Source organism: Microcebus murinus, chromosome 20 (assembly GCF_040939455.1).
Source record: "Microcebus murinus isolate Inina chromosome 20, M.murinus_Inina_mat1.0, whole genome shotgun sequence".
Lineage (NCBI taxonomy): Eukaryota > Metazoa > Chordata > Mammalia > Primates > Cheirogaleidae > Microcebus > Microcebus murinus.
Genome location: NC_134123.1, coordinates 37,483,336 through 37,622,254, shown reverse-complemented (window position 1 = coordinate 37,622,254; position 138,919 = coordinate 37,483,336). Strand labels below are relative to the sequence as shown.

The following is a 138,919-nucleotide window of genomic DNA, read 5'->3' as shown; positions in this document are numbered from 1 at the left end:
TAGTCCGAGTTGATCCGTTTTTTTTTTACGAAAAAATAGCAAAAAAAAAACTGCAAGCGTTGAAAACTTAGAGATTCTTAGGCAACATCCCCCCGCCCCAGCCCGTTCCCGGCTCTGCACCCTTCCCTTTTTTTTTAACGCTTTTTTAAATGAACTGGTCCCTTGTCAACGCAAACACGCGACACCCCCTCCCCCATTCCCCGCACCCTCCCCCCAATGTTTCCCAGCGCCCCTCCCCCCACCCCACCCCCGACTTCTGGAAAAGTCACTGTTTGTTTTTTTTTTGGATGGTACTAAAGACTCGCACCACCGCTGGGCTTTAAGGGACAGCTGAGAAGTGGGGTGGCCGCCACCCCAAAACCCCGCCAACACACCCCGCCATTCCTAAACGGCCCCTGCGCACGCATGCGCGTTGAGCCGGACTTGGAGACCGCGTAGACGTGGGACCCCGCCCACCGCGCCGGTGGGAGGGGCTCCGCGTTGCCATGGCAGCCGCTGACTCAGGGAGTTCTTGGTGGCCACAGAGGGGGGTGACAGACGGGGGTGACACGGCGACAAAGCTCGAGGGGCGTGGGGGCGGGGCTGCCCTCAGTTGTCCCCTCCCCCCATGTCCCAATGTCCCTCCCCCCCCACCCCCCCAAAAAAAAAGTCTTCCCTGGATGTCGCCTCTTCCATTTCTCTGGGTGGGGGGGACCCCTTGGCCCCTTCTTCAGAATCCAACCCCCGCGTAGACGCGGCCGGCGGGGACCCCAGGAGGTGACTAAGCGATGCGGGAGGGTGGTGGTGGTGGCGCGTGTCCAACCGCAAGCACTTTAGCAGTCGCTGTTTACATACGACTCTGCCTCCTCCTCTTCCTCCTTGGGGCCGCGGGGTTGGGCCTCAGTTTCCCTGCTGCTCTGTCGCCTTGCAGTTTGCGCCGCTTTCCCTTCTCGCACGGCCCGCCAGGACACTCCGAAGAATCGACGCTGAGACCTTGAGCGCTGGGGCTGCCTGGCTGGCGGGTGGCAGCGGAGGGGACTGTTATTGGGGACGCCCCCCCGTCAGGGGGCACGGCCGCTGCTGCTATTGCCACCTGCGACGTCCCCACCCCTGCCACTTGTGTGTGTGTGTGTGACCCGGTCTCAGGCGAGCTGGGGACGCTCAGCTCTCCCGCCCTGTCTTGCGGGGAGACCTGGCCTCTTCATATACCTCGAGTCTCCCCACGCGGCCTCCCCGTTTCCCACCCCCTGCAGTGACCCCTGGCACGAGGGGACCGGGGTGTCCCCAAGACCCCACACAACACCCCCCCTGACCCTCAAAGCGTCCTCAGACCTGCCAGTGACAACCTCCCCCAGGAGCCCGGCATCCCCCTTTTCCAAAAAGTCCCCAACCCGCCGGCTCAGGTTGTTGGTGCTACACGAACTTCAATACCTAGATTTACGGGCAGAGACAGAAAGAGAGAGAAAAACCACAAAAAGATATTTTTAAGACGAAGCCCACGATGAGCTGTCCTTCGACGCCCTCCCTCCCTCTCCGGAATCCTGGTACCCGAAAAAATAAAAATAAAAAGAGTGACCCCCTATTGGACGGTCACAGCTTGGGGACATGTCCCCTGACCCCCCTCCCAGCCGCGGTGGCCCGGCCCGCAGATGTGTACAGAACACGGCTATTTCGTATTTTACTGTTTGGCAGATTTAGTACTTGTACATAAACACACATTAAGGAGAGATTAAACATTTTTGCTAAAACTGGTGGCTCGGTGGCTTTTCTTGGGGTGGGGTGGGGGGTGACGACATGGTCCCCTCCCCAATTCTCTTTTTCCTGGCGGCGGTGGCTCGCTTCCTTAGAATCTTTGTGACACGATCAGCCCAGCCTCAATCACCACCGCGCCCGGCCGGCTCTTCCCTTCCTAACTGGAAAAGAAAAAAAAAAAAAAAACACTCAGAAGGGAAACTTTGTCTCACTAAAAATGGAACGAAACCATTCATAGCAGGTGGAGGCCGGGCGCGGAGGCTCACGCCTGTCAACCCAGCACTCTGGGAGGCCGAGGCGGGAGGCTCGCTCGAGGTCAGGAGTTGGAGGCCAGCCTGAGCAAGAGCGAGACCCCCGTCTCTACTAAAAAAAATAAATAAGAAAGAAATGAGCTGGACGACTAAAAATATATGTAGAAAAAAACGAGCCAGGCGTGGTGGTGCACGCCTGTTGTCCCGGCTACTCGGGAGGGAGGCCGAGGCGGGAGGCTCGCTCGAGGCCAGGAGTTCCAGATCAGCCTGAGCAAAAGGAAGACCGTGTCTCTACTAAAATAAATAGAAATATTAGCCGGGCTTGATGGTGCGAATCCTAGTCCCAGCCTCTCCGGGGACCCCCGGACCCCACACACACGCCGAGTGCAAACCCAGCAGGTTGGATTCTTGCAGATGGAGGCCGGCCTTGCAGCCCCCGCCGGGCAGGGGTGGGGCGGGGCCGGGGAGCCTCGCGGAGTTCGGGGTCCCAACGCGCAAAAGGACCAGGGGACCGGTTGCTGCGGCAACCGCCCGGAGGAGAATCTCCAGCCCAGTTGCTCAAGGTGGCGGTGGGTCAGCGGCGAGGGGAGGCCGGGAGGGGAGGCCGGGAGGGGAGAGCTGTCCCGGCCCAGGGGCGGGGAGCGAGGAGGAGGGAAGGAACGGGACGGGCTGGGAGCCGGGCTCAGTCGGGCCACTGAGCGCTCACGGCGGGCCGGCTCTTTGCCGAGCGGGTGCCAACCTCCGAACGATGTGTTCAGCAGTGTGTCCCACAGACAGGCGTGCACAGCGCCTGTGAACACGGCACGCACACACGTGGCACATGTGTGTGCAGCCCATAAACATAGCATGCACGTAAGCATCCATTGTATGCATAAGATACATATGCAACACATATGTGCAACCTGTAAACAGCATACACATAAACATGCATTGCATGCCTAAGATATGTATGCAACACATATATGCATAGCATGTACGCATGCAACACATATGTGCAACCTATAAACATGGCATACATATAGACATGCATTGCATGCATAAGATACACATGCAAGACATATGCATAAAATGTACACATGCAACACATATGTGCAACTTATAAACATGGCATACACATAAACATGCATTGCATGCATGAGATACGTATGCAACACATATATACATAACATGTACACATGCAACACATGTGCAACCTATAAACATCATACATATAAACATGCATTGCATGCATAAGATACATATGCAACAAATCGACATGTACACATGACCCGCATACATGCAACACAGATGTGCAATCTGTAAACATAGCATGCACATAAACATGCATTGCACGCATAACACACATATGCAACACATAGACATGTACACATGACCCACATATACAGGCAACACATATGTGCAACCTATAACATAACATACACATAAACACACATTGCGTGCATAACATACATCTGCCACATGTACATGTGACCCGCACACATGCAACACATATGTGCAACAGAAAGACCACTCAGCTCCACCCGCTCCGGCCCTGCAGCTTCTCTGCAAAAGCCTCCCCCGGCCTCTGGCCTCCACGCTGCCAAGAGGCAGAGGCCACGCGGGGAGGCCGCATGCAGGTGCCTCGGTGACAATTTCAGGCTCGGAGCAGCCACCAAAAGCCACCGCCCCCGCGCCCTCGGCCAGAGCCCACGACGGGGACAAAACCGCAGAGCCAAACGGCTCGCGCCGAAAACGGGGGGCACGGAATGGACTCCTGGCGCCGAAAAAGCCCACGGGTCGGGCTTCAGGTACGGCTGGATCCAGCAGCTCGCCCGATGTCACTAGCAAGTCCCCTCTTGTCCCACGCCTGCCCGACACACAGTCCTGATGTCCCGGGCGTGCCCGGGTGACCGATTTTTATCTCCGGCTATCTGTGACACCCCCACCCCCAACCCACGGCCCTCGGCCGGCTCTTATTTTCGGGGTGTCACCCGTCCCCCCCGAAGAGACCGGTCGACGTCCCCACAAAGGATCAGGATGCTCTTGGCGACCACCTTGCTCCCACGAACCGGCTCACGCGGAGGCCGGAGACCTCCCCGGGAGGCAGTCGGGGAGGGAGGCTGGCGGGAGGGAGGCCGAGAGAGGAGGTCAGAAAGGGGGTGGCCATTCGGGGTCTTGTGACCCTAAGTGACACCCCGCCCCCTGGTGGCCGGAGCCAAAATCACACACCGAACCCATGCCGGACAAGCCAACCCGGTCTGTCCCCACCGCCGGGGGCTAAAGAGGTCGCCGGACCTCTCAGCCTCCACTCAGACAACAGCCTCCAAATTAATCCTCGGAATTCGAATCCGGCGGCTTAAAATCGCCTTAACGAGTTTAATCGACTCAACTCGATGGTTTTTTTTATTCGAAAAACGCCCGGGGCCGCACGTTAAGCTCTTTTTTAATATTTTGTTGAGACAGAGTCTCGCTCTGTCACCCAGGCTGGAGTGAGAGCCGTGGCGTCAGCCTCGCTCACAGCAGCCTCCAACTCCTGGCCTCCAGCGAGCCTCCCGCCTTGGCCTCCCTCCTGAGTAGCTGGGACGACAGGCATGCGCCTCCACGCCCGGCCCATTTTTTCTATATATATTTTAGTTGGCCAATTAATTTCTTTCTATTTTTTTTTTTTAGTAGAGACGGGGGTCTCACTCTTGCTCAGCCTGGTTTCGAACTCCTGACCTCCAGCGAGCCTCCCTCGTCGGCCTCCCAGAGTGCTGGGATGACAGGCATGAGCCTCCGCGCCCGGCCTCATCCCAGGAAATCTCCTAGTGATTGTCACCGCAGCTGGGACCCGGACCAACCAGCCAGGCCTCCCTCACTGCAGATCTTGGGATCGAGGTCCAGAGTTGTCTGATTTCTTCCAGAAGGTGCTGGAAGCTTCCTCAGCCTCCCCCAAGGGACGGGAGGTGGATCGGACGTTCTCAGTAAGACACGTGCCCACAAGCACAATAGGAACGAGCTCGAGGCCGGGCGTGGAGGCTCACGCCTGTCATCACAGCACTCTGGGAGGCCGAGGAGGGAGGATCGTGCTCGAGGTCAGGAGTTGGAGGCCAGCCTGAGCAAGAGCGAGACCCCGTCTCTACTAAAAAAAACAGAAAGAAATGAGCTGGACAAGTAAAAATATATAGAAAAAACGAGCCGGGCATGGTGGCGCATGCCTGTACTCCCAGCCACTCGGGAGGGAGGCTGAGACTGGAGGATCGCTCGAGGTCATGAGTTCGAGACCAGCCTGAGCAAGAGCGAGACCCCCTCTCTACTTAAAAAAAAAAAAAAACAGAAAGAAATGAGCTGGACAATTAAAAATATATAGAAAAAATTTAGCCGGGCGTGGTGGCGCATGCCTGTAGTCCCAGCTACTCAGGAGGGAGGCTGAGGCAGGAGGCTCGCTGGAGGCCAGGAGTTGGAGGCTGCTGTGAGCGAGGCTGACGCCCCGGCGCTTGAGCCCGGGTGACAGAGCGAGACTCTTGTCTCCAAAAATAATAAGACGGCTTCCCGGAGTCCTGCTCACCCCCCCGTGTCACCCCGATAACCTCTCTCGACGCCCCCCTACCAGGGGAGGCCGGCCCTGAAGTCCCCCCAGACCTGGGGCTGGGTGTGGAGGCTGGCAGGGGAGGCCGCACCCAGCAGCAGTAACTAGCCTCTATCGGGACAAGACACGGGAAGAGTCGGGCTGTGTCACCCCCACCATTGTCCTTTGTCCCTAGACCGTGGCCGGGGGTGGGGGGAGGGGCTGGGGTCCCCGTCCCCAACCCCCGCCCCGCCCCCTCCCTCCCTCTCTCTCTCTCCCAGCCCAGCCTCCACTCTGCCAGGGCCCCGAGGCTGTCGCCCATGGCAACAGGGATGCTAGCAGTGAGTGACAGGTGCTTCTCTGAGTCCCCCAGGGCGTCCCCGGGGGCCGAGGCAGAATTGGCTGTCACAGCCCAGAGGCTCCGGGTCCCCGATAATTGGGGACCATGATTGGGGACCGTGATTGGGGACGATGATTGGGGACCATAATTGGGGACCATGATGGAGGACTAGGATTGGGGACCATGATTGGAGACCATAATTGGGGACCGTGATTGGGGACCATAGTTGGGGACCGTAATTGGGGACCATGATGGAGGACTAGGATTGGGGACCATGATTGGGGACCATGATTGGGGACCATGACTGGGGACCATGATTGGGGACCATGATTGGGGACCATGACTGGGGACCATGATTGGGGACCGTGACTGGGGACCATGATTGGGGACCATGACTGGGGACCATGATTGGGGACCATGATTGGGGACCATGACTGGGGACCATGATTGGGGACCATGACTGGGGACCATGATTGGGGACCATGATTGGGGACGATGATTGGGGACCATGACTGGGGACCATGACTGGGGACCATGATTGGGGACGATGATTGGGGACCATGATTGGTGACGATGATTGGGGACCATGATTGGTGACGATCATTGGGGACCATAATTGGGGACCATGACTGGGGACCTTAATTGGGGACGGCGGGCTGGGGGTGGGGGCACGGGGACAGAGAGGGGGAGGGAGGAAGGTCGTGTGTCGGCGTCCTCCCAGGCCTGTCGGTGTCTCGTGGTCATACGGGAGCCTTTTGCTCCAGCGAGCCTCCGGCCTCGGCCTCCCTCCCGAGTAGCTGGGATGACAGGCATGCGCCTCCACGCCCGGCTCGTTTTTTTTTTTTCTATATATTTTTAGTTGTCCAGCTCATTTCTGTCTATTTTATTTTAGTAGAGACGGGGCCTCGCTCTTGCTCGGGCTGGCCTCCACCTCCTGACCTCGAGCGATCCTCCTGCCTCAGCCTCCCTCCCGAGTAGCTGGGACTTCAGCCGTGCGCCACCACGCCCGGCTCATTTTTCCTATATATATTTTTAGTCAACCAATTAATTTCTATTTTTTTAATAGAGACGGGGTCTCGCTCTCGCTCAGGCTGGCCTCCAACTCCTGACAACCTCGAGCGAGCCTCCAGCCTCGGCCTCCCAGAGTGCCGGGATGACAGGCGTGAGCCTCCGCGCCCGGCCCTGTCCAGCCTTTTTTTTGTGGTTGTTTTTATGGTTGAAGACTTAGAAGTTATATTTTCTTTTCCGATTCATGCTGGGATTCAGAAAAGCTTTGGATTTTTGCCTGTTCCCTCTGCAACGGTTCATCTGATTAAAAATATTTTCAGAGTGTTTGGATCTCTTCTCTTGGGATTTTAGGGAGAGAGTGTCTCGGCAGGTAATTATAACAAGAGCTGACAGGCCGGGCGCGGAGGCTCACGCCTGTCATCCCGGCACTCTGGGAGGCCGAGGCGGGAGGATCGCTCGAGGTCAGGAGTTGGAGGCCAGCCTGAGCAAGAGCGAGACCCCGTCTCTACTAAAAACATAAGAAACAAATGAGCCGGACAACTAAAATATATAGAGAAATTAGCCAGGTGTGGTGGCGCATGCCTGTAGTCTCACCTATCTGGGAGGCCGAGGAGGGAGGATCGCTCGAGGTCAGGAGTTCGAAACCAGCCTGAGCAAGAGCGAGACCCCCGTCTCTACTAAAGAAGATATAGAAAGAAATTAAACGGCCAACTAACAATATATAGAGAAAAAAAAAAAATGAGCCGGGCGTGGAGGCGCATGCCTGGAGTCCCAGCTACTCGGGAGGGAGGCTGAGGCAGGAGGATCGCTCGAGGTCAGGAGTTGGAGGCCAGCCTGAGCAAGAGCGAGACCCTGTCTCTACTAAAAATAGAAATAAATTACCCAAATAAATAAAAACAGAAAAAAATGAGCCGGGCGTGGTGGCTCACGCCTGCAGTCCCAGCTACTTGGGAGGGAGGCTGAGGCAGGAGGATTGCTCGAGGTCAGGAGTTGGAGGCCAGCCTGAGCCCCAGAGAGAGACCCCCATCTCTATTACAAAAATACAAAGAAATTAGCTGGACAACTAAAAATATATATATAGAGAAAAAATTAGCTGGGTTTGGAGGCTCACGCCTGTCATCCTAGCAGTCTAGGAGGCCGAGGCAGGAGGATCGCTCGAGGTCAGGAGTTGGAGGCCAGCCTGAGCAAGAGCGAGACCCCGTATCTGCTACAAAAAATAGAAAGAAATGAGCTGAACAACTAAAAATACATAGAAAAAACTGAGCCGGGCGTGGGGGCGCATGCCTGTCGTCCCAGCTACTCTGGAGGGAGGCCGAGGAGGGAGGCTCGCTTGAGGCCAGGAGGTGGAGGCTGCTGTGAGCGAGGCTGACGCCACGGCGCTCACTCCAGCCCGGGCGACAGAGCCAGACTTTCGTCTCAAGGAAAAAAAAAAAAAAGTGTCCTTAAAATCTGCACCCCCATAATATGCCGAAATAAAAAAATAAAATAAAATAATATAAAATAAAATGAAATGAAATAAAATAAATTTTATTTTATTATTTTTTTCTTTCTAAAGAAAGAAAAAAATGAAGTGGAGGGATGGGGGGCCAAGAGCGATATACATCACCTTAGCATTTGTAACCCCAAAATATCCTGAAATAAATTTAAAAAAAAAATTTAACAGGCAGGTGACAGTCTCCCCAAGAGACTTGCAACCTCTAAATTTTCAGGTGTCCCCAAACGACAGCCCTGGGGGAACCCCCGGCGGCCACCCGCCAAGGACGATTTTTTCCCTTTTTTTTTTTTTTTTTTTTTTTTTTAATACTGCAAAATAAGATGTGTGCATTGTGCACAGGAATTTTTTTTTTTCATCGTTTTTTGCTTTTTAAAAAAAAAAAAAAAAAAAAAAAAAAAAAAAAAAAACAGAAAAACCATAGTCCGGCCCTGCAACGGTCTGGGGTGCGGGGAATTGGCCCCGCGTTTAAAAAGTTTGAGGACCCCTTCTCTGAAACAAAAAAAAAAATGTGCCCAGTCCTCAGAGTAATGCGAGATAGAAATGTCTGTAGATTAAAAATAGACAAAAAAAAAAAAAAAAGAAAAGAAAAAGAAAAAAAGAAACTCCAAATGCTCACAGACACGCAGAGAACGCAGGATCTGTCGGAAAAAAAGAAAGAAAATGTAAATTAGAGCAAGCGTGCATGGCTTGAGCTCGAGAGAGTCACAAAAAATTGGACTGTTGGGCGTTTGTGGAAATTTGGGGACGGTGCTGAGAGGGCTGGGGGCGGCGCAGCCACTTTGGGCCAGCGAGGCGGGGAATTTTTAGAAACTAACGCGCAGGCAAGCCCAGTGCACTGTCACCTTTTAGGCCCATCGAGTCACCCGGCCCTGCTGTGTGTGAGGAGCTCGGAGCAGCTCAGGACGATTAATCGTTTAAGAAAAAGGCGCAACGTGCACGCCCGCTCCACGGAATAGATTGTCTACCAGCCGGGAGCCACGGCAACGTGGAAGGATGTTAGAAAACAGCACAGGAGGCCGGGCGCGGAGGCTCACGCCTGTCATCCCAGCACCTCGGGAGGGAGGCTGAGGCAGGAGGCTCGCTTGAGGTCAGGAGTTGGAGGCCAGCCTGAGCCCAAGAGCGAGACCCCGTGTCTATTACAAAAATACAAAGAAATTAGCTGGACAACTAAAAATATATATATAGAGAAAAAATTAGCCGGGTTTGGAGGCTCACGCCTGTCATCCCAGCACTCTGGGAGGCTGAGGTGGGAGGCTTGCTCGAGGTCAGGAGTTGGAGGCCAGCCTGAGCAAGAGCGAGACCCCGTCTCTACTAAAAATAGAAAGAAATGAGCTGGACGACTAAAAATATATAGAAAAAATGAGCCAGACGTGGAGGCGCATGCCTGTCATCCCAGCTACTCGGGAGGGAGGCTGAGGCGGGAGGATGGCTTGAGGTCAGGAGTTGGAGGCCAGCCTGAGCAAGAGCGAGACCCCGTCTCTACTAAAAAGATAGAAAGAAATTAATTGGCCAATTAAAAATATAGAGAAAAAATGAGCCGGGCGTGGTGGCACATGCCTGTAGTCCCAGCTACTCGGGAGGGAGGCCGAGGCAGGAGGCTCGCTCGAGGCCAGGAGTTTGAGGCTGCTGTGAGCGAGGCTGACGCCACGGCGCTCACTCTAGCCTGGGCAACAAAGCGAGACTCTGTCCCCAAAAAATAAAAAATAAAATAAAACAAACCAGCAGAGTGAAAAAAGAATTCAAGCCTGAAAATGAGCTCACATGCTCAGCAGGGTCCCCACCCTGTACTCTGCTCGAGCAATCCTCCTGCCTCAGCCTCCCTCCCGAGTAGCTGGGACTACAGGCATGCGCCTCCACGCCCGGCTCGTTTTTTTTTTTTTCTTCCCTATCTGCTATTTTTACTTGTCTGGCTCATTTCTTTCTCATTTTTTTTCAGTAGAGACGGGGTCTCGCTCTTGCTCAGGCTGGCCTCCAACTCCTGACCTCGAGCGATCCTCCCGCTCCGGCCTCCCAGAGTGCTGGGATGACAGGCGTGAGCCTCCGCGCCCGACCGGCTAATTTTTTCTATATATTTTTAGATGTCCGGCTCATTTCTTTCTATATTTTTCGGAGAGACGGGGTCTCGCTCTTGCTCAGGCTGGTCAAACTCCTGACCTCGAGCGATCCTCCCACCTCGGCCTCCCTCAGAGTGCTGGGATGACAGGCGTGAGCCTCCGCGCCCGACCGGATAATTTTTTCTATATATTTTTAGATGTCCGGCTCATTTCTTTCTATATTTTTCGGAGAGACGGGGTCTCGCTCTTGCTCAGGCTGGTCAAACTCCTGACCTCGAGCGATCCTCCCACCTCGGCCTCCCTCAGAGTGCTGGGATGACAGGTGTGAGCCACCGCGCCCGGCCTGTGGTGAAAATCTTAAGCCGACCCTCTTTCCGTTTGACTTTTGTTAAAATTGTTGGTGTCATCGGCCAGCCGGGCCCGGTGGCTCATGCCTGTCATCTTAGCACTCTGAGGGAGGCCGAGGCGGGAGACTCGCTTGAGGCCAGGACTTCGAGTCCAGCCTGAGCAAGAGCGAGACCCCGTCTCTACTAAAAAAGTAGAAAGAAATTAATTGACCAACTAAAAATATATATACAAAAAATGAGCCGGGCATGGTGGCGCATGCCTGTCGTCCCAGCTACTCGGGAGGCCGAGGTGGGAGGCTCTCTATAGAGGTCAGGAGTTGGAGGCCAGCCTGAGCAAGAGCGAGTCCCCATCTCTATTGAAAAAAAAAAAAAACAGAAAGAAATGAGCTGGACAACTAAAAATATATTCAAAAAACGAGCCGGAGGCCGGGCACTGTGGCTCACGCCTGTAATCCTAGCTCTTGGGAGGCCGAGGCGGGCGGATTGCTCAAGGTCAGGAGTTCAAAACCAGCCTGACCAAGAGCGAGACCCCGTCTCTCCTATAAATAGAAAGAAATTAATTGGCCAACTGATATATATAGAAAAAATTAGCCGGGCATGGTGGCGCATGCCTGTAGTCCCAGCTACTCGGGAGGCTGAGGCAGGAGGATCACTTGAGCCCAGGAGTTTGAGGTTGCTGTGAGCTAGGCTGACGCCACGGCACTCACTCTAGCCTGGACAACAAAGCGAGACTCTGTCTCAAAAAAAAAAAAAAAAAAAAAAACGAGCCGGGCATGGTGGTGCATGCCTGTAGTCCCAGCCACTCGGGAGGGAGGCCGAGACAGGAGGCTCGCCCGAGGCCAGGAGTTGGAGGCTGCTGTGAGCGAGGCTGACGCCACGGCACTCTAGCCCGGGCGACAGTGCGAGACTGTGTGTCAAAAATAATAATAATAATTAAGTGAATCTACTCCGCAGCCCAGAAAACATCAAAGAAGCCAAAGTCTACTTAGACTCTGTCTCAAAAAAACAAATAAACAACAGCAACAAAAAAACGAAACTCATTTTACGTTGCGTCATTTGGGGAAATCGCAAAAAGAATCACGGTACGAAAAAGAGCCAAAGGGAAGGGTTTATTTAAGGGGATAGTTGAATACACAAAGGAAAAAAACAAAACAACAACAAAAAAACAAACTAAAAAAGGAAATCTTACATGGATAACATTCTTCTTTTTCAGTTTTTCTTGGGCATCTTCTCTTACGGTCACGTCAAAACTCAGCCGGGGGCCGAAGCCCGGGTTAAGAAAACACAAAATCCAAAATTCATAATGCACGTTTCCACCAAACTCTGAAAAGTTGGGGGGCTGCCTCGCCTCGGCCGGACGTCTCTGGGAAACCCCCAGAAGGCAGCAGGAGGAAACCCTGAAACCGCCGATCGTTCGACGGGACGGTCACCCTGTACCTTCCCGAGGATCCCTAACCCCGCTCGGGAAGTCGTTTTCTGAACGTGCTCTCGTTTCCATCTCCTTGGGTGTGCGTCAAACTTTTCCCTTTTCTCCCTTTTGACCAGTTATTGAGTCCTTTTTTTTTTTTCTAGCTGGTGTTGCAGGTGACCACCTGGCCGTCACTTCGGGGATACGACAATCATCCCGTACCTCTATGAGGATGTGTAATCCCGCTCTCAAAGTCTTCTTCTGATTGTTGTTCCATCTCTTCGGGGAGGATATTAATCCCACTCTGGGAGTCTTTTTCTGAACGTGCTATCGGTTCCATCTCCTTTGGGAGGATATTAATCCCACTCTGGGAGTCTTTTTCTGAACGTGCTATCGGTTCCATCTCCTTGGGGAGGATATTAATCCCGCTCTGGGAGTCTTTTTCTGAACGTGCTATCGGTTCCATCTCCTTGGGGAGGATATTGATCCCACGCTTGGAGTCTTTTTCTGAGCGTGCTATCAGTTCCATCTCCTTGGGGAGGATATTGATCCCACTCTGGGAGTCTTTTTCTGAACGTGCTATTGGTTCCATGTCCTTGGGGAGGATATTAATCCCACTCTTGGAGTCTTTTTCTGAACGTGCTATCGGTTCCATCTCCTTGGGGAGGATATTAATCCCACTCTGGGAGTCTTTTTCTGAACGTGCTATCGGTTCCATCTCCTTGGGGAGGACATTAATCCCACTCTGGGAGTCTTTTTCTGAACGTGCTATCGGTTCCATCTCCTTGGGGAGGATATTAATCCCACTCTGGGAGTCTTTTTCTGAACGTGCTATCGGTTCCATCTCCTTGGGGAGGATATTGATCCCACTCTGGGAGTCTTTTTCTGAACGTGCTATCGGTTCCATCTCCTTGGGGAGGACATTAATCCCACTCTGGGAGTCTTTTTCTGAACGTGCTATCGGTTCCATCTCCTTGGGGAGGATATTAATCCCACTCTGGGAGTCTTTTTCTGAACGTGCTATCGGTTCCATCTCCTTTGGGAGGATATTAATCCCACTCTGGGAGTCTTTTTCTGAACCTGCTATCGGTTCCATCTCCTTGGGGAGGATATTAATCCCACTCTGGGAGTCTTTTTCTGAACGTGTTATCGGTTCCATCTCCTTGGGGAGGATATTGATCCCACTCTTGGAGTCTTTTTCTGAACGTGCTATCGGTTCCATCTCCTTTGGGAGGATATTAATCCCACTCTGGGAGTCTTTTTCTGAACCTGCTATCGGTTCCATCTCCTTGGGGAGGATATTAATCCCACTCTGGGAGTCTTTTTCTGAACGTGTTATCGGTTCCATCTCCTTGGGGAGGATATTGATCCCACTCTTGGAGTCTTTTTCTGAACGTGCTATCGGTTCCATCTCCTTTGGGAGGATATTAATCCCACTCTGGGAGTCTTTTTCTGAACGTGCTATCGGTTCCATCTCCTTGGGGAGGATATTGATCCCACTCTTGGAGTCTTTTTCTGAACGTGCTATCGGTTCCATCTCCTTGGGGAGGATATTAATCCCACTCTTGGAGTCTTTTTCTGAACATGCTATCGGTTCCATCTCCTTGGGGAGGATATTGATCCCACTCTTGGAGTCTTTTTCTGAACATGCTATCGGTTCCATCTCCTTGGGGAGGATATTAATCCCACTCTGGGAGTCTTTTTCTGAACCTGCTATCGGTTCCATCTCCTTGGGGAGGATATTGATCCCACTCTGGGAGTCTTTTTCTGAATTTCCTATCGGTTCCATCTCCTTTGGGATGATATTAATCCCACTCTGGGACTCTTTTTCTGAACGTGCTATCGGTTCCATCTCCTTGGGGAGGATATTAATCCCACTCTTGGAGTCTTTTTTCTGAACGTGCTATCGGTTCCATCTCCTCGGGGAGGATATTAATCCCACTCTGGGAGTCTTTTTCTGAACGTGCTATCGGTTCCATCTCCTTGGGGAGGATATTGATCCCACTCTGGGAGTCTTTTTCTGAACGTGCTATGGGTTCCATCTCCTTTGGGAGGATATTGATCCCACTCTGGGAGTCTTTTTCTGAACGTGCTATCGGTTCCATCTCCTCGGGGAGGATATTGATCCCGCTCTGGGAGTCTTTTTCTGAACCTGCTATCGGTTCCATCTCCTTGGGGAGGATATTAATCTCGCTCTTGCAGTCTTTTTCTGAACATGGTATCGGTTCCGTCTTCTAAGGGAGGATATTAATCCCACTCTTGGAGTCTTTTTCTGAACCTGCTATCGGTTTCAATCCTTGGGGAGGATATTGATCCCACTCTTGGAATCTTCTTCTGAACATGCTATCGGTTCCACGTCCTTGGATGTGGGTCAAAACTTTCCCCTTTCCTGTCTTTTTTCTAACATGATCAGAGTTCCCTCTTTTCTAAATGATAATAATAAAAAAATACGTTTGGTGGCCATGACCACAACCTCAACCACTTGCTCTTAGGGAGTGAAATCACATTGCCCGCGGGGAGGCCCCAGGGGCACGGAAAACCACTGGCTTATTATTTTATTTTATTATTTTTTTGAGCCGGAGTCTCACTTCATTGCCCAGGGTAGAGTGCATGTCGTGGCGTCACCCTGGTTTATGTTTTGTTTTGTTTTTTTTTTTGAACTCCTGACCTCGAGCGATCCTCCCGCCTCGGCCTCCCAGAGTGCTAGGATGACAGACGTGAGCCTCTGCGCCTGGCCTATTTTTTTTAAAAAAAAAGCCCCGAACCTACTAAACAGACACACCACGCGCATGGTTATCTTTGATTAAAACACACAAAGCATAAAAATAATAAAATAAAATAAATGAGACAGGGGCCCACACGGGAGACTCTTACGAACCGGGATCCTGAGAGACAGGGGAGGGCTTGACAATTGAAGGCTGAGGCTCTGGCTGGGGCTGCCTGGGGAGGAGCAAGGGGCAGACACGAGGAGGCCAGAGCTCGGGGCTGGGGGAGAGTGGTGTTTATTATCATTATTGTTAAAAAAAAAAAAAAAGCTTAGATCATGGAAGAAAGAAAGGAGGCGGGGCGGAGGTGCCGGCGGCTGGTGGCATTGGTCACTGGGCAATGGAGAAGAACACAGGAGACCCGGACAGGTAGGAGCAGAAGGAGGCCTGGGGGACGTGCTGAGAGGAGCCGGCCCCGGGCCTGAAGCTGAGGCAGGGACACAGGGCCGGCCCGTACCCCTGGGCTTGGGCCTGCAGGGGCTCCAGGAACTGAGCCACCTCCGGCCAGCCTCCCGGGGCTCCGGGGCCCCCTGGTGGCGGCTGCAGCAGCAGCATGCTGGGCAGCGTCCAGGCCGATCCTGCGAGCGGAAGAGCTGGCCCATGCAGAGCCCTTTCCAGAAGCGGAAGAGCCGGCCCATGCAGAGCCCTTTCCGGGAGCAGAAGAGCCGGCCCATGCAGAGCCCTTTCCGGGAGCAGAAGAGCCGGCCCATGCAGAGCCCTTTCCAGCAGCGGAAGAGCCGGCCCATGCAGAGCCCTTTCCGGGAGCGGAAGAGCCGGCCCATGCAGAGCCCTTTCCAGAAGCGGAAGAGCCGGCCCGTGCAGAGCCCTTTCCAGAAGCGGAAGAGCCGGCCCATGCAGAGCCCTTTCTGGGAGCAGAAGAGCCGGCCCGTGCAGAGCCCTTTCCTGCTCTTCGCGCTGACGGTTGTCTCGCTGCTGGGCTTGCAGGGCCGGTTCCACCGGGGTGGCCGGTCTCTCGGGGTCCCTGCGGCGGCCGGACGTCCTGGCCCCCCGGCGGCGGCCGGACGCCCCCCGGCCCCGTCGCTCGGCCGGTGGGCTGCCTGGCCGTCCAGCTGCACGGCGGGCTCTTCCAGTGGAGGCTGTTCCTTCTCGGGGTTCCTCTCTGTAAGCCGGGGTCTCCATCATCATGGGCCTCACGTACGCGATGGGCTTCTTCGAGGGCCGGCGGGGCTCCCCGGTGGTGGCCTCCGGGCCTCCACGGTCCGAAGCAGAGCGCCCTGGTTCCTCCGAGTGACCGTCTAGTGGGGAAACAGAGGAAAAGCAGAGAGTGAGTGGAGGTGAGTGGAGGGAGGCTCAGAGGAGAAAGGAGGGCAGGAGGGAGGCTCGGGAGGGAGGCTCAGAAGGGAGGCTCAGAGGAGAAAGGAGGACAGGAAGGAGGCTCAGGAGGGAGGCTCAGAGGAGAAACTAGGACAGGAGAGAGGCTCAGAGGAGAAATAAATATAAAATATAAGACCTCCCCAAAATATAAGACCTAGCAGGATGTCTAAGCTTTTGCACAAAATATAGGCCCTACCCCAAAAAATATAAGACCCCCCCAAAAAATATAAGACCCCCCAAAAAATATAAGATCCCCCAAAAACGTAAGCCCTCCCCATAAAACAAGCCCCGGCAGGGGTGTCTGAGCATTGGAACCGTCAAAGCCCGACCCCGGCAACGGGCCCTAGCAACAGTTGCCATGGTTACACAGCAGCAAAGTGTTGCACGACCCCTGGGTGGGGTCGCCGGGGGCGGGGCAGACGCCCAGAGGCCCTTCCCGTCCGCCCCCACGTCGTGTATAGAGCTCCGGGGCTCGACAGGAGAGGCCGGTTCTAGAAGGTTCTAAAGGGGAAACTGAGTCACAAGAGGCTGCTCGGGATGGGGTCCGGGGTCTGGGGAGCGAGAAGGAGGTTCCAGAGGTAGACGTCTTCCTCGTGTTGGATTCCACGGAGAGGGTTGCACCGTGCTTAAAAAAAAAAAAATGACAGTCCCCCGAAAATCAGCCTTATTGGGGTGTCTTCTTGGGGGACAATAAATACAAGGCCCCGTCTTAGTTTCGGGGAGACTCGGTAGGTAGAGTTCGCTGGAGAGATTGAGTCTTTGTGGGTTTTTTTTGAGACAAGAGTCTCGCTCTGTCGCCCGGGCTGGAGTGAGTGCCGTGGCGTCAGCCTCGCTCACAGCAGCCTCCGACTTTGAGGCTCAAGAGATCCTCCTGCCTCGGCCTCCCTCCCGGGTAGCTGGGACGACAGGCATGCGCCTCCGCACCCGGCTCGTTTTTTTCCATATATTTTTAGTTGTCCAGCTCATTTCTTTCTATTTTTTTTTTTTTTTTAGTCTCGCTCTTGCTCAGGCTGGCCCTGAACTCCTGGCCTCGAGCGATCCTCCCTCCTCGGCCTCCTCCCGAGTAGCTGGGACTACAGGCATGTGCCACCATACCGGGCTAATTTTTCCTATTTTTAGTTGTTTGGGGCTAATTTCTTTCTATTTTTAGTAGAGATGGGGTCTCGCTCTTGCTCAGACTGGCCTCAAACTCCTGACTTCGACCCATCCTCCCGCCTCGGCCTCCCAGACTAGCTGGGACTACAGGCATGCGCCTCCACACCTGGCTCACTTTTTTTTCTATATTTTTAGTTGTCCAGCTCATTTCTTTCTATTCTTTTGTTTTTTTTTTAGTAGAGACGGGGTCTCGCTCTTGCTCAGACTGGCCTCCAACTCCTGGCCTCCAGCAATCCTCCCGCCTCGGCCTCCCTCCCGAGTAGCTGGGACTTCAGGCATGCCCCTCCACGCCCAGCTAATTTTTTCTATATATTTTTAGTTGTCCGGCTCATTTCTTTCTCTATTTATTAGTAGAGACGGGGTCTCGCTCTTGCTCAGGCTGGTCTCGAATTCTTGAATCCAAGCGATCCTCCTGCCTCAGCCTCCCTCCCGAGTAGCTGGGACTACACCACGCCTGGTTCATTTTTTCTATATATATATATTTTTAGTTGGCCAATTAATTTCTTTCTATATTTTTATAGTACAGAAAGGGTCTCGCTCTTGCTCAGGCTGGCCTCCAACTCCTGACCTCGAGCGATCCTCCCGCCTCGGCCTCCCAGAGTGCTGGGATGACAGGCGTGAGCCTCCGCGCCCGGCCTATAGGATATTTTTTAAAAGAAACATTCTTAATTTGTTTCCCCCAAATTAAGAAACAAATTAAGGGGGGGAACAAATTAAGAAAAAGAGCTCTTTGAAATCAACATTATGAGGCCGGGCGCTGTGGCTCACGCCTGTAATCCTAGCTCTTGGGAGGCCGAGGCGGGTGGATTGCTCAAGGTCAGGAGTTCAAAACCAGCCTGAGCAAGAGCGAGACCCCGTCTCTACTATAAATAGAAATAAATTAATTGGCCAACTAATATATATATATATATAAAATTAGCCGGGCATGGTGGCGAATGCCTGTAGTCCCAGCTACTCGGGAGGCTGAGGCAGGAGGATCGCTTGAGCCCAGGAGTTTGAGGTTGCTGTGAGCTAGGCTGACGCCACGGCACTCACTCTAGCCTGGAAAACAAAGCGAGACTCTGTCTCAAAAAAAAAAAAAAAAAAAAAAAAAAAAAAAAAATCAACATTATGAGATGAGAAATGAAAATCTCCCTGGGCATTTTGCAAGTTAAGAGTTTGAAGGAATCTCCCAGAAAGGAGAACAAAAATCCAAAAGGATGAAAAAAAAAAAAAGAGGAATAAAACTGAAGAAGAGTAGAAGCACATTGTCACACGATTTTCAGAGCGCTAGGGACAAAAAGAAGATCCTAAGAGCTGAGAGGGAGAGTAAGGAGACAGGTCATATAAAACGGATTATGAGCCGGGCGCGGAGGCTCACGCCTGTCATCTTGGCACTCTGGGAGGCCGAGGCAGGAGGATCGCTTGAGGTCAGGAGTTGGAGGTCAGCCTGAGCAAGAGCGAGACCCCGTCTCTACTAAAAATATACAAAATAAACGAGCTGGACAACTAAAAATATATAGAAAAAACGAGCCGGGCGTGGTGGCGCGTGCCTGTCGTCCCAGCTACTCGGGAGGGAGGCCGAGGCCGGAGGATCGCTGGAGGCCAGGAGTTGGAGGCTGCTGTGAGCGAGGCTGACGCCACGGCACTCACTCTAGCCCGGGCGACAGGGCGAGACTGTGACTCAAAAAAGAAAAAGTAAAAAAAAATCAAGCCCAGGCCGGGCGCGGAGGCTCACGCCTGTCATCCCAGCACTCTGGGAGGCCGAGGCTGGAGGATCGCTTGAGGTCAGGAGTTTGAGGCCGGCCTGAGCAAGAGCGAGACCCCCTCTCTACTAAAATAAATAAATAAATAAATAAATTAACCAACAAAATATACAGAAAAAATGAGCCGGGCGTGGTGGCGCGTGCCTGTCGTCCCAGCTACTCGGGAGGGAGGCCGAGGCAGGAGGATCGCTCGAGGCCAGGAGGTGGAGGCTGCTGTGAGTGAGGCTAGCCCGGGTGACACAGCGAGACTCAGTCTCAAAAAAAAAAAAAAAAAAAATTGGGAGAGGGGCTTATCAGAATGTCTCTAAATTCCGACATCTCAAAAGTAAAAAAATCTAATCTAGAAGGTAAGAGAAGGCCGGGCGTGGAGGCTCACGCCTGTAATCCTAGCTCTCTGGGAGGCTGAGGCGGGAGGATCGCTCGAGGTCAGGAGTTCGAAACCAACCTGAGCAACAGCGAGACCCCGTCTCTACTATAAATAGAAAGAAATTAATTGGCCAACTAATATATATACAAAAAAATTAGCCGGGCATGGTGGCGCATGCCTGTAGTCCCAGCTACTCGGGAGGCTGAGGCAGGAGGATGGCTTGAGCCCAGGAGTTTGAGGTTGCTGTGAGCGAGGCTGACGCCACGGCACTCACTCTAGCCTGGGCAACAGAGTGAGACTCTGTCTCAAAAAAAAAAAAAAAAAAAAATAGAAGGTAAGAGAAAATGTCTTCACAATTTCGAGGGAAAAGGGTTTTCCCACCTGAAATTCAGCATCCGGACCAAAGGAAATCAGGGAAAAATAGAATGAAGACATTTTCAGACAGGCAAGGTCTTAATTAACTATTATTTCCTTCTAGTGCATGTTTTATTGGGCCCATCAAACCGGCAAAGATTAAAAGATTTGAGACACTTTGAGTCCACGAAGGCGAAGAAATGTTTTTGGAGAACAATTTAGCGACAGTCAGATTTTAACGCCCTCCAGAAAAACGTAACGGTTATTTCACTTATCGTTGTAGACCAGGAAGTGGCATAAAAAAGCTGGGTGCTATAGCTCAATCCTGTGGTCCCAGCTACTCGGGAGGAGGCCGAGGCGGGAGGATCGCTCGAGCTCCGGAGTTGGAGGCCGGCCTGAGCAAGAGCGAGACCCTGACTCTACTAAAAAAAAATAGAAAGAAATTAGGTAAACAACTAAAAATAAGTATAGAGAAAAGATTAGCCGGGCGTGGTGGCTCACGCCTGTAATCCTAGCAACTCTGGGAGGCCGAGGAGGGAGGATCGCTAAAGGTCAGGAGTTGGAGGCCAGCCAGAAAAGAGCGAGATCCCGTCTCTACTAAAAAAAATAGAAAGAAATTAGGTAAACAACTAAAAATAAATATAGAGAAAAGATTAGCCGGGCGTGGTGGCTCACGCCTGTAATCCTAACAACTCTAGGAGGCCAAGCCGGGAGGATTACTGGAGGCCAGGAGTTCGAGGCCAGCCTGAGCAAGAGCGAGACCCCTGACTCTACTAAAAAAAAATAGAAAGAAATTAGGCAAACAACTAAAAATAAATATAGAGAAAAAATGAGCCGGGCGTGGTGGTGCATGTCTGTCACCGCAGCTACTTGGGAGGCCGAGGCAGGAGGATCGTGCTCGAGGTCAGGAGTTCAAGGCCAGCAAGAGCGAGACCCGTCTCTACTTAAAAAATAGAAAGAAATTAGCTGGATAACTAAAAATAAATATATAGAGAAAAGATTAGCCGGGCGCGGTGGCTCACGCCTGTAATCCTAGCAACTACTGGGAGGCTGAGGCGGGAGGATCGCTCGAGGTCAGGAGTTCGAGGCCAGCAAGAGTGAGACCCGTCTCTACTTAAAAAATAGAAAGAAATTAGCTGGATAACTAAAAACATATATAGAGAAAAGATTAGCTGGGCGTGGTGGCTCACGCCTGTAATCCTAGCAACTCTGGGAGGCCGAGGCGGGAGGATCGCTTGAGGTCAGGAGTCGGAGGCCAGCCTGAGCAAGAGCGAGACCCCCAACTCTATTAAAAATAGAAAGAAATGAGCCGGACCAGCAAAAATATAAATATAGGGAAAAAAAAACGAGCCGGGCATGGTGGCTCACGCCTGTAGTCCCAGCTACTCGGGAGGGAGGCCGAGGCCGGAGGATCGCTCGAGGCCAGGAGTTGGAGGCTGCTGTGAGCGATTACGATGTGTTTGTGCCCCTGCAGTCCCGCCTGGGCGGGACAGAGCTTGAGACCCCCCCACCCTCCCTGTCTCTCTTAAATCCGTTTGAATTTAAACAGATGGGGGAAGAATTCGAGGATGAGCTAACTGAGCAGACGGAACAAGCGAATCGTGACCTCCCGGGAATAAATATGGAGTTCTGGAAAAAGTCGAGTCACCCAAAGCGGGGGGGGGGGGGGGGGGGGGGGGGGGGGGGCGGACCTCCTACCCAATTCTAGCCCCCGCGTTGAATAGCAGGGGTGGCCTGGGTGACAGGGGAGGGGCCCCAGGGCGTGTGGGCTGGGGTGGGAGGGCGGGGCTGGAGGGTAGAGGCTGGGGAATGGGAGGCTCACGCTGAAGTGGCAGTGGGTGGCCGGAAAGAAATAAAAAAACAAAACCGTCCACAGATTTCTCTGCCCCCCACAAAAGCATATCATAAATAAAGAGCAAAATGCAAAAAAAAAATAATTAGCAGTCACGCACTTATTTTAAAAAAAACAAAAAACAAAACCCACAGATTTCTCTGCCCCCCAGAAAGGTAGATCATAAATAAAGAGCAAAATGGAAAAAAAAACAATAATTAGCAGGCATGCACTTATTTAAAAAAAAAACAAAAAACCGTCCACAGATTTCTCTGCCCCCCCCTGCAAAGGTAGATCATAAATAAAGAGCAAAATGGAAAAAAAACAATAATTAGCAGGCATGCACTTATTTAAAAAAAAAAAAAAAAAAAAAAACGTCCACAGATTTCTCTGCCCCCTGCAAAGGCAGATCATAAATAATGAGCAAAATGGAAAAAAAAATAATAATTAGCAGGCATGCACTTATTTAAAAAAAAAAACAAAAAAAACCAGGAATGAATGCAAAAAAAAAAAAAAAAAAAAGGAAACCGACGATAACGATTTCTCCCCAAAAAAGTATGGGGAACGGAGCAGGGCCTGCCTGCTGAGTTGGTTTTTTTTTTTCCCCTAAAAATGCCCTATTTTCGGATCTCCAAGCCACATAGAACATCGACACCAAGAAAACACCAAAAAGCGAGGCCAGTTCACCCTTACCTTCATTGGAGGCCGAGAGTCGAGGCAGCTTGGACGGTCTCTGGCCCTCCATGAGGGATCTGCAGGGAAAAGGGGGGGGAATGTGGCGTTAGTTTGGGGGTGCATGGGGCAGTGGAGGTCGGCCGTGGAGGCTACAGGAAAGGAAGGAGGCTGGCCTTGGAGGCTGCGGGAAGGGAAGGAGGCCGGCTCTGGAGGCTGCGGGAAGGGAAGGAGGCCGGAAGAGGAGGCTGGAGGAAGAGAAGGAGGCCGCCTCTGGAGGCTGCAGGAAGGAGGCAGCCTCTGGAGGTTGCGGGAAGGGAAGGAGGCCGGCCCTGGAGGCTGTGGGAAGGGAGGGAGGCCAGAGGAGGAGGCTGGAGGAAGGGAAGGAGGCCGGCCCTGGAGGCTGCGGGAAGGGAAGGAGGCCGGCCCTGGAGGCTGTGGGAAGGGTAGAAGGCTGGAGGAGGAGGCTGGAGGAAGGGAAGGAGGCCGGCCCTGGAGGCTGTGGGAAGGGTAGAAGGCCGGAGGAGGCTGGAGGAAGGGAAGGAGGCCGGCCCTGGAGGCTGCAGGAAGGAGGCCGGCCCTGGAGGCTGCAGGAAGGAGGCCGGCCCTGGAGGCTGCAGGAAGGAGGCCGGCCCTGGAGGCTGCAGGAAGGAGGCCGGCCCTGGAGGCTGCAGGAAGGAGGCCGGCCCTGGAGGCTGCAGGAAGGAGGCCTGCCCTGGAGGCTGCAGGAAGGAGGCCTGCCCTGGAGGCTGCAGGAAGGAGGCCGGCCCTGGAGGCTACAGGAAGGAGGCCGGCCCTGGAGGCTCCGGGAAGGGAAGGAGGCCGGCGATTTTGGGGGTGCACGGGGCTTGCAGTGCTCCCATCGACGCCCTGTCAGCACCCCAATCCCCGCAGATAAATGGGGTTCAGGGGCTGGGAAGCGGCCGGAAGTGGGGGTGCAGTGCAGGAAAGCGGGGCGCCCCCCGCGCCCCCCAAACCCAGGGCCACGCGGGGCCTGCACCCCTCCCCCACCCCCCAGCACGCACCTGGCCGCACCCCGGGGCCCGCACGGCCCAACGCGGCAGCGGCTGGCGGATCCTTCTAGAAGGGAGCCCCGGGCAGCGGGGGACGCGGGGGGCAGCGGACCCCAAAGCCGGGGGAAAAGCGCGGGGAAGCGAGCGAGCGCCCACGACCCGACTGCCCGGGCGCGGCTCCCGGACTGCGCAGCTCGCCCCGCGCTGCTGCTTTTATAGCGCGGGGGGCGGGGCCCTTGAGGGGGCGGGGCCGGGGTGAGCCAATCAGAGAAGAGAAGTTCTTTGGGGGCAGGACTGGGGTTGAGCCAATCAGAGAAGAGAAGGCGCTTGGGGGCGGGGCGAGGGTTGATCCAATCAGAGGAGAGAAGGCGCTTGGGGGGCGGGGTGAGGGTTGATCCAATCAGAGGAGAGAAGGCACATGGGGGCGGGACCCGGGTTGAGCCAATCAGGGAAGAGAAGGCGTTTGGGGGCGGGGCCGGGGTTGAGCCAATCAGAGAAGAAAGGGCGCTTGGGGGCGGGGTGAGAGTTGATCCAATCAGAGAAGAGAAGGCACCTGGGGGCGGGGCCGGGGTTGATCCAATCAGAGAAGAGAAGGCACATGGGGGCGGGGTGAGGGTTGATCCAATCACAGAAGAGAAGGTGCTTGGGGGCGGGGTGGGGGTTGATCCAATCAGAGAAGAGAAGGCACATGGGGGCGGGGTGAGGGTTGATCCAATCACAGAAGAGAAGGCGCTTGGGGGCGGGGCGAGGGTTGATCCAATCAGAGAAGAGAAGGTGCTTGGGGGCGGGGTGGGGGTTGATCCAATGAGAGGAGAAAAGGCGCTTGGGGGCGGGGCGAGGGTTGATCCAATGAGAGGAGAAAAGGCGCTTGGGGGCGGGGCGAGGGTTGATCCAATGAGAGGAGAGAAGGCGCTTGGGGGCGGGGCGAGGGTTGATCCAATGAGAGGAGAGAAGGCGCTTGGGGGCGGGGCGAGGGTTGATCCAATGAGAGGAGAAAAGACACTTGGGGGCGGGGCGAAGTTCTGACCAAATCAGAGCAGAAAAGGCGCCTGGGGGCGGGGCCTGGGGCTGATCCAATCAGAGCAGAAAAGACGCCTGGGGTCGGGGCACTGCAGGGGGCGTGGCTAGCGGTTGATCCAATCAGAGCACAAAAGGCGCTTAGGGGCGGGGCGCCCCGTAGGGGCTGGGTTGGTGGAGGTCAGCTGCGGGGTCAAGTTCATGTGAGGGAGGTACGGGCGGAAGCTGGAGTTTGCAATGAGTCCGGGAGGGAGGCCGAGGCGGGAGGCCCGCTCTGGAGGCCAGGAGTCGGAGGCCGCTGTGAGCGAGGCTGACCCCAGGCTACTCACTCCAGCCCGGGCGTGGAGGCGCATGCCTGTCTTCCCAGCTACTTCTCGGGAGGGAGGCCGAGGCGGGAGGCCCGCTCTGGAGGTCAGGAGTCGGAGGCTGCTGCGAGCGAGGCTGAGGCCACGGCCACTCACTCCGGCCCGGGCGTGGAGGCGCACGTCTGTCGTCCCAGCTACTACACACTCGGGAGGGAGGCCGAGGCGGGAGGCCCGCTCTGGAGGCCAGGAGTCCGAGGCTGCCATGAGCGAGGCTGACCCCAGGCCACTCACTCCGGCCCGGGCGTGGAGGCGTGTGCCTGTCGTCCCAGCTACTACACACTCAGGAGGGAGGCCGAGGCGGGAGGCCCGCTCTGGAGGTCAGGAGTCGGAGGCTGCTGCGAGCGAGGCTGAGGCCACGGCACTCACTCCAGCCCGGGCGTGGAGGCACACGTCTGTCGTCCCAGCTACTTCTCGGGAGGGAGGCCGAAGCGGGAGGCCCGCTCTGGAGGCCAGGAGTCCGAGGCTGCCATGAGCAAGGCTGACCCCAGGCCACTCACTCCGGCCCGGGCGTGGAGGCGTGTGCCTGTCGTCCCAGCTACTTCTCGGGAGGGAGGCCGAGGCTGGAGGCCCGCTCTGGAGGCCAGGAGTTGGAGGCCGCTGTGACACCCGGTGGTGTTTAGTGTCACACGCGGCCCTCGAGGTGGCGATTTGCGCTGTCCCCAACCGAGAAAATGACCGGGACGAGAAGAGCAGCCTCCAGCCTCCACACGCGGCAAACACGATAATTGCATGTTTTTTCCCTCTGAAAACCCAATTGCGTAGACTTTCTCCGGGTGCGCGTACAGCGAGTTCTGGCACGGCTTCCTCCCGGATTTGGTTTGATTTTTTTTTTTTTTTGGAGTCAGAGTCTCGCTCTGTCGCCCGGGCCGGAGTGAGAGCCGTGGCGTCAGCCTCGCTCACAGCAGCCTCCGACTCCTGGCCTCAATCAAGCGAGCCTCCCGCCTCGGCCTCCCTCCCGAGAAGTAGCTGGGACGACAGGCGCGCGCCACCACGCCCGGCTCGTTTTTTCCTTTTTTACTTGTTTGGCTACTTTCTTTCTAATTTTTTTTTTTATTAGAGACGGGGTCTCGCTTTTGCTCTGGCTGGTCTCGAACTCCTCAGCTTGAGCGAGCCTCCTGCATCAGCCTCCCTCCCGAGTAGCTGGGACGACAGGCATGCGCCACCATGTGCCTGGCTCATTTTTTCTATATATTTTTACTTGTCCAGCTAATTTCTTTCTATATTTTAGTAGAGACGGGGTCTCCCTCTTGCTCAGGCTGGTTTCGAACTCCTGACCTCGAGCGATCCTCCCGCCTCGGCCTCCCTCCCAAGTAGTAGCTGGGACTACAGGCATGCGCCACCACGCCCGGCTCATTTTTTCTATATATTTTTAGTTGTCCAGCTCGTTTCTGTCTTTTTAGTGGAGACAGGGTCTCGCTCTTGCTCAGGCTGGCCTCCAACTCCTGACCCTGAGTTATCCTCCCGCCTCGGCCTCCCTCCCGAGTAGCTGGGACTACAGGCATGCGCCAACACGCCCGGCTCGTTTTTTCTATATATTTTCAGTCTGCCACTTAATTTCTTTCTATTTTTAGTAGAGACGGGGTCTCGCTCTTGCTCAGGCTGGCCTCCAACTCCTGGCCTCGAGCGATCCTCCCTCTTCGGCCTCCCTGAGTGCTGGGATGACAGGCGTGAGCCTCCGCACCCTGAATTCTGCTATATGAGAGATTTGTCCATTCCTTCCCATTTCTTTGTTTATTCAAACATTTATTTATATCAACACGGACGTATGAATATTTATTCTGTAATCCAATTATTTCTGAGTTATAATTGATTTCTACACTATTTATTTAGTTGTTTAATTGTTTCAACAATGGGAACTTTTTCACTTAGTTCCTGTGTCCTTCCAAATACTCCCACCAATTTTTTATTTTTATTTTTTGAGGCAGAGTCTCGCTCTGTCGCCCGGGCTAGAGTGAGTGCCGTGGCGTCAGCCTCGTTCACAGCAGCCTCCACCTCCTGGCCTCCAGCGATCCTCCCGCCTCGGCCTCCCTCCCGAGTAGCTGGGACTACAGGCACGCGCCTCCACGCCCGGCTCAGTTTTTCTATATATTTTTAGTTGTCCAGCTCATTTCTTTCTATTTTTTTTTTTAGTAGAGACGGGGTCTCGCTCTTGCTCAGGCTGGCCTCGAAGTCCTTGCCTCCAGCGAGCCTCCCGCCTCGGCCTCCCAGAGTGCTGGGATGACAGGCGTGAGCCTCCGCGCCCGGCCAGGATAGACTTTTTAAACTAGCTTATTTCATTTAATAACATATACTTTCAGCATTTAAGATGTTTCTTCATGCCTTTTCATGGTTGAAGCTCATTTCTTTTCATGACTCAATACCATTGCATTGTGTGGATTTTACCACCGTTATTCATCCATTCACCTATCAAAAAACATCGTGATGAGCTGGACGCGGAGGCTCACGCCTGTCATCCCAGCACTCTGGGAGGCCGAGGCAGGAGGATCGCTCGAGGTCGGGAGGTGGAGGCCAGCCTGAGCAAGAGCGAGACCCCGTCTCTACTAAAATATAGAAAGAAATGAGCTGGACAACTATAAATATATAGAAAAAATGAGCCGGGCGTGGTGGCGCATGCCTGGAGTCCCAGCTACTCGGGAGGCCGAGGCAGGAGGATCACTCAGGGTCAGGAATTCGAGGCCAGCCTGAGCAAGAGCGAGACCCCGTCTCTACTAAAAATGGAAACAAATTAATTTATTTGGATGATTAAAAACACATAGAAAAAAAATGAGCCGGGCGTGGTGGTGCGTGCCTGTCGTCCCAGCTACTCGGGAGGGAGGCCGAGGCAGGAGGATCGCTCGAGGTCACGAGTTCGAGGCCAGCCTGAGCAAGAGCGAGACCCCGTCTCTATTAAAAAAATGAAAGAAATTAGCTAGATAACTAAAAATATATAGAAAAAAAATGAGCCGGGCGTGGAGGCGCACGCCTGTCGTCCCAGCTACTCGGGAGGGAGGCCGAGGCAGGAGGACGGATCGCTTGAGGCCAGGAGTTGGAGGCCGACGCCACGGCACTCTAGCCCCGGCGACAGAGCGAGACTCTGCCTCAAAAAAAAAGGAAAATAAAAAACCACGGCAGACTGGCGCCCGCGCTATCTCTGCCCATCGAAGTCCCGTGTAGACGCGTGTTATTAACACGGGTCACGTGAGGCCCCAGCCAAGAACCCGTCTTAAAGCAGCGCCGCCGTCCAGGAAATCGAGCCTCGATCTTCGCTGGCCTCGCCCCAGCCAGCAGCTCGGCCTCCATCCATCGGCTCCTTTCTCTCAGCCTCGGCCTCCAATCGGGAGGAAATTCGAAAATCACCATCTGGGCCTCCCCCAGCCTCCTTCTGGAGCCCACGGTCGCCCCGGCGGGGGTCAAGGCGGCGGCTCTCCCGACCGAAGTCCCTTGAACCCCCTGCGCCCGGCCACCGTCCCCCGTTTTCCCCGGGGCGGAGGCCACGGGCCTCGCGCATTGGAGAGAACAATTGAGGGAGGCTCCCAGAGGAGGCCGAGGGTCAGTGCGGCCTCTATACTCTGCGGCAGAGAGGTTTCCCGGGAGCTTAGATAAGATTCATGGGACTCACGAGGTGACACTCCGATGCCACCTGAGGTCCCCCATGCCTCACCTGTCACCGCAGGTGCAGCCTCCACGAGGTTGAGGCTCTGTGGGTCTCCCGGCTCGAGTCACGTGGGGTCTGGTGGCCCCGGACTCAGATGTCACCCCGAGGGGGAGGACCAGCACGGCCACACGCAGGTACGTCGAGGCCCGGCCTCCTTCCTGCCACAAAACAGCTCCAGGGCCTCCATGACACAAAGTGGCTGCCATTGCACCTGCCCTCTGTCTCCGCATTATCCCCGCCCCAGGGCCCCCGCTTCACACGCAGACTCTCCGAGTCCCTCGGCCCGATCGGGACTCTGCCTCGGTTTCCCCCGGACAGAGTCTGGGTGGAAATGGATGCCACACGGCGTCAGCTCCGAGCTCAGCGTTCCGGAAGGGAGGCCGGTGGCCTCGGCTCGCTCTTTTGGAAGCGGTCGCGCCGGGCACGGGCTCCAGGAAAACGTCCCCGGGGAGAAGCCGGAGGGCAGGGGTTGGGGACGCCCCGGACCAGTCTACACCCCCAGGTGACCCCAAAACCGGCCAGGAGACCCGAACTAGACCGGAAGGGCTGGGATCTGCGGAATCGCCCAGCCGAACGGGAGACTCGTGCAAAAACTGGGCTTGTGGGCCGGGCGTGGAGGCTCAGGACTGTCGTCCCGGCACTCTGGGAGGCCGAGGCGGGAGGCTCGCTCGAGGTCAGGAGTTGGAGGCCAGCCTGAGCAACAGCGAGACCCCATCTCTACTAAAAAAATAGAAAGAAATGAGCTGGACAACTAAAAATATATAGAAATAAAAACGAGCCGGGCGTGGAGGCGCATGCCTGTCGTCCCAGCTACTCGGGAGGGAGGCCGAGGCAGGAGGATTGCTTGAGCCCAGGAGTCGGAGGCTGCTGTGAGCGAGGCTGACGCCACGACACTCACTCTAGCCCGGGCGACAGAGTGAGACTCTGTCTCAAATAAATAAATAAAATAAAATAAATAGATAAATAAAAATTCCAGGCCGGGCGCGGAGGCTCACGCCTGTCATCCCCGCACTCTGGGAGGCCGAGGAGGGAGGATCGCTGGAGGCCGGGAGTTGGAGGCCAGCCTGAGCAAGAGCGAGACCCCGTCTCCACTAAAAAAAATAGAAAGAAATGAGCTGGACAACTAAAAATATATAGAAAAAAAAAACGAGCCGGGCGTGGAGGCGCATGCCTGGAGTCCCAGCTCCTCGGGAGGGAGGCCAAGGCAGGAGGATCATCGCTTGAGGCCAGGAGTTAGAGGCTGACGCCGCGGCACTCACTCTAGCCCGGGCGACAGAGCGAGACTCTTGCCTCTGAGATTAAAAAAAATAAAGAAGAAGAAGAATGGCTCCCTGGGCATCTTCCCCCGAATTGCTCGTTAGAGACCCGAGCCTCTTCCAGCCTCTAGAGACCAGCGCGGTGGAGGCCGCATCTTGCGAAGTCCTCTCTCCCCGGCAGACTCAGAGGCCCCCCTCCCCCACCCCCCGGGGAGGACCGGCGACATCCCAGCACGGCCACACGCGGACACGTCAAGTCCCGGCCGCCTTTAGCGCCAGGGCCTCCACGACACAAAGAGGCTGCCATTGCACCGGCCCTCTAGCCCGGCATTGTTTACCCCGCCTTCCTGAGCCTCCTGCTGCTTCCCCGGGCTCAGTTTCCCTCCCCTACAAGTCTCCGCTTCTTCGGGGGAGGGGGGCTTATCTCTCCCCACCAGCCACTTTCGGGGGGCGGGGGAGGCCAGGGACGGAGGCCGCCGGTGGAGGCCGAAAAAACAGGTGCGGACAGAAAATGTCGCCGCCGTCTGCCACCTGCTTCTTGGGGAAGGGGAAACGTCCCCAAAAACAGGTGTCGAGAGGGGATTAGATCGTGACCTCGGCCGCTAAGGAGGCCGGGCCGTGCAAACAGAGGGAGGCCGCCCGGGAGCGAGAGAACCCAGGTGTCCCCGTGGGAGGGTGACAAATACGGGCCGGCTTGGGACTTCCCCGGGTGACAGCCTCGTGGGGAGGCTGGGACTCCGTTGGGAGTCCGTCCCAAGGTCCCCGTCCCTCCCCCGTCTGCGGCTCCTGGCGGTCGCTGATCTGCTTTGTCCTCCGCAGTGAGGCTGAGCCTCCTTTTGCCAGGTGGATGGCCCGCCGGTTGGCGACGTCTTTCTAGAAACGTCTGCTCGAACCCGCGGTCGGTTTTTGGGGCAGAGTCTCGCTCTGTTGCCCGGGCTGGAGTGAACGCCGGGGCGTCAGCCTCGCTCACAGCGGCCTCCGACTCCTGGCCTCGATCAAGCGATCCTCCCGCCTCGGCCTCCCTCCCGAGTAGCTGGGACGACAGGCATGCGCCACCACGCCCGGCTCATTTTTTCTATACATTTTTAGTTGACTGATTAATTACTTTCTATTTTTATAGTAGAGACGGGGTCTCGCTCTTTCTTGCTCAGGCTGGCCTCCAATTTCCGACCTCGAGCGATCCTCCCGCCTCGGCCTCCCAGAGTGCTGGGATGATAGGCGTGAGCCTCCGCACCCGGCCTGGGCTTGGTTTTTTTTTTTTGAGGCAGAGTCTCCCTCTTTTGCCTGGGCTAGAGTGAGTGCCGTGGCGTCAGCCTCACTCACAGCAGCCTCCGACTCCTGGCCTCAATCGATCCTCCTGCCTCGGCCTCCCTCCCGAGTAGCTGGGATCACAGGCATGCGCCACCACGCCCGGTTCGTTTTTTTTCTATATATTTTTAGTCGTCCAGCTCATTTCTTTCTTTTTTTTTTAGTAGAGACGGGGTCTCGCTCTTGCTCAGGCTGGCCTCCAACTCCTGGCCTCCAGCGATCCTCCCTCCTCGGCCTCCCAGAGTGCCGGGATGACAGGCGTGAGCCACCCGGCCCGTCCTGGGCTTGGTTTCTAAAGAGATCGGGGCCCGGCACCCCGCTGGGTGGAAGAAACGAGTCCCCAAAGGCCACGCGTGGCCTGGTCCCATCCCGGGAACATTCTGGAAAGACAGAACCCCGGGGAATTGTGGGAGCCGGAATCAGGGCAGAGGCCGGGGGAGGCTGCAGGCAGGCCTGGCTTTGGGGTGACGGCAGACTTTTGGGGTGCCGGCTACGTGACCCCGTGTGTTTGTCGGATGTCCCCAAAGTTCACCTTCAAAGGGGTAAATGCTACTGCTGGGAAAATATGCAAATTATTCGAGCGTGTAAATTATGCAAATCGTGCAGATTATGCAAATTATGCAAATCATATGCACCTGGCTTTTTGAGTGCGCCGAGTGAAAGGAAATTATTAGATTAATAATCGTACAGGTGGTTCGCAGGCAGCGACAAAAAATTGCGGAGGTGGAGAAAGAATGAACACATTTTGGGAAACGCTTTAGTGCCGGGTGTCGTGGCTCACGCCTGTCATCCCGGCACTCTGGGAGGCCGAGGAGGGAGGATCGCTGGAGGCCAGGAGTTGGAGGCCAGCCTGAACAAGAGTGAGACCCCGTCTCTACTGAAAAAATAGAAAGAAATGAGCTGGACAAGTAAAAAAATATATATAGAAAAAAGAAAAAATGAGCACGTGCCTGTCGTCCCAGCTACTCGGGAGGGAGGCCGAGGAGGGAGGATCGCTTGAGGCCAGGAGCTGGAGGCCAGCCTGAGCCCAAGAACGAGACCCCGTCTCTACTAAAAACAAAAACAAAAACAAACAAACAAAAAAATAGAAAGAAACGAGCTGGACAACCAAAAATATATAGGAAAAAAAAGTGAGGAGGTGCCTGTCGTCCCAGCTACTCGGGAGGAGGCTGAGGCAGGAGGCTCGCTTGAAGCCCAGGCGTTGGAGGCTGACTCCCTGGCACTTGAGGGAGACTCTTCTGTCCAAAAACAAACAAACAAAAAAATATTTTTTTTTTAAAAAAACCTGGTTTTTGGCAAACTGTCGTCGGCTGGTTTTCCGGAAGGGCTGAGGCCGTAGACGGGGTGGAGGCCGGGAGGCCGCTGTCACTGGGGGTCACCTAAAGTCCCCGCACAGAGGGTTTCCGTGTCACTCGGGCCTCTACCCAGGGCCGGGGTCGGGGGGACAGTGAGGAGGTGACAGTCCTGACTCTTGTCCCCGTCTGTCCCCCGGCCTCTGCCTGTGCCATCTTTTGGAGGCTGGGCCTCTACTGTCACACGGGAGGAACCTTCCTGGTGACTTCTCCGTCCCAACGGCAGGAGGGTGGAGGGACAGGGAGGGGACCTGAGTCTCTCTCTCCACGATCCACCTACCCCCCGTTGCATTTCTGAGCCGGCTCCTTGCCCCAGGCCTCAGTTTACCCCATCTGCGAAACGGGCGTGAATATCGGGCCGGCCTCCAATCTTTGCTGAGTGGATTAGAGACGTCCGGACTCCAGCGAGCGAGGCCCAATACGGGCGGTGTCGCCGGTCGGTGGCTTTCGTTATTTTTTTTTTTTTTTTAGTAGAGACGGGGTCTCGCTCTTGCTCAGGCTGGCCTCCAACTCCTGGCCTCGAGCGATCCTCCCGCCTCGGCCTCCCTCCCGAGTAGCTGGGACTCCAAGCATGCGCCACCACGCCCGGCTCATTTTTTTGTGCTATATATTTTTACTTGTCCAGCTAATTTCTATTTTTTTTTTTAGTAGAGATGGGGTCTCGCTCTTGGGGTCAGGCTGGCCTCCAACTCCTGACCTCGAGCGATCCTCCCGCCTCGGCCTCCCAGAGTGCTGGGAGACAAGCATCGATCATTGCACAAACCCCAGCCTCTCTCTGCGACCAGCCATCAGGCCTGGGGGACCAGGTGGCCGGGGGCGGCGCCAAACCTGGGCCACCTCCATCCGTCCCCATGGCAACCGGAGGAGGACAGCAAGGTTGCCCGGGGCGACAGGAGTGTGTGTGTCGCCTGTTTAAAAAAAAAAAAAAAAAAAAAAAAACGCCCGGGGTGGGGGGGAAGGGCATTTACTGAAACCTTGAAATCTGTACCCCAATAATATGCCAAAATAAAATAATAATAATAATAATAATAAACAAACAAAAAAAAAAACGCCTGGAGTCCGAATCTGGTCCCCAAGGCCCTGCTAAATTAAGGCCACGCATTTAAGAAACGACGCATGCCCCAGCCTCACCCAAAAATGTGGGGGGTCCCCAAAAGCGGTCTCCATGGCAACCAGCTGTCACCCCCCCAGCTCGAGGAGGCAGCAAATGTCATTGAATGCCGACCACAGTCGACCGGCCGGTCCCCGGGACTTGGGGGGACAGAGGAGGGGACACGACGCCAGCCTCACCCCGCTTGGAGGCTGCTTTGCAAACTGACACCCCAATACCCTTAAATGACCCCCCCTCTGTGCTCCCCAAATCTGCCCATTTTTGCCCCAATCCAGGCACCCGAGAGAGGCGGGACCCCCACTTTCCCCCCGTGTCCCTCCGCCGGCGGCTTTTTGTCCGTCCGACCCGACAAAGTCCCGTCGTTTTTTTTCTGTCGAGTGCACGCACGCAAAAAAAAGAAAAAAAAAAACGGAAAACGTTATTTTACAACGCCACCCGTTTTTTTTTTATTTATTTTATTTTTTATCTTATTATGAAAAATTTGAAACATACACAAAAGTGAACAAAATAATATTATGAATTCAGAGCTAGTGTTTTTCAAATATACCCCGACTCACTTACCTTCATTCTCACATTGTTTTGAAACCAATCTCAAAGATTACGTACGCTCGTTAATAAGCGTTTCGGTATGCATTTCCAAAACACGAGAATGCTTTTAAAAATACTGAGAATGCCACATTGCGCCCCCCCAAAAAATTAACAATAATTCCTTAAAAGCAGCTGGAGATTTCAATACACTTTTTATTTTACAAACCTAGCAGTCAAAAATAAAGGATCTAGAGCTGCACTACTCACGTCACTCGTTTTTTTACTTTTAGTATTATTTTTTTAATTATTATTATTATTTTTTACTTTTATTTTTATTTTTACTTTTATTATTATTTTTTATTATTATTATTTTTACTTTTATTTTTACTTTTAGTATTATTATTTACTTTTTATTTATCCTTTTATTATTATTTTTATTATTATTATTTTTTACTTTTATTTTTATTTTTACTTTTATTATTATTATATTATTTTTTTACTTTTATTTTTATTTTTACTTTTATTATTATTATTTTTATTATTTTTTTACTTTTATTTTTATTGTTACTTTTATTATTATTATGTTTACTCTTATTTTTTTGATGATTTATTAAAATTTCTTCTTTTTTTTCAATGAAGTAGCGTTTTAAAGCAAAGATTTTTTTATTAGTAGTAGTAGTAGTATCATGGGGAGCTTTTATTTTTTTATTTTTATTTTGTTATTTATTTTTCAAATTTTTTTATTTTAGCGTATTATGGGGGTGCAAGTGTTCAGGTCACACATATCTCACCCCTCGAGTAAGAGCTTCAAGCGTGTCCGTCCCCCAAACGTCGCTCATCTTGCAAAGCAAAGACCTTTTTTTTTTTTGTGGTTTTCGTTTGTTTTTTTCTTTTTGCGTTTTTTTTTTTGTGTGTGTGTGCGGATTTTTTTGACGCTTTGCAAGAGGAAAGCTGCGGGAGAAGATGAAAACACGGAAGCGTCCCTGCGTGTCCCCTCTGCCCTGTGTCCCCTGGGGTGCCCCCCCCGCCCCCCCTCTTTCCTCCACCCCGTTTCAACGCACCCCTCCCCCCTCCCCTCCCCTCCCCCCCCGTCGTTTTTTTCCCCCCCGTTTTTTTTTTTTGTTCCTGGCCGGTTGCCTTGGCAACCGCATCCCGGGGCTCCTGGCCGGTTGCCTTGGCAACCGCATCCACTGGCAAGCGAACATCACACGGGGCGCGCGCAGCGGGGTGGTGGCGAGGCGGGGAGGCCAGAGACTGGGGGGGAGGCCGGAGACTCCGGGAGAGGCCGGAGACTGGGGGGAGGCTGGAGTCTGGGGGGGAGGCCGGAGACTGGGGGAGAGGCCGGAGACCGGGCGGGAGGCCTGAGTCTGCAGGGAGAGGCCGGAGTCTGGGGGGGAGGCCGGAGACTGGGGAGGAGGCCGGAGACTGGGGTGGAGGCCGGAGTCTGGGGGGGAAAGCCAGAGATTGGGGTGGAGGCTGGAGTCTTGGAGGGAGGCCGAAGTCTTGGGGGGAGGCCGGAGTCTGGGGGAGAGGCCGGAGTCTTGGGGGGAGGCCGGAGTCTGGGGTGGAGGCCAGAGACTGAGGGGGAGGCCGGAGACTGGGGTGGAGGCCGGAGTCTTGGGGGGAGGCTGAAGTCTGGGGGGAGGCGGGAGACTCCGGGGGAGGCCAGAGTCTTGGGGGAGAGGCCGGAGACTGGGGGAGGAGGCCGGAGACTGGGGGGGTGGCCGGAGACTGGGGGGGAGGCCGGAGACTAGGGTGGAGGCCGGAGACTGGGAGGTAGGTCGGAGTCTGCGGGGAGAGGCCGGAGACTGGAGGGGAGGCCGGAGACTGGGGGGAAGGCTGGAGACTGAGGGGGCGGCCAGAGTCTGGGGTGGAGGCCGGAGACTGGAGGGGAGGCCGGAGACTGGGGGGGAAGGCTGGAGACTGTGGGAGGAGGCCGGAGACTGGGGTGGAGGCCAGAGTCTGGGGGGGAGGCCGGAGACTGGGGTGGAGGCCGGAGACTGTGGGGGAGGCCGGAGACTGGGGGGGAGGCCGGAGTCTGGGGGGAGAGGCCGGAGACTAGAGGGGGGGCCGGAGACTGGGGGGGAGGCCGGAGTCTGGGGTGGAGGCCAGAGTCTGGGGGGGAGGCCGGAGACTGGGGTGGAGGCCGGAGACTGTGGGGGGGAGGGACAGACAGATCCGGGCCACCATCACGCTTAGTGGTGACTTGAGGGGGACCCCGGGTCGGGGCGCGGCCTCTTTTTCTTTTTCGAGACAGAGTCTCGCTCTGTCGCCCGGGCTAGAGTGAGTGTCGTGGCGTCAGCCTCGCTCACAGCAGCCTCCAACTCCTGGCCTCCAGCGAGCCTCCCGCCTCGGCCTCCCAGAGTGCTGGGACGACAGGCGCGAGCCTCCGCGCCCGGCCGCAGGGCCACCTTTGTCCCTCCGAGCCCCGTCACCACTTCCTAAAGCGGATGATGACTTTGCTGACAGCGAGGAGGCCAGCCGTGGAGGCTCCGGGTTCTCAGCGAGATGGGTCTCTTGGGGAAGGCCAGGGTGTCCCCTTTTGAGGGGTTGAGGACGGGGACCCCTGGCTCTTGGCGTCTGCAGCTGCCACGCGGAAGAGGGGACAGCCCCAGGTCTGGCAGGTCCCCCCACCACTGAGCCTCTCTGCCACCCCAACCTGGCCTCAACCTCCGGCCCCCACCCCGGGCCTCCCTGATCCCCTCCAGCCTGAGTCTGATCGCAGGAGGCTGTCGGCTGGGAGGCCGGGAGAAGGCACAAGAGGAGTCCAAATGCTGAGGTCACAAGTCAGAGGCTCACGCCTGTCATCCCAGCACCCTGGGAGGCCGAGGCGGGAGGATCGCTCGAGGCCAGGAGTTGGAGGCCAGCCTGAGCAAGAGCGAGATCCTGTCTCTACTAAAAAAAATAGGAAAGAAATGAGCTGGGCAACTAAAAATATATAGAAAAAAATGAGCCGGGCGTGGAGGCGCATGCCTGTAGCCCCAGCTACTCGGGAGGGAGGCCAAGGCAGGAGGATCGCTCGAGGTCAGGAGTTGGAGGCCGGCCTGAGCAAGAGCGAGACCCCGTCTCTACTAAAAAAAAATAGAAATGAATTAATTGGCCAATGAATAATATAAATAGAGAAAATGAGCCGGGCGTGGTGGCGTGTGCCTGTAGTCCCAGCTACTCAGGAGGCCGAGGAGGGAGGATCGTTTGAGGCCAGGAGGTTGAGGCCAGCCTGAGCAAGAGCGAGACCCCGTTTCTACTAAAAATAGAAAGAAATGAGCTGGACAACTAAAAATATGTATAGAAAAAATGAGCCGGGCGTGGTGGCGCATGCCTGTAGTCCCAGCTACTCGGGAGGGAGGCTGAGGCAGGAGGATCGCTTGAGGCCAGGAGTTGGAGGCCAGCCTGAGCAAGAGCTACTAGAGATAAAAAGAAATGAGCTGGACAACTAAAAATATATATAGAAAAAACGAGCCGGGCGTAGAGGCTCACGCCTGTCATCCCAGCACTCTGGGAGGCCGAGGCAGGAGGATCGCTCGAGGCCAGGAGTTGGAGGCCAGCCTGAGCAAGAGCGAGACCCCGTCTCTACTAAAAAAAATAGAAAGAAATGAGCTGGACAACTAAAAATATCTAGAAAAAAACGAGCCGGGCGTGGTGGCGCATGCCTGTCGTCCCAGCTCCTCAGGAGGGAGGCCGAGGCGGGAGGATCGCTCGAGGTCAGGAGTTGGAGGCCAGCCTGAGCAAGAGCGAGACCCTGTCTCTACTAAAAAAAATAGAAAGAAATGAGCTGGACAACTAAAAATATCTAGAAAAAAACGAGCCGGGCGTGGTGGCGCATGCCTGTAGTCCCAGCTACTCGGGAGGGAGGCCGAGGCAGGAGGATCGCTCGAGGTCAGGAGTTGGAGGCCGGCCTGAGCAAGAGCAAGACCCCGTCTCTACTAAAAAAAATAGAAATGAATTAATTGGCCAATGAATAATATGAATAGAGAAAATGAGCCGGGCGTGGTGGCGCATGCCTGTAGTCCCAGCTACTCAGGAGGCCGAGGAGGGAGGATCGTTTGAGGCCAGGAGGTCCAGGCCAGCCTGAGCAAGAGCGAGACCCCGTTTCTACTAAAAATAGAAATAAATGAGCTGGACAACTAAAAATATGTATAGAAAAACGAGCCGGGCGTGGTGGCGCATGCCTGTAGTCCCAGCTACTTGGAAGGGAGGCTGAGGCAGGAGGATCGCTTGAGGCCAGGAGTTGGAGGCCAGCCTGAGCAAGAGCTACTAGAGATAAAAAGAAATGAGCTGGACAACTAAAAATATATATAGAAAAAACGAGCCGGGCGTGGAGGTGCGTGCCTGTCGTCCCAGCTCCTCGGGAGGGAGGCCGAGGCGGGAGGCTCGCTTGAGCAGCCCAGGCGTTGGAGGCTGCCTTGAGCGAGGCTGAAAAAAAAAATAATAATAATGATAATAAGGAAAAAGGAAATCCCTGCCGGGCTCAGCAAGCTGCAGCCGAGGTTTTGGTCACCGGCTCGCTCTCTTCCCTTCCTGGAAGACCGTCCCCGTGTCCCCTCCTCCCGTGTCCCGCCCCTCCCCCACGGTCCCCAGGGGGACAGCCCAGGTGGTTGCCGTGGAAACGGTGGCATGCAGATTCCACTTTCCTGGCTCTGCCCGGCTGAGCTCATCGATTGGGCAGAAGAAGGAGGAAGAGACAGAGAGAAAAAAAAATTAAAAATAAAAAAAAAGCGGAGGCCCCAAAGGGAGGCCAGAGGCCAGGTGGGAGTTGGGGGTTTGGGGGGGACGGGGGTCAGGGGAGTCGAACCCCCTAACCCCAACCCCGGAGCTGGAGGGAGGATGGAATTCGGGGCCCCCAGGAATAATCGGGGTCATTGGAACCCGGCTTCCAGGGCCAGGCTGTCGAGCTGCTGTGTGACCCGGGCTGAGTAGCTCAACCTCTCTGAGCCCTGTTTCATCCGTGCGTGCAGGAGTGCGAGTCAAGATTGCAACCTGAGGCCGGGCGCGGAGGTGGCTCATGGCTGGCATCCTCCCAGCACTCTGGGAGGCCGAGGAGGGAGGATCGCTTAGAGGCCAGGAGTCGGAGGCTGCTGTGAGCGAGGCTGACGCCACGGCGCTCACTCGAGCCCGGGCGACAGAGCGAGACTCTGTCTCAAAAAAAAAAAAAGTTTGAGGTCCCTGGTTTGGGTTAGAGGTTAGGGTTAGGGTTAGGGTTAGGGTTAGGGTTAGGGTTAGGGTTAGGGTTAGGGGATAGGGGTTAAGGGTTAGGGGTTGTGGTTAGGGGTTAGGAGTTAGGGTTAGGGGATAGGGTTAGGGGTTAGGGGTTGTCGTTAGGGGTTAGGGGGATAGGGTTAGGGGTTCGGGGTTTGAGGTTAGGGTTAGGGGTTGTGGTTAGGGGTTAGGGGTTAGGGTTAGGGGTTAGGGGATAGTGTTAGGGGTTAGAGGTTGGAGGTTAGGGTTAGGGGTTAGGGGTTGTCGTTAGGGGTTAGGGGGATAGGGTTAAGGGTTAGGGTTAGGGCTTAGGGGTTTGAGGTTAGCGTTAGGGGTTAGGGGTTGTGGTTAGGGGTTAGGGGATAGGGTTAGGAGTTAGAGGTTAGGGTTAGAGGGTAGGGTTAGGGTTAGGGGTTAGAGGTGGAGGTTAGGGTTAGGGTTTAGGGGTTGTCGTTAGGGGTTAGGGGATAGGGTTAGGGGTTAGAGGTTGGAGGTTAGAGGTTAGGGGTTAGAAGTTGGGGTTAGAGTTTAGATTTTAGGTTTAGGAGTTAAGGGTTGTGGTTAGGGGTTAGGGGTTTTGGTTAGGGTTAGGGTTAGGGGTTAGGGGCTGTCATTAGGGGTTAGGGGGATAGGGTTAGGGGTTAGGGTTAGGTATTAGGGATATGGTTAGGGGTTAAGGGTTAGGGTTATTTGTTAGGTGTTGTGGTTAGGGGTTAGGGTTAGGGGTTAGGGAATAGGGTTAGGGGTTAGGGCTTTGGGTTAGTGGTTAGGGTTAGGGGTTAGAGGTAGGGTTAGGGTTAGGGTTAGGGGTTAGCGTTAGGGGTTAGGGAATAGGGTTAGGGGTTAGGGGTTTGGGTTAGTGGTTAGGGTTAGGTGTTAGGGTTAGGGTTAGGGGTTAGGGGATAAGGTTCCGAGTTAGGGGTTATGGTTAGGGATTAGGGGATAGGGTTAGGGGTTAGGGGTCATGGTTAGGAGTTAGGCGTTTGGGGTTTCGGTTAGGGTTAGGGTTAGGGTTAGGTTAGGGTTAGGGTTAGGTTAGGGTTAGGGTTAGGTTAGGGTTAGGGTTAGGGTTAGGTTAGGGTTAGGGTTAGGGTTAGGGTTAGGGTTAGGGTTAGGGTTAGGGTTTAGTGTTAATGTCAGGGTAGTGGGTAAGTGTTAGTTTTAGGGGTTAGGGTTAGGGTTATGGGTTAGGAGTAGGGTTATGTGTCAGAGGTTAGTGGATAGGATTAGGGTTAGGGGTTAGGGCTTAGGGGTTTGAGGTTAGCGTTAGGGGTTAGGGGTTGTGGTTAGGGGTTAGGGGATAGGGTTAGAGTTAGGGGTTAGGGTTAGGGTTTGGGTTAGGAGTTAGGGCTTAAGGTTAGGGGATAGGGGTTAAGGGATCGGGGTAGGGTTTAGGGTCAGTGGTTACGGTTAGGGTTCAGTGTTAGGCCTTAGGGTTAGGGGTTAGGGTTTAGCGTTAGGGGTTAGGGTTAGGGGCTAAGTGATAGGGTTAGGGGTTAGTGTTAGGGGTTAGAGTTAGGGTTAGGGGTTAGGGTTAGGTGATAGGGTTAGTGGTTAGGGGTTATGGTTAGGAGTTAGGCGTTTGGGATTTCGGATAGGGGTTAGGGATAGGGTTATTGTCAGGGTAGTGGGTAAGTGTTCCTTTTAGGGGTTTGGTTAGGGTTAGGGGTTAAATGTTAGTGTTTCGGTAGGAGTTAGTGGTTAAGGTTAGGAGTTAGGGTTTAAGGGATAAGGTTAGGGGTTAGGGTTAGGGTTAGGGGTCAGGGTTATGTGTTAGTGTTAGGGTCAGGGTTAGGTGATAGGGTTAGGGGCTAGGGGTTATGGTTAGGAGTTAGGCGTTTGGGGTTTCGTATAGGAGTTAGGGTTAGGGTTATTGTCAGGGTAGTGGGTAAGTGTTAGTTTTAGGGGTTTGGTTAGGGTTAGGGGTTAAAGGTTAGTGCTTGGGTAGGAGTTAGTGGTTAAAGTTAGGAGTTATGGGCTAGGGTTAATGTTGGCTTATGGGTTATTGTTTAGTTTTATGGGTTAGTGTTAGGGTTAGGGTTAGGGTCAGGTTCAGAGTCACGTTCAGGGTTAGGGTCACCATTACCTGACCCTCTCGGCCTCCTTCCCTCTCTCTGTCTCTCCTTGAACCCCAACTTCCACCTGTTGTCCCATGTCCCCCAAACTGCATCACCGACTTTCTCAGGTCCCGGCTCCCGCAGGTCCTGGCCAATGTCCTGGGTGTCCCCCCGTGTTCCTAAGTCCCCAGTAGTGACCGAGCCCCTCCAAGCCCCAGCCTGGCGCCCTCCGGCCCCTTCCAAAGCCACCGGCTCCCGTCTGCGGCTCCAGCCCCCAGAGCCACTCTGGGCTGGACTGTCCCGCCCTGTCCCCGCGTCTTCAAGCCTCTCCCGGCCTCAGTCTACCCCATCCGTCAAATGGGCTCACGCGCCCCAGGAGCGAAGTCCCAGCTCGGAAATGCCGGTGACAGGGGGGACCCGTGGCACTTGGGGTCCGCCTGGTGAGAACCCCGGAGGGATCAGAGCTGGAGGAGTGTCCCCTGGCAAGGCCACACTCTCGGGGTTCAGAAAAGGGGGAAACTGAGGCCAGAGATGGGCGGGGACGGGGAGGGACCAGATGGGGCGCCCCGCCCCCTGTGGGAGACCCCAGGTCCTGGGAGGCGCCGGTGTGGGCCCATTCCGCAGATGCGGGAAACTGAGGCCCGGGAGCCGGGAAGGAGGCGGGACGGGGGTCGCGGAGAGACGGAGGGGGACGTCGGGGGGAGGGGACGTGGGGGGAGGGGACGTGGGGGGAGGGGACGTTGAGGGAGGGGACGTGGGAGGAGGGGTTGTGGGGGAGGGGGACATAGAGGGAGGGGATGTGGGGGGAGGGGACATGGGGGGAGGGGACGTGGGGGGAGGGGACGTGGGGGAGGGGGACCTAGAGGGAGGGGATGTGGGGGGAGGGGACGTGGGGGAGGGGACATGGGGGAGGGGATGAAGGAGGGCACGTGGGGGGAGGGGCGTGGTGTGCAGAGACCTGGAGCCCCTCCCCCCCAGCCCCGTCCTGCCCCCCACAAAGACTTGGGGGGCAGAGGGGGAAGGGGCGGTGGGGTCACAGCTCGGCGCTCCCAGGTGGCCCAGCCCCCACCCCGGACCCCCCAACTGCACCCCCAGCCTTTGTCCCAGGCTCCCTCAGGCCTGAGCCCCCCACTCCGCAAACCCCATCTGCACCCCCCAAATTTCTCATGCGCCCCCAGCCTTCTGCACCCCCAGGTCTGATCCCCCGACCGAAATCTCAGCTGCACCCCTAAAATTTCTCTTGCACGCCCAGCCCTCCGCACCCCCAAATGTGACCCCAACGCCCCACGAACCCCATCTGCACCCCCAGAATTTGTCCTGCACCCCCAGGCTTCTTTACCTCTGGGTCTGACACTCCCAGGGAACACCAGCTGCACCCCTAAAATTTCTCCTGCACCTCCAGGCCTATATGCCCCCAAATCTGACCCCCCACCTCCCCACAAACCCCAGCTGCACCCCCAGAATTTATCGTGCACCCCCAGCCTTTTGCACCCCCAGGTCTGACCCCCGCACCGCAAATCCCAGCTGCACCCGCAAAATTTCTCCTACACCTCCAGGCCGCTGCACCCCCAAATCTGATACCCAACCCCCAAGTGAACCCCAGCTGCACCCCCATAATTTATCCTGAACTCCTAGTCCACTGCACCCCTAAATGTGACCCCCAACCCCCTGTGAACCCCATCTGCACCCCCAAAATTTCTCCTGCACCCCCAGCCCACCACACCCCCAGGTCTGAGCCCCCACTCTCCTGTGAACCCCAGCTGCACCCCTAGAATTTGTCCTGCACCCCCCGCCTTCTGCACCCATTGGTCTGACACCCCCAGGGAACCCCAGCTGCAGCCCTAAAATTTATCCTGCACCTCCAGGCCACTGTATCCCCAAATCTGACCCCCACCTCCCTGTGAACACCAGATGCACCCCAATATTTCCCCTGTGCCCCCAGCCTCCTGCACCCCCGGGAACCCCTGCGGCACCCCAAAATTTGTCCCACACCCCTACCCGCTGCACCTCCAGTCTCCTGCAGCCTCAGGTCTGCCCCTGCCCAGAAACCCCAGCTGCACCCCCAAAATTTCTCTTGTACCCCCAGGCCACTGTGTCCACAAATCTGATCCCCAACATCCCTGCAAACCCCAGCTGCACCCCCAGAATTTGTCCTGCACCCCCAATCTTCTGTATCTCTGGGTCTGACACCCCTGGGGAACCTAGCTGCACCCCCAAAATTTCTCCTACGCCCCCAGCCTTCAGAATCCCCACTCTGCTGAACCCCCATGTTTGACCCCCCACTCCACTGCGAACCCCAGCTGCACCCTCAAAATTTCTCCTGCACCCCCAACCTTCTGCGCCCCAGGTCGACCTTGCTCTGGGGAATCCCAGCTGCCCCCCAAAATTTCTCCTGTACCCCCAGCCCACTGTGCCGCCAAATCTGAGCCCCCCACCCGACCACAAACCCCAGCTGCACCCCCAGAATTTGTCCTGCACCCCCAGCTTTCTGCACGACTGGGTCTAACATCCCCAGGAAACCCTAGCTGTACCCCCAAATTTATCCTGCACCCCCAGCGTTCTGCACCCCCACATCTGACCCCACCTCCCTGTGAACCCCAGCTGCACCCCCAGAATTTGTCCTGCACACCCAGCTTTCTGCATGCCTGGGTCTGACAACTCCCGTTAACCCCTAGCTGCACCCCAAAAATTTCTCCTGCACCCCCAGCCCGCTGCACCCCCAAATCGGACCCCCATCTTCCTGGAAACCCCAGATGGACCCTTACCCCAGGGAATCCTGGCTACCCCCCAAATTTCGCCTGCACCCCCAGCCTTCTGTACCCCAGGTATGAACCCCCCACCTCGCAAACCGCCCAAAATTTCTCCTGCACCTCCAGGCTGCTGTTTCCCCAAACTTACCCCCCACTTACCTGCAAACCCCAGCTGCACCCCCAAAATTCGTCCTGCACCCCCAGCATTCTGCACCTCCAGGTCTGATACCCCCAGGGACCCCAGCTGTACCCCAAAATTTCTCCTGCACCCCCAGGCCACTGTGTCCCCAAACTGACCCCCACTTCCCTGCAAACCCAGCTGCGCCCCCAAGTCTGAGCCCCCACCCCACTTACCCCAGCTGCACCCCACAAATTTCTCGTGCACCCCCAGCCCTGTGCACCTCCAGGTCTGACCCCCTGCGAATCCCAGCTGCCCCCCAAAATTTCTCCTGCACCCCCAGCCTTCTGAATCTGCAGCCTGCTGCAATCCCAGGTCTGACCCCTCCCCAAGAACCTCGGCTGCACCCCCAAAATTTCTCTTGTATCCCCAGCCCGCTACCTGCCCAGGTCTGACCCCCCACCTCCACGAACCCCAGCTGCACCCCTCAAATTTCTCCTGCACCCCCGGCCTTCTGCACCTCCGGGTTTGATACCCTCAGGGAACCCAAGCTGAGCCCCCCAAATATCACCTGCACCCGCTGGCCGCTGTGCCCCCAAATCTGACCCCCACCTCCCCACAAACCCCAGCTGCACCCCCAAAATTGTCCTTCACCCCCAGTCCACTGCACCCCGAAATGTGACCCTCAACCGCCCCTGAACACCAGCTACACCCCCAAATTTGTCTTCCACCCCTAGCCTTCTGTAAATCCGGGTCTGACAACCCCAGGGAACCCCAGCTGCACCCCAAAAATTTGTCCTGCAACCCCAGCCCTCTGCACCCCCCAGTATGTCCCCCGCGAATCCCAGCTACACCCCCAAAATTTCTTCTGCACTCCCAGACTGCTGCACCCCCAAATCTCACCCTTGGGTACCCCAGGTGAACCGCCCAAATTTCTCCCGCACCCCCAGCCCTAACCCTAACCCCCAAATTTTTTCTGCACCACCAGCCCTCTGCACCCCCAGTCTGCTGCACGCCCAGGTCTGACCCCCCACCTCCACGAACCCCAGCTGCACCCCCAAAATTTCTCCTGCACCCCGGCCTTCTGTACCTCTGAGTCTGAGCCTCCCAGGGAACCCCAGCTGCACCCCGAAATTTCTCCTGCACCCCCAGCCTGCTGCACGCCCAGGTCTGACCCCCCGTGAATCGCAGCTGCCCCCCCAAATTTCTACTGCACCCTCAGCCCTCTGTACCCCCAGTCTGCTGCAATCCCAGGTCTGACCACCTCCCCAAGAACCCCGGCTGTGCCCCCAAAATTTCTCCTGCATCCCCAGCCCTATGCACCCCCAGACTGCTGCACCCCCAAATCTCACCCTGTGGGAACCCCAGGTGAACCCCCAAAATTTCTCCCGCACCCCCAGCCCTAACCCTAACCCCCCAAATTTCTCCTGCACCCCCGGCCTGCTGCACGCCCAGGTCTGACCCCCCGTGAATCCCAGCTGCCCCACAAAATTTCTTCTGCACCCCCAGTCTGCTGCAATCCCGGGTCTGACCCCCTCCCCAAGAACCCCGGCTGCACCCCCAAAGTTTCTCCTGCACCCCCAGCCCTGTGCACCCCCAGGTATGACCCCCTGTGAATCCCAGCTGCGTCCCCAAAATTTCTTCTACGCCCCCAGACTTCAGCACCCCCAGACTGTTGCAGTCCCAAATATCACCCCCTGGGAACCCCAGGTGATCCCCCAAATTTCTCCCGCACCCCCAACCCTAACCCCCCAAATTTCTTCTGCACCACCAGCCCTCTGCACCCCCAGTCTGCTGCACACCCAGCTCTGACCCCCCACCTCCACGAACCCCAGTTGCACCCCCAAATTTTCTCCTGCACCCCCAGCCCGCTACAAGCCCAGGTCTGACCCCCCGCGAATCCCAGCTGCCCCCCAAAATTTCTTCTGCACCCCCAGCCCTCTGCATCCCCAGTCTGCTGCAATCCCAGGTCTGACACCCTCCCCAAGAACCCCGGCTGCACCCCCCAAATTTCTCCTCCACCCCCAGCCCTGTGCACCCCCAGGTATGACCCCCCGCGAATCCCAGCTGCACCCCCAAAATTTCTTCTGCACCCCCAGACTGCTGCACTCCCAAATCTCACCCCCTGGGAACCCCAGGTGAACCCCCCAAATTTCTCCCACACCCCCAGCCCTCTGCACCCCCAATTCCGAGCCCTCCACCAACCCCCCGCTGCACCCCAGCCTCCACCCGGCACCCCCAGATCCTAGCCTCCCACTCCCGGCCTCCCCGGCCTTTGTCCGGCGCCCGAGCGGGTCCCGCGGGCCGCGCGCGCCACCTGCCGGCCGGTCGCGGTACGACACCTCCCCGCGCTCGGCCCGCTCGCTGCGCAGGGGGAAACTGAGGCAGGAGACACGGAGGCCAGGGAGGGGCCTGGGGCGACCTCGGCAGGCCGGGGCCGAGGCCACGAGTCAAAGTGGAGGCCGGGGTCGAGGCTCACCCCTCCCCCAGGCCTCGAGCCCCCTCCTCCAGGGACTTGGGGTGACAGCTGGGGCGGGGACAGGGGACCCCACTCTGCCGGACGTCACCTGTCACCGAGGCCCGACGTGGAGGCCAGGACGAGGCTCCAGCCTCCTGCGACTTTTTTTTTTTTTTGAGACAGAGTCTCAAAGGCTTCAGCCTCGCTCACAGCAGCCTCCAACTTTGAGGCTCAAGCGAGCCTCCCGCCTCGGCCTCCCTCCCGAGTAGCTGGGACCACAGGCATGCGCCTCCACGCCCGGCTCGTTTTTTTTTTGTTTTAAGATACATTTTTAGTTGCCCAGCTCATTTCTTTCTATTTTTTTTTAGTAGAGACGGGGTCTCGCTCTTGCTCAGGCTGGCCTCCAACTCCTGACCTCGAGCGATCCTCCTGCCTCGGCCTCCCAGAGTAGCTGGGACTACAGGCATGCGCCACCACGCCCGGCTCATTCTTTTGATATATTTTTAGTTGTCTGGCTAATTTTTTTTCCCATTTTTTAAAATAGAGACAGGGATCTCTGAGTTCTGGCTCAGGCTGGCCTCAAACTCCTGACCTCGAGCGAGCCTCCTGCCTCGGCCTCCCTCCTGAGTAGCTGGGACTACAGGCATGCGCCTCCACGCCCGGCTCATGATTTTTTTCTATATATTTTTAGTTGTCCGGCTCATTTCTTTTTATTTTTTTTTTAGTAGAGACGGGGTCTCGCTCTTGCTCAGGCTGGCCTCCAACTCCTGACCTCGAGTGAGCCTCCCGCCTCGGCCTCCCAGAGTGCTGGCGTGACAGGCGTGAGCCACGGCGCCTGGGTCCTGCAGGATGACACTCCGGGGCAATGTCGGGTGACCCAAGTGACGCCGGAATCCTTAGTTCTACCTTTTAAGACTCCGCAAACTCCAGCCCTTCAATAAACGTCTCTCTGTGTATATTTTTGTGCAGCTGAGAAAGATTTTTCCTTTCTTTTCCTTTCTTTTTTTAAAATCCTGTTAGCGACTCACTGAATGTGTTTATATTTTTTTAAAAAAAAAAGTTGGCAAAGAAATGCAAAAACAAAAAAAAGAAAATTATTTGCGGCACAAGGAAACGATAGGGAAATCCAAATTCCGACGTCTATAAATAAAGTTTTATTGGCACTCGGCCCCCCAGTCGTTTTGTTTGCGTGTTGTCTAGGGGCTGTTTTCACAGCCCGGCTGCGGAGTTAGGAGTCACCACTGCGAGCATATGTCTTGCTGCCCCGAAACGCTCCAAGCTCTGCCCGTTTGCAAAAAAAAAAAAAAAGCCGCAAAAAAAGTGTTTTTTTTTTTGCAAGAAAAAAACGCTTTTTTTTTTGAAAAACGCTGCAAAAAAACGTGTTTTATTTTGCAAAAAAAGCCGCAAGAAAATGTTTTTTTCTTGCAAAAAAAGGCTGCAAACAAAACGCCTCAAAAAAAACGTGGGTTTTTTTTTTTTTTGCAAAAAAAAATGCCGCAAAAAAAAACCTTTTTTGTGCAAAAAAAGCCACAAAAAAACTTGGGTATTTTTTTGCAAAAAAAAATGCTGCAAAAAAACCGTGGGCTTTATTTTGCAAAAAAAAAAAAGCCACAAAAAAACGTGATTTTTTTTTTTTTGCAAAAAAATGCGGCAAAAAAAAACCGTTTTATTTTTTTTGCAAAAAAAGCCACAAAAAAACGTAGTTTGTTTTTTTTTTGCAAAAAAAAACGCCGGAAAAAAACTTTTTTTGTTGTTTTTTTTGTTTGTTTGGTTTTTTTTTTGCAAAAAACACGTGTTTTTTTTTTTTTTTTGCAAAAAACACGTGTTTTTTTTTTTTTTTGCAAAAAACGTCTCTGTTTTGTGTCACTTTCGGGCCACCAAGGCCCGGAGGCAGAGAGGATCTTTGCTCCGCTCCAAGCCGGGCTGGGTTTGCTCCAGGCAAAGGTGAGTTTTGGCGACATGCAGGTGAGCACACGCTTTGAGCGCCCCTGGCCTGGCTTTGCCCTCGCGCACGAGAAAAATGGGGCTTCGAAGCCACCGCTGTCAGGAAGAAGAGGACAGGACGTGCTGTCCCCAAGCCCGGGTGCCTCATCCAGCACAGCCTGGGTCCCCGAATGCGCTGAGAAAAAAATAAGTGCTTATGGCCGGGCGCGGTGGCTCACGCCTGTCGTCCCAGCACTCCGGGAGGCCGAGGAGGGAGGATCGCTTGGTGGAGGCCAGGAGTTGGAGGCCAGCCTGAGCAAGAGCGAGACCCCGTCTCTACTGAAAAAAAATAGAAAGAAATGAGCTGGACAAGTAAAAAAATATAGAGAGAAATTGAGCCGGGCGTGGTGGTGCGTGCCTGTAGTCCCAGCTACTCGGGAGGGAGGCCGAGGCAGGAGGCTCGCTGGAGGCCAGGAGTCGGAGGCTGCTGTGAGCGAGGCTGACTCCCCGGCACTCACTCCAGCCCGGGCGACAGAGCGAGATTCTGCCTCAAAAAAAAAAAAAAAAAAGGCACGTGCATTTCTAAAGGTTTCTGCATCCCCAAAAATGGCCGCCCCCGGAATGTTCTAGAAACGGGCGCTCAGACCAGCACGGGGTTCGAATCCTCCCCTTTTCCCTACAAGACCTCAAACTCGGGGCGTCTTATTTTTTTTTTTTTTTTGTCTGTGTCATTTCTTGCCAGTTGCATTTTTTTTTTTTATTCTTGTGAAGTTTCTTTTTTTGTTGTTTGTTTTCGCTGCTGACCTCGACTCGAGCGATCCTCCCTCCTCGGCCTCCTCCCAGAGTGCTGGGATGACAGGCGTGAGCCTCCTCGCCTGGCCTCTATAGATTTTTAGTTGGCCAATTAATTTCTTTTTACTTTTGGTAGAGATGGGGATCTCACTCTTGCTCAGGCTGGCCTCCAACTCCTGACCTCGAGCGATCCTCACTCCTTGGCCTCCCAGAGTGCTGGTATGACGGGCATCAGCCTCTATATGTTTTTAGTTGGCCAATTAATTTCTTTCTATATTTTTTAGTAGAGACGGGGGTCTCGCTCTTGCTCAGGCTGGCCTCCAACTCCTGGCCTCGATCGAGCGATCCTCCCTCCTCGGCCTCCTCCCAGAGTGCTGGTATGATGGGCATCAGCCTCCACTCCCAGCCTCTATATATTTTTACTTGGCCAATTAATTTCTTTCTATATTTTTTAGTAGAGACGGGGTCTCCCTCTTGCTGAGGCTGGCCTCAAACTCCTGACCTCAAGCAATCCTCCCTCCTCGGCCTCCCAGAGTGCTGGGATGACAGGCATGAGCCTCCACGCCCGGCCTCTATAGATTTTTAGTTGGCCAATTCATTTCTTTCTATATTTTTTAGTAGAGACGGGGTCTCGCTCTTGCTCGGGCTGGCCTCCAACTTCTGACCTCAATCGAGCAATCCTCCGTCCTCGGCCTCCTCCCAGAGTGCTGGGATGACGGGCATCAGCCTCCACTCCCAGCCTCTATATATTTTTACTTGGCCAATTAATTTCTTTCTATATTTTTTAGTAGAGACGGGGTCTCGCTCTTGCTGAGGCTGGCCTCAAACTCCTGACCTCAAGCAATCCTCCCTCCTCGGCCTCCCAGAGTGCTGGGATGACAGGCATGAGCCTCCACGCCCGGCCTCTATAGATTTTTAGTTGGCCAATTAATTTCTTTCTATATTTTTTAGCAGAGACGGGGTCTCCCTCTTGCTCAGGCTGGCCTCCAACTCCCAGCCTCCATCGAGCGATCCTCCCTCCTCGGCCTCCCAGAGCGCCAGGCAGTAGCTTAACTGCTGCTTGCATTCACGTTTCTACGATGCCGGGTCAACGCTGAGCACGTGTGACACGTTTAATTGGTCGCTTGTGCGCTGAAGTCCTTTGTCCCCTGTCCTTTTGTCACTTCCCCCTCCCCCCGAGGAGGAGGAGGAGGAGGCTGGTGGCCTCTTCTTAATGGTGGAAGGAATCGCTGTAAGTGTGAGCGATGCCGAAGACCGTGGCTCCAGGCTGCGTCCCTGGTTGCTATGGAGACGCGCCAGAGGCTGGACCGGTCGCCATGGCCACGGTTGCCGGGGTCTCTGTAGCTAGGAGACCGTTGCCATGGCGATGGTACCCAAGTGGGACCTGGCTCCCCGCCCACTGCTCCCGCTGAGCGCTGAAGCCCAGGGGACAAGAGGCCGGGGGTAGAGGCCAGGCAGAGTCCGGACTCCGGGAATCACCCGTTTAAGAGGGTTTCGCCCCCAAAAAATGTGGACATCTCCCCGGAAGATGAAAAGCGACAAAGATGCCCATCCCCAAACTTAAAAGCTAGGCCCCCAGCCGGGCGCGGAGGCTCCCGCCTGTCATCGTAGCACTCTGAGAGGCCGAGGACGGAGGATCTCTCGCTTGAGGCCAGGAGGTCGAGGCCGGCCTGAGCAAGAGCGAGACCCCGTCTCTACTAAAAAATAGAAAGAAATTAATTGGCCAACTGAAAATCTATAGAGGCCGGGCGTGGAGGCTCACGCCTGTCATCCCAGCACTCTGGGAGGCCGAGGAGTGAGGATCGCTCGAGGTCAGGAGTTGGAGGCCAGCCTGAGCAAGAGCGAGACCCCGTCTCTACCAAAAATAAAAAGAAATTAATTGGCCTACTGAAAATATATAGAGGCCAGGCGCAGAGGCTCATGCCTGTCATCGTAGCACTCTGGGAGGCCGAGGCGAGAGGATCGCTTGAGGCCAGGAGTTGGAGGCCAGCCTGAGCAAGAGTGAGACCCCGTCTCTACTGAAAAAAAATAGAAATAAATGAGCTGGACAAGTGAAAATATATATAGAAAAAATGAGCCAGGCGTGGTGGCGCATGCCTGTAGTCCCAGCTACTCAGGAGAGAGGCCGAGGCGGGAGGATCACTCGATTGAGGCCAGGAGTTGGAGGCCAGCCTGAGCAAGAGCGAGACCCCGTCTCTACTAAGAAAATAGAAATTAATTGATCGACTAAATATATATATAGAGAGAGAAAAAACGAGCTGGGCGTGGAGGCACATGCCTGGAGTCCCAGCTACTCGGGAGGAGGCTGAGGCAGGAGGATCGCTGGAGGTCAGGAGTTGGAGGCCAGCCTGACAAGAGCGAGACCCCGTCTCTACTAAAAATAGAAGGAAATTAATTGGCCAACGAAAAATATATAGAGAAAAAATGAGCCGGGCGCAGTGGCTCATGCCTGTCATCCTAGCACTCTGGGAGGCCGAGGCTGGAGGATCGCTTGAGGTCAGGAGTTGGAGGCCAGCCTGAGCAAGAGCGAGACGCCGTCTCTACTAAAAAAATAAAAATAAAAAGAAATTAGCTGGACGACTAAAAATATATAGAGAAAAAAATGAGCCGGGCATGGTGGCGCATGCCTGTTGTCCCTGCTACTTGTGTTGAGGCCGAGGAGGGAGGATCGCTCAAGGTCAGAGGTTCGAGGCCAGCCTGAGCAAGAGCGAGACCCCGTCTCTACTAAAAGTAGAAAGAAATTAATTGGCCAAGTAAAAAAATATAGAAAAAAAACGAGCCGGGCATGGTGGCGCATGCCTGTAGTCCCAGCTACTTGTGGGGAGGCTGAGGCAGGAGGATCGCTCGAGGCCAGGATTTGGAGGCTGCCGTGAATGAAGCTGAGGCCACGGCGACAGAGTGAGACTTTGTCTCCAAAAAAAGGAGATAACAATGTCACCAGGCCCTCCTTGGAGGGTGTCACATCACTGGGAGGAAGAGGGAAGGTCGTGGGCTTGCCTGGCCTCCCCCGGCCTCCGCTCGGGGCCTCCTGGGCTCCAGGAGGGCTCGGAGTGGGGTGTCCTAACCCCGCCTTGTCTCTGTCCCCTGAGTGATAAATGCTTGTCAAAGGCATGACGTGGCCTCTCTGTTCCCTACCTTGTGGCCACCCGGGGCTGGCGCCACCTGTGGTTTCTGGCCTCCACCCTGGGCCTCCCATCACTGGCAGAGCCAAAGCGAGAGGCTCACGGAGTCGAGCAGATGAGGCCCAAATTAATTATTAGCGAGCAGAGTGTGTAATTAAGTGCTAAATTGCGTGTTTCCGACTCACACGGGGGGACTCAGGGAGGAAGAGGCTGGCGGTGACAGGGGACAAGGGGAGGTGTCACACCAAGCTGGACGAGCCTCTACAGGTGGCCTCCACGGAATGGGGGAGGCCCCAGCTGGGGATGGGGGGCCTCGAGAGGGGACAGGGTCCCAGGTGGGGGAGTTGAAGAGCAGGGACTAAAGCCGGGTGTGGAGGCTCACGCCTGTCATCCCAGCACTCTGGGAGGGAGGCCGGGGCAGGAGGATCGCTCGCTCGAGGTTGGGAGTTGGAGGCCAGCCTGAGCAAGAGCGAGACCCCGTCTCTACTAAAAATGGAAAGAAATGAATTGGCAAAGTAAAAATATATAGAGAAAAAATGAGCCGGGCATGGTGGCGCATGCCTGGAGTCCCAGCTACTCGTGTGGAGGCCGAGGCGGGAGGATCGCTGGAGGTCAGGAGTTGGAGGCCAGCCTGAGCAAGAGCGAGACCCCGTCTCTACTAAAAAAAATAGAAATTAATTGGCCAACTAAAAATATATAGAAAAAATGAGCCGGGCGTGGTGGCGCATGCCTGTAGTCCCAGCTACTCGGGAGGGAGGCTGAGGCGGGAGGTTCGCTCGAGGTCAGGAGGTGGAGGCCAGCCTGAGCAAGAGCGAGACCCTGACTCTACTAGAAAAAAAAATAGAAATAAGCCAGATGAGTAAAAATATATAGAAAATAAAAAACTGAGCCGGGCGTGGTGGCGCATGCCTGTAGTCCCAGCTACTTGGGAAGAGGCTGAGGCAGGAGGCTGCTGTGAGCGAGGCTGACGCCCTGGCACTCTATGTCGGGCGACAGAGCGAGACTCTGTCTCGAATAAAATAAAATAAAATAAAATAAAATAAAATAAAATAAAATAATATAAAATGAAATGAAATGAAATATAAAATAAAGGCCGGGCGCGGTGGCTCACGCCTGTAATCCTAGCTCTCTGGGAGGCCGAGGCGGGAGGCTCACTGGAAGCCAGGAGTCGGAGGCCGCCGTGAGCGAGGCTGACGCCACGGCACTCACTCCAGCCCGGGCAACAGAGCGAGACTCTGTCTCAAAAATAAATAAATAAAATAAAATAATAAAATAAAATAAAATAAATAAAATATAAAATAAAATCTAAAAATGTAAAATAAAGTAATAAAATAAAATAAATAAGTAAAATATAATATAAAATAAAATATAAAATAAAGTAAATAAAAAATAATAAAATAAATGAAATAAAATATAAAATAAAATAAAACAAAATAATGTAAACTAAAATAATAAAATAAAAAATAAAATAAGATAATAAAATAAAATAATAAAATATAATATAAAATAAAATAAAATAAAAAATATAAAATAAAAAATTAAATTAAAAATAAAATAATAAAATATAATATAAAATAAAATAAAAAAATTAAAGTAAATTAAATTAAAAATGAAATAAGATAATAAAATAAAATAAAATATGAAATAAAATAAATAAAATAAAATAAGTAAATAATAAAATAAAATTAAATAAATAAATAAAATTAAATAAAAAAATAAAAATATAAAATAAAACATAAAATTAAATTAAATTAAATAATAAAATTAAATAAAATAAATAAATAAAATACAATAAAATAAATAAATAAATAAAAATAAATAAATAAAATACAATAAAATAATAAAATAAAATAAGTAAATAATAAAATAAAATTAAATAAATAAAATTAAATAAATAAATAAAATAAAACATTAAATTAAATTAAATAATAAAATTAAATTAAATAATAAAATAAAATAAATAAAACACAAGAAGCCAGGAGGCGGTGACGGGGACCTGGTCCCCAAGCCCTGCATCGAGGTCTGTGAGCACAGCCGCGTAGCCGCGTTTCTCTCGCCGACGTCGCCCCCTGGTGGCCGCGGGCGCGACTGCCCGGCGGGACTCACACAGCCGGGGTAGAGGCCGGGGCCCAAGCTGGGGCAGGAGGCCGGCTCGGTCTGGCCAAGAACCGGGGGGCAGAGGTCGCCGAGCCCTCTCGGGGATCCCCAACCCCTTCGCCCTGACCCCCACCCTGCCCCTGTCCCCGCCCAGCCTCTCTCCGCCCCTCTGTCCGCTCAGCCTCCCTGTGCGGCCTCCGCTCTCCCACCTTCCGTGCAAACGTCCTGGGGTCGCTCAGCTGGTCCAAAATCCTCACGTCTGCGGCATTTTTGGGGGAAAGAGGGGACAGAGTCTCGCTCTGTCGCCCGGGCTAGAGTGAGTTTCGTGGCGTCAGCCTCACTCACAGCAGCCTCCACCTCCTGGCCTCCAGCGATCCTCCCGCCTCGGCCTCCCTCCCGAGGAGCTGGGACTACAGATATGCGCCTCCACGCCCGGCTCGCTTTTTGTATATATTTTTAGTTGGCCAATTAATATCTTTGTATTTTTATTAGTAGAGATGGGGTCTCGCTCTTGCTCAGGCTGGCCTCCACCTCCCGGCCTCTATAGCAATCCTCCCGCCTCGGCCTCGCAGAGTGCTGGGACAACACGCCTGGCTAATTTTTTCTATATATTTTGTTAGTCGTCCAGCTCATTTCTTTCTATTTTTTTTCTTTTTTTTTAGTAGAGACGGGGTCTCACTCTTGCTCAGGCTGGCCTCCAACTCCTGACCTCAAATGATCCTCCTGCCTCGGCCTCCCTCCTGAGTAGCTGGGACTACAGGCGTGAGCCACCACGCCCGGCTCATATATTTTTTTTTGCTTTTATAGCTAATTCTTTTCTATTTCTTTAGTAGAGACGGGGTCTCGCTCTTGCTCAGGCTGGCCTCCAACTCCCGACCTCGAGCGATCCTCCAGCCTCGGCCTCCCTCCTGAGTAGCTGGGACTAACAGGCATGAGCCACCACGCCCGGCTCATTTTTTGTATATATTTTTAGTTGGCCAATTAATTTATTTCTATATTTTTTAGTAGAGACGGGGTCTCGCTCTTGGGCTCAGGCTGGCCTCCACCTCCTGACCTCAATTGAGCGATCCTCCCTCCTCGGCCTCCCACAGTGCTGGGATGACAGGCGTGAGCCTCCACGCCGGGCCTGGCATGGCCCATCCTGGGTTCAAGAAGCTTCCCTCAAATGCAATGTCCAGATGCAAGAGACGCCGGCCACCAGCCCCCCGGGGTCCCGATTGTCGTGGCCACCCCCCTTGTGGCCTCTAATTTTTTTTTTTTCCTTCCGGCCTCCGGGCAACAACGGCTTTGGATTTCTGCAAATGGGACGGGCTGAAGTCCCATGACCCCGTCCTGGAGGGGACAGCCCATCCCCGGGACCTAAAGGAACAAGGCTTGCTCGTCACGGTCGTGTGAAATTGTCCCCGTGCTCTGTCACCTGTCCCTCCTTGTCCCTCCCCGACCTCAGGGCTACACGGGGAGGGCGATTAAAAAAAACCTGGAATTGCATTTGGACCTGCGGGAGAAGCTTCCGGCCGGCCCCGGATCCCAGCAGCCTGCGTTTGTGGCGTTCGTCGAACTCCTATGCGTCCCGCAAAACCCGTCTCAATGTTTCCCCCTCCTCCAGGAAGCCTTCCCTGACTGCGCCAGGCTGCGTTGGTCTCTCTGTGTCTTTTCTGGCATTCGTCGAACTCCTACGCATCCCTCAAAACCCGTCTCAACGCCGCCCCCTCCTCCAGGAAGCCTTCCCTGACTGTGCCAGGCTGTGTTGGCCTCTCTGTCTCTCTCTCTCTGTTCTGGAGTTCGTTGAACTCCTACGCGTCCCTCAAAACCCGTCTCAACACTGCCCCCTCCTCTAGGAAGCCTTCCCTGACTGCGCCAGGCCGCCTCGGTCTCTGTGTGTGTGTCTCTCTCTCTTCGGGCGTTCGTTGAACTCCTACGCGTCCCTCAAAACCCGTCTCAACGCCGCCCCCTCCTCCAGGAAGCCTTCCCTTACCGGGCCAGGTTGTGTCGGTCTCTCTTTTCTGGCGTTTGTTGAACTCCTATGCGTCCCTCAAAACCATCTGAGTGCTGCCCCCTTCTCCAGGAAGCCTTCCCTGACTGCGTCAGGCTGCCTTGGTCTCTCTCTTTTGGGATTCATTGAACTCCTACGCGTCCCTCAAAACCCATCCCAGCGCCACCGCCTCCTCCAGGAAGCCTTCCCTGACTGCGCCAGGCCGCGTTGGTCTCTCTCTCTCCGGGCATTCGTTGAACTCCTACACGTCCCTCAAAACCCATCTGAGTGCTGCCCCCTCCTCCAGGAAGCCTTCCCTGACTGCGCCAGGCTGTGTCGGTCTTTCTCTCTCTCTTGGCATTCGTTGAACTCCTACGCGTCCCGCAAAACCCATCCCAACGCCGCCCCCTCCTCCAGGAAGCCTTCCCTGACTGCGCCCGCCTGTCTTGGTCTCTCTCTTTTGGGATTCGTTGAACTCCTACTCATCCCTCAAAACCCGTCTCAATGTTTCCCCCTCCTCCAGGAAGTCTGACCTGCCTGCGCCAGGCTGCCTCAGTCTCTCTCTTCGGGCATTCGTTGAACTCCTACGCGTCCCTCAAAACCTTATCAATGCCGCCCCCTCCTCCAGGAAGCCTTCCCTGCCTGCGCCAGGCTGCCTCGGTGTCTCTGTCTCTATTTTGGCATTTGTTGAACTCCTACGCGTCCCTCAAAACCCATCTCAACGCTGCCGCCCCCTCCTCCAGGAAGCCTTCCCTGCCTGCACCAGGCTGCCTCGGTCTCTCTCTTCTGGGATTCGTTGAACTCCTACGCGTCCCTCAAAACCCGTCTCAATGTTTCCCCCTCCTCCAGGAAGCCTGCCCTGCCTGCGCCAGGCTCCGTTGGTCTCTCTCTCTCTCCTGGCTTTCGTCGAACTCCTACGCGTCCCTCAAAACCCGCCTGAGTGCCGCCCCCTCCTCCGGGAAGCCTTCCGTGACTACGCCCGGCTGCCTTGGTCTGTCTCTTTATTTGGGCGTTCGTTGAACTCCTACGCGTCCCGCAAAACCCATCTCAAATCCGCCCCCTCCTCCAGGAAGCCTTCCCTGACTCCCACGCACGTGACACATGGTGACAGCCGTCATTGCCACCAAGATTCCAAGATTCCCGGCTCAATCCGCTTTGACTTCGGAGACAGAGGGTCGCCCCGAGCCTCCCCTCCCGGCCTCCCCTCCCAGCCTCCACCCGACCCCCAAAAGCCCGCGCCCCCCGCTGTCCCTGCGGATCCCCCACGCGCGTCCCTTCTGCTCCGCTGGCTTCTGTTGTCGTCGTCTATTTTTGTTTGCTTTTTATTTTTGTTTGTTTTTGGGTTTTTTTTGCTAAAAGTTTGTTTTTCTCCATCTGCCACGCGCGGTGCATGCGTTTGCTTTTTATTAAAAAATAGATCGAGAAAATACACGCGCTTCAGCCCGAGTGACAGACGGCGGCGGGGACAGGGCGGATGGGGGAGGGGGCGAGGCAGATGGGGGAGGGGGCGAGGCCGGCCTCCGGTGCGGAGGCTGCGGAGAGTCGGGTCACCCTGGGCGGCCCGGCCCTGCCTGGGGGTCCCCGAGCGAGGGGAGGGGGGCTGGGGCGAGGGAGCAGGGGGAAGTTGGGGGAGGGGTCAGGTGGAAAGGGGAGGGGGTGAGTGGAAGGGGGGAGGGGCAGGTGGAAGTGGAGGGAGGGGCAGGTTGAAGGAGGAGGGGCAGGTGGAATAGGGGGAGGGGGCAGGTGGAAGGGGGAGGGGGCAGGTGGAAGTGGGGGGAGGGGCAGGTGGAAGGGGGAGGGGTCAGCTGGAAGGGGAGGGGTCAGGTGGAAAGGGGAGGGGTCAGGTGGAAGGGGGAGGGGCCAGGTGGAAGGGGGAGGGGCCAGGTGGAAGGGGGAGGGGCCAGGCGGAAGGGGGAGGGGCCAGGCGGAAGGGGGAGGGGGCAGGAGGAAGTGGGGGGAGGAGCAGGTGGAAAGGGGGACAGGTTGGAAGGGGGAGGGTCAGGCGGAAGTGGGGGGAGGGGAGGCAGGTGGAAGTGGAGGAGGGGGAGGGGAGGCAGACGGAAGTGGGGGAGGGGAGGCAGGCGGAAGCCGGGGAGGGGAGGGCAGGCAGGCGGAAGTGGGGGAGGGGAGGGGAGGCAGGCGGAAGTGGGGGAGGGGAGGGGAGGCAGGCGGAAGTGGAGGAGGGGAAGGGGAGGCTGGGGGAGGGGGAGGCAGGCGGAAGTGGGGGAGGGCAGGCAGGCGGAAGTGGGGGAGGGGAGGGCAGGCAGGCAGAAGTGGGGGAGGGGGAGGGGAGGCAGGCGGAAGTGGGGGAGGGGGAGGGCAGGCAGGCGGAAGTGGGGGGAGGGGAGGCAGGCGGAAGTGGGGGGAGGGGAGGGCAGGCAGGCGGAAGTGGGGGAGGGCAGGCAGGCGGAAGTGGGGGGAGGGGAGGGCAGGCAGGCGGAAGTGAGTCAGGGGCTCAAGGGCAGCCCCGAGGGACGAGGGCGAAGGAGCCTCCAGACCGGAGAGGTCGGGCCTCGTCCCCCTCTTTCCCCCACCCTCCACCCCCGCCGGCCTCCGCCCCGGGCCTCCCTCAGGCGTTGATGGGCCTCCAGCGCTCGCTGTCGGCGCCGCGGAGGCCGGCGTGGCGGAGGCCGGCCTCGTGGAACTGGGTGCTGGAGTAGCCGCGGGCCGAGGCCGGGGTCCCCGGGGTCCCCTCGGTCCCCTCGCGCCGCGCCACCGCGTAGGGCTGCGGCAGGTGCAGGTCGGGCTCGTCGGGCTCGTCCACCTGGCTCTTGTACGAGAAGAGGATCTTGGGCTCCGAGCTGCGGGGCGCGGGGGACACGGGAGTCCCCGGGGTGTCACCCCCGGAATGGCCACCTCGGGTCCCCCGCCACCCCCGCCACCCCGCGGGCTCCCGGGGCGACCGTCCCCAACCGAGAAGGCAGGCGCGCCCGGTTTAAGGAGAGAGACCCTAAAATTGGGGGGTCGATGCGAGTTGGGGCTTGGGGTCCCCTGTGACCCTCTGTCACCTCCACCCCGGAAAAGCCACCCACGCCCACGGTTACCGGGGTGACCGTCCCCCCCCCCAGAGAGCAAAGCCGTCCGACTGCCCCTCCCCCAGGGCAGGGGCGCGGGTCCGCTCTGCTCCGCGTCCTGTTTCCTGCAGGGTCCGGTGGGGTGTCGTGTAGACGTTGCTCAATAAAGCGCTTGGCGCCGACGCCCGGGTTGTTCAAACACAGGGACGCGGACCCGCGCGCGGTGCCTCTGCGTTTTTTTTTTCCCCCGGTGGGGAAATCGTGCACGTGTGCGCGCGTGCAAAACAAGTGTGTGCGCGTGCAAAACGCATACGTGCGTGGGCGTGCAAACGTGTGTGCACGTGCACAACATATATGTGCGTGTGGAAGCACGTGCGTGCATGCAAGACGTGCGTGCGTGTGCAAACGTGTGCGTTGGCGTGCAAAACACGTGTGTGCAAAACGTGTGTGCGCCTGCAAGACATGTGCGTGTGTGTGCAAACATGTGCGTTGGCGTGCAAAACACGCGTGTGCGCAAAACGTGTGTGCGTGCAAGACATGTGTGCGTGTGCATGTGCGTGTGCGTGCAAACATGTGCGTCCGCATGTGAAACCTGTGCATGCGTGCAAAATGGGCGCGCGCAGACAAAACGTGTGTGCGTTTGCAAACGTGTGTGCACGTGCAAAATGTGTGTCTGTACAAAACGTGCGTGCGTGTGCAAACATGTGCACGCGCGTGCAAAGCATGTGAGTGCATGCAAAACGTGTGTATGTACAAGACGTGTGTCCATGTGCAAACATGTGCATTTGCGTGCAAACACGTGTGTGCAAACGCGTGTGTGCAAACACGTGTGTGTGCAAACGTGTGTGCGCGTCCACGCCCGCCCGCGCTCACCCGAAGAAGCCGCGCAGGAAGGTCACGTAGATGAGCGGCGCGAAGAAGCTGAAGTACAGGAAGGTGGTGACGTCCACGCAGCTGTGGGGGCGGGGCGTGAGGGCCGGGGGCGGGGCCTCGCGGGCCGAGCCGTCCCCACGGGGGCCAAGCCCCGCCCCCAGACGACGCCCCGCCCCTTCCCACACCCCACCCCCGTGCTTCCCCCCTCCCCCACTCTGCACCCCGCCCCTGAACCCCACGCTGCCTCGAGCCCCCCACACCCACCCCTGCACTCCATGCCCGAACCCCACTCTGCACCCCAGCCCTGTGGCCCACCCAGCCTGGAGCCCCACCCCACCCCCACCCTTGAACCCATCCCCCACCCCATCAACACGCTCCACACACCCCCACCCATGCACCACCCCACCCCCTAACTGTGCACCCCCACCCATGCACCCCACCCCTACCCATGCACCCACCCCCACCCATGCACCCCACCCCACCCCCTAACTGTGCACCCCCACCCATGCACCCCACCCCTACCCATGCACCCACCCCCACCCATGCACCCCACCCCACCCCCTAACTGTGCACCCCCACCCATGCACCCCACCCCTACCCATGCTCCCCACCCCACCTCCTAACTGTGCACCCCTACTCATGCACCCCACCCCCACCTATGCACCCCACCGTACCCCCAACTGTGTGCCCCAACCCATGCACCACCCCATCCCCGAAGTGTGCACCCCCACCCCCACCCATGCACCCCACCCCCACCCATGCACCCCACCGTACCACCTAACTGTGCACCCCCACCCATGCACCCCACCCCACTCATACACCCCACCCTACCTCTGAACTATGCAGCCCCACCCATGCACCCCAACCCCCTATGCACCCCACCCCACCCCTACCCACGCACCTTACCCCACCCCCTAACTGTGCACCCCCACCATGCACCCCACCCCCACCCATGCACCCCACCCCACCTCCTAACTATGCACCCCCACCCATACACCCCACCCCACCCATGCACCCCGGTACCCACTAACTGTGCACCCCCACCCATGCTCCCCACCTCCTAACTATGCACCCCCACCTATGCACCCCACCCTACCCATGCACCCCACCCCCTAACTATGCACCCCCACCCATGCAACCCACCCCCACCCATGCACCCCACCCCACCCATGCACTCCCCTACCCCCTAACTGTGCATCCCCACCCATGCACCCCACCCCCTAACTATGCACCCCCACCTATGCACCCCACCCTACCCATGTACCCCACCCCATCCCCTAACTATGCACCCCCACCCATGCACCCCACCCCCAGCCATGCTCCCCACCCCCTAACTATGCACCCCTACCCATGCACCCCACCCCCACCCATGCACCCCACCCCCGCCCCCACCCATGCACCCCACCCCCGCCCATGCACCCCACCCCCGCCCCCACCCATGCACCCCCACCCATGCACCCCACCCCCGTCCCCACCCATGCACCCCACCCCCGCCCATGCACCCCACCCCCGCCCCCACTCATGCACCCCACCCCCGCCCATGCACCCCACCCCCGCCCCCACCCATGCACCCCCACCCATGCACCCCACCCCCGTCCCCACCCATGCACCCCACCCCCGCCCATGCACCCCACCCCCGCCCCCACTCATGCACCCCACCCCCGCCCATGCACCCCACCCCCGCCCCCACCCATGCACCCCGCCCCCACCCATGCACCCCACCCCCGCCCATGCACCCCACCCCCGCCCATGCACCCCACCCCCGCCCCCACCCATGCACCCCGCCCCCACCCATGCACCCCGCCCCTACCCATGCACCCCACCCCCGCCCCCACCCATGCACCCCGCCCCCACCCATGCACCCGCCCCGCCCGCCGTACCAGAGCCCCTGGATGACGTCGACGCACAGGAGCGCGCTGCCCAGCCCCTGCAGCAGGTTGAGCAGCGCCAGGATGGCCGCGTACACGTAGAAGCTCCTCCGCGCTGCGGGCGGGGTGAAAATGCAGGGCACAGGTGACAGGTGGCACAGGGGGGACAGGTGGCACAGGGGGGAGAGGGGGGGCAGGTGGGACGGGGGACAGGTGGCACAGGTGGCACAGGTGGGACAGGTGGCACAGGGGGGACAGGTGGCACAGGTGGGACAGGTGGCACAGGGGGGACAGGTGGCACAGGTGGGACAGGTGGCACAGGTGGCACAGGGGGGACAGGTGGCACAGGTGGCACAGGGGGGACAGGTGGGATAGGTGGGACAGGGGGGATAGGTGGCACAGGTGGGACAGGTGGCACAGGTGGGACAGGTGGCACAGGGGGACAGGTGGCACAGGTGGGACAGGGGGGACAGGTGGCACAGGTGGGATAGGTGGCACAGGTGACAGGTGGGACAGGTGGCACAGGTGGCACAGGTGGGACAGGTGGCACAGGTGACAGGTGGCACAGGTGGCACAGGTGACAGGTGGGACAGGTGGGGCAGGTGGCACAGGTGGGACAGGTGGCACAGGTGGGACAGGTGGGACTGGTGGCACAGGTGACAGGTGGGACAGGTGGCACAGGTGACAGGTGGCACAGGTGGGACAGGTGGGACAGGTGGGACAGGTGGCTCAGGTGGGACAGGTGGCACAGGTGGGACAGGTGGGACAGGTGGGACAGGTGGCACAGGTGGGACAGGTGACAGGTGGCACAGGTGAGCGCCTGCCTCCCCGCCCCTCCCGCAGTCTGCGGCGCGGCCCACCGCCCGGGCGCTCACAGGGCAGGGAGATGCGGTCCTTCAGCGGCGTCCTGGGCAGCGCGACCACCAGGGAGTAGACCTGCGGGGACAGCACAGCCCCGGGGCTGGGACGGTCGCCGGCCCCCTCCCCGGGCCACCCACCTGCCCCCGGGCCTGCACCTGCCTCACCAGGAAGAAAAAGCAGGAGCTGACCAGCCAGAACTGGCGGCCGCCGTGGCCGTAGATGTTGAAGTCCTCTGCGGACAGGTGGGCGTCCGGGTACAGGATCTCCAGGGTCCCCTGCGGGGTGGGGACAGGGAGGGACAGGGTCGCGCAGGCCGTCCCCCCCATCTGGGGGATCCCTCCCTGGACACCTAGTGGGCGGGGAGTCACCACGACCAGCCTGGGTCGCCAGCTAAGCCCCCAGGCGCGGCTTGGGCCTCCGGGAGGCCGAGGCGGGAGGATCGCTCGAGGCCAGGAGGGCGAGGCCAGCCTGAGCAAGAGCGACACCTTTGTTTCTACTAAAAAAAATAGAAAGAAATGAGCTGGACGACTAAAAATATATAGAAAAAAACCGAGCCGGGCGTGGTGGCTCACGCCTGTCATCCCAGCTCCTCGGGAGGGAGGCCGAGGCAGGAGGATCACTCGAGGCCAGGAGGTCAAAACCAGCCTGAGCAATGAGCGAGACCCCGTCTCTACTAAAAATAGAAATAAATTAACCAAATAAATAAAAATAGAAAAAACGAGCCGGGCGTGGAGGCGCGTGCCTGTCGTCCCAGCTCCTCGGGAGGGAGGGAGGCCCAGGCGGGAGGCTCGCTGGAGGCCAGGAGTCGGAGGCCGCCGTGAGCAAGGCTGACGCCACGGCGCTCACTCCAGCCCCGGGCGACAGAGCGAGACCCTGTCCCCCCCAAAAAATAAAAATAAATCAAAAGCCCCCAAGCTCTCCACCTGCCCAAGTTCAGCCTCCGGTGGCCTCGCCACGTCCTGTCCTCCTTCTCAACCCAACTCTGGCACCCCGAACGGGTCCAGCCTCGGGTCACGAGGCCCGTGCGTGGGGACAGGGACAGGTAGAAGGACGGCCTCTGTCCCCCCACGCCACCCAGGGTCACCTGCAGACCCCCGTTCCCCCTGCCTGGGCTGCTTGTGACAACGGCAGGTCCCGGCCTCCAATTTGTCACATCCTGACCTGCTGGACGGACGTCACTCTCAGACTTGCCCCGTGGCCAGCAGCCCAGGTGGATTCTCAGGTGCTCTTAATTTATTTTATTTTATTTTTTTTTGAGACAGAGTCTTGCTCACAGCGGCCTCCGACTCCTGGCCTCGAGCGAGCCTCCCGCCTCGGCCTCCCTCCCGAGTAGCTGGGACTGACAGGCACGCGCCACCACGCCCGGCTCGTTTTTTTTTGTATATATATATTTTTAGTTGTTTGGCTAATTTCTTTCTTTTTTTTAGTAGAGAAGGGGGTCTCGCTCTTGCTCAGGCCGGCCTCGAACTCCTGGCCTCGAGCGATCCTCCCTCCTCGGCCTCCCTCCCAGAGTGCTGGGAGGACAGGCGTGAGCCTCCGCGCCCGGCCTCGCAGGTGTTCTTAATGTTCGAGAAAACTGCACCTGGTGACCGTTGGCAACCTGGCACCCAAAACCCCAGGACCTGGATGTCCTTCGTCCCGTGACCCCGCCCTGGCACACCTGGCCCCGCCCACCCTCTCACCTGGGTGACGGAGTAGGCCAGGGACAGCACGGTGGTGATGGCCAGCACCCGCTTGATGCTGGACTTGCTCTCCAGGTGACCTGGAAGGGACACGCGGCCCGTGAGCAGGAGCCCAGCCAGGTGACCGGGGGAGGGGCAGGTGGGCATGTCATCACCTGCCCGCAAGCCCCGCCCCAAGCCACACCTCTAATCCACAAGCCCCGCCCACCAAGCATGCTCCTAGCCTCTAGCCCCGCCCACCAGGCACACTCCCAGCCCCTAGCCCCGCCCCCAGCCACTAGCCCAGCAAGCCCCGCCCACCAAGCACGCTCCTAGCCTCTAGTTCCGCCCACCAACCCCTAGCCCCGCCAACCAGGGGCACACCCAGCCCCTAGCCCCGCCCACCAAGCATGCTCCTAGCCTCTAGCCCTGCCCACCAACCCCTAGCCCCGCCCACAACACCAGCCACTAGCCCCCAAAGCCCCGCCCACAAAGTCCCTAGCCCCGCCCACCAAGCCTGCTCCTAGCCCCAAGCCCAGCCCCTATCCCCACAAGCCCCTAGCCCCCGCCCCTAGCTCTGTCCACCAAGCCCCGCCCCCGGCCCCACCCACCAAGTCCCTAGCCCCGCCCACCAAGTCCCCTAGCCCCACAAGGCACTAGCCCAGTTCATCAAGCCCCGCCCCTAGCCCCGCCCACCAAGTCCCTAGCCCCACCCCCAAGCCCCACAAGTCCTGCAAGACCCGTCCCCAAGCCCCACCCCTCAAGCCCGCTCCTACACCTAGCCCCGCCCACCAAACACATAGCCCCGCCCCCAGCTGAGCCCCTAGCCCCCCAAGGCCGGCAAGTCCACGCCCCAAGCCCCACCCCTCCAGCCTGCACCTAGACCCTAGCCCCACCCACCACGCCCACCCTAGCCCCGCCCACCAAATACATAGCCCCGCCCCCAGCCCCACAAGTCCGACAAGTCTCTCCCCCAAGCCCCACCCCTCAAGCATGCGCCTAGCCCCCAAGCCCCGCCCCTCAAGCATGCTCCTAGTCCCCTAGCCCCGCCCCCAAGCCCCGCCCCTCAAGCATGCTCCTAGTCCCAAGCCCCGCCCCCAAGCCCCGCCCTTCAAGCATGCTCCTAGCCCCCTAGCCCCGCCCCCAGCCCCACAAGTCCCTTCCCCAAGCCCCGCCCCTCAAGCATGCTCCTAGTCCCCAAGCCCCGCCCCCAAGCCAGCTCTTAGCCCCTAGCCCCGCCCCCCACACACATAGCCACGCCCCCAATCCCCACCCTTCCAGGCTGCTCCTACCCCCTAGCCCCACCCACCAATTCCCTAGCCCCGCCCCCATCCCACAAGTCCTGCAATTCCCTTCCCCAAGCCCCACCCACCAACTCCCTAGCCCCACCCACCAATTCCCTAGCCCCGCCCCTATCCCCCACAAACCCCGCCCACCAAGCCCATAGCCCCGCCCCATCCATAGAAGTCCTGCAAGTCCCTTCCCCAAGCCCCACCCCTCCTCCTAGCCCCACCCACCAACTCCCCAGCCCCGCCCCTATCTTCCACAAGCCCCGCCCACCTCGCCCCAGCCCCGACCCCGCCCCGAAGCCCCGCCCCCGCGGGCACGCACCGAAGGCCAGGCCCAGGATGAGCACGCTGAGCTCGATGGCCAGCAGGAAGAAGCGCGTGATCTCCCAGAGGATCTGCACGCGAGAGCGGGCGGGGTCACGGGGCGTGGGGAGGGGGCGGGGCCGGGGGGCCCCCCACCTGCACCCCGCGGCCTCCCCCGGCCTCACCTTGTCAGCCACGGTGGCGGCGTCCGAGGTGCTCACGGTCATGGACACCACGGCGCGGGCGATGCCCACCAAGGCCACCACGCACACCTGCGGGGCCGGGGAGGGGGGGGCGCAGGTGGGGTGCGGGTCACGCGGGGCGCCCCCGAGCGGGGGGACCCAGCCTGAGCGCCCCCAGATCCGCAGCAGCCGCGCATCAAAACGGGGAGGCTCGCGCCTGTCGTCCCAGCGCTCTGGGAGGGAGGAGGCCGAGGACGGAGGATCGAATGCATGAGGCCAGGAGGTGGAGGCCAGCCCGAGCAAGAGCCAGACCCCCGTCTCTACTAAAAACATAGAAAGAAATGAGTCGGACAAATAAAAAAATATATATATATAGAAAAAAATGAGGCCAGGGGTGTGGTGGCGCGCTACTCGGGGGGAGGGAGGCCAAGGAGGGAGGCTCGCTCGAGGCCAGGAGGTGGAGGCCAGCCTGAGCAAGAGCGTGAGACCCCGTCTCTACTGAAAAATAGAAACAAATTACCCAAAAAAACAAAAACAGAAAAAAAAAAACGAGCCGGGCGTGGTGGCGCACGCCTGGAGTCCCAGCTACTCAGGAGGGAGGCCGAGGAGGGAGGCTCGCTCGAGGCCAGGAGTTGGAGGCCAGCCCGAGCAAGAGCGAGACCCCGTCTCTACTAAAAATATAGAAAGAAATGAGTCGGACAAATAAAATATATATAGAAAAAAATGAGGCCAGGCGCGGTGGCGCACGCCTGGAGTCCCAGCTACTCAGGAGGAAGGCCGAGGAGGGAGGCTCGCTCGAGGCCAGGAGGTGGAGGCCAGCCCGAGCAAGAGCGTGAGACCCCGTCTCTACTAAAAAACAGAAACAAATTACCCAAAAAAACAAAAACAGAAAAAAAAACGAGCCGGGCGTGGAGGCGCACGCCTGTGGTCCCAGCTACTCGGGAGGGAGGCCGAGGCGGGAGGATCGCTGGAGCCTCAGACTGACGGGAGGGAGGGGTCAAGTGTGTCACACGTGGGTGGTGCCTGTTGTCATAGTTACGGTTTTGACAGGGGACCGGGTGAGAAAAGGCTCCCCGGGGGGTAGAGGCTGGAGAGAGAGGCCTCAAGGGTGAGGCTCCCGGAGTGGAGGTTTTTCAGAAAGTGCCCGTTGCAATCTTGTCACTTCTTCACTATAGCAACGGCCACCTTCCTCTCCCTCCTCTTCCTCTCTTATGCCGCCCCCCTTCCCCCCCAACTCCTGGCCTCGGGGACAGCAAAAGCACCCCAGGAGGCCGGGCGCGGAGGCTCACGCCTGTCAGCCCAGCTCTCTGGGAGGAGGCCGAGGAGGGAGGATCGCTCGAGGTCGGGAGTTGGAGGCCGGCCTGATTAGCAAGAGCGAGACCCCGTCTCTACTAAAAAAAATAGAAAGAAATGAGTCGGAGAAATAAAAATATACAGAAAAAAATCAGCCGGGCGTGGTGGCGCGTGCCTGGAGTCCCAGCTACTCGGGAGGGAGGCTGAGGAGGGAGGCTCGCTCGAGGTCAGGAGTTGGAGGCCAGCCTGAGCAAGAGCGAGACCTCATCTCTACTAAAAAGAAAAAAAAAAAAAGAAGGAAATTATCTGGACAACTGAAAATATATAGAAAAAATTAGCCGGGTGCGGAGGCTCACGCCTGTCATCCCAGCTACTTGGGAGGGAGGCCAAGGCAGGAGGCTCGCTCGAGGTCAGGAGTTGGAGGCCAGCCTGATTAGCAAGAGCGAGACCCCGTCTCTACTAAAAAAACAGAAAGAAATTAATTGGCTAATTAAAAAATATATATATATCGAAAAAACGAGCCGGGCGTGGTGGCGCATGCCTGTAGTCCCAGCTACTCGGGAGGGAGGCCGAGGCAGGAGGCTCGCTGGAGGCCAGGAGTTCGAAACCAGCCTGAGCAAGAGCGAGACCCCGTCTCTATTCAAAAAAAAAATAAAAAGAAATTAATCGCCCAAATAAAAATATATAGAGAAAAAACGAGCCGGGCGTGGAGGCGCGTGCCTGTCGTCCCAGCTACTCGGGAGGGAGGCCGAGGCGGGAGGCTCGCTGGAGGCCAGGAGGTGGAGGCTGCTGTGAGCGAGGCTGACGCCCGGGCGACAGAGCGAGCCTCTGCCTCTTCCTCAGGCTCCCAGGAGTCCCAGCCGGGTCTCCCGACACGAAGAAGCTTCCGGATCGACACACGCTCTGTGTCCTGTTTTTGCTGTGACAACCGTTGGCGGCCACCGCGAGCCTCCAAAGGGACAACGGCAAGCCGCCGCGTGCCGACTGTATACCCAGCGTCCCCTGGGCCGGGGCCTGGCGGGCTGTCCCCATGTAGGACCAGCGCGCGCCGCCTAAAACACGTTTTAATGCGTGTTTTTAACACACGGGAGGCACAGAGAGGTTAAGCCACCGGGCTAGTGTCACACAGCATCGAGGCCGGATTTACAGGCTGTCCGCCGGAGTCCGCGCTTGCCGCTGCCTCCTGACCTCTTTGGGATGAGGCCCGTAGAGGATGCGGGCGGGGGGTGGGGGGACCCCGCTTTGTGTGTCCCCGGTCCCCTTTTCCCTGCCCGGAAGGTCGTGGGTGCTTAATATGCGTGGAATGAACACGCTAAGGAGGCGGAGAGGCCGTGGAAGGGAAGGGAGGAGGCCGAGGCAGGAGGATCGCTGGAGGCCAGGAGGTGGAGGCTGATGCCACGGGGGACAGAGCGAGACTCGGTCTCAAAAAAGGAAAAAGAAAGGAGGCCTCAGTTTCCCCCTCTAGCCTGGGTCACAGGGGAGGGGGCGTCCGTCTGCCCAGGGGGCCCCGGGCCTCCACTGACAGCCTCCAGGGCTGCCCCGGCCCCTTGTTTGTCTCTCTGCCTGCCCAGTGCCCAGCCTGGCCTGGAGGGGACACAGGTGGGCGGTCCTCACCTGGATAAGTCGCACCTGGACAACTCGCATCTGGGTAACTCGCACCTGGGTAACTCGCACCTGGACAGGCCACACCTGGACAACTCACACCTGGACAACTCGCACCTGGACAGGCCACACCTGGACAACTCACACCTGGACAACTCGCGCCTGGGTAACTCGCACCTGGACAACTCGCACCTGGACAACTCGCACCTGGGTAACTCGCACCTGGACAACTCACACCTGGACAACTCGCACCTGGGTAACTCGCACCTGGACAACTCGCACCTGGACAGGCCACACCTGGACAGCCCGCACCTGGACAACTTGCACCTGGGCAACTCGCACCTGGACAACTCGCACCTGGACAGGCCACACCTGGACAACTCACACCTGGACAACTTGCACCTGGGCAACTCGCACCTGGATAACTCACACCTGGACAACTCGCACCTGGACAGCCTGCACCTGGATAACTCACAGCTGGACAGGCCACACCTGGATAACTCACAGCTGGACAACTCGCACCTGGAAAACTCACACCTGGATAACTCGCACCTGGACAACTCACACCTGGATAACTCGCACCTGGACAGCCTGCACCTGGATAACTCACACCTGGACAGGCCACACCTGGATAACTCGCACCTGGACAACTCGCACTTGGATAACTCACACCTGGATAACTCACACCTGGACAGGCCGCACCTGGATAACTCGCACCTGGATAACTCACACCTGGATAACTCACACCTGGACAGGCCGCACCTGGATAACTCACACCTGGACAGGCTGCACCTGGATAACTCGCACCTGGATAACTCACACTTGGATAACTCACACCTGGACAGGCCACACCTGGATAACTCACACCTGGATAACTCGCACCTGGACAACTCGCACCTGGATAACTCACACCTGGACAGGCCACACCTGGATAACTCACACCTGGATAACTCACACCTGGACAGGCCACACCTGGATAACTCACACCTGGATAACTCACACCTGGATAACTCACACCTGGATAACTCACACCTGGATAACTCACACCTGGATAACTCACACCTGGACAGGCCACACCTGGATAACTCGCGCCTGGACAACTCGCGCCTGGACAACTCGCACCTGGACAACTCGCACCTGGGTAACTCGCACCTGGGTAACTCGCACCTGGGTAACTCACACCTGGACGGCCCACGCACCTGCAGCCGCCTTCCACGGCCCCGCCCTGCCACCCGTCCCAGCGGGCACGCGCCGGCCCCAAGCAGGCCTCGCAGGACGCCCGGGTCCCCTCGTCCTCCTTTAGGGACCCCCTCCCCCTCCCCCTCCCGAGCCACCTGCCACCGTCCCCGCGCCCCGCCCCGCCCCAGCCTCCCTGCCCCCCGGCGCCGCCCCGCCGGGGCACGAACACGCTCGCAGGCCCCGACCCGGGCCAGGTCTACACCGGCGGCAACACCGTCCACACCACTGGCTGCCCCGAGACAAAGAGCCGTGCCCCCTTGGCGGATCGGAACTCGCAGGGTGACCGCTGGGAGCGGGTCCCGGCCGGGCGACGGCAGAGACGCGGACGGACGGCGTCCCGGCGACATCGTCCCGTCTGCTGGATACAGCCGTACCCGACGCCCGCCTTCCAGCGAAAAATCACTTAATTCTCTCTCTCTCGGCTCACCGCGGGTGTAGACTCGGGGTTTTTTTTTCCCCGCCGCCGGGGCGCCCGGGGACTCACCAGGAGGTAGAAGGTGATGAAGATGGGGCTGGAGGTGACCCTGATCTTGGCCCGGGCGGTCGGAAGCTTCCAGAGCAGGAAGGCGAAGAACAGCACGTTCGGCACGAGCAGCAAGAGGTCCCAGTAGCGGACCCTGGCGGCAGGGGCCAAAACGGCCGCTCACCCTGTCGTCCTTGCTGGGACCCCAAATCCCCCAGCATGCACCTGGCGGGGTGTGTGTGTGTGTGTGTGTGGGGGGAACCCGGGTGGGAGACGAGGCCGGCCTCCCTCCCCGGCCTCACCTGGACGTCCCGATGTCCTCGTAGAGCAAGAGCAGGCAGCGGTGGGGCACGGTGATGTTCGGCGCCAGGGGCGGGGGTGACACGGTGCTGCCATTGTCCCACGTCACCATAGCGACGGTCACCAGCCCTGGGGGAGAGGGGGAGCAGGAGTCGCCATGGTTACCAGCCTCGGTGGAGGCCACTTGGACTCCTTAAGCTGAGCCTCCCATTACATGGGGACATATGTATTTTTTTTATTATTATTATTATTTTTTTTTTTTTGGAGACAGAGTCTCGCTCTGTCGCCCGGGCTGGAGTGAGTGCCGTGGCGTCAGCCTCGCTCACAGCAGCCTCTGGCCTCGAGGCTCAAGCGATCCTCCTGCCTCGGCCTCCCTCCCGAGTAGCTGGGACGACAGGCATGCGCCTCCACGCCCGGCTCGTTTATATATATATATATATATATATATATATATTAGTTGGCCAAATTAATTTCTTTTTATTTTTAGTAGAGACGGGGTCTCGCTCTTGCTCAGGCTGGACTCAAACCCCTGGCCTCGAGCGAGCCTCCCGCCTCGGCCTCCCTACCGAGGAGCTGGGACTACAGGCATGTGCCTCCACGCCCAGCTAACTTTTTGTATATATTTTATAGTTGATCAATTAATTTATTTCTATTTATAGTAGAGACGGGGTCTCGCTCTTGCTCAGGCTGGCCTCCAACTCCTGACCCCGAGCGATCCTCCTGCCTCGGCCTCCCTAGTAGCTGGGACTACAGGTATGCGCCTCCATGCCCGCCTAATATATATATATATATTTTAGTTGATCAATTAATTTCTTTCTATCTTTTTAGTAGAGACGGGGTCTCGCTCTTGCTCAGGCTGGCCTCCAACTCCTGACCTCGAGCGAGCCTCCCGCCTCGGCCTTCCTAGTAGCTGGGACTACAGGCAGGCACCACTATGCCCGCCTAATTTTTATATATATATATATTTTTAGTTGATCAATTAATTTCTTTCTATTTTTTCTAGTAGAGACAGGGTCTCGCTCTTGCTCAGGCTGGCCTCCAACTCCTGAGCCTGAGCGATCCTCCTGCCTCAGCCTCCCTCCCGAGTAGCTAGGACTACAGGCATGCGCCACCACGCCGGCCCATCTTTTTTTTTTATATATTAGTTGGCCAAATTAATTTCTTTCTATTTTTTCTAGTAGAGACGGGGTCTCACTCTTGCTCAGGCTGGCCTCGACCTCCTGACTTCGAGCGATCCTCCCGCCACGGCCTCCCGAGTAGCTGGGATTACAGTTTTTCTCTATATTTTTAATTGGCCAATTAATTTCTTTCTATTTTTTTAGTAGAGACGGGGGGTCTCGCTCTTGCTCAGGCTGGCCTCGACCTCCTGACCTCGAGCGATCCTCCCGCCTTGGCCTCCCTCCCGAGTAGCTGGGACGACAGGCGTGAGCCACCACGCCCACCTAATTTTTTATATATATATATATATATTTGTAATTGATCAATTAATTTCTTTCTAATTTTTTCCTAGTAGAGACAGGGGGGTCTCGCTCTTGCTCAGGCCGGCCTCGACTTCCTGGCCTCCATCGAGCGATCCTCCCTCCTCGGCCTCCCAGAGCACTGGGACGACAGGCGTGAGCCTCCCCCGGCTGGGTGACCGAGCTGGGCGGCCGTGGGTGGCCCTTCTCGTTCCGCCGGGTGCCCGTTTCGGGACGCCGGGGTGAGTCACCGCCCGCAAACCCCCGGTGCCGTGGGGACGGTAGCGACGCCTCGTTAAAAAAAACGCCGCTGAAAGACCAGAACGTAGCTAAAGAAATGAATGTCTAAGTTGATTTTTGCTTTTCTTACCAGAGAAGGAGGTTGGGGACAGAGGACAGGGAGGGATCGGTTGGCGAGGCCAGGAATCGAAGAGGCCCAGGTTCCCTCCGGGTCCGGCGGCCTAGAAGGGGCAGGGAGGGGGGGTACCCCGATTTTCTGCCTGCACCCCCTAACCCTGCTGACCTCGGAGAACGGAGAATTGAGTCCCCCAAACCCCCCAACTCTGGGGTTGTCCTCCACGTTGTGTGTCTGCAGAGACAAAAATGCCACTCGGCGGCTTGCCAGGTGCCCTCCCCATGCCTCGGTTTCCCCGCCTGTTAGTCGAAGGCACCAGGATTGAACTAGAACCTGTTTCCCCTCGGCCTGGAATCCCGGGGTGGGGGGGCGGCTGTCGTGGGGAACGGGGTGACGGCCGCGGGGATTGGCACCGTGGTGGCAGAGCTGATAAAAGAGGCCGGGCGCGGAGGCTCACACCTGTCAGCCCAGGCAGTCTGGGAGGCCGAGGAGGGAGGATCGTTACAGAGGCCGGGGGTTCGAGGCCAGCCTGGGCAAGAGCGAGACCCCGTCTCTACTATAAAAAAATAGAAAGAAAATTAACCAAACAAGTAAAAATAGAAAAAAAACGAGCCGGGCGTGGAGGCGCGTGCCTGTGGTCCCAGCTACTCGGGAGGGAGGCCGAGGCGGGAGGATCGCTCGAGGCCGGGAGTTGGAGGCCAGCATGGGCAAGAGCGAGACCCCGTCTCTACTAAAAATAGAAAGAAATTAATTGACCACTTCATTGAACTGGGAAGAAGGAAAATAGAAAAGAAAGAAATATATTAAATATTATAAATTTAAATTTTTAAAATACATTTAAAAAAATAAAAATGAAAAATCAATCGGCAAACTAAATATACATATAAAAGAAAAATTAAAAATTAGAAAGACATTAGCTGGACAACTAGAAATACATAGAAAAAAACGAGCCGGGCGAGGAGGCTCACGCCTGGAGTCCCAGCTACTCGGGAGGGAGGCCGAGGCGGGAGGATCGCTCAATGAGGTCAGGAGTTGGAGGCCAGCGTGAGCAAGAGCGAGACCCCGTCTCTACTAAAAAAAAAAAAAAAAAAGAAATTAATTAGTCAACTAAAAATATATAGAAAAAATTAGCCTGGCATGGTGGCATCCCAGATAATGAAGAGGAGGCCGAGGCTGAAGGATCGCTTGAGGTCGGGAGTTGGAGGCCAGCCTGAGCAAGAGCGAGACCCTGTCTCTACTAAAAAAAAAAAAAATATGAAGAATACAGCAGACCAGTATTGACAAAAAGAGATATATAAAATAAAGATACACAATTAAAAATTTAATTTAAAAAATATATAAAAACAGCCGGGCGCGGAGGCTCACGCCTGTCATCCCGGCACTCTGGGAGGCCGAGGCGGGAGGATCGCTCGAGGTCAGGAGTTCGAAACCAGCCTGAGCAAGAGCGAGACCCTGTCTCTACTATAAATAGAAAGGAATTAATTGGCGAACTAAAAATATATACAAAAAACGAGCCGGGCGTGGTGGCGCATGCCTGTCGTCCCAGCTACTCGGGAGGGAGGCCGAGGCGGGAGGATTGCTGGAGGCCAGGAGGTGGAGGCTGCCGTGAGCGAGGCTGACGCCACGGCACTCACTCCAGCCCGGGCGACAGAGCGAGACTCTGTCTCAAAAAATAAACAAATAAAAATATTTGTATTTTTTGAGCCGAGTGCCGTGGCGTCAGCCTCGCTCACAGCAGCCTCCAACTCTTGGCCTCCAGCGATCCTCCTGCCTCAGCCTCTCAAGTAGCTGGGACTACAGGCATGCGCCACCACGCCCGGCTCGTTTTTTCTATATATTTTTACTTGGTCAATTAATTTCTTTCCATTTATTTTTTAGTGGAGACGGGGTCTCGCTCTTGCTCAGGCTGGCCTCCAACTCCTGACCTCATTGAGCGATCCTCCCTCCTCGGCCTCCCAGAGTGCTGGGGTGACAGGCGTGAGCCTCCGCGCCCGGCTCCTTGTTTTCCGCTCCTGGCCTTGGGGACAGAGTGACCAGGAAGGGGAAGGTGTGGAGGCTGGCGGAGGGGGCCGGGCGGGGGAGGAAGGGGTTGAGCCCAGAATGGACGGGTGGGGGGAGGCCATTCCCAGACGGGGTGCCCTGGGGCAGCTCTGGGCCTCTCAGGACCAAAGAAATGGGGACAGTCCCTTCCACCCGGGAGGGTGTGTCCCAAGCTCATTAACATTCCAAAGGCCAAGTTTGTCGTCCCAGCACTCTGGGAGGCCACTCTGGGAGGCCGAGGCTGGAGGATCGCTCGAGGTCAGGAGTTGGAGGCCAGCCTGAGCAAGAGCGAGACCCCATCTCTACTAAAGAAATAAGGAAGAAATGAGCTGGACAAGTAAAATTTATAGAAAAAAATGAGCCGGGCGTGGAGGCGCATGCCTGGAGTCCCAGCTACTCGGGAGGGAGGCTGAGGCGGGAGGATTGCTTGAGGTCAGGAGTTGGAGGCCAGCCTGAGCAAGAGCGAGACCCCGTCTCTACTAAAAAAAAAAAAGAAAAGAAAACAATTACTTAGACACTAAAAATATATTGAAAAAAAAAAATTAGCCGGGCATGGTGGTGCCTGCCTGTCATCCCAGCACTCTGGGAGGCTGAGGCAGGAGGATTGCTCGAGGTCAGGAGTTGGAGGCCAGCCTGAGCAAGAGCGAGACCCCGTCTCTACTAAAAATAGAAAGAAATGAGCTGGACAAATAAAAATATATATAGAGAAAAAAAATGAGCCGGGCGTGGTGGCGCATGCCTGTCGTCCCAGCTACTCAGGTGGAGGCCGAGACAGGAGGATCGCTGAAAGTCAGGAGTTCGAAACCAGCCTGAGCAAGAGCGAGACCCCGTCTCTACTAAAATTAGAAAGAAATTAATTGGCCAACTAAAAATATATACGTAAAACATTAGCCGGGCGGACTGGCGCATGCCTGTAGTCCCAGCACTCTGGGAGGCCGAGGAGGGAGGCTCGCTCGAGGTCAGGAGTTGGAGGCCAGCCTGAGCAAGAGCGAGACCCCGTCTCTACTGAAAAAAATAAGAAAAAAATGAGCTGGACAACTAAAAATATATAGAAAAAACGAGCCGGGCGTGGAGGCGCGTGCCTGTAGTCCCAGCTACTCGGGAGGGAGGCCGAGGCAGGAGGATCCCTTGAGCCTCAAAGTCGGAGGCTGCTGTGAGCGAGGCTGACGCCACTTCACTGACTCCAGCCCGGGCGACAGAGCGGGACTCTGTGACCCCCCAAAAAAACAAGAAATAACGAGGAGGAGGAAGGCCCAGCAGGAGGGAGGCCACGTCACTCTGTCTGTCCCTGCAGGGGGCGAGGCTGGACTTCAGCCCTAGGCCTCAACCCTCAGCCTCCAATATCTGCCTCTCTCCCCCAGCCTCCTCCTCCGGGAAGCCCTCCCGGGTTGCCTGTCTCGCGCAGGCGCGGGCTATGCTGTCCACTGTTCGGTCGGGGAGGCCGGGCCTCGCCCCCAGAGAGAGTGGAGGCTGCGCACGGAGGACGAGGAGGAGGAGGAGGAGGAGGAAGGGCCGGGCCCTGGGGGGGGGACGTGGGAAGGTGGGGCGCGTCCCCTGCTCACCTGCCAGCCCCGTGTCGCCGTCACGCCCGGCCGCCCGGGGTCCCCGGGAGTGACAGGCCTCGCCGGGCCTCCAGCTCGGGCCTCCAGCGCCGCCGCAAGGCCAGGCCACGGCGCCGGGGAGCGTCGCGCAAGAGCCGGGGGCGGTCGGGGGGTCCCTGTCCGCGGGAGTCGGGGTGGCGGGGGGCCCCCCGGGAAGGCGACACGAGCGCGCGCGAGGCCACCCGTCCCCCCCAGCTCAAGCGCTGCCCGGCGGCGGCCGCGACCACCGGGGAAGTCGCGCGGGCCCTTTGCGTCCGGCCCCGAACTGCGGAAACGGCCGCGGTCCCTTACTCGGGGCGCCCAGGCCCCGCCCCGCCCCGCCCCGCCCCCTGGAGCCCCGGCGGCCAATCGGAATTCAGGAGGATGCCTGACGGGCGCGGGGCGGGCCAATCAGGTTGCAGAGGGGCGGGGCCGGCCCGCTGGCCTCTTAAAGAGACAGCGGGGAAGGTTCCCGCCAGGCGCGACCCGCAGGGGTGACCTCGGGCGGTGTCGCCTCCCTGTTGGTGGCGCTTTTCCCCTCCGCACCGCTGCCCCGCATGCACCGCATTGAAGCGTCTGCTCCTGGAACTGTGCGGAACAAAGCTTGTCCCTTGCACGCCTGGGGGGGGATGGGGGTGTCGCCCCCATGTGTCACCCTGCTTGGTGGCTGCTTGTCACTGTCGCCTGCTCTGCAGCCCCTCCCCCACCCGGCCGGTGCACCTGCCGCGCCTGCCCGGCCACGCGCCCTGGAGCCCCTCGGAAGAGCCGCCCTCCCTTCCCGGGACTCGCTTCCCCCCCCCAAGTCCTCTGTCACCCCCAAAACCAGAACGTGGGGGTGTCGTGGGGACAGAACCCCGCGCCTGCCACCCCCCCTGCGTGCGGAATCCCGACGTCGCGAGTCGGTGCCCGGTGCAAACAGGAGGCGCCCACTTACTGCACCAGGCGCCCGCTTATTGCAGTAGGCGCCCGCTTATTGCACTATGCGACCAATTATTGCAGTAGGCGCCTGCTTATTGCACCAGGCGCCCGCTAATTGCAGTAGGCGCCCACTCAATGCAGTAGGCACGCACCCACTTATTGCAGTAGGCGCCCACTCATGGCAGTAGGCACGCACCCACTTATTGCAGTAGGCGCCCACTTATTGCACGAGGCGCCCGCTTATTGCACTAGGTGCCCGCTTATTGCACTAAGCTCCCGCTTTTGCAGTAGGCGCCCACTTATTGCAGTAGGCGCCCACTTATTGCACCGGGCGCCCGCTTATTGCAGTAGGCGCCCACTCAATGCAGTAGGGACTCACCCACTTATTGCAGTAGGCGCCCACTTATTGCACTATGCGACCAATTATTGCAGTAGGCGCCTGCTTATTGCACCAGGCACCCGCTTATTGCACTAGGCGCCCACTTATTGCACTAGGCGCCCACTTATTGCACCGAGTGCCCACTTATTGCACCAGGCGCCCATTTAGTGCACCAGGCGCCTGCTTAGTGCAGTAGGCGCCCACTTATTGCACCAGGCGCCCACTTATTGCTCTAGGCGCCCACTTATTGCACTAGGCACCCACTTATTGCACTAGGAACCCACTTATTGCTCTAGGCGCCCACTTATTGCACTAGGCACCCACTTATTGCTCTAGGCGCCCACTTATTGCACTAGGAATCCACTTATTGCACTAGGCACCCACTTATTGCACTAGGAATCCACTTATTGCTCTAGGCGCCCACTTATTGCACTAGGCACCCACTTATTGCACTAGGAATCCACTTATTGCTCTAGGCGCCCACTTATTGCACTAGGCACCCACTTATTGCACTAGGAATCCACTTATTGCACTAGGCACCCACTTATTGCACTAGGCACCCACTTATTGCACTAGGAATCCACTTATTGCTCTAGGCGCCCACTTATTGCACTAGGCACCCACTTATTGCACTAGGAATCCACTTATTGCTCTAGGCGCCCACTTATTGCACTAGGCACCCACTTATTGCACTAGGAATCCACTTATTGCACTAGGCACCCACTTATTGCACTAGGAATCCACTTATTGCTCTAGGCGCCCACTTATTGCTCTAGGCGCCCACTTATTGCTCTAGGCGCCCACTTATTGCACTAGGCGCCCACTTATTGCTCTAGGCGCCCACTTATTGCACTAGGCGCCCACTTATTGCTCTAGGCGCCCACTTATTGCACTAGGCGCCCACTTATTGCACTAGGCGCCCACTTATTGCACTAGGCACCCACTTATTGCTCTAGGCGCCCACTTATTGCTCTAGGCGCCCACTTATTGCACCAGGCGCCTACTGATTGCACTAGTCGCCCACTTATTGCACTATGCGGGGGAGGGGGGGCCTCAGAGCGTCGTGGGCGTGGCCTCTGGGCGACGTGAGCGTGCGGGCCTCAGAGCGTCGAGGGCGTGGCCTCTAGGCTGCGTGAGGGGGGCCTCAGAGCGTCGTGGGAGTGGCCTCTGGGCGACGTGAGCGGGGGGCCTCAGAGCGTCGTGGGCGTGGCCTCTGGGCTGCGTGAGCGTGCGGGCCTCAGAGCGTCGAGGGCGTGGCCTCTAGGCTGCGTGAGGGGGGCCTCAGAGCGTCGTGGGCGTGGCCTCTGGGCAGCGTGAGCGGGGGCCTCAGAGCGTCGTGGGCGTGGCCTCTGATCGTCGATGTAAACGGAGCCTCTGAGCGTCGTGGGCGTGGCCTCTGGGCGACGTGAGCGGGGAGCCTCAGAGCGCCGTGGGAGTGGCCTCTAGGGTGCGTGAGGGGGGGCCTCAGAGCGCCGTGGGCGTGGCCTCTGGGCTGCGTGAGGGGGGCCTCAGAGCGCCGTGGGCGTGGCCTCTGGGCTGCGTGAGCGTGTGGGGCCTCAGAGCGTCGTGGGCGTGGCCTCTGGGCAGCGGGAGCGGGGGCCTCAGAGCGTCGTGGGCGTGGCCTCTGGGCTGCGTTGACGCGGGCGTCAGAGCATCGTGGGCGTGGCCTCTGGGCGACGTGAGAGGGGCCTCTTAGCATCAATAATGTGGCCTCTGGTCGTCATGAGCGGGTGGGGGGCCTCAGAGCGACGTAAACGGGACCTCTGGGCTTCGTGGATGTGGCCTCTAAACTACGCGAGCGAGTGCCTCAGAGCGTCGTGGGCGTGGCCTCACAGCGTCGCCAGGGAGGGCCTCAGAGCGTCGTGGGCGTGGCCTCACAGCGTCGTGAGGGAGGGCCTCAGAGCGTCGTGGGCGTGGCCTCTAAGCTACGTGAGCGAGGGCCTCAGAGCGTCGTGGGCGTGGCCTATAGGCTACGTGAGCGAGTGCCTCAGAGCGTCATGGGCGTGGCCTCACAGCGTCCTGAGGGAGGGCCTCAGAGCGTCGTGGGCGTGGGGGCCTCTGTGCGTCTTGAGCGGGGCCTCAGAGCGTCGTGGGCGTGGCCTCTGAGCGTCCTGAGCGGGGCCTCAAAGCGTCGTGCGCGTCGGGTCCTCAGAGCGTCGTGGGCGTGGCCTCTGTGCGTCCTGAGCGGGGCCTCAGAGCGTCGTGCGCGTGGGGTCCTCAGAGCGCCGTGGGCGTGGCCTCTGAGCGTCCTGAGCGGGGCCTCAGAGCGTCGTGGGCGTGGCCTCTGAGCGTCCTGAGCGGGGCCTCAGAGCGTCGTGGGCGTGGCCTCAGAGCGTCGTGGGCGTGGCCTCTGTGCGTCAGGGGCGGGGCCCGGCCCTCCGTCTCGCCCCCCACGTCTCTTCCCTCCTCCATTGGACGCCGACGCCGTGACGTCGCGCCGCGTCAGGCGCTTCCCGCGCTCGGCGGGTCACGTGGGCCACTTTTGGCGCGAAACCCCGGCGGCAGCGGCGCGGCGGAGAGGAGCGGAGCGCGGCCATGGCGGTGAGCGCGGCCGGGCGGGCGGGAGTCTGCGGGCGTCTGCGCGTGCGGGTGGGCCCGGAGCGCTGGCTCCTCCCCGGGCTCTGCCCTCCGGGTGCCCGGGGGACCCTCGCGGCTCGGGCCCGCCCGCCCACGGCCTCCCCGCGCCGGCCCGCGAGCGCCGGGTCCGCCGCGGGGCTTCTGTGCGCTCGTGCACACAGCAGGCGCTCACTGTGTGCGCTCGTGCGTGCGTGCATGCAGCAGGCGCTCACGCCATGCGTTCGCGCGCACTTCGGGCGCTCACTGTATGTATTTGGGCACACAGCAGGCGCTCACTGTGTGCGCTCGTGCGTGCATGTATACAGCAGGCGCTCACGCCATGCGTTCGCGCGCAGGGCGGGCGCTCACTGTATGTATTTGGGCACACAGCAGGCGCTCACTGTGTGCGCTCGTGCGTGCGTGCATACAGCAGGCGCTCACACTATGCGTTCGGGCGCAGGGCGGGCGCTCACTGTGTGTATTTGGGCACACAGCAGGCGCTCACTGTATGCGTTCGGGCGCAGGGCAGGCGCTCACTGTGTGTATTTGCGCACACAGCAGGCGCTGACTGTATTCGTGCATACATACAGGAGGCGCTCACTGTATGAATTGGGTCACACAGCAGGTGCTCACTATTCATGCATGCATACAGAAGGCGCTCATGCTATGCATTCGCGGACGTGGCGGGCGCTTACTGTATGTATTTATGCACAGGGCTCACTATGCATTCGCCCACACAATAGGCACTCACAGTATGCATGCGTACACACAGCAGGCGCTCACTGTGTGCATTGGCGCACTTTGATGACTATATGCATCCGCGCACACAGCAGGCGCTCACTGTATGCATTCACGCACACCGCAGGCGCTCACTGTATGCATTCGCACAAACGGGCGTTCGCTGTATGCATTCGCACATACACACAGTAGGTGCTCACTGTATGCATTCGGGCGCAGGGCAGGCGCTGTGTATTTGAGCACACAGCAGGCGCTCACTGTATGTATTCATGCATACATACAGGAGGCGCTCACCGTATGCCTTTGCGCACAGGTTGGGAGCTCACTGTATGCATGCGTACACAGCAGGCGCTCACAGTATGCATGCGTGCACATAGTAGGCGCTCACTGTATGCATTCATACACACAGCAGGCGCTCACTGTGCATTCATGCACACACACAGTAGGCGCTCACTGTGTGCATTCATGCATACACACAGCAGGCGCTCACTGTATGTATTCATGCATACATACAGGAGGCGCTCACCGTATGCCTTTGCGCACAGGTTGGGAGTTCACTGTATGCATGCGTACACACAGCAGGCGCTCACAGTATGCATGCGTGCACATAGTAGGCGCTCACTGTATGCATTCATACACACAGCAGGCGCTCACTGTATGCATTCATGCACACACAGTAGGCGCTCACTGTATGCATTCATGCATACACACAGTAGGCGCTCACTGTATGCATTCATGCATACACACAGTAGGTGCTCACTATATGCATTCATGCATACACACGGTAGGTGCTCACTGTATACATTCATATATAGCAAAAAAAAAAAAAATACTAGCTGGGCACGGAGGCTCACACCCGTCACCCCAGCACTCTGGGAGGCCGAGCCGGGAGGCTCGCTGGAGGCCGGGAGTTGGAGGCCAGCCTCAGCAAGAGCTGGCCTTGCGGGCTGGGGGGGCGGTGCGTGAGACACGCCCGAGGCTGGAGGGTCAGCGGGAGCAAGTGTCCCGGGGCCGGGAGGGGCTCGGGCTGTCGCAGAGCAGAGTGGAGGCTGGCCGGGAGGAGGCCGCCCCGCCATAAAAAAGGGAGGCTGAGTCGGGCCTCGCTCCCTTTCCCAGACGTTTGACGGTGGCATCTTGTCTTGCAGGAGTCGTCCGAGTCCTTCACCCTGGCCTCCAGCCCTGCCCGGCGTCGCCGGGCCAACGACCCCCGGGCCTCCAGTCCCGGCCTCGGCTCCCGGCGGGTAGAGGCCCTGACCTCCAGCCCCGGCCGGGACCTGCCCCCCTTTGAGGATGAGTCCGAGGGACTCCTGGGGACACAGGGGCCCCTGGAGGACGAAGAGGAGGACGGAGAAGAGCTGATCGGGGACGGCATGGAGAGGTAAACTTTGAGGCCAGGCCTGGCCTCCACTGAACGTTCTAGAAGGAAACCCGGGGAGGCTCTGGGGGCCTAGTATTTTTGTTTGTTTGTTTGTTTTTTTTTTTTTTTTTGGAGACAGAATCTCGCTCTGTCACCCGGGCTAGAGTGAGTGCTGTGGCGTCAGCCTCGCTCACAGCAGCCTCCAACTCCTGGCCTCCAGCGAGCCTCCTGCCTCGGCCTCCCTCCCGAGTAGCTGGGACTACAGGCATGCGCCACCACGCCCGGCTCGTTTTTTCTGTATATTTTTAGTTGGCCAATTAATTTCTTTCTATTTTTTATTTAGTAGAGACGAGGTCTTGCTCTTGCTCAGGCTGGCCTCCAACTCCTGACCTCGAGCGAGCCTCCTTATTGAGCCTCCTGAGTAGCTGGGACTACAGACACATACCACCATGCCTGGCTAATTTGTTTTCTATATATTTTTAGTTGTCCAGCTCATTTCTTTCTATTTTTAGTAGAGAAGGGGTCTCCCTCTTGCTCAGGCTGGCCTCCAACTCCTGACCTTGAGTGAGCCTCCCGCCTCAGCCTCCCTCCCGAGTAGCTGGGACTACAGGCGTGCGCCACCACGCCCGGCTCATTTTTTTTTTGTATATATTTTTAGTTGTCCAGCGAATTTCTTTCTATTTTTAGTAGAGACGGGGTCTCGCTCTTGCTCAGGCTGGCCTCCAACTCCTGACCTCGAGCGATCCTCCCGCCTCAGCCTCCCAGAGTGCCGGGATGACAGGCGTGAGCCTCCGCGCCCGGCCAAATATACCATCCCACGCACGGCTGATTTGATCTAGTTTGATGCCATTAAGCACATTCGACACCACGGCCACCTTCCAGCTGCAAAAGTCTTTTCATTCTGCAAAACTAAAACTCTGAAAGGCTCATCTATTTTGTAACGTCCTTCCTGGCCGGGCGTGGAGGCTCACGCCTGTCGTCCCAGCATTCTGGGAGGCCGAGGCAGGAGGATCGCTCGAGGTCAGGAGTCGGAGGCCAGCCTGAGCAAGAGCGAGACCCCGTCTCTACTAAAAAAAAATAGAAAGAAATGAGCTGGACGACTACAAAAATGTATAGGGAAAATGAGCCGGGCGTGGAGGCGCCAGCTACTTGGGAGGGAGGCTGAGGCAGGAGGCTCGCTGGAGCTCATGAGATTGATAGAGCTCATGAGGTCTGAGCCAAGAGTGGACCCCGTCTCTACTAAAAATACAAATAAATTAACCAAATAGATACAAATAGAAAAAACGAGCCGGGCGTGGTGGCGCGTGCCTGTCGTCCCAGCTACTCGGGAGGGAGGCCGAGGCGGGAGGCTCGCTGGAGGCCAGGAGTCGGAGGCTGCTGTGAGCGAGGCTGACGCCACGGCACTCACTCCAGCCCGGGCTACAAAGCGGGACTCTGTCTCAAAAGAAAAAAAAAAAAAAAAAGGTCCTTCCTTTTTAAGGCTAAATCGTGCCCCCATTGCATCAGAGACCAAGTTTACTCCTTGGACAACTTTCTAGAAACTTCCATGTTTTTTTCCTTTCTTTCTTTTATTTTGTTATTTGTTTCCTTTTTTTCCTTTTTTTCTTTGTTTCTTTTCTTTTCCTTAATATTTCATCAATTCTTTTATTTTTTTGGACATTATGAAGCAGTGATGTTTTCTTTCTTTCGTTTCTTGTCTTTCTTTTCCTTTATTTCTTCTCTTTTCTCTCTTTTCTTTTTTCTTTCTTTCCTTTCTTTCCTCTCCTTCCTTCCTTTTTTTCTTTTCTTTTCTTTGTTTTCCTTCCTTCCTTTCCTTTTCTCCTTCCCTTTCCTTCATTCCTTCCCTCCCTCCGTCCTTCCTCCTTTCTTTTCCCTCCCTACCTTCCTTCTTCATTTCCTTTCCTTTCCCCTTCCCTTTCTCCTTCCCTTTCTCCTTCCCTTTCCCCTTCTCTTTCCCCTTCTCTTTCCCCTTCTCTTTCCCCTTTCCTTTCTCCTTTCCCCTTCCCTTTCCCTTCCCTTTCCCCTTCCCTTTCCCCTTCCCTTTCTCCTTCCCTTTCCCCTTCCCTTTCCCCTTCCCTTTCTCCTTCCCTTTCCCCTTCCCTTTCTCCTTCCCTTTCCCCTTCCCTTTCCCCTTCCCTTTCCCCTTCCCTTTCCCCTTCCCTTTCCCCTTCCCTTTCTCCTTCCCTTTCCCCTTCCCTTTCCCCTTCCCTTTCTCCTTCCCTTTCCCCTTCCCTTTCCCCTTCTCTTTCTCCTTCCCTTTCCCCTTCCCTTTCCCCTTCTCTTTCCCCTTTCCCCTTCCCTGTTCCCCTTCCCTTTCCCCTTCCCTTTCCCCTTCCCTTTCTCCTTCCCTTTCCCCTTCCCTTTCCCCTTCCCTTTCTCCTTCCCTTTCCCCTTCCCTTTCCCCTTCCCTTTCTCCTTCCCTTTCCCCTTCCCTTTCCCCTTCTCTTTCTCCTTCCCTTTCCCCTTCCCTTTCCCCTTCTCTTTCCCCTTTCCCCTTCCCTGTCCCCTTCCCTTTCCCCTTCCCTTTCCCCTTCCCTTTCTCCTTCCCTTTCCCCTTCCCTTTCCCCTTCCCTTTCCCTTCCCTTTCCCCTTCCCTTTCCCCTTCCCTTTCTCCTTCCCTTTCCCCTTCCCTTTCCCCTTCCCTTTCTCCTTCCCTTTCCCCTTCCCTTTCCCCTTCTCTTTCTCCTTCCCTTTCCCCTTCCCTTTCCCCTTCTCTTTCCCCTTTCCCCTTCCCTGTCCCCTTCCCTTTCCCCTTCCCTGTCCCCTTCCCTTTCCCCTTCCCTTTCCCTTCCCTTTCCCCTTCCCTTTCCCCTTCTCTTTCCCCTTCTCTTTCCCCTTTCCTTTCTCCTTTCCCCTTCCCTTTCCCCTTCTCTTTCCCCTTCCCTTTCCCCTTCCCTTTCTCCTTCCCTTTCCCCTTCCCTTTCCCCTTCTCTTTCCCCTTTCCCCTTCCCTGTCCCCTTCCCTTTCCCCTTCCCTTTCCCTTCCGTTTCCCTTCCCTTTCCCCTTCCCTTTCCCCTTCCCTTTCCCCTTCCCTTTCCCCTTCTCTTTCCCTTCCCTTTCCCCTTCCCTTTCCCCTTCCCTTTCTCCTTCCCTTTCCCCTTCTCTTTCCCCTTCTCTTTCCCCTTTCCCCTTCCCTGTCCCCTTCCCTTTCCCCTTCCCTTTCCCCTTCCCTTTCCCCTTCCCTTTCTCCTTCCCTGTCCCCTTCCCTTTCCCCTTCTCTTTCCCCTTCTCTTTCCCCTTTCCCCTTCCCTGTCCCCTTCCCTTTCCCCTTCCCTTTCTCCTTCCCTTTCCCCTTCCCTTTCCCCTTCTCTTTCCCCTTCCTCTTCCCTGTCCCCTTCTCTTTCCTCTTCCCTGTCCCCTTCTCTTTCCCCTTCCCTTTCCCCTTTCCCCTTCCCTGTCCCCTTCCCTTTCTCCTTCCCTTTCCCCTTCTCTTTCCCCTTTCCCCTTCCCTGTCCCCTTCCCTTTCCCTTTCCCCTTCCCTGTCCCCTTCCCTTTCCCTTTCTCCTTCCCTTTCCCCTTCTCTTTCCCCTTCCCCTTCCCTGTCCCCTTCTCTTTCCCCTTCCCTGTCCCCTTCTCTTTCCCTTTCCCCTTCCCTGTCCCCTTCCCTTTCCCCTTTCCCCTTCCCTTTCCCCTTCCCTGTCCCCTTCCCTTTCCCCTTCCCTGTCCCCTTCCCTTTCCCCTTCCCTGTCCCCTTCCCTTTCCCCTTCCCTGTCCCCTTCTCTTTCCCTTTCCCCTTCCCTTTCTCCTTCCCTTTCCCCTTCCCTTTCTCCTTCCCTGTCCCCTTCTCTTTCCCCTTCCCCTTCCCTGTCCCCTTCTCTTTCCTCTTCCCTGTCCCCTTCTCTTTCCCCTTCCCTTTCCCCTTTCCCCTTCCCTGTCCCCTTCCCTTTCCCCTTCTCTTTCCCCTTCCCTTTCCCCTTCCCTTTCCCCTTCCCTTTCTCCTTCCCTTTCCCCTTCTCTTTCCCCTTCCCCTTCCCTGTCCCCTTCTCTTTCCCCTTCCCTGTCCCCTTCTCTTTCCCTTTCCCCTTCCCTGTCCCCTTCCCTTTCCCCTTTCCCCTTCCCTTTCCCCTTCCCTTTCCCCTTCCCTGTCCCCTTCCCTTTCCCCTTCCCTGTCCCCTTCTCTTTCCCTTTCCCCTTCCCTTTCTCCTTCCCTTTCCCCTTCCCTTTCTCCTTCCCTTTCCCCTTCTCTTTCCCCTTCCCTGTCCCCTTCTCTTTCCCCTTCCCCTTCCCTGTCCCCTTCTCTTTCCCCTTCCCTGTCCCCTTCTCTTTCCCCTTCCCTGTCCCCTTCTCTTTCCCTTTCCCCTTCCCTGTCCCCTTCCCTTTCCCCTTCCCTTTCTCCTTCCCTTTCCCCTTCTCTTTCCCCTTTCCCCTTCCCTTTCCCCTTCCCTTTCCCCTTTCCCCTTTCCCCTTCCCTTTCCCCTTCCCTGTCCCCTTCCCTTTCCCCTTCCCTTTCCCCTTTCCCCTTCCCTTTCCCCTTCCCTCTCCCCTTCCCCTTCTGGTTCCCCTTTCCCCTTCCTTTTCCTCTTCCCTTTCCCCTTGTGGTTCCCCTTTCCCCTTCTGTGTTCCTTTCCCTTTCCCCTTTCCTTTTTCCTTCTGTCTTCCTTTCCCCTTCTGTTTCCCCTTTCCTCCCCCTTCCCTTTCCCCTTCCTCCTTCCCTTTCCCCTTCCTCCTTCCCTTTCCCCTTTCCTTTCTCCTTTCCCCTCCCCTTTCCCCTTCCTTCTTCCCCTTCCCCTTCTCTTTCCCCTTTCCTTTCTCCTTTCCCCTTCCCTTTCCCCTTCCTTCTTCCCTTTCCCCTTCCTTCTTCCCTTTCCCCTTCTCTTTCCCCTTTCCTTTCTCCTTTCCCCTTCCCTTTCCCCTTCCTTCTTCCCTTTCCCCTTCCGTTTCCCATTTCCTTTCCTTTTTCTTTTCCCCTTCCCTCTTTCCCCTTTCCCCTTCCCTCCCCACCATACGATGGGGTGAAAGGCGAAGGCGACCGACATTTCCCTTGTCGTCCCCCCCTTGTTCTGACCTGGAGGCCGAGGCCTCCCCCCCCGGCCTCCCCCCCTGGCCTCCCCCCCCTGGCCTCTCCCCCTGGCCTCCCCCCCGGCCTCCCCCCCTGGCCTCCCCGGAGGCCGCCGGCGGGGACGCGGCCCTTGGTCACGTCCCCGTCCCGGCCCGCAGGGACTACCGCGCCATCCCCGAGCTGGACGCGTACGAGGCGGACGGGCTGGCGCCGGACGACGACGACGTGCCCGAGCTCACGGCCAGCCAGCGGGCGGCCGCCGAGCGCGACATGCGGCGGAGGGACCGGCTGGAGGGTCGCGGGCTGGGCCGCATGCGCCGCGGGCTGCTGTACGGTACGTGCCGCCCGTGGGTGCCGCCCCGGTGGGTGTCACCCCGGTAGTTGTCGCCCCGGTAGTTGTCACCCCTGTAGTTGTCGCCCCGGTAGTTGTCGCCCCGGTAGTTGTCGCCCTGGTAGTTGTCACCCTGGTAGTTGTCACCCTGGTAGTTGTCACCCCGGTAGTTGTCACCCCGGTAGTTGTCACCTCAGGGGGTGTCACCTTGGTAGTTGTCACCCTTGTAGTTGTCGCCTCGGTAGTTGTCGCCTCGGTAGTTGTCACCCCTGTAGTTGTCACCCCTGTAGTTGTCACCCCGGTAGTTGTCGCCCTGGTAGTTGTCACCTTGGTGGGTGTCACCCCCGTAGTTGTCACCCCGGTAGTTGTCGCTCTGGTAGTTGTTGCCCCGGTAGTTGTCACCCCTGTAGTTGTCACCCCGGTAGTTGTCGCCCTGGTAGTTGTCACCTTGGTGGGTGTCACCCCCGTAGTTGTCACCCCGGTAGTTGTCGCTCTGGTAGTTGTCGCCCCGGTAGTTGTCGCCCCGGTAGTTGTCGCCCCGGTAGTTGTCGCCCCGGTAGTTGTCACCCCGGTAGTTGTCACCTCGGGGGGTGTCACCTTGGTAGTTGTCACCCCGGTAGTTGTCACCTCGGGGGGTGTCACCTTGGTAGTTGTCACCCTGGTAGTTGTCGCCTCGGTAGTTGTCACCCCTGTAGTTGTCGCCCCGGTGGGTGTCGCCCCGGTGGGTGTCGCCCCGGTGGGTGTCGCCCCCGTAGTTGTCACTTTGCAAGTTGTCGCCCTAGTAGTTGTCACCTGGACAGGGTGTCACCTTGCTGGGCGTCACCTTGGTAGGGTGGAACCTCGCTGGGTGTCACCTGGGTAGGGTGACACCTCCGTGGGTGTCACCCTAGTAGTTGTCACCTTGGTAGTTGTCACCTTGGTAGGGTGTCACCTCGCTGGACGTCACCTGGGTAGGGTGACACCTCGGTGGTTGTCACCTTGGCGGGTGTCACTCCAGTAGTTGTCACCTCCGTAGGTTGCCACCTCGGTAGTTGTCACCTGGGTAGAGAGTCGCCCTGGTGGTTTTCACCTCGGTGGGTGTCACCTCAGTAGTTGTCACCTCGCTGGGTGTCACCTCTGTATCATGTTGGTGGGTGTCACCTCTGTGGGTGCCACCTTGCTAGGGTGTCACCTCAGTAGTTAGGTGCCACCTTGGTAGTTGTCACCTATGGCAGTTGTCACCCCGGCTGGTGCCGCCTCGCTGGGTGTCACCTCATTGGATGTTACCCCAGTAGCTAGGTGTCACCTGGGCAGTTGTCACCCCGGCCGGTGCTGCCTCTCTGGGTGTCACCTCATTGGATGTCACCCCGGTAGTTAGGTGTCACCTGGGCAGCTGTCACCCCGGTAGCTAGGTGTCACCTGGGCAGCTGTCACCCCGGTAGCTAGGTGTCACCCGGGCAGCTGTCACCCCGGTAGCTAGGTGTCACCCGGGCAGCTGTCACCCCGGTAGCTAGGTGTCACCTGGGCAGCTGTCACCCCGGTAGCTAGGTGTCACCTGGGCAGCTGTCACCCCGGCCGGTGCCGCCTCAGGGAGCCCGGGGAGGCGGGCGGGTGGCCGGGCGAGGCGTCACCGGCTGTCCCCGACCCGCGTCCCCAGACAGCGACGAGGACGACGAGGAGCGGCCGGCCCGCAAGCGGCGGCAGGTGGAGCGCGCCACGGAGCCGGGCGAGGACGACGAGGACGTGATCGAGAGCATCGAGAACCTGGAGGACCTCAAGGGCCACTCGGTGCGCGAGTGGGTGAGCCTGGCCGCGCCGCGCCTGGAGATCCGCCACCGCTTCAAGGCCTTCCTGCGCTCGCACGTGGACGCGCGCGGACACAACGTCTTCAAGGAGCGCATCAGCGACATGTGCAAGGGTGCGCGACACGCCCGCGGACACGCCCCACTGGCCACGCCCCACTGGCCACGCCCCGGGACACGCCCCTTGGACCACGCCCCCACTGGCCACGCCCCTCCCGGTCCCTGCCACTTCCCAGCCACGCCCCTCCATGGCCAAGCCACGCCCCTCCATGGCCAAGCCACGCCCCTCCTGGGCCACGCCCTCCCCTGACTGCCCCTCAAGTCCCTGCCACTTCCCAGCCACGCCCCCACAAGCCACGCCCTTCCTGGGCCACGCCCTCTCCTGACTGCCCCTCCAGTCCCTGCCACTTCCCAGCCACGCCCCTCCATGGCCACGCCCTCCCCTGACTGCCCCTCAAGTCCCTGCCACTTCCCAGCCACGCCCCTCCTGGGCCACGCCCCCACAAGCCACGCCCTTCCTGGGCCACGCCCTCCCCTGACTGCCCCTCCGGTCCCTGCCACTTCCCAGCCACGCCCCTCTATGGCCACGCCCTCCCCTGACTGCCCCTCCAGTCCCTGCCACTTCCCAGCCACGCCCCCACAAGCCACGCCCCTCCATGGCCACGCCCTCCCGACTGCCCCTCCAGTCCCTGCCACTTCCCAGCCACGCCTCTCCATGGCCACGCCCTCCCCTGACTGCCCCTCCCAGGCTCCGCCCCTCCCGGTCCTTGCCACTTCCCAGCCACGCCCCTCCATGGCCACGCCCCCACGAGCCACGCCCCTCGCTGGCTCTACTCCGCTCCTCTGGCCCTGCTCAGCTCCGACTCCATCCCTCCTGGCTCCACTGCTCCCACGCCCCGCCCCTCCCCTACTCCGCCCCTCCGGGTCCCGCCCCTCTCTGATTCTGTCCTCCCTTCCCCCACACTCCCCGGATCCCCCCCACTCCCCGGATCCCCCCCACTCCCCGGATCCCCCCCACTCCCTGGATTTCCCCCTCCACTCCCCGGATCCCCCCTCACTCCCCGATCCCCCCCACTCCCCGGATCCCCCTCCACTCCCCGGATCCCCCACACTCCCCGGATCCCCCCCCCACTCCCCGGATCCCCCTCCACTCCCCAGATCCCCCACACTCCCCGGATCCCCCTCCACTACCCGGATCCCCCTCCACTCCCCAGATCCCCCACACTCCCCGGATCCCCCTCCACTCCCCGGATCCCCCCCACTCCCCGGATCCCCCCCACTCCCTGGATTTCCCCCTCCACTCCCCGGATCCCCCCTCACTCCCCAATCCCCCCCACTCCCCGGATCCCCCTCCACTCCCCGGATCCCCCACACTCCCCGGATCCCCCCCCCACTCCCCGGATCCCCCTCCACTCCCCAGATCCCCCACACTCCCCGGATCCCCCCCACTCCCCGGATCCCCCCCACTCCCCGGATCCCCCCTCACTCCCCGATCCCCCCCACTCCCCGGATCCCCCCCACTCCCCGGATCCCCCACACTCCCCGGATCCCCCTCCACTCCCCGGATCCCCCCCACTCCCCGGATCCCCCCTCACTCCCCGATCCCCCCCACTCCCCGATCCCCCCCACTCCCCAGATGTCTCCCCACTCCCCGATCCCCACCACTCCCCGGATCTCTCCCCACTCCCCAGATCTCTCCCCACTCCCCGATCCCCACCACTCCCCAGATCTCTCCCCACTCCCCGATCCCCACCACTCCCCGGATCTCTCCCCACTCCCCGATCCCCACCACTCCCCGGATCTCTCCCCACTCCCCGATCCCCCCCACTCCCCGGATCCCCCACACTCCCCGGATCCCCCCCCCACTCCCCGGATCCCCCTCCACTCCCCAGATCCCCCACACTCCCCGGATCCCCCTCCACTCCCCGGATCCCCCTCCACTCCCCAGATCCCCCACACTCCCCGGATCCCCCTCCACTCCCCGGATCCCCCCCACTCCCCGGATCCCCCCCACTCCCTGGATTTCCCCCTCCACTCCCCGGATCCCCCCTCACTCCCCAATCCCCCCCACTCCCCGGATCCCCCTCCACTCCCCGGATCCCCCACACTCCCCGGATCCCCCCCCCACTCCCCGGATCCCCCTCCACTCCCCAGATCCCCCACACTCCCCGGATCCCCCCCACTCCCCGGATCCCCCCCACTCCCCGGATCCCCCCTCACTCCCCGATCCCCCCCACTCCCCGGATCCCCCCCACTCCCCGGATCCCCCACACTCCCCGGATCCCCCTCCACTCCCCGGATCCCCCCCACTCCCCGGATCCCCCCTCACTCCCCGATCCCCCCCACTCCCCGATCCCCCCCACTCCCCAGATGTCTCCCCACTCCCCGATCCCCACCACTCCCCGGATCTCTCCCCACTCCCCAGATCTCTCCCCACTCCCCGATCCCCACCACTCCCCAGATCTCTCCCCACTCCCCGATCCCCACCACTCCCCGGATCTCTCCCCACTCCCCGATCCCCACCACTCCCCGGATCTCTCCCCACTCCCCGGATCTCTCCCCACTCCCCGATCCCCACCACTCCCCGGATCTCTCCCCACTCCCCAGATCTCTCCCCACTCCCCAGATCTCTCCCCACTCCCCGATCCCCACCACTCCCCGGATCTCTCCCCACTCCCCGATCCCCACCACTCCCCGGATCTCTCCCCACTCCCCGGATCTCTCCCCACTCCCCGATCCCCACCACTCCCCGGATCTCTCCCCACTCCCCAGATCTCTCCCCACTCCCCGATCCCCACCACTCCCCGGATCTCTCCCCACTCCCCGGATCTCTCCCCACTCCCCGATCCCCACCACTCCCCAGATCTCTCCCCACTCCCCGGATCTCTCCCCACTCCCCGATCCCCACCACTCCCCGGATCTCTCCCCACTCCCCCGATCCCCACCACTCCCCGGATCTCTCCCCACTCCCCGATCCCCACCACTCCCCGGATCTCTCCCCACTCCCCGATCCCCACCACTCCCCGGATCTCTCCCCACTCCCCCCCGATCCCCACCACTCCCCGGATCTCTCCCCACTCCCCGATCCCCACCACTCCCCGGATCTCTCCCCACTCCCCAGATCTCTCCCCACTCCCCGATCCCCACCACTCCCCGGATCTCTCCCCACTCCCCGATCCCCACCACTCCCCAGATCTCTCCCCACTCCCCGATCCCCACCACTCCCCGATCCCCACCACTCCCCGGATCTCTCCCCACTCCCCGATCCCCACCACTCCCCGATCCCCACCACTCCCCAGATCTCTCCCCACTCCCCGATCCCCACCACTCCCCGATCCCCACCACTCCCCGATCCCCACCACTCCCCGATCCCCACCACTCCCCGATCCCCACCACTCCCCGATCCCCACCACTCCCCGATCCCCACCACTCCCCGGATCTCTCCCCACTCCCCGATCCCCACCACTCCCCGGATCTCTCCCCACTCCCCAGATCTCTCCCCACTCCCCGATCCCCACCACTCCCCGGATCTCTGCCCACTCCCCGATCCCCACCACTCCCCGGATCTCTCCCCACTCCCCGATCCCCACCACTCCCCGGATCTCTCCCCACTCCCCAGATCTCTCCCCACTCCCCGATCCCCACCACTCCCCAGATCTCTCCCCACTCCCCGATCCCCACCACTCCCCGGATCTCTGCCCACTCCCCGATCCCCACCACTCCCCGGATCTCTCCCCACTCCCCGATCCCCACCACTCCCCGGATCTCTCCCCACTCCCCGGATCTCTCCCCACTCCCCGATCCCCACCACTCCCCGGATCTCTCCCCACTCCCCAGATCTCTCCCCACTCCCCAGATCTCTCCCCACTCCCCGATCCCCACCACTCCCCGGATCTCTCCCCACTCCCCGATCCCCACCACTCCCCGGATCTCTCCCCACTCCCCGATCCCCACCACTCCCCGGATCTCTCCCCACTCCCCAGATCTCTCCCCACTCCCCGATCCCCACCACTCCCCGGATCTCTCCCCACTCCCCGGATCTCTCCCCACTCCCCGATCCCCACCACTCCCCAGATCTCTCCCCACTCCCCGGATCTCTCCCCACTCCCCGATCCCCACCACTCCCCGGATCTCTCCCCACTCCCCGATCCCCACCACTCCCCGGATCTCTCCCCACTCCCCGGATCTCTCACCACTCCCCGGATCTCTCCCCACTCCCCGATCCCCACCACTCCCCGGATCTCTCCCCACTCCCCCCCGATCCCCACCACTCCCCGGATCTCTCCCCACTCCCTGATCCCCACCACTCCCCGGATCTCTCCCCACTCCCCGATCCCCACCACTCCCCGGATCTCTCCCCACTCCCCGATCCCCACCACTCCCCGGATCTCTCCCCACTCCCCAGATCTCTCCCCACTCCCCGATCCCCACCACTCCCCGGATCTCTCCCCACTCCCCGATCCCCACCACTCCCCAGATCTCTCCCCACTCCCCGATCCCCACCACTCCCCGATCCCCACCACTCCCCGGATCTCTCCCCACTCCCCGATCCCCACCACTCCCCAGATCTCTCCCCACTCCCCGATCCCCACCACTCCCCGATCCCCACCACTCCCCGGATCTCTCCCCACTCCCCGATCCCCACCACTCCCCGGATCTCTCCCCACTCCCCAGATCTCTCCCCACTCCCCGATCCCCACCACTCCCCGGATCTCTGCCCACTCCCCGATCCCCACCACTCCCCGGATCTCTCCCCACTCCCCAGATCTCTCCCCACTCCCCGATCCCCACCACTCCCCAGATCTCTCCCCACTCCCCGATCCCCACCACTCCCCGGATCTCTCCCCACTCCCCGATCCCCACCACTCCCCGGATCTCTCCCCACTCCCCGATCCCCACCACTCCCCGGATCTCTCCCCACTCCCCGGATCTCTCCCCACTCCCCGATCCCCACCACTCCCCGGATCTCTCCCCACTCCCCAGATCTCTCCCCACTCCCCAGATCTCTCCCCACTCCCCGATCCCCACCACTCCCCGGATCTCTCCCCACTCCCCGATCCCCACCACTCCCCGGATCTCTCCCCACTCCCCGGATCTCTCCCCACTCCCCGATCCCCACCACTCCCCGGATCTCTCCCCACTCCCCAGATCTCTCCCCACTCCCCGATCCCCACCACTCCCCGGATCTCTCCCCACTCCCCGGATCTCTCCCCACTCCCCGATCCCCACCACTCCCCAGATCTCTCCCCACTCCCCGGATCTCTCCCCACTCCCCGATCCCCACCACTCCCCGGATCTCTCCCCACTCCCCGATCCCCACCACTCCCCGGATCTCTCCCCACTCCCCGATCCCCACCACTCCCCGGATCTCTCCCCACTCCCCCCCGATCCCCACCACTCCCCGGATCTCTCCCCACTCCCCGGATCTCTCCCCACTCCCCGATCCCCACCACTCCCCGGATCTCTCCCCACTCCCCGATCCCCACCACTCCCCGGATCTCTCCCCACTCCCCGATCCCCACCACTCCCCGGATCTCTCCCCACTCCCCCCCGATCCCCACCACTCCCCGGATCTCTCCCCACTCCCTGATCCCCACCACTCCCCGGATCTCTCCCCACTCCCCGATCCCCACCACTCCCCGGATCTCTCCCCACTCCCCGATCCCCACCACTCCCCGGATCTCTCCCCACTCCCCAGATCTCTCCCCACTCCCCGATCCCCACACTCCCCGGATCTCTGCCCACTCCCCGATCCCCACCACTCCCCGGATCTCTCCCCACTCCCCGATCCCCACCACTCCCCGGATCTCTCCCCACTCCCCAGATCTCTCCCCACTCCCCGATCCCCACCACTCCCCAGATCTCTCCCCACTCCCCGATCCCCACCACTCCCCGGATCTCTCCCCACTCCCCAGATCTCTCCCCACTCCCCGATCCCCACCACTCCCCGGATCTCTCCCCACTCCCCGATCCCCCCCACTCCCCGATCCCCCCCCACTCCCCGGATCCCCCCCACTTCCCGGAGCCCCCCCACTCCGCCCGGTCCCCTCGTATTGAACGTGTGGGCGTGGCTTGGGAGCCCACCCGATCCTGGGACCTTCCTTTGCGGGAAGGCGGCGGGCGGGGCTCTGCAGTGCGGCTGTGCGGGGAGCCCCTCTGGGGCACCCGGGTTACGTTTTTTCCTGATTTTTCTTTTTGAGACAGTCTCCCTCTGTCGCCTGGGCTACAATGCTGTGGCGTCAGCCTCGCTCACAGCAGCCTCCAACTCCTGGCCTCAAGCGATCCTCCTGCCCCAGCCTCCCTCCCGAGTAGCTGGGATGACAGGCACGCGCCTCCACGCCCGGCTCGTTTCTTCTCTCTATATTTTTAGTCGTCCAGCTCATTTCTTTCTATTATTTTTAGTAGAGACGGGGTCTCGCTCTTGCTCAGGCTGGCCTCCAGTTCCTGACCTGGAGCGATCCTCCCTCCTCAGCCTCCCTCCCAGAGTGCTGCCAAGCCAGGGCCGAGCCTCCACGCCCGGCCTCGCTGTTCCAGTCGATCCCCGGCATTCTCGTACGCGGTGCCACGCGCCCACTTTACAGATCGGGCAGGTCGAGGCTCGGGGCTCGACTCGGGTTTTTGCACGGCAGTCCAGGACGTGGGTCGCTGAGCGTTTCCGGCTGCAAGACCGCGACCTCGGCCCCCCCCGCCGGTGTCCCCGGAGCTCAGTGTCCCTGTCGTGTGTCCCCCCACCTGCAGAGAACCGAGAGAGCCTGGTGGTCAACTACGAGGACCTGGCGGCCCGCGAGCACGTCCTGGCCTACTTCCTGCCCGAGGCCCCGGCCGAGCTGCTGCAGATCTTCGACGAGGCCGCCCTGGAGGTGGTGCTGGCCATGTACCCCAAGTACGACCGCATCGCCTCCCACATCCACGTCCGGATCTCCCACCTGCCGCTGGTGGAGGAGCTGCGGTCCCTCAGGTGAGCCGGGGAGGCCGGGGCCGGAGGCCCGGCGAGTCGAGGTTCGCTTGCGGCTCCGGAGAACGGAGGCCGAGGGGTGGGGACCGGGACCCGGCCTAAGTGAGCTTGGGTCGCGCCCCAGAGCCCCACCAGCTGGGGTCTTGGCGGTGGGTGTGAGGGGGCCCCCCGGCCTCCGTGGAGGCTAAGGTCGAGGCAGCCAGGATGTCAAACGTCTGATACCGAAATAGGGCAGGATTTCTTTTTTAATTCTTTTTTTTTTTGAGATAAAAAGCTTGCTCTGTCGCCCGGGCTACAGTGCAGTGGCGTCAGCCTCGCTCACAGCAAAGCCTCCAACTTTGAGGCTCAAGCGATCCTCCTGCCTCAGCCTCCCTCCCGGGTAGCTGGGACTACAGGCATGCGCCACCATGCCCTGCTCGTTTTTTCTATATATTTTTAGTTGGCCAATTCATTTCTTTCTATTTTTTTTTTTTTTTTAGTAGAGGTGGGGTCTCGCTCTTGCTCAGGCTGGTCTCAAACTCCTGACCTCGAGCGAGCCTCCCGCCTCAGCCTCCCTCCCGAGTGGCTGGGACTACAGGCACGTGCCACCACGCCCGGCTCGTTTTTTTTTTTTTTATATGTTTTTAGTTGTTCAGCTCATTTGTTTGTATTTTTTAGTAGAGACGGGGTCTCGCTTCTTGCTCAGGCTGTTCTTGAACTCCTGACCTCGATCGATCCTCCTGCCTCGGCCTCCAGAGTAGCTGGGACTGCAGGCACGCGCCACCCTGATGGGTTATTTTTTTCTATAAATTTTTAGTTGGCCAATTAGTTTTTTTTCTGTTTTTTAGTAGAGACGGGGTCTCGCTCTTGCTCAGGCTGGTTCGAACTCCTGAGCTTGAGCGATCCTCCCGCCTCGGCCTCCCAAGTAGGTGCGACTACAGGCATGGGCCACCGCGCACAGATAATTTTCTTTTTTCTGTATATTCTTAGTTGGCTAAGCAATTTCTTCCTATTTTTTAGTAGAGACGGGGTCTCGCTCTTGCTCAGGCTGGTTTCGAACTCCTGACCTCGAGCGATCCTCCCTCCTCGGCCTCCCAGAGTGCCGGGACGACAGGCGTGAGCCTCCGCGCCCGGACAAGGATTTCTAAGCATTTGTGCAATATAGGCCCTACCCCTCAATCCAGCCCTTCCCATAAGATGAGCCCCAGCAGGATGTCTGAGCATTTGCCCCGTCAAAGCCCGACCCCGAAAATCAGCCCTAGCAACGGGCGCCATGGTTACGCAGCGCCCTAGCAACGGGCACCATGGTTACACAGCGCAAAGTCTGCACGGCCACCCGTGCGTGCGGTCGCGGGGCGGGACAGACAGACGAGCGGCCCTTCCCGTCCGCCCCGTGGAGAGAGCTCTGGGGCTCGACAGGAGAGGCCGGTTCTAGGATGTTCTAAAGGGGAAACAAGAGTCGAGAGACGCTCGGGACGGGATCCGGGGTCTGGAGAGGGAGGAGGACGTCCCAGAAGTCGACGTCTTCCCTCTGTCGGAATCCGCGGGGACGGTTGGAACCTGGTTTAGAAAAAAAAAAAAACACGTCCTTGAAAATCAGTGGGACAGGCAGCGACCGTACAGAGGGACAGGCAGCGACCGGCCGTACAGAGGGACAGGCAGCGACCGGCCGTACAGAGGGACAGGCAGCGACCGTACAGAGGGACAGGCAGCGACCGGCCGTACAGAGGGACAGGCAGCGACCGGCCATACAGAGGGACAGGCAGCGACCGGCCGTACAGAGGGACAGGCGGCGACCGGCCGTACAGAGGGACAGGCGGCGACCGGCCGTACAGAGGGACAGGCGGCGACCGGCCGTACAGAGGGACAGGCGGCGACCGGCCGTACAGAGGGACAGGCGGCGACCGGCCGTACAGAGGGACAGGCGGCGACCGGCCGTACAGAGGGACAGGCAGCGACCGGCCGTACAGAGGGACAGGCAGCGACCGTACAGAGGGACAGGCAGCGACCGTACAGAGGGACAGGCAGCGACCGGCCGTACAGAGGGACAGGCAGCGACCGGCCGTACAGAGGGACAGGCAGCGACCGGCCGTACAGAGGGACAGGCAGCGACCGTACAGAGGGACAGGCAGCGACCGTACAGAGGGACAGGCAGCGACCGTACAGAGGGACAGGCAGCGACCGTACAGAGGGACAGGCAGCGACCGGCCGTACAGCGGGACAGGCAGCGACCGTACAGAGGGACAGGCAGCGACCGTACAGAGGGACAGGCAGCGGCCGTACAGAGGGACAGGCAGCGACCGGCCGTACAGAGGGACAGGCAGCGACCGGCCGTACAGAGGGACAGGCAGCGACCGGCCGTACAGAGGGACAGGCAGCGACCGTACAGAGGGACAGGCGGCGGCCGTACAGAGGGACAGGCGGCGGCCGTACAGAGGGACAGGCGGCGGCCGGCCGTACAGAGGGACAGGCGGCGACCGGCCGTACAGAGGGACAGGCAGCGACCGGCCGTACAGAGGGACAGGCAGCGACCGGCCGTACAGAGGGACAGGCAGCGGCCGTACAGAGGGACAGGCAGCGACCGGCCGTACAGAGGGACAGGCAGCGACCGGCCGTACAGAGGGACAGGCAGCGACCGGCCGTACAGCGGGACAGGCAGCGACCGTACAGAGGGACAGGCGGCGACCGGCCGTACAGAGGGACAGGCAGCGACCGGCCGTACAGAGGGACAGGCGGCAACCGGCCGTACAGCGGGACAGGCAGCGACCGGCCGTACAGCGGGACAGGCGGCGACCGGCCGTACAGAGGGACAGGCGGCGGCCGGCCGTACAGAGGGACAGGCGGCGGCCGGCCGTATAGCGGGACAGGCAGGGCTGTACAGAGGGACAGGCAGCGACCGGCCGTACAGCGGGACAGGCAGCGACCGTACAGAGGGACAGGCAGCGACCGGCCGTACAGCGGGACAGGCGGCGGCCGGCCTTACAGAGGGACAGGCGGCGGCCGGCCGTATAGCGGGACAGGCAGGGCTGTACAGAGGGACAGGCAGCGACCGGCCGTACAGCGGGACAGGCAGCGACCGTACAGCGGGACAGGCAGCGACCGGCCGTACAGCGGGACAGGCGGCGGCCGGCCGTACAGCGGGACAGGCGGCGACCGGCCGTACAGCGGGACAGGCGGCGACCGGCCGTACAGAGGGACAGGCGGCGACCGGCCGTACAGCGGGACAGGCAGCGACCGGCCGTACAGAGGGACAGGCGGCAACCGGCCGTACAGCGGGACAGGCAGCGACCGTACAGCGGGACAGGCGGCGGCCGGCCGTACAGAGGGACAGGCAGCGACCGTACAGCGGGACAGGCGGCGGCCGGCCGTACAGAGGGACAGGCGGCGGCCGGCCGTATAGCGGGACAGGCAGGGCTGTACAGAGGGACAGGCAGCGACCGGCCGTACAGAGGGACAGGCAGCGACCGTACAGAGGGACAGGCAGCGACCGGCCGTACAGCGGGACAGGCGGCGGCCGGCCGTACAGAGGGACAGGCGGCGGCCGGCCGTATAGCGGGACAGGCAGGGCTGTACAGAGGGACAGGCAGCGACCGGCCGTACAGCGGGACAGGCAGCGACCGTACAGAGGGACAGGCAGCGACCGGCCGTACAGAGGGACAGGCGGCGACCGTACAGAGGGACAGGCAGCGGCCGTACAGAGGGACAGGCAGCGACCGGCCGTACAGAGGGACAGGCAGCGGCCGTACAGAGGGACAGGCAGCGACCGTACAGAGGGACAGGCAGCGGCCTTACAGCGGGACAGGCAGCGACCGTACAGAGGGACAGGCAGTGACAAAAACATGGGGCGGGCGGGCGAATGTCCCCGGCGGGCCGACGTTTGGGGCCGCCTGTCCTCGGGTGTCTTTTGGGGGAACGTGACATGACCCCGCCGTCCCGTGTCCCGCAGGCAGCTGCACCTCAACCAGCTGATCCGCACGAGCGGCGTGGTGACCAGCTGCACGGCCGTGCTGCCCCAGCTGCGCCTCGTCAGGTTCGACTGCGACAAGTGCGGCTGCCTGCTCGGCCCCTTCCGCCAGTCCCAGAGCCAGGAGCTGCGGCCCGGGGCCTGCCCCGAGTGCCAGTCCGCAGGGCCCTTCCAGCTCAACGTGGAGCAGGTCAGCCCCGGGCTCCTCCCCTCCTCTCCCTCCTCCTCCTCCCCCTCTCCCTCCTCCCCTCCTCTCCCTCTCCCTCCTCCCCTCCTCTCCCTCCTCCCCTCCTCTCCCTCCTCCCCTCCTCTCCCTCTCCCTCCTCCCCTCCTCTCCCTCCTCCCCTCCTCCCCCTCTCCCTCCTCCCCTCCTCCCCCTCTCCCTCCTCCCCTCCTCTGCCTCCCCTCCTCCTCCTCCTCCCCCTCCTCCTCCCCCTTCTCCCCCTCCTCCTCCCCCTCTCCCTCCTCCCCCTCTCCCTCCTCCCCTCCTCTGCCTCCCCTCCTCCTCCTCCACGTTCCTGTTCCTCCTCCTCCCCCTCCTCTCCCTCCTCCCCCTCTTCCTCCTCCTCCTCTCCCTCCTCCTCCTCCTCTCCCTCCTCCTCCTCTCCCTCCTCGTCCCCCTCCTCCTCCTCCTCTCCCTCCTCCTCTTCCTCTCCCTCCTCCTCCTCTCCCTCCTCCTCTCCCTCCTCCCCCTCCTCCTCTCCTTCCCCCTCCTCCTCCTCCTCTCTCTCCTCCTCCTCTCTTCCTCCTCTTCACCTCCTCCTCCTCTTCTTCCTCCTCTTCTCCTCTTCTTCCTCCTCCTCTCTTCCTCCTCTTCACCTCCTCCTCCTCTTCTTCCTCCTCTTCTCCTCCTCCTCTTCTTCCTCCTCTCCCTCCTCCTCCTCCTCTCTCTCCTCCTCCTCTCTTCCTCCTCTTCACCTCCTCCTCCTCTTCTTCCTCCTCTTCTTCCTCCTCCTCTTTTCCTCCTCTTCACCTCCTCCTCCTCTTCTTCCTCCTCTTCTCCTCCTCCTCTTCTTCCTCCTCTTCTCCTCCTCCTCTTCTTCCTCCTCCTCTCTTCCTCCTCTTCTCCTCCTCTTCTTCTTCCTCCTCTTCTCCTCCTCCTCTTCTTCCTCCTCCTCTCTTCCTCCTCTTCTCCTCCTTCTCCTCCTCTTCCTCCTCATCCTCCTCTCCCTCCTCCTCTCCCTCCTCCTCCTCCTCTCCCTCCTCCTCCTCTCCCTCCTCCTCCTCCTCTCCCTCCTCCTCCTCTCCCTCCTCCTCTCCCTCCTCCCCCTCCTCCTCTCCTTCCCCCTCCTCCTCTCCCTCCTCCTCTCCCTCCTCCTCCTCCTCTCTCTCCTCCTCCTCTTCTTCCTCCTCCTCTCTTCCTCTTCTCCTCCTTCTCCTCCTCTTCCTCCTCGTCCTCCCCCTCCTCCGGGTCGGGCCATGTCCCGGTGGCCACACACTGGGGGAGGACGGGAGCTGCCCGGCCACCAGGCTGGGTGGGGGGCGCCGTGTGTTTCGGGGGCGCCGGGCGGTGTGGGGCGGTCGGGCGGTGTGGGGCGGTCGGGCGGTGTGGGAGGGTCGGGCGGTGTGGGGCGGTCGGGGGCGGTGTGGGAGGGTCGGGCGGTGTGGGAGGGTCGGGCGGTGTGGGGCGGTCGGGCGGTGTGGGAGGGTCGGGCGGTGTGGGGCGGTCGGGCGGTGTGGGAGGGTCGGGCGGTGTGGGGCGGTCGGGCGGTGTGGGGCGGTCGGGCGGTGTGGGACGGTCGGGTGGGTCTGGTTTGCAAGCGTCCAGGTCGGTGGCTTCTCTGTTGTTTATTTATGTACTTGTCTTTTTTTAAAAGATTATTTTCATTATGTATATGTATATTTTTTGTGATTCATTTGTGATTTTCCAATTTTTTCTTTTAATTTCTTAAGTTGTTTTGATTGTTCTTTTACACTTGTGATTCATATTCAGAGCTCTCTGATCTTTTTTCTTTAATTTTTCAGGTCACTTGAATTATTATTATTATTATTTTCTTTTTTTTTTTTTGAGACAGAGTCTCGCTTTGTTGCCCAGGCTAGGGTGGGTGCCGTGGCGTCAGCCTCGCTCACAGCAACCTCAAACTCCTGGGCTCGAGTGATCCTTCTGCCTCAGCCTCCCGGGTAGCTGGGACTACAGGCATGCGCCACCTTGCCCGGCTAATTTTTTTTATATATATATATCAGTTGGCCAATTAATTTCTTTCTATTTATAGTAGAGACGGGGTCTCGCTCTTGCTCAGGCTGGTTTTGAACTCCTGACCTTGAGCAATCCGCCCGCCTCGGCCTCCCAAGAGCTAGGATTACAGGCGTGAGCCACAGCGCCTGGCCTATTATTTTTTTTAATTTACGATTCATATTCACAACTCTCCAATCTTTTCTTTTAATTCTCAAATTATTTTAACTATTTTTTTTGTTTGTTTTGTTTTATTATTTATGATGCACATCGGGAACTCTCCGATCTTTTTTCTTTAATTCTTCAGGTCATTTAAATTATCATTATTATTTTTTTTTAATTTACGATTCATATTCACAACTCTCCAATCTTTTAATTCTTAAATTATTTTAACTTTTTTTTTTAAAATTTGATTATTTATGATGCACATTCGGAACTGTCCAATCTTTTTTCTTTAATTTTTCAGGTTATTTAAATTATTATTATTATTTTTTTTTTTATTTACGATTCATATTCACAACTCTCCAATCTTTTTTTTTTTTTTTTTTTTTTTGAGACAGAGTCTCACTCTGTTGCCCAGGCAAGAGTGAGTGCCGTGGCGTCAGCCTAGCTCACAGCAACCTCAAACTCCTGGGCTCAGCGATCCTCCTGCCTCAGCCTCCCGAGTAGCTGGGACTACAGGCATGCGCCACCATGCCCAGCTAATTTTTTCTATATATATTAGTTGGCCAATTAATTTCTTTGTATTTATAGTAGAGACAGGGTCTCGCTCTTGCTCAGGCTGGTTTCAAACTCCTGATCTCGAGCAATCCGCCCGCCTCGGCCTCCCATCCAATCTTTTAATTCTTAAATTATTTTGACTTTTTTTAAAAATTTGATTATTTATGATGCACATCCGGAACTCTCCGATCTTTTTCCTTTAATTCTTCAGGTCGTTTAAATTATTATTATTATTTTTTTTTTTATTTACGGTTCATATTCACAAATCTCCAATCTTTTAATTCTTAAATTATATTAACCATTTTTGTTGTTGTTGTTTTATTATTTATGATGCACATCCGGAACTCTCCGATCTTTTTGCTTTAATTGTTCAGGTCATTTAAATTATTATTATTATTATTTCATTTACGATTCATATTCACAACTCTCCAATCTTTCAATTCTCAGATTATTTTAACTATTTTGTTTGTTTGTTTGTTTCATTATTTAATGATACACATCCGGGACTCTACGGTCTTTTTAATACTTCAGGCCATTTAAATTATTATCATTATTATTTTTTTTATTTACGGCTCACATTCACAACTCTCCAATCTTTACTTTTAATCCTTAAATTATTTTAACTGTTTTTTTAAATTTGATTATTTATGATGGACATCCGGAACTCTCCGATCTTTTCTCTTTAATTTTTCAGGTCATTTAAATTATTATTATTATTATTATTTTATTTACGATTCATATTCACAAATCTCCAATCTTTTAATTCTTAAATTGTTTTAACCATTTTTTCATTGTTGTTTTATTATTTATGATGCACATCCGGAACTCTCCGATCTTTTTCCTTTAATTCTTCAGGTCATTTAAATTATTATTATTATTATTTTTCTTTACTTACGATTCATATTCACAGCTCTCCAATCTTTTCTTTTAATTCTCAAATTATTTTAACTATTTCTTTTGTTGTTGTTTTATTATTTATGATGCACATCCAGAACTCTCCGATCTTTTTTCTTTAATTCTTCAGGTCATTTAAATTATTATTATTATTATTTTTTTTTTATTTATGGCTCACATTCACAACTCTCCAATCTTTACTTTTAATCCTTAAACTATTTTAACTATTTTTTTAAATTTGATTATTTATGATGCACATCCGGAACTCTCCGATCTTTTTTCTTTAATTCTTCAGGTCATTTAAATTATTATTATTATTTTTTTTTTACTTGCGATTCATATTCACAACTCTCCAATATTTTAATTCTTAAATTATTTTAACCATTTTTTCGTTGTTTTATTATTTATGATGCACATCCGGAACTCTCCGATCTTTTCTCTTTAATTCTTCAGGTCATTTAAATTATTATTATTATTATTATTATTATTTCATTTACGATTCATATTCACAACTCTCCAATCTTTCAATTCTCAAATTATTTTAACTATTTTGTTTGTTTGTTTCATTATTTATGATGCACATCCGGGACTCTCCGGTCTTTTTTCTTTAATTTTTCAGGTCATTTAAATTATTATCATTATTATTTTTTTTTATTTACGGCTCACATTCACAACTCTCCAATCTTTACTTTTAATCCTTAAATTATTTTAACTATTTTTTTTAATTTGACTATTTATGATGCACATCCGGAACTCTCCGATCTTTTCTCTTTAATTTTTCAGGTCATTTAAATTATTATTATTATTATTATTATTATTTTATTTACGATTCATATTCACAAATCTCCAATCTTTTAATTCTTAAATTGTTTTAACCATTTTTTCATTGTTGTTTTATTATTTATGATGCACATCCGGAACTCTCCTGTCTTTTTAATTCTTCAGGTCATTTAAGTTATTATTATTATTATTTTTTTCATTTACGGCTCACATTCACAACTCTCCAATCTTTACTTTTAATCCTTAGATTATTTTAACTATTTTCTTAAGTTTGATTATTTATGATGCACATCCGGAACTCTCCGATCTTTTCTCTTTAATTGTTCAGGTCGTTTAAATTATCGTCATTATTTTTATTTACGATGTATATCGGGACCCTAGCAGGTGCAGGCCGTCTGGGGGACACGGGCTGGCTTGCTGTCCCCCCCCCCGGGCTCTGCCTCTGTTTCCCCGATCTTGTGGCGGGAACAATAAGTCTCTCCCTGTCCTCCCTCCACGTGGGGGAGCTCGATGGCCCGACCGAGGCCGGGCGAGGTGGCCGGGTGATTTCAGGGGGACCCGGCGGCCACGTTGTCACCGTCCCCCCCGTCCCCTGCAGACCGTGTACCAGAACTACCAGCGCATCCGGATCCAGGAGAGCCCGGGCAAGGTGGCAGCCGGCCGCCTGCCCCGCTCCAAGGACGCCATCCTGTTGGCCGACCTCGTGGACAGCTGCAAGCCCGGCGACGAGATCGTGAGTCCTGCCGGGGGCGTGGGGACCCGGGGCCGAGGCCGGGCGACCTCCCTTCTGGGGTCTCGGCGACACACAGAGCGTTGCCCCTTCCTGAGATTTGTCGGTTTGGGGAAGGCCAAGGTTTAATTTTGAGACAGACTCTCGCTCTGTCGCCCGGGCCGGAGTGAGTGCCGTGGCGGCGGCCTCGCTCACAGCAGCCTCCAACGTTGAGGCTCAAGCGATCCTCCTGCCTCGGCCTCCCTCCCGAAGAGCCGGGACGACGGGCGTGCGCCACCACGCCCCGCTCGTTTTTGTTTTTTCTGTATGGTTTTAGTCGTCCACCTCATTTCTTTCTATTTTTTTTTTAGTAGAGACGAGGTCTCGCTCTTGCTCAGGCTGGCCTCCAACTCCTGACCTCGAGTGATCCTCCTGCCTCAGCCTCCCTCCTGAGTAGTTGGGACGACAGGCATGCGCCTCCACGCCCGGCTCGTTTTTTCCCTTTTTCACTTGTTTGGCTAATTTCTTACTATTTTTTTGTTAATAGAGATGGCGTCTCGCTCTTGCTCAGGCTGGCCTCCAACTCCTGACCTCGAGCGATCCTCCTGCCTGAGCCTCCTCCAGAGTAACTGGGATGACAGGCATGCGCCTCCACGCCCGGCTCATTTTTTTCCATATATATTATTTGGCCAACTAATTTTTTTCTATTTATACTACAGACGGGGTCTCACTCTCGCTCAGGCTGGCCTCTAACTCCTGACCTTGAGTGATCCTCCTGCCTCAGCCTCCCAGAGTGCTGGGATAACAGGTGTGAGCCTCCACGCCCGGCCTCTTTTGGTTTTTGTTTTTTTTGTGTGTGAGACAGTCTCGCTCTGGCGCCCGGGCTAGAGTGAGTGCCGCGGCGTCAGCCTCACTCGGAGCAGCCTCCGACTCCTGGGCTGAAGCGATCCTCCTGCCTCAGCCTCCCTCCCGAGTAGCTGGGACTACGGGCTTCCACCACCATTCGGGCTAATGTTTTCTATACCGTTTTGCGAGTCCAGTTAATTTCTTCCTATCTCTTTTAGTAGAGACAGCTTCACGCTCTTGCTCAGGCTGGCCTCCAACTCCTGACCTCGAGCGATCCTCCCTCCTCGGCCTCCCTCCCGAGTAGCTGGGACTCCAGGCATGCGCCACCACGCCCGGCTCATTTTTTTTTTTTTTTCCTATATATTTTCAGTCGTCCGGCTCATTTCTTTCTATTTTATTTAGTAGAGTCGGGGTCTCGCTCTTGAGCTCAGGCCGGCCTCGACCTCCCGACCCCGAGCGATCCTCCCTCCTCAGCCTCCTCCCAGAGTGCCAGGACTGCAGGCGGGAGCCTCTGTCGCTCCGGGCCTTCCTTTGCTTTTTGCCTAGTCCCTCACCGCGCTGTCCCCACCGTGCGGGGGAGGCTTGCAGGGGAGGCCCCCTGGGCTGGGCCGTGACCTCCCGGCCTCTACCCCCGCCCCAAGGAGCTGACCGGTATCTACCACAACAACTACGACGGCTCGCTCAACACGGCCCACGGCTTCCCCGTCTTCGCCACCGTCATCCTGGCCAACCACGTGGCCAAGAGGGACAACAAGGTGGCCGTCACGGAGCTGACGGACGAGGACGTCAAGATGATCACCGGCCTCTCCAAGGACCCGCAGATCGCGGAGAAGGTGCGAGGAGGCCCGGGGCCTCGCGTGCTGGGGGGGGACTCTCTCTGTCCCTCTTATTTTATTTTATTTTTTTGGAGACCGAGTCCCGCTCTGTCGCCCGGGCTAGAGTGAGTGCCGTGTGGCGTCAGCCTCGCTCACAGCAGCCTCCAACTCCTGGCCTCTAAGTGAGCCTCCTGCCTCGGCCTCCCTCCCGAGTAGCTGGGACGACAGGCATGCACCTCCACGCCCGGCTCGTTTTTTTTTTTATATACTTTTAGTGGTTTGGCTAATTTCTTTGTATTTAATAGTAGAGACGGGGTCTCGCTCTTGCTCATGCTGGCCTCGATCTCCTGACCTCTAGTGATCCTCCTAACTAGCCTCCCGAGTAGCTGGGACTACAGGCATGCGCCACCACGCCCGGCTCGTTTTTTCTATCCATTTTTTTTTTTAATTTGTCCGGCTCATTTCTTTCTATTTTTAGTAGAGACGGGGTCTCGCTCTTGCTCAGGCTGGCCTCCACCTCCTGACCTCGAGCGATCCTCCCGCCTCGGCCTCCCAAGTAGCCGGGACTACAATTTTGAGCCACCATGCCCGGCTCATTTTTTCTATTTGTATTTTTAGTTGGCCGATTATTTTCTGTATTTCTTTATTTTGAGACAGAGTCTCACTCTGTCGCCTAGCCTAGAGTGTCCGTGGCGTCAGCCTCGCTCACAGCGGCCTCCGACTCCTGGCCTTTAGCGAGCCTCCTGCCTCAGCCTCCCTCCCGAGTAGCTGGGACGACAGGCACGCGCCTCCACGCCCGGCTCATTTTTTCTGTATATATTTTTAGTTGGCTGGTTAATTTCTATTTTGAGTAGAGACGGGGTCTCGCTCTTGCTCAGGCTGGCCTCGAACTCCTGACCTTGAGCGATCCTCCCACCTCGGCCTCCCAGAGTGCTGGGATGACAGGCGTGAGCCTCCGCACCCGGCCTCTATATGGATTTTTAGTTGGCTGATGAATTCCCATTTTTTCATAGAGATGGGGTCTCGCCCTTGCTCAGGCTGGCCTCCAACTCCTGGCCTCAAGCGAGCCTCCCGCCTCGGCCTCCCTCCCAAGTAGCTGGGACGACAGGCATGCGCCACCACACCCGGCTCATTTTTTTTTTTTTTTTCTATATATTTTTAGTTGTCCAGCTCATTTCTTTCTATTTTTTTTAGTAGAGACGGAGCCTTGCTCTTGGGCTCAGGCCGGCCTCGACCTCCCGACCTCGAGCGCGATCCTCCCTCCTCGGCCTCCTCCCAGAGTGCTGGGCCGACAGGCGTGGGCCTCCGCCGCGCCCGGCCTGGGGCAGGGGGTGGTTGATCTTCCTCCGGACGAGAGTCTCGCCGGAAAGTTCTGTGATTCTCAGGCTGGGCCGGCTCGGGACTCGGGTCACGCCCGGGCTCCCGGGTTCCCCGATGCCCAGCCGGGCGGGCCTCGTTTTGGAGGCCGGCGCCTGCGGGTGACTCTCTCCTGTTTCTCCTTCCTCTCAGATCTTTGCGAGCATCGCCCCTTCCATCTACGGCCACGAGGACATCAAGCGGGGCCTGGCTCTCGCCCTGTTCGGCGGGGAGCCCAAAAACCCAGGTGACGCGCCGCCCGCCTGCCGCCGCGGGGCTGGGGGCACCTTCCCTTTCCTTAAGATTTTCAGTTACTTGTTTTTTTGAGGCAGAGTCTGGCTCTGTCGCCCGGGCCGGAGTGAGCGCCGTGGCGTCAGCCTCGCTCACGGCAGCCTCCGACTCCTGGCCTCAATCAAGCGAGCCTCCTGCCTCGGCCTCCCTCCCGAGTAGCTGGGACGACAGGCGTGCGCCACCACGCCCGGCTCGTTTTTTTCTATATATTTTTATTTTTCAAGCTCATTTCTATTTTTTTTAGTAGAGACGGGGTCTCGCTCTTGCTCAGGCTGGCCTCCAACTCCCTCCTGGCCTCAAGCGAGCCTCCCGCCTCGGCCTCCCTCCCGAGTAGCTGGGACTGCAGGCGTGCGCCACCACGCCTGGCTCATTTTTTTCTATATATTTTTATTTGTATTTATTTATTTTCCCTTTTATTTATTTTTTCATTTTTTTTCTTTTATTATACTTCATTCTCATGCCTTCAAAACTATATCTATTTTTTAGTTGGCCAATTAATTTTTTTTTTTTTTTTTTTTTTTTAGTAGAGACGGGGTCTCGCTCTTGCTCAGGCTGGCCTCCACCTCCTGACCTCCAGCGATCCTCCCGCCTCGGCCTCCCAGAGTGCTGGCATGACAGGCATGCGCCACCACTCCGGGCTCATTTTTTGTTTCAATATTTGTAGTTGGCCGATTAATTTCTTTCCATTTTTAATAGAGACGGGGTCTCGCTCTTGCTCATCAGTCTGGCCTCCAACTCCTGACCTCGAGCGATCCTCCCGCCTCGGCCTCCCTCCCGAGTAGCTGGGACTCCAGGCGTGCGCCTCCACGCCCGGCTCATTTTTTTTTTTCTATATATTTCTAGTCGTCCAGCTCATTTCTTTCTATTTTTTTTTAGTAGAGACGGGGGAGGGGGGGTCCCGCTCTTGCTCATCTGGCCGGCCTCCACCTCTTAACCTCTAGCGATCGATCCTCCCTCCTTGGCCTCCCAGAGTGCCGGGATTTCAGTCGAGCCACCCCGGGGGCCTCCCCGTCCGGCCTCCCAACGTACCCCTGGCGGCTCCCTCTCCTCGTGTCCCCGTCGCCCTGTTCCGACCCCTTCTTCCCGTCCCCGTCCCAGGCGGCAAACACAAGGTCCGGGGCGACATCAACGTCCTGCTGTGCGGGGACCCGGGCACGGCCAAGTCCCAGTTCCTCAAGTACGTGGAGAAGGTGGCGGGCCGCGCCGTCTTCACCACCGGCCAGGGCGCCTCGGCCGTGGGGCTCACCGCCTACGTGCAGCGCCACCCCGTCAGCCGCGAGTGGACCCTGGAGGCCGGGGCCCTGGTGCTGGCCGACCGCGGCGTGTGTCTCATCGACGAGTTCGACAAGGTGCGTCCCGTCCCCCCGCGTCCCCCCGGGCTGTCCCCGCGGCCGCCGCCACTGCGTAGCTGGCGTTTGGGGACACTGAGGCGCGGGGGGGACGGTGACACGGGACTCTCGTCCCCCCCCCTGCAGATGAACGACCAGGACAGGACGAGCATCCACGAGGCCATGGAGCAGCAGAGCATCTCCATCTCCAAGGCCGGCATCGTGACGTCCCTGCAGGCCCGCTGCACCGTCATCGCGGCCGCCAACCCCATAGGTGCCAGCCGCCGGCGGGTCTGGTGGCCTCCGGGGACCCCGGGAGGGACGCCACCCTCACTGAAACGGGCTCTTGCCTGGGTGATCGTAGAGCTCACCGGGGTGGGACCCTCCCACGAAATGCCCCCTGGCTGCGGGACACAGAAAGAGCGGGAGGAGGACTCCGGAAACAGTGCTCGGGCGCCTTGGGCGCGATTTGTGTTCAGAGTCGCTTTGGGCTTTTTTGGTGTTTTTTTTTTTCGGTGGCCCGGGGCTGGAGTGAGTGCCGCGGCGTCAGCCTCGCTCACAGCGGCCTCCGTCCGACTCCTGGCCTCGAGCGAGCCTCCCGCCTCGGCCTCCCTCTCCAGAGAGGCTGGGGGTACATAGGCGTGCGCCACCACGCCCGGCTTGGTTTTTTTGTTTTTTGTGTGTTTTTAGTTGTCCGGCTCGTTTCTTTCTGTATTTATAGTAGAAATGGGTTCTCACTGTTGCTCAGGCTGGTTTCGAACTCCTGACCTCGAGCGATCCTCCTCGCTCTTGGGCTCAGGCTGGTTTAGAAGTCCTGGCCTCCAGCGATCCTCGCGCCTCGGCCTCCCTCCCGAGGAGCTGAGGCTACGGGCATGCGCCACCACGCCCACCTCGTTTTTTTTTTTTCTATATGTTTTTTTAGTTGTCCAGCTCATTTCTTTCTGTATTTATAGTAGAAATGGGTTCTCAGTGTTGCTCAGGCTGGTTTCGAAGTCCTGACCTCGAGCGATCCTCCCGCCTCGGCCTCCCAGAGTGCTGGGATGACAGGCGTGGGCTACCAGGCCCGGCTAATTTTTTCTATATATATTTTTTTCCTTGTCCAGCTAATTTCTAGTTTTACAGTAGAGACGGGGTCTCGCTCTTGCTCAGGCTGGTCTCAAACTCCTGACCTCCAGCGAGCCTCCCGCCTCGGCCTCCCTCCCGAGTAGCTGGGACGACAGGCACGCGCCACCGCGCCCGGCTCATGTTTTCTATATATGTTTTTTTTGTTGTCCAGGTGATTTCTTTCTATCTTTGTTTTTTGGTTTTTTTTTTTAGTAGAGACGGGTCTCTACTCCTGTTGTTCAGGCTGGCTTCGGACTCTTGACCTCGAGCGATCCTCCCGCCTCGGCCTCCCAGAGTTCTGGGACTACAGGCATGCGCCACCACGCCCGGCTCAGTTTTTTATATGTTTACGTACATATATATTTAGTTGTCCAGCTCATTTCTTTCTATTTTTTTTTTATTTTTTATTTTTTTTGGGCAAAAAGAGCATCCATACCTGAAGTTTCTATTTTTTTAGTAGAGACGGGGTCTCGCTCTTGCTCAGGCTGGTCTCGAACTCCTGACCTCGAGTGAGCCTCCCGCCTCGGCCTCCTCCCAGAGTGTTGGGATGACAGGCGTGAGCCTCCACGTCCGCCCTCTGCTCCCCGTCATCCTCGGGTGCATGGGGTCACAGGGTGACAGGTGTACAGGGTCGCAGGGCGGCAGGGTCACGGGTGCACGGGGTCATGGGGCGGCAGGGTCACGGGTGCAGGGGGTGACAGCTGCACGGGTGCAGAGGGTCACGGGTGGACAGGGTCGCAGGGTGACTGACAGGGTAACGGGGTGACAGGATAACGGGGTTACAGGGTCACGGGTGCACAGGGTCACGGGTGGACAGGATCGCTGGGAGGGTGACAGGGTCAGGTGTGGACAGGGTCGCTGGATGGGTGACAGGGTCACGGGTGCACAGGGTCACGGGGTAGGTTACAGGGTCACAGGGTGAGTGACAGGGTCACGGGTGGACAGGATCGCTGGGTGGGTGACAGGGTCAGGTGTGGACAGGGTCGCTGGGTGGGTGACAGGGTCACGGGTGCACAGGGTCACGGGGTGGGTTACAGGGTCACAGGGTGGGTGACCGGGTCACGGGTGGACAGGATCACTGGGTGGGTGACAGGGTCACGGGTGCACAGGGTCACGGGGTGGGTTACAGGGTCACAGGGTGGGTGACAGGGTCACGGGTGGACAGGGTCGCTGGGTGGGTGACAGGGTCACGGGTGCACAGGGTGGGTGACAGGGTCGGGTGGACAGGGTCGCTGGGTGGGTGACAGGGTCACGGGTGCACAGGGTGGGTGACAGGGTCGGGTGGACAGGGTCGTGGGGTGGGTGACAGGGTCAGGGGTGGACGGGGTCGCTGGGTGGGTGACAGGGTCGCGGGTCCACAGGGTGACGGGTGCACAGGTCGCGGGTGCACAGGGTGGGTGACAGGGTCAGGGTGCACAGGGTGGGTGACGGGTGCACAGGTGGCGGGGCTGCAGGCGGCCGTGGCAGACGCGTCCTGTGTCGCAGGCGGCCGCTACGACCCGTCGCTGACGTTCGCGGAGAACGTGGACCTGACGGAGCCCATCATCTCGCGCTTCGACGTGCTGTGCGTGGTGCGCGACACGGTGGACCCCGTGCAGGTGAGCCCGTCCCCGTCCCCGTCCCGGTCCCCGCCCGTCCCCGTCCCCGCCCCCGACCACCCGTGGCCACTGGGGCCGCGACAGGCGCGCAGTCAGCACGGAAGCCGCCCGCGACCCCGACTGTCCCCCGCGCCCGCCTCTGCGCGGGAAAGGCCGGGCCGGGGCGACTGCGCATGCGCTGTTCCTCCCCCGTGGGCTGTCCTCCCGCACCCCGCGCATGCGCTGTTCCTCCCCCGTGGGCTGGCCTCCCGCACCCCGCGCATGCGCTGTTCCTCCCCGTGGGCTGGCCTCCTGCACCCCGCGCATGCGCTGTCCCCCCCATCCTCCTGCACCCCGCGCATGCGCTGTTCCCCCCATCCTCCTGCACCCCGCGCATGCGCTGTTCCTCCCCCGTGGGCTGTCCTCCTGCACCCCGCGCATGCGCTGTTCCCTCCCCCGTGGGCTGTCCTCCTGCACCCCGCGCATGCGCTGTTCCTCCCCGGTAGGCTGTCCTCCTGCACCCCACGCATGCGCTGTCCCCCCCATCCTCCTGCACCCCGCGCATGCGCTGTTCCTCCCCCGTGGGCTGTCCTCCTGCACCCCGCGCATGCGCTGTTCCCTCCCCCGTGGGCTGTCCTCCTGCACCCCGCGCATGCGCTGTTCCTCCCCGGTAGGCTGTCCTCCTGCACCCCACGCATGCGCTGTCCCCCCATCCTCCCCCACCCCGCGCATGCGCCGTTCCCCCCCCCTCCCCAAGCCACGCATGCGCCGTCCCCCAGCACCCTCTGTGCACAGCGTTCTCGCCACCCCGACTGCGGAGGCTGCCGGGGGAGGCTGCGCCTGGGGCCTCGGCTACAGTCGTGTCCTCGTCCCGTCACCCGCGTGTCTCCTGTGCGCGTCGCTCTCCACCACCAGCTCTCTGGGTTTTCTGAGGCCGAGTCCCGCTCTGTCGCCCGGGCCGGACTGAACAGCAGCCTCCACCTCCTGGCCTCCAGCGGGCCTCCCGCCTCGGCCTCCCTCCCGAGTAGCTGGGACTCCAGGCATGCGCCTCCACGCCCGGCTCGTTTTTTCTCTATATATTTTTATTTGGCCAATTAATTTCTTTCTATTTTTTTTAGTAGAGACGGGGTCTTGCTCTTGCTCAGGCTGGCCTCCAACTCCCGGCCTCCAGCGATCCTCCCTCCTCGGCCTCCCCGAGTAGCTGGGCCGACAGGCATGCGCCTCCACGCCCGGCTCGTTTTTCTATATATATTAGTTGGCCAATTAATTTCTTTCTATTTTTAGTAGAGACGGGGTCTCGCTCTTGCTCAGGCTGGCCTCCGACTCCTGACCTCGAGAGCAATCCTCCCGCCTCGGCCTCCCAGAGTGCCGGGACGACAGGCGTGAGCCTCCGCGCCCGGCCCGTGCTTACTATCTCAGACTGCATTTTGTCCCCTCTTCCCTCACGCACGGGAGCTTCGTGACGTCTCCGTCCCTTTGGTCACTGTGACCTGGACACGCACAGCCGCCCGGCACGTGGCTGGTGTCCTGAGTCCATCGACAGAGTGACATTCTCTCGCCGGGCGCGGAGGCTCACGCCTGTCATCCCGGCACTCTGGGAGGAGGCCGAGGCGGGAGGATCGCTGGAGGTTGGGAGTTGGAGGCCAGCCTGAGCAAGAGCGAGACCTCGCCTCTCTACTAAAAAATTAGAAAGAAATTTATTGGCAAAATGAAAACATATAGAAAAAAAAGAACCGGGCGTGGAGGCGCATCTCTGTCGTCCCAGCTACTCGGGAGGGAGGCCGAGGCCAGAGGATCGCTCGAGGTCAGGAGTTCGAAACTAGCCTGAGCAAGAGCGAGACCCCCCCATCTCTATTAAAAAAAATAGAAAGAAATATATAGAAAATATAAAAATATACAGAAAAAAACGAGCCGGGCGTGGTGGTGCATGCCTGTCGTCCCAGCTACTACCCGGGAGGGAGGCCGAGGCGGGAGGATCGCTCGAGGCCAGGAGTTCGAAACTAGCCTGAGCAAGAGCGAGACCCCCGTCTCTACTAAAAAAAATAGAAAGAAATATATAGAAAATATAAAAATAAACAGAAAAAATCCAGCCGGGCGTGGCGGCGCACGCCTGTCGTCCCAGCTGCTACCCGGGAGGGAGGCCGAGGCGGGAGGCTCGCTCGAGCCTCGACCTTGGAGGCCACCGTGAGCGAGGCCGAGGCCACGGCTCTCACTCCGGCCCCGGGGCGACAGAGCGAGACTCTTGCCTCAAAAGACTGTAAAAAGACAGACACGGAGGGAGTCGCCCCCACGCCACACGCGTGCAGCTTTGCGTCCGTGTCGCCGAGGCCGTGTCGCTGACCGGCGTGTCGCCGTCCCCCCCTCCCCCGTCGCAGGACGAGATGCTGGCGCGCTTCGTGGTGGGCAGCCACGTGCGACACCACCCCGGCAACAAGGGCGAGGAGGGCCCGGCCGGTGTCGCCCCCGCGGAGGCCGCCCTGCCCGGCGCGCGGGGAGTCCGGCCTCTACCCCAGGAGGCCCTGAGGAAGTACCTCCTCTACGCTAAGGAGAAGGTCCACCCCAGGCTCAACCACATGGACCAGGACAAGGTGGCCAAGATGTACAGCGACCTCAGGAAGGAGTCCATGGTGAGAGGCCCGGGGCGAGGCCGGGGCCCGAGACGGAGGCCGTTCTCGGGGACGAGGGGTGGCGTTCGGTGGGTCGCGCCGCGAGCCTCCAGATCAGGGAAGACGTCGTAAAAAAAAAAAAAATGCAAAAAAAAACGATGCGAGGCTGAGCATCTGTATGTGACTCCAGCCAAATTTTTGGGAGGCCGAGGAGGGAGGATCGCTCGAGGTCAGGGAGGTGGAGGCCAGCCTGAGCAAAGGCGAGGGTATGTCGCTAGCAAAAAAAAAAAAAAAATAGAAAGAAATGAGCTGGACGACTAAAAATATATAGGAAAAAAAAGAAATGAGCCGGGCGTGGAGGCGCACGCCTGGAGTTATAGGTGCTCGGGCTGGAGGCTGAGGAGGGAGGATCAGTGGCTGGAGGTCAGGAGTCGGAGGCCAGCCTGAGCAAGAGCGAGACCCTGTTTTTGCTAAAAAATATAGAAAGAAATGAGCTGGACGACTGAAAATATATACAAAAAAATGGGCGTGGTGGCGCATGCCTGTCGTCCCAGCTACTCGGGAGGCCGAGGCTGGAGGATCGCTCGAGGCCAGGAGTCGGAGGCCAGCCTGAGCAAGAGCGAGGCCCCGTCTCTAAAAAAATAGAAAGAAATGAGCTGGACAACTAAAAATATATAGAAAAAAAAAAACGAGCCGGGCGTGGAGGCGCGTGCCTGTCGTCCCAGCTACTCGGGAGGGAGGCCGAGGCGGGAGGCTGGCTCGAGTGACAGGTGTCCCCTGGGCGTCACCCCGTGTCCCGGAGGAACTGAGAGTGACCGTCCACTTGTGGCAGGAAATAGCCCTGCTAGATGCGGCCTCTTGCTCTCAGTCCTTACTGCCTCGTCTCTGTGTTTTTTTTTTGAGTCAGCCTCGCTCACAGCAGCCTCCAACTCCTGGCCTCCAGCGATCCTCCCGCCTCGGCCTCCCTCCCGAGTAGCTGGGACGACAGGCATGCGCCTCCACGCCCGGCTCGTTTTTTTTTTTTATATATATTCTTAGTTGTCCGGCTCATTTCTTTCTATTATTTTTTAGTAGAGACGGGGTCTCGCTCTTGCTCAGGCTGGCCTCCAACTCCTGACCTCGAGCGAGCCTCCCTCCTCGGCCTCCCAGAGTGCAGTCCGCGGCCTGCAGCTCCCCGGCCGCTGTCCTGACGCTGTGCTTGTCCCCGCAGGCCACGGGCAGCATCCCGATCACCGTGCGCCACATCGAGTCTATGATCCGCCTGGCGGAGGCCCACGCCCGCCTCCACCTGCGCGACTACGTCGTGGAGGACGACGTGAACCTCGCCATCCGCGTCATGCTCGAGAGCTTCGTGGACACGCAGAAGTTCAGCGTGATGCGCGGCATGCGCAAGGTGCCCCGCCCCGGCCCGCCGCGGGACCGCGTGGCCTCCGCTTCTGCCCTCGACTTCTATTGTGGCCTCCACTTCTGACCTCCACTTATTTTCTGGCCTCCACTTCTGACCTCCACTGCTTTTGTGGCCTCCACTTCTGACCTCCACTGCTTTTGTGGCCTCCACTTCTAGCCTCAACCTCTTTTGTGGCCTCCACTTCTGGCCTCAACCTCTTTTGTGGCCTCCACTTCTGGCCTCGACTTCCTTTCTGGCCTCCACTTCTGATCTCCACTTCTTTTGTGGCCTCCACTTCTGACCTTCCCTTCTTTCGTGGCCTCCACTTCCAACCTTGACTGCTTTTGTGGCCTGTACTTCTAACCTCGACTTCTTTTCTGACCTCCACTTCTTTTCTGGCCTCCACTTCTTTTGTTGCTTCCACTTCTTTTGTGGCCTCCACTTCTGACCTCAACTACTTTTCTGGCCTCTACTTCTGACCTCAACTTCTTTTGTGGCCTCCACTTCTGACCTCCACTTCTTTTCTTGCCTCCACTTCTGACCTCCACTTCTTTTCTGGCTTCTACATCTTTTCTGGGCTCCACTTCTGGCCTCCACTTCTTTTCTGGCCTCCACTTCTGATCTCCACTTGTTTTGTGGCCTCCACTTCTGACCTCCACTTCTTTTCTGGCCTGCACTTCTTGACCTCAACTGCTTTCATGGCCTCCACTTCTGTTCTTTTTTTTTTTCTTGTTGTTGAGACAGAGTCCCGCTCTGTCGCCCAGGCAGGAGTGAGCGCCGGGGCCTCAGCCTCGCTCACAGCGGCCTCCACCTCCTGGCCTCAAGCGATCCTCCCGCCTGGGCCTCCCTCCCTCATAGCTGGGACCCCAGGCACGCGCCTCCACACCCGGCTCGTTTCTTCTCTATATATTTTTGCTTGTCCAGCTCATTTCTTTCTATTTTTAGTAGAGACGGGGTCTTGGTTTTTCTTGCTCACGCTGACCTCGAGCGATCCTCCCTCCCCGGCCTCCTCGAGTCCTGACCTCGCCTCCTCTTCTTCCCGCAGACTTTCTCCCGCTACCTGTCCTTCCGGCGGGACAACAACGAGCTCCTGCTGTTCGTCCTGAAGCAGCTGGTGGCCGAGCAGGTGGCATACCAGCGCAACCGCTTCGGCGCCCAGCAGGACACCATCGAGGTCCCCGAGAAGGACTTGGTGGAAAAGGTGAGGCCGCCCCCGCGAGGCCGAGGCTCAGGCTCTGCCGCGTTGGGGCTTTTCAGTGGCTTCGGACACAGGGGGGTCGCTTAAGTGGCGGCCTCCTTTGCGAACTCCTGGCCTCCTCCAGCGAGCCTCCCGCCTCGGCCTCCCTCCCGAGTAGCTGGGACGACAGGCGTGTGCCTCCACGCCCGGCTCATTTTTTTTCTATATGTTTTTAGTTTTCCAGCTCATTTCTTTTTATGTTTTTAGTAGAGACGAGGTCTGGCTCTTGCTCAGGCTGGCCTCCAACTCCTTGCCTCCAGCGATCCTCCCGCCTCGGCCTCCCAGAGTGCTGGGATGACAGGCGTGAGCCTCTGTGCCCGGCCTCTTTTTTTTTTTTTTCTTTTTTTTTGAGACAGAGTCTGGCTCTGTCGCCCGGGCTGGAGTGAGCGCCGTGGCGTCAGCCTCGCTCACAGCAGCCTCCGACTCCTGGCCTCGAGCGAGCCTCCCGCCTCGGCCTCCCTCCCGAGTAGCTGGGACTACAGGCACGCGCCACCACGCCCGGCTCGTTTTTTCTATAAATTTTTACTTGTCCAGTTAGTTTCTATTTTTTTTTTTTTTTCAGTAGAGACGGGGTCTCGCTCTTGCTCAGGCTGGCCTCAACCTCCTGACCTCCAGCGATCCTCCTGCCTCAGCCTCCCTCCCGAGTAGCTGGGACGACAGGCGTGCGCCTCCACGCCCGGCTCATTTTTTTTTCTGTATATTTTTAGTCGTTCAGCTCATTTCTTTCTATTAAAAATTTTTTTTAGTGGAGACGGGGTCTCGCTCTTGCTCAGGCCGGCCTCGACCTCCCGACCTCGAGCGAGCCTCCCTCCTCGGCCTCCCAGAGAGCTAGGATTACAGGCGTGAGCCACCGCGCCCGGCCTATTTTTTTTTTTTAAAGTAGAGACGGGGTCTCACTCTTGCTCAGGCTGGCCTCCAACTCCTGGCCTCCAGCGATCCTCCCGCCTCGGCCTCCCTCCTGAGTAGCTGAGACTCCAGGCACGCGCCTCCACGCCCGGCTCATTTTTTTTTCTATATATTTTTAGTCGTCCAGCTCATTTCTTTCTATTAAAAATTTTTTTTAGTGGAGACGGGGTCTCGCTCTTGCTCAGGCCGGCCTCGACCTCCCGACCTCTATAGCGATCCTCCCTCCTCGGCCTCCCAGAGTGCCGGCTTGACAGGCGCGTGAGCCTCCGCGCCCGGCCTCCACCTGGTTTTTTTTTCCTCTCTCCCACGGAGCCTGTCGTGGCGTCCGCAAGTCCCCGGTCCCCGCGTCCCCGGAGGCTCAAGTCACCCCGTGTCCCCTTTTTAGGCGCGGCAGATCAACATCCACAACCTCTCCGCCTTCTACGACAGCGAGCTGTTCCGCTTGCACAAGTTCAGCCTCGACCTCAAACGCAAGATGATCCTGCAGCAGTTCTGAGGCCCGGAGGCCGCCGCGCCCGCGAGCCTCGCTCGGCGGAGTCCGGCCTCCGCTTTCCTCCCTCCGCGCCGGGCGCCTCCGGACGCGGCCCCGCGGCCCCCCGGGGGTAACGGGGTCGGTGTCTCTGGCGCGGACCCGGTGGTCGCTCTTGCTCAGGCCGGCCTCCACCTCCTGACCTCGAGCTCGGTCCTCCAGCCTCGGCCTCCCTCCCGAGTAGCTGGGCCTCTGGTTTTCGCCTCTCTCCTCTCCTCTAAGCGGGCAGATCCGCTGAGCCTTGCGTCAGCGGATTGTGAGTGGCTCGTCTTCTCGCTCTGTCCCCGGGGTGCCTGGGGGACCTTTTGGGGGACAGAGGAGGACAGGGGCGTCACCCGTTGGCCCCGAGTTTTGTGTCCCGGTTGCTCCGGCCTCCGTTGGCCAAAGAGCAGGCGGAAGGTGTCTGTCTGTCCTCAGACCCCCGTCCTCCGCTTTTACGGGGGCGCGTGACGCCCGTGTCCCCGCCTGTACATTCGGGTTTTTATAAGAGTAGCTTCGTTTTTAGTAATAAAAAGTTTGAGTCAGTTGTAAACCTCGCCGGTCTCTTTTTTTTTTTTTTTTTTGGAGTCGGAGCCTCGCTCACAGCGGCCTCCAACATCCTGGCCTCCTCCAGCGATCCTCCCGCCTCGGCCTCCCTCCCGAGTAGCTGGGACGACAGGCATGCGCCTCCACGCCCGGCTCAGTTTTTCTATGTATTTTTAGTCGTCCATCTCATTTCTTTTCTTTCTTTCTTTTTTTAGTAGAGACGGGGCCTCGCTCTTGCTTAGGCCGGTGTCCAATTCCTGACCTCAAGCGAGCCTCCCACCTCGGCCTCCCTCACGAGTAGCTGGGATGACAGGCGTGCGCCACCACGCCCGGCTCAGTTTTTCTATATATTTTTAGTCGTCCAGCTCTTTTCTTTCTTTCTTTCTTTTTTTTATAGTAGAGACGGGGTCTCGCTCTTGCTCAGGCTGGCCTCCAACTCCTGGCCTTGAGCGATCCTCCCGCCTCGGCCTCCCTCCTGAGTAGCTGGGACTACAGGCATGCGCCTCCACGCCCGGTTTCTTTTTTCTATATATTTTTAGTCGTCCAGCTCAAATTTTTTTTTCTTTTCTTTTTTTAGTAGAGACGGGGTCTCGCTCTTGCTCAGGCTGGCCTCGATCTCCTGACCTCGAGCGAGCCTCCTTCCTTGGCCTCCTCCCAGAGTGCTGGGATGACGGGCGTGAGCCTCCGCGCCCCGGCCCGCGTGTTTCTTTTTGTCTTGTTTTCCTCTTTTCGGAGCCTGTCCTTGTCTGCTGAACTACGAGGATGGGCATTTGGGGACGCGCTTGTTCAGAGGACAACCCGGCCGGGGGGCCCGTGCGTGGGCCTCCGCCGCCGCCCACAGGGAGGGAGCAGGCGTTGGTTGGACAAGGGGCGCTGTCCCCAGCCATCGATGAGTCTGCACCGCGTGTGACAGAAATGAGGCCACCGGGCCGGCGGGTGACAACGGGGGCGGCCACCGCGGGTCCGGGGACGACTGGGGCAGGGTCTGGACTGCAGGCGCCCGGCTGGGGCCAGGTCCCCAGTCTGCGAGCAGCGGCTGTCACCCGTCACCCCAATGTTGTCATCGCCGGTCACCCCCACGCTGTCACCCAATGTTGTCATCGCTGGTCACCCCCACGCTGTCACCCCAATGTTATCTCTGGTCACCTGTCACCCCCACGCTGTCACCCCAATGTTATTGCTGGTCACCTGTCACCCCAATGTTGTCATCACTGATCACCTGCATGATGTCATCGCTGGTCACCCCAGTGTTGTCATTGCTGGTCACCCGTCACCCCTATGTTGTCCCTGGTCACCCGCATGTCATCACCAGTCGCCCCGGTGTTGTCACCCGTCACCCTAATGTCATCGCTGTCACCTGCATGATGTCATTGCTGTCACCCCCACGTTGTCACCCCAATGTTGTCATCGTTGGTCACCTGCATGATGTCATCGCTGTCACCCCCACGTTGTCACCCCAACGATGTTGTCATCGTTGGTCACCTGCATGATGTCATCGCTGTCACCCCAGTGTTGTCATCGCTGGTCACCTGCATGATGTCATCGCTGTTCACCCCCACGCTGTCACCCCAATGTCATCGCTGTCACCTGCATGATGTCATCGCTGTCACCCCCACGCTGTCACCCCAATGTCATCGCTGTCACCTGCATGATGTCATCGCTGTCACCCGCATGATGTCATCGCTGTCACCCCCACGCTGTCACCCCAATGATGTCATCGCTGTCACCTGCATGTCATTGCCGGTCACCCACATACTGTCACCGCAATGTTGTCCCCGCCGGTCACCCCCGCGCTGTCGCCGGTCCCCTCTGATGGCACTTGAGGCGGGAAGCCGGGTCGCGCTCTGAGGCGGCCCGCGCCTGCAGCTCCCGGCTGGGCGGGACGGCGGTGAACGACGGCCACACGGGCCAATGGGACGCGCCCCTGGCTCGTGGCTGGGCGAGGCAGCGCTGAGCGACGGCCGCGGGAGCCAATGGGGCGCGCCCGTGGTTGGGCGGGGCTGTGCTGAGTAAGAGCCGCGGGGGCCAATGGGGCGCGCGAGTAGTTCCCCTTTGGGCGGGGCCACGATGAATGAGAGTTGCGCTGGCCAATGGGGCGCGCCCGTGGCTGGGCGGGGCCGTGCTGAGTAAGAGCCGCGGGGGCCAATGGGGCGCGCGAGTAGTTCCCCTTTGGGCGGGGCCACGATGAATGAGAGTTGCGCTGGCCAATAGGGCGCGCCCGCGGCTCGCGGCGGGACGGGGCGGCGCTGAGGGAGAGCTTGAAGGCCCTTGGGGCGTGGCCACGGGTCCCCTGCTGGGCGGGGCCGCCCTGACTGAGAGCCGCGCGGGCCAATGGGGCGCGCCTGCGGGTCGCGCTGAGTGAGAGCCGCTGGCGCTCACGGCTGGGCGGGGCCACGCTGAGCGACGGCAGCGCGGTCCAATGGGGCGCGCCCGCCGGTCGCTGCTGGGCGGGTCCGAAGTGAATGACACCCGCTCGGACCAATGGGGCGCGCCGGCGGATCGCTGCTAGGCGGTACCGCACTGAATGAGACCCGCCAGGGCCCATGGGGCGTGCCCGCGGCTCACAGCGGAATCAGGCCGGGCTGAGTGTGAGCTTGAGGGCCAGTGCGGCGCGCCCGCGCTGAGTGAGACCCGCGCGGGCCAGTGTGGCGTGCCCGTGGTTCGTTGCTGGGCGGGTCCGCGCTAAGCGACGGCCGTGCGGGGCAGTAGGGCGCGCCCGCGGCTGTCGGCGGGGCGGAGCCGCGCTGAATGAGAGCCGCGCGGGCCAATGGGGCTCGCCCGCGGCTCGCGTCTGGGCGGGGCCGCGCTGAGCGACGGCAGCGCGACCCAATGGGGCACGCCCGCGGCTCGCGGCTGGGCGGGGCCTCTCTGAATGGGAGCTTGAGGGCCAGTGGGGCGCGCCCGCGCCTCACGGCGGGGCGGGTTCGCGCCGAGCGACGGCCGCGCGGACCAATGGGGCGCGCCGGCGTCCCTCTGCGGGGCGGGGCCGCGCTGACTGACGGCCGCGCTGGCCAACGGGGCGCGAGCGCGCCGCCGCCGCCGCCAGCGCCCGCCGCCGCCCGCTCTGGTGCCCCTGACGCGGGCCGGGCGCCGCGGCGCTGCGGCTGCGGGCGGCGGCGACGGCGGCAGCATGGGCCGGCCGGGGCTGCTGGCGCTGCGGCCGCTGCTGCTGGGGCTGCTGGCGGCGGCGGGTGAGGCGCGGCGGGCGGCGGCGACAACAAAGGGCCGGGCGGCGACACGCGGCGGGCGGGGACGGGGCGGTGACAGGCCGGGGGGCGGCGCGTGTCGGTGTCGCCAGAGCGGGCGCGGGCGAGGCCCGGCCACACGGAGGGGACGCCGGCGACAGCGGTGACAGCGGGGGGCGGGGCGGCGGCGGCTGGCGCGGTGGGGGCGGGGACGCGCGTGCGACAGGGGACGGGGACAGGGAACGGGGGACAGGGGACAGGGGACAGGGGACAGGGGACGGGGACAGGGAACGGGGGACAGGGGACGGGGGACAGGGGACGGGGGACAGGGGACGGGGGACGGGGGACGGGGACAGGGGACACGGGACAGGGGACGGGGACAGGGGACACGGGACAGGGGACGGGGACAGGGGACGGGGACAGGGGACGGGGGACGGGGACGGGGGACGGGGGACGGGGGACGGGGGACAGGGGACGCGGGACGGGGGACAGGGGACGGGGACAGGGGACGGGGGACGGGGGACAGGGGACGGGGACAGGGGACAGGGGACAGGGGACGGGGACAGGGGACGGGGGACAGGGGACGGGGGACGGGGGACGGGGGACGGGGACGGGGACAGGGGACAGGGACAGGGGACGGGGGACAGGGGACGGGGACAGGGGACGGGGACAGGGGACGGGGGACGGGGACAGGGGACGGGGGACGGGGACAGGGGACAGGGACAGGGGACAGGGGGACAGGGGACGGGGACAGGGGACAGGGGACGGGGACAGGGGACAGGGGGACAGGGGACGGGGACGGGGGACGGGGACAGGGGACAGGGGACAGGGGACAGGGGACGGGGACAGGGGACAGGGGGACAGGGGACGGGGACGGGGGACGGGGGACAGGGGACAGGGGACGGGGACAGGGGACGGGGACAGGGGACGCGGGACAGGGGACGCGGGATAGGGGACGGGGGACGGGGGACGCGGGACAGGGGACGCGGGATAGGGGACGCGGGATAGGGGACAGGGGACGCGGGACAGGGGACAGGGGACAGGGGACGCGGGATAGGGGACGGGGGCGGGGGACAGGGGACGCGGGACAGGGGATGCGGGACAGGGGACGGGGACAGGGGGACGGGGGACAGGGGATGCGGGACAGGGGACGGGGACAGGGGACGGGGACAGGGGACGCGGGACAGGGGACAGGGGACAGGGGACGGGGACAGGGGGACAGGGGACGCGGGACAGGGGATGGGGACAGGGGGACAGGGGACGCGGGACAGGGGATGGGGACAGGGGACGGGGACAGGGGACGGGGACAGGGGACGCGGGACGGGGGACAGGGGACGGGGACGCGGGACAGGGGACGGGGACAGGGGACGGGGACGGGGACGGGGACAGGGGACGGGGACAGGGGACGGGGACAGGGGACGCGGGACAGGGGACGGGGACAGGGGACGGGGACAGGGGACGGGGACAGGGGACGCGGGACAGGGGACGCGGGACAGGGGACGCGGGATAGGGGACGGGGGACGGGGGGACGCGGGATAGGGGACGCGGGATAGGGGACGGGGGACGGGGGACGCGGGACAGGGGACGCGGGATAGGGGACGGGGGACGCGGGACAGGGGACGGGGGACAGGGGACGCGGGATAGGGGACGGGGACAGGGGGACGGGGGACAGGGGACGCGGGACAGGGGATGCGGGACAGGGGACGGGGACAGGGGGACGGGGGACAGGGGACGCGGGACAGGGGACGGGGACAGGGGACGGGGGACAGGGGACGGGGACAGGGGACGCGGGACGGGGGACAGGGGACGGGGACGCGGGACAGGGGACGGGGATGCGGGACAGGGGACGGGGACAGGGGACGCGGGACAGGGGATGGGGACAGGGGGACAGGGGACGCGGGACAGGGGATGGGGACAGGGGACGGGGGACAGGGGACGGGGACAGGGGACGCGGGACGGGGGACAGGGGACGGGGACGCGGGACAGGGGACGGGGATGCGGGACAGGGGACGGGGACAGGGGACGCGGGACAGGGGACGGGGGACAGGGGACGCGGGACAGGGGATGGGGACGGGGGACGGGGGACGGGGGACGGGGGGACGCGGGATAGGGGACGCGGGATAGGGGACGCGGGACAGGGGACGTGGGATAGGGGACGGGGGACGCGGGACAGGGGACGGGGGACAGGGGACAGGGGACGGGGACAGGGGACGCGGGACAGGGGGACGGGGGACAGGGGACGCGGGACAGGGGATGGGGACAGGGGACGGGGGACAGGGGACAGGGGACGCGGGACAGGGGACGCGGGACAGGGGGACAGGGGACGCGGGACAGGGGACGGGGACAGGGGACGCGGGACGGGGGACAGGGGACGGGGACAGGGGACGGGGACAGGGGACAGGGGGATGCGGGACAGGGGGACAGGGGACAGGGGACGCGGGACAGGGGGACAGGGGACAGGGGACGCGGGACAGGGGGACAGGGGACGCGGGACAGGGGACGGGGACAGGGGACGCGGGACGGGGGACAGGGGACGGGGACAGGGGACAGGGGGATGCGGGACAGGGGACGGGGATGCGGGACAGGGGACGGGGGATGCGGGACAGGGGACGCGGGACAGGGGGACGGGGACAGGGGACGCGGGACAGGGGACGGGGACAGGGGACGGGGACAGGGGACGCGGGACAGGGGACGGGGATGCGGGACAGGGGACGGGGGATGCGGGACAGGGGACAGGGGGACGGGGACAGGGGACGCGGGACAGGGGACGCGGGACAGGGGACAGGGGACCGGGGGACAGGGGACGGGGACAGGGGACGCGGGACAGGGGACGCGGGACAGGGGACGGGGACAGGGGGACAGGGGACGCGGGACAGGGGACGGGGGACAGGGGACGGGGGACAGGGGACAGGGGATGGGGACAGGGGACGGGGACAGGGGACGCGGGACAGGGGACGGGGGACAGGGGACGCGGGACAGGGGATGGGGACGGGGACGGGGGACAGGGGACAGGGGACGGGGACAGGGGACGCGGGACAGGGGGACGGGGGACAGGGGACGCGGGACAGGGGACGGGGGACAGGGGACGCGGGACAGGGGACGCGGGACAGGGGGACGGGGACAGGGGACAGGGGACGCGGGACAGGGGACAGGGGACGCGGGACAGGGGACGGGGGACAGGGGACGGGGACAGGGGACGGGGGACAGGGGACGGGGACAGGGGACAGGGGGACGCGGGACAGGGGACGCGGGACAGGGGACAGGGGGACGGGGACAGGGGACGGGGATGCGGGACAGGGGACGGGGGATGCGGGACAGGGGACGCGGGACAGGGGACAGGGGGACGGGGACAGGGGACGCGGGACAGGGGACGCGGGACAGGGGACGGGGACAGGGGACGGGGGACAGGGGACGCGGGACAGGGGACGGGGATGCGGGACAGGGGGACGGGGACAGGGGACGCGGGACAGGGGACGCGGGACAGGGGACGGGGACAGGGGACGGGGGACAGGGGACGCGGGACAGGGGACGGGGATGCGGGACAGGGGGACGGGGGACAGGGGACGCGGGACAGGGGACGGGGACAGGGGACGGGGGACAGGGGATGCGGGACAGGGGACGGGGGATGCGGGACAGGGGGACGGGGGACAGGGGACGCGGGACAGGGGACGCGGGACAGGGGACGCGGGACAGGGGACAGGGGGACAGGGGACGGGGACAGGGGACAGGGGACGCGGGACAGGGGACGGGGACAGGGGGACAGGGGACGCGGGACAGGGGACGGGACAGGGGACGGGGACAGGGGGACGGGGGACAGGGGATGCGGGACAGGGGACGCGGGACGGGGGACGGGACGGGGACAGGGGACGGGGACAGGGGACAGGGGGACGCGGGACAGGGGACGGGGATGCGGGACAGGGGACGGGGGATGCGGGACGGGACGGGGGATGCGGGACAGGGGACAGGGGGACGGGGACAGGGGACGCGGGACAGGGGGACGGGGGATGCGGGACAGGGGACGGGGGGACGCGGGACAGGGGACAGGGGGACGGGGACAGGGGACGCGGGACAGGGGGACGGGGGACAGGGGACGCGGGACAGGGGACGGGGACAGGGGACAGGGGACGCGGGACGGGGGACGCGGGACGGGGGACGCGGGACGGGGGACGGGGGACTGGACGGGGGACGCGGGATAGGGGATGTGGGACAGGGGATGGGGACGCGGGCAACACGGGCGCGAGTGTTGCCCCGCGGCTGCCACCTGCTTCGCCCGGGAGGGACACGTGGCAGAACGACATGGCGGGGCAGGGCACGCGCATTCGTGTGCAGGCGTGTGCGCATCTGTGCAGGCATGTGCACGCCACGTGTGTAGGCAGGTGCAGGCGCGTGCACACGCGTGTGCACATGTGTGCCTCTGCAGGCGTGGGCACTCGCATGTAGGAGCGTGCCGGTGTATGCAGGCGCGTGCGCTCGTATGTGGATGTGTGCGCTCGTATGTAGACGTGCACTGGTATACAGACGTGTACGCTCGTATGCAGGCACGTGCACTCGTATGTAGGTGTGTGCGCTCGTATGCAGGCATTTGTGCTTGTATGTAGACATGTGAACTTGTGTGCAGATGTGTGCGCTTATATGCAGATGTGTGCGCTCGTATGTAGGCGTGTGAACTGCTATGCAAGCATGTACACTTGTATGTAGACATGCGCACTCGACTGTAGACATGTGCACTTGTATGCAGAGGTGTGCGCTCGTATGCAGGCGTGTGCACTCTTATGTAGACATGTGCACTAGTCTGTAGACGTGTGCACTTGTATGCAGGTGTGTGCACTCATATGCATGCATGTTCACTCGTATGTAGGCATGTGCGCTTGTATGTAGATGTGTGCACTCGTATGCATGCATGTTCACTCGTATGTAGGTGTGTGCGCTTGTATGTAGATGTGTGCACTCGTATGCAGGCATGTGCACTCATACATAGGCGTCTGCGGTCGTATGCAGGCGTGTGCACTCATGTAGACATGTGCACTTGTCTGTACACGTGTGCACTCGTATGCATGTGTGTGCACTGATATGTAGGCGTGTGCGCTCGTATGTAGGCATGTGCACTCGTATGTGGGCGTGTGCACGTGACCCCGGCTATTACACCGTTCCCACGCAGCGAAGCCACGAAGACACGCGTGTGCACTGTGTCCGCGGCCGGGCAGTCTTTGCGTGGTGGGACGAGGACATGCCCACTGCCCTGGGGCGCTCAGTGGCAGACACCCCGCCCCGGGGAAATGGCCGGGACGGGAAAGGCCCCCAACCCCACCCCGCTCCTGTCCCGTGCTCGGAAGGCTGGGGTCCCGGGGCGACGTGTTCCTCGCCGTCCATCCGGGGGAGGCCGAAGTCCCCGCGGGAGCACAGAAAAAATTTATCTCAGACGCACGAACCTACCCGTGTGTGTCCTTGTTCACTTCACGCCCCGCGTCAAAAGAAGGTGACAGGCCGGGCGCGCGGGGGCTCACGCCTGTCCCCCCGGCACTCTGGGAGGGAGGCCGAGGCGGGAGGATCGCTCGAGGCCAGGAGGTGGAGGCCAGCCTGAGCGAGAAAGAGCGAGACCCCGTCTCTACTAAAAACAGAAAGAAATGAGCTGTCTTTGTGCTATTCAGGTCATTTCTGAGAAAAAAAGAAAAAGAATATATTAAAAAAAAAATACTAAAAAAAAAAAGAAACGAGCTGGACGACTAAAAATATATAGCAAAAAAAAAAAAACGAGCCGGGCGTGGAGGCGCATGCCTGTAGTCCCAGCTACTACTCGGGAGGGAGGCCCAGGAGGGAGGCTCGCTATTGAGGCCAGGAGTTGGAGGCCAGCCTGAGCAAGAGCGAGACCCCGTCTCTACTAAAAAAAAAAATAGAAAGAAACAAGCTGGACAACTAAAAATATATAGCAAAAAAAAACCGAGCCGGGCGTGGAGGCGCGTGCCTGTAGTCCCAGCTACTCGGGAGGGAGGCCGAGGCGGGAGGATCGCTCGAGGTCAGGAGTTCGAGGCCAGCCTGAGCAAGAGCGAGACCCCGTCTCTACTAAAAAAATAGAAAAGAAATCAGCTGGACAACTAAAAATATATAGAAAAAAAAAAAAAAACGAGCCGGGCGTGGAGGCGCATGCCTGTAGTCCCAGCTACTCGGGAGGGAGGCCGAGGCGGGAGGCTCGCTGGAGGCCAGGAGTCGGAGGCCGCTGTGAGCGAGGCTGACGCCCCGGCACTCACTCCAGCCTGGGCGACAGAGCGAGACTGTGTCTCAAAAAAAAAAAAAGTAAATAAAAGAAAAAGGAGGTGACGTTCAAGACATAAGCACGGATGGGTCTGCTATTCGGTTGGGTGACAGTCACAGGCCAGAACTGGCCAGAACTGGCCATCAGGACGGGAGGCCGGCCCGAACCGTCCCCCCTCCCGTCCTCAGTTTCCCTCTGTCCTCCTGTCCCTCTGTGACCCACAGAATCACCCGCGAGCTCGGTCTGTGTGTGTCTGTGTGTGTGTTTTGCCTGGCACTATGTCTCTCTCTTTTTTCGTTTTTCTTTTTTCAGACAGAGCCTCCCTCTGTCGCCCGGGCCGGAGTGAGCGCCGTGGCCTCAGCCTCGCTCACAGCGGCCTCCGACTCCTGGCCTCCAGCGAGCCTCCTGCCTCGGCCTCCCTCCCGAGGAGCTGGGACGACAGGCATGCGCCTCCACGCCCGGCTCGTTTTTTTTTTTATATATATATATATATATTTTTTGGTTGTCCAATTAATTTCTTTCTATTTTTAGTAGAGACGGGGTCTCGCTCTTGCTGAGTCTAGCCTCGAACTCCTCACCTAGAGCGATCCTCCCGCCTCGGCCTCCCTCCCAAGTAGCTGAGGCACGCGCCACTACGCCCGGCTCGTTTTTTTCTATATATTTTTAGTTGTCCAGCTGATTTCTTTTCTATTTTTTTAGTGGAGACGGGGTCTTGCTCTTGCTCAGGCTGGCCTCCAACTCCTGACCTCCAGCGATCCTCCCGCCTCAGCCTCCTCCCAGAGTGCTGGGATGACAGGCGTGGGCCTCCGCGCCCGGCCTATTTTGATGCAAGTTTGGAAAGACGTAACACCTCGTAGTTAGCTAGATAATTACCTATTGCCAAGGCTTTTGAAAATATCAAGGTCTATATAAAGACAAAACAAACACCACAGGGCAAAAATAACTTCAAGAAAATGGAAAGGCCGGGCGCGGTGGCTCACGCCTGTCATCCCAGCTACTTTGGAGGCTGAGGCAGGAGGATTGTTTGAGGTCAGGAGTCGGAGGCCAGCCTGAGCAAGAGCGAGACCCCGTCTCTACTAAAAAAAAAAAAAATAGTAAGAAATGAGCTGGACAAGTAAAAATATATAGAGAAAAAAATGAGCCAGGCGTGGTGGTGCATGCCTATAGTCCCAGCTACTTTGGAGGCTGAGGCAGGAGGATTATTTGAGGTCAGGAATTAGAGGCCAGCCTGAGCAAGAGCGAGACCCCCGTCTCCACTAAAAAAAATAGAAATAAATGAATTGGACAACTCAAAAAATAAATAGAAAAAACGAGCCGGGCGTGGTGGCGCATGCCTGTCGCCCCAGCTACTCGGGAGGGAGGCCGAGGCGGGAGGATCGCTCGAGGCCAGGAGTTGGAGGCCAGCCTGAGCAAGAGCGAGACCCCGTCTCTACTAAAAAATAAAAAGAAATTATTGGCCAACTGATAATATAGAGAAAAAACGAGCCGGGCGTGGAGGCGCATGCCTGTCGCCCCAGCTCCTCGGGAGGGAGGCCGAGGCAGGAGGATCGCTCGAGGCCAGGAGTCGGAGGCTGCTGCGAGCGAGGCTCAAAAGATAAAAAGCGTGCGTGGAAGTCCGCCCACCCCTGGGATCTTTGGGGACGGATGGGGACAGCCTCTAACTCGGTGCCAGCCTTTGTCCTTCCCCCCGTCCTGACTTTGTGGCTTTTTTTTTTTTTTGTCCCTGCAGGAGCGTCCCTGAGCTTGGGGGCCACGGGGCCAGAGGAGCCCGGCCCCGAGGGCCTCACCTCGACCTCCCTGCTGGACCTCCTGCTCCCCACGGGCCTCGAACCCACGGACTCGGAGGAGCCCAGCGAGGCCATGGGCCTCGGAGCCGGGCTGGGCGCCCCCGGCTCGGGCTTCCCCAGCGAGGAGAGCGAGGAGTCTCGGATCCTGCAGCCGCCCCAGTACTTCTGGGAGGAGGAGGAGGAGCTCAACGAGTCCAGCCTGGACCTGGGGCCCACCACAGGTAGCCGTGGTCACCTTGTCAGCGTGAGGCGCACGCCTGTCCTGCCGGCGCTCGGGGAGGCCGAGGAGGGAGGCTCGCTCAATGAGGTCGGGAGTTGGAGGCCAGCCTGAGCAAGAGCGAGGCCCCGTCTCTACTAAAAAAAAAAAAATAGAAAGAAACGAGCTGGACGACTAAATATATATAGAAAAAAACGAGCCGGGCGTGGAGGCGCATGCCTGTAGTCCTAGCTACTCGGGAGGGAGGCCGAGGCAGGAGGATCGCTGGAGGCCAGGAGTCGGAGGCTGCTGTGAGCGAGGCTGACGCCCCGGCGCTCACTCCAGCCCTGGCGACAGAGCAAGACTCTGTCTCAAAAAAAAAATAAAAGAGGCCGGGCGCGGAGGCTCACGCCTGTCATCCCCGCACTCTGGGAGGCCGAGGCGGGAGGATCGCTCGAGGTCAGGAGGTGGAGGCCAGCCTGAGCAAGAGCGAGACCCCGTCTCTACTAAAAAAAAAAAAAAAAAAAAAAAGTAGAAAGAAATGAGCTGGACGACTAAAAATATATAGAAAAAATGAGCCGGGCGTGGTGGCGCGTGCCTGTCGTCCCAGAACTCTGGGAGGCTGAGTCAGGAGGATCGCTCGAGGTCAGGAGTTGGAGGCCAGCCTGAGCAAGAGCGAGACCGTGTCTCTGCTAAAAATAGAAAGAAATTAATTGGCCAACTAAAAATATATAGAAAAAAACGAACCGGGCGTGGAGGCGCGTGCCTGTAGTCCCAGCTACTCGGGAGGGAGGCCGAGGCAGGAGGATCGTTTGAGGCCAGGAGTCGGAGGCTGCTGTGAGCGAGGCTGACGCCACGGCGCTCTAGCCCGGGCGACAGAGCGAGGCTCTGTCTCAAAGAAAAAAAGAAAAGAGAATACATCATTGTGTATTCATCTTAGGCAAAAAAAAAAAAAATTCTCTTAAACAAAATATGTCTTAAATTCAGATTCTGCCCTAGAAAAATACAAGAGAAAAAAATAATAATAAAAATAATAAAAAAGGGAAAAATAATATAATAAAAAAATGTATATGTCATTGTGCATTTATCTTAGGAAAAACAAATTGTCTTAAAAAAAATGTCTTAAATTCAGATGCTGCCCTAAAAAAATATAAGAGAAAAAGAATGTAAAAGAAAATAATAATAGAAAAGTAATATAGTAAAATATATATATATATATGCCATTGTGCATTTGTGTTAGGGAAAGAAAATTATCTTAAAAAATACGTGTTAAATTCAGTTGCTGCCCTAAAAAATATAATAGAAATAATATAATAAAAGAAAGAAAAATAATATAATAATATATATATATATAGCCATTGTGTATTTATCTTAGGGAAAAAAATATTATCTTAAAAAGCTCAGTCTTAAATTGAGATGCTGCCGTACAAAATACAATAGAAAAAAAGTAAAAAAAAATAAAAAGACAATATAATAAAAAATATGTATATGCCATTGTGTGTTTATCTTAGGAAAAAAAACCTCTCTTAAAAAAAATATGTCTTAAATTCAGATGCTACCCTAAAAATTATAAGAGAAAAAATATAATAAAGAAAAATAATATAATAAAAAAAATATATAGCCATTGTGCATTTATCTTAGGAAAAAAAAATTCTCTTAAAAAAAATATGTCTTAAATTCAGATGCTGCCCCAAAAAATATAAGAGAAAAAAAAAGTAAAAAAAAATAATAATAATGAAAAAAAGAGAAATAATATAATAAGAAATATATATCTGGCATTGTACATTTATCTTAGGAAAAAAAAATTCTCTTAAAAAAAATATGTCTTAAATTCAGATGCTGCCCCAAAAAATATAAGAGAAAAAAAAAGTAAAAAAAAATAATAATAATGAAAAAAAGAGAAATAATATAATAAGAAATATATATCTGGCATTGTACATTTATCTTAGGAAAAAAAGATTATCTTAAAATATATATATATATGTGTCTTAAATTCCAATGCTGCCCCAAAAAATATAAGAGAAAAAAAAGTAAAAAAAAATAATAATAAAAAAAGAGAAATAATATAATAAGAAATGTATATCTGCCATTGTGCATTTATCTTAGGAAAAAAAAGATTATCTTAAAAAAAAATATATATATATATATATGTCTTAAATTCAGATGCTGCCCCAAAAAATATAAGAGAAAAAAAAAGTAAAAAAAAGAAATAATATAATAAGAAATATATATATGGCATTGTACATTTATCTTAGGAAAAAAAACATTATCTTAAAATATATATATATATGTGTCTTAAATTCAGATGCTGCCCCAAAAAATATAAGAGAAAAAAAAAGTAAAAAAAACAAAAATAATAATAAAAAAAGAGAAATAGGCCGGGCGAGGTGGCTCACGCCTGTAATCCTAGCTCTCTGGGAGGCCGAGGCAGGAGGATCGCTCAAGGTCAGGAGTTCAAAACCAGCCTGAGCAAGAGCGAGACCCGTCTCTACTATAAATAGAAAGAAATTAATTGGCCAACTAATATATATAGAAAAAATTAGCCGGGCATGGTGGCGCATGCCTGTAGTCCCAGCTACTCGGGAGGCTGAGGCAGGAGGATTGCTTGAGCCAGGAGTTTGAGGTTGCCGTGAGCTAGGCTGACGCCACGGCACTCACTCTAGCCTGGGCAACAAAGAGAGACTCTGTCTCAAAAAAAAAAAAAAAAGAGAGAAATAATATAAGAAGAAATATATATATGGCATTGTGCATTTATCTTAGGAAAAAAAAGATTATCTTAAAATATATATATATGTCTTAAATTCAGATGCTGCCCTAAAAAATATAAAGAGAGGAAAAAAAGGTAAAAAATAATAATAAAACAAGTAAAATAATATAATAAAAAATATATATATATGGCATTGTGCATTTATCTTAGGAAAAAAAAGATTATCTTAAAAAAAATATATATATATATATATGTCTTAAATTCAGATGCTGCCCCAAAAAAATAAGAGAAAAAAAAGTAAAAAAAAAAAATAAATAAATAAAAAAAGAGAAATAATATAATAAGAAATATATATATGGCATTGTACATTTATCTTAGAAAAAAAAGATCATCTTAAAATATATATATATATATGTCTTAAATTCAGACGCTGCCCTAAAAAATATAAGAGAGAAAAAAAAAGTAAAAAGTAATAATAATAAAACAAGAAAAATAATATAATAAAATATATATATATATGCCATCGTGCATTGATCTTAGGGGAAAAAAAAACGATCCTCCTAAAAGAAATAAAAATAGAAAACAAAAAGCAGAGCAGGGCGGTCAGCTCAGGACGTCAGCACGGACGCGGGGCCCTTGTGTCATCACAGACTATTTATTCGAAGTCGGCCACTTTTCCGGCGTTGTGTTTCCTAGCGAAAGAGGGAGTGAGAGCACTGTGTTTCGAGTCCGTCGATCAGTCCAGATTTGCGCGCTGCATGTAGCCGTCCTGTCTCTTTTATTCCGGAAAACTCTCTGCCTCTCACGGCCTTGACATTTTGGAAGCCGATTCGAGGCCGTGTATTTTGGCAGGAATGTCACAAAAAAGGGGAGTCCCACCACGGTCCCGCTCCTGCAGAAAGCCCGGTTTCTTTTTTTTTATTATTTTTATTTTTGGAGACAGAGTGTCGCTCTGTCGCCCGGGCGAGAGCGCCGAGGCTCACAGCAGCCTCCGACTCCTGGCCTCCAGCGAGCCTCCCGCCACGGCCTCCCTCCCGAGTAGCTGGGACTACAGGCGTGAGCCACCACGCCCGGCTCGTTTTTTTTTTTTTATGTTTTTAGTTGGCCAATTAATTTTCTTTCTATTTTTAGTAGAGATCGAGTCTCGCTCTTGCCCAGGCCGGTCTCAAACTCCTGACCTCGAGCGATCCTCCTGCCTCGGCCTCCCTCCCGAGTAGCTGGGACTACAGGCGTGCGCCACCACGCCCGGCTCAGTTTTTTCTATATTTTTAGTTTTCCAGTTAATTTCTTTCTGTTTTTTTTAGTAGAGACGGGCTCTCGCTCTTGCTCAGGCTGGCCTCCACCTCCTGACCTCCAGAGAGCCTCCTGCCTCGGCCTCCCGAGTAGCTGGGACTACAGGCCTGCGCCACCACGCCCGGCTCATTTTTTCTATATATGTTTTTAGTTGGCCAATTAAATTAATTTCTTTCTATTTTTTTTAGTAGAGACGGGGTCTCGCTCTTGCTCAGGCTGGCCTCGACCTCCTGACCTCGAGCGATCCTCCCGCCTGGGCCTCCCAGAGTGCTGGGATGACAGGCCTGGGCCTCCGCACCCGGCCAAACGGCTGTTTTCTGAGCAATGGAATTACATCTAGACTTTTACTGTCTACATTCCCGTGTTCATCAAATTTCGGTGACAAATTTGTGTCCTTTCATCCTCACCAAGGAAAACAGCGCCAAGCCCGGTCCCCGGGTCCCCCCCCCCCCCCCCGGCAGCCTGGCCCCGTCCGCCCGTCCCCTCCCAGCCTCAGTCCAGCCTCAGTTTCCCCATTCCTTCCCAGCATGCCCAGTGGTCTCTGCTATCCACCTGTGATCATCTTAACAGTTCTTCCTTAAACCCTGAGCACACCCATCAGGGGAAAACGAAACGAGCAAATGAACTTTGTCGTCTCGGTCTTTGCTTTTTTTTATTATTTATTTATTTATTGGTTTTCTTTTTTTTTTCCTCTCTCATATTTTTTTTTGTTTTGTTTTTCTTCATATTTTTCTTCCTTTTTAAATTTTTTTTTGATTTTTTTCTCATTTTTCTCCTCTTTTTAATTTTTTTATTTTGTTTGTTTTTTCTTCATATTTTTCTTCCTTTTTAAACTTTTTGTTGTTCTTTTTTTCTCATATTTTTCTTTTTTTAATTTTTAAAAATTTTTTTATTTCTTTTCTCATATTTTTCTTCATTTTTTTGTATTTCTTTTTTTCCTCATATTTTGCTTTTTTATTTTTATTTTTTTGTTTTTCTTTTTTTCTAATATTTTTCTTCTTTTTTATTTTTATTTTTTTAGTTTTTGTTTTTTTCTCACATTTTTCTTTTTTTTAAATTTATTTTTGTTTGTTTTTCTTTTCTTTTTTTCTCATATTTTTCTTTTTTATTTATTTATTTTTCGTTTTGTTTTTTTCACTGATTCTCTTTTTTTTTTTTTTTTTTACAACCTACCGCACCCGGTATTCCCAGGCGGTCTCCCATCCAAGTACTAACCAGGCCCGACCCTGCTTAGCTTCCGAGATCAGACGAGATCGGGCGCGTTCAGGGTGGTGTGGCTGTAGACTGATTCTCTTTTTTTTTTATTTTAATTTTTTTTTTATTTTAGCGTATTATGGGGATACAAGTGTTAAGGTTACTTATATTGCCCATGCCCACCCCTCCCCTATTTTTCGTTTGTTTTTCTTTTTTTCTCATATTTTTCTTTTTTAATTTTTTTTTTTTTTTTGAGACAGAGTCTCGCTCTGTCGTCCAGGCTAGAGTGAGTGCCGTGGCGTCAGCCTCGCTCACAGCAACCTCAATCTCCTGGCCTCCAGCGAGCCTCCCACCTCAGCCTCCCTCCCGAGTAGCTGGGACTACAGGCATGCACCACTATGCCCGGCTAATTTTTTCTATATATATCAGTTGGCCAATTAATTTCTTTTCTATTTATAGTAGAGACGGGGCCTCGCTCTTGCTCAGGCTGGTTTCGAACTCCTGACCTTGAGCAATCCTCCCTCCTCGGCCTCCCAGAGTGCTGGAATTACAGGCGTGAGCCACCGCGCCCGGCCTATTGTATTTTTTATTTCTTTTTTTTAAATTATTTTATTTGTCTTTAATTTTTTTTATTTTTATTTTTTTATTTAGACTCAAGACTGAGTGAGTTTGTGGAACTTTTTTTATTTACTTTTTAATATTTTATTTTTTCCTTCTCATATTTTTCTTCTTTTTTTCCTTTTTGTTTTTCTTTCTTTTCTTTTTTTCTTCTCATACGTTTCTTCATTTTTATTTTCTTCTTTTTGTTTTTCTTTTTTTCTTCTCATATTTTTCTCTTCGTTTTTTTTCCATTTTTTTCTTTTCCTTCTCATATTTTTCTTCTTTTTCTTTTTGTTTCTTTTTCTTTTCTTTTGTTTCCTTCTCATATGCTTCTTTTTTCTTTTTTTTCTTTTTGTTTTTCTTTTCTTTTTTTTTTTTTCTTATATTTTTCTTCTTCTTTTTTTTTTTTTCTTTTTTTTTTTTTTGTAATGTTTTTTTCCTGACCCCGCACACCTCACTGGCCCCGTCTCTTGCCTTTAGACTACGTCTTTCCGGACTTCACGGAGAAGGTGGGGGGCGCCCCGGGAGACGCCGGCCAGACGGGCGACCTCCCGAAGCTCCCGGCCTCGCCCCTGCCCAAGATGAACCTGGTTGAGCCTCCCTGGCAACTGCCTCCCGAGGAGGAGGAGGAGGAGGAGGAAGAGGAGGAGGAGGAGGAGGAGGCCGGGGAGGAAGGCCTGCTCCCAGCCAACGGGCCCCACACTGGGGCGTACGAAGTCGGTGCCACCGGCCCCAGCAGCCAGACCCCGGGGACCCCCCGTCACCCCCACCACGACCCCGGAGACCGGGCCTCCTCCTCGGGCGTGGAGGCTGAGGCCAGGGAGGCCCCCAGCTTGTCACCAGCCTCGGCCACCCCCGGCACGGTGGCCCCGGGGGGTCAGGACTTCACCAGCCGGGAGATGGGAACCACGACACTGCCCGCCACCGGGAGGCCGGGGGTGGAGGCCGAGGCTCCTGAGGAGGCCACTCCAGAGGACAGCCGGGGCTCGGTGTCACCGTCCTGGGCCGGGTCCCCTCGCCCCGAAGCTCCCAGTTCGGCCCAGGCCCCCGGTGACGGTCACCTTGGCCCTGTTACCCTGGACCCCCGAGATGTGGAGCTGACCCCTTCGACCTCCACCCTGGGGCCGGAAGGCC

The 138,919-nt window shown here is 57.7% G+C and overlaps 3 protein-coding genes and 1 non-coding gene across 5 annotated transcripts in view; 2 read left to right on the top strand and 2 right to left on the bottom strand.

Moving 5' to 3' along the window:
• Positions 1 to 58,986: 58,986 nt before the first annotated feature.
• On the bottom strand, positions 58,987 to 77,115 carry TPRA1 (transmembrane protein adipocyte associated 1). Of its 2 annotated transcripts, none has more exons than XM_075995945.1 (11): positions 76,816 to 77,115; positions 71,404 to 71,530; positions 71,123 to 71,255; positions 66,508 to 66,594; positions 66,342 to 66,414; positions 64,752 to 64,831; positions 63,234 to 63,344; positions 63,084 to 63,144; positions 62,221 to 62,323; positions 60,341 to 60,421; positions 58,987 to 59,254 (listed from the first exon to the last, which is right to left on the bottom strand). In XM_075995945.1, exons 2-11 carry the CDS (start codon positions 71,511 to 71,513, stop codon positions 59,023 to 59,025), a joined length of 1,071 nt encoding a protein of 356 aa, XP_075852060.1. In that variant the 5' UTR covers positions 71,514 to 71,530; positions 76,816 to 77,115; the 3' UTR covers positions 58,987 to 59,022. The 2 variants fall into 2 exon arrangements, with proteins under 2 accessions (XP_075852060.1, XP_075852061.1); XM_075995946.1 differs by lacking the exon at positions 76,816 to 77,115 and adding an exon at positions 73,229 to 73,355.
• Positions 77,116 to 80,347: 3,232 nt separating this feature from the next.
• MCM2 (minichromosome maintenance complex component 2) lies at positions 80,348 to 120,582 on the top strand. The gene is made up of 16 exons (XM_075995944.1): positions 80,348 to 80,671; positions 82,570 to 82,802; positions 87,939 to 88,114; positions 89,748 to 90,008; positions 96,631 to 96,850; positions 100,773 to 100,980; positions 105,956 to 106,090; positions 107,554 to 107,745; positions 109,237 to 109,330; positions 110,473 to 110,723; positions 110,850 to 110,976; positions 113,292 to 113,404; positions 115,759 to 116,010; positions 117,200 to 117,382; positions 118,422 to 118,577; positions 119,905 to 120,582. Exons 1-16 carry the CDS (start codon positions 80,666 to 80,668, stop codon positions 120,013 to 120,015), a joined length of 2,718 nt encoding a protein of 905 aa, XP_075852059.1. The 5' UTR covers positions 80,348 to 80,665; the 3' UTR covers positions 120,016 to 120,582.
• Positions 120,583 to 123,631: 3,049 nt separating this feature from the next.
• The window catches only part of PODXL2 (podocalyxin like 2), a 27,104-nt gene continuing 11,816 nt past the window's right edge, over positions 123,632 to 138,919 (top strand). The window contains exons 1-3 of the mRNA XM_075995943.1: positions 123,632 to 123,764; positions 131,738 to 132,016; positions 138,266 to 138,919. The exon at positions 138,266 to 138,919 is cut by the window's right edge and continues 68 nt beyond it. Coding sequence (XP_075852058.1) covers positions 123,704 to 123,764; positions 131,738 to 132,016; positions 138,266 to 138,919 — 994 coding nt within the window. The 5' untranslated portion in view covers positions 123,632 to 123,703. The remainder of the gene's footprint in view (positions 123,765 to 131,737; positions 132,017 to 138,265) is intronic.
• LOC142862784 (5S ribosomal RNA) lies at positions 137,158 to 137,276 on the bottom strand. The gene has a single exon (XR_012913835.1). It is a non-coding gene; the product is annotated as a 5S ribosomal RNA (ribosomal RNA).

What these genes read in the sequence shown, in the direction of transcription:
- TPRA1 (XM_075995945.1), bottom strand. Translation starts at nt 71,513, where the DNA reads ATGGTGACGTGGGACAATGGCAGCACCGTGTCACCCCCGCCCCTGGCG. An exon ending in GAGGACATCGGGACGTCCAG is followed by an intron (nt 71,256 to 71,403) that starts GTGAGGCCGGGG and finishes CCCTGCCGCCAG; the next exon opens with GGTCCGCTACTGGGACCTCT. An exon ending in CATCCTGGGCCTGGCCTTCG is followed by an intron (nt 64,832 to 66,341) that starts GTGCGTGCCCGC and finishes TGTCCCTTCCAG; the next exon opens with GTCACCTGGAGAGCAAGTCC.
- MCM2 (XM_075995944.1), top strand. An exon ending in CGGGGAGCCCAAAAACCCAG is followed by an intron (nt 109,331 to 110,472) that starts GTGACGCGCCGC and finishes TCCCCGTCCCAG; the next exon opens with GCGGCAAACACAAGGTCCGG. An exon ending in ACCTCAGGAAGGAGTCCATG is followed by an intron (nt 116,011 to 117,199) that starts GTGAGAGGCCCG and finishes TTGTCCCCGCAG; the next exon opens with GCCACGGGCAGCATCCCGAT.